The sequence below is a fragment of the Ahaetulla prasina genome, chromosome 2 (genome assembly GCF_028640845.1).
Source record: "Ahaetulla prasina isolate Xishuangbanna chromosome 2, ASM2864084v1, whole genome shotgun sequence".
NCBI classification, from domain to species: Eukaryota; Metazoa; Chordata; class Lepidosauria; order Squamata; family Colubridae; genus Ahaetulla; species Ahaetulla prasina.
The window spans coordinates 235,261,873-235,406,051 of NC_080540.1; the positions used below are offsets into that span (position 1 = coordinate 235,261,873).

The 144,179-nt window shown below is 38.8% G+C and overlaps 1 protein-coding gene and 1 long non-coding RNA gene across 8 annotated transcripts; one reads left to right on the top strand and one right to left on the bottom strand.

The window, feature by feature from the left end:
• Positions 1-31,201: 31,201 nt before the first annotated feature.
• On the bottom strand, positions 31,202-105,606 carry TLE1 (TLE family member 1, transcriptional corepressor). 7 transcript variants are annotated; one of them, XM_058166071.1, is made up of 21 exons: positions 104,367-105,606; positions 103,448-103,548; positions 101,744-101,807; positions 101,327-101,371; positions 83,532-83,594; positions 82,387-82,461; positions 72,165-72,239; positions 70,769-70,973; positions 69,978-69,994; positions 57,517-57,633; positions 55,269-55,322; positions 53,784-53,936; positions 52,045-52,189; positions 50,911-51,101; positions 50,383-50,459; positions 43,020-43,269; positions 42,219-42,466; positions 33,985-34,132; positions 33,221-33,371; positions 32,024-32,100; positions 31,202-31,755 (listed from the first exon to the last, which is right to left on the bottom strand). In XM_058166071.1, the coding sequence occupies exons 1-21, from the start codon at positions 104,403-104,405 to the stop codon at positions 31,648-31,650; spliced, it is 2,403 nt and encodes an 800-aa protein (XP_058022054.1). In that variant the 5' UTR covers positions 104,406-105,606; the 3' UTR covers positions 31,202-31,647. The 7 variants fall into 7 exon arrangements, with proteins under 7 accessions (XP_058022054.1, XP_058022052.1, XP_058022053.1 ...); XM_058166069.1 differs by having other exon boundaries at positions 82,357-82,461; XM_058166070.1 differs by having other exon boundaries at positions 82,357-82,461; positions 104,382-105,605.
• Positions 105,607-131,246: 25,640 nt separating this feature from the next.
• On the top strand, positions 131,247-140,182 carry LOC131189795 (uncharacterized). The gene is made up of 3 exons (XR_009153129.1): positions 131,247-131,280; positions 136,594-136,736; positions 139,468-140,182. It is a non-coding gene; the product is annotated as an uncharacterized LOC131189795 (long non-coding RNA).
• The last annotated feature ends 3,997 nt before the right edge of the window (positions 140,183-144,179 follow it).

A 144,179-nucleotide genomic window follows, 5' to 3' on the forward strand; every position in this document is an offset into this window, starting at 1 on the left:
ATGTCAGTTGCCCAAGCTCAAAGATGACATTATGATATCCAATTGAGTTCAGTTCTTTATTTGTTTACATTTAATAGACAGAATCTTGCCAGACTAACGCTATAACCTTCTAATCAAATAGATATACCCTGGAAAATTCTAGATTGTGGCTAGCCTGAACCTCTTTCTCCGTCATCCATTCAGCTCAGGATTGCCCACTCTCTTGGTTTGGGCCCATCTCTGAAATGTGCTGCCTCAGCTTTGCTACTGCCAACATTCCCTCCCACTCAGTTTTCAGCTTCACATTCTATTATGCCATAGTTGCAAAGAGTTAAAAGAAGAACAGCTGCCATCATTGTAAGTGATAAATATATTCATGTTGATTCTTGAAGAAAGTTCAATGACTTTGGCTTTTGAAGTGTAGCCTCATTATTAAATGGAGGGAAATTTAACTTATAATCAGGCAGGAATATGTAAATGCTTTAGCACGATCTTATTATTTCTTCGATGGTTTATAATTTTTGAATGTCCGATAGCCATAGTTTTCTGGATGCTTCAATATAACACACCAAGAAAGCAAAGCAAAGCAAAATGCAATTCAGATTAAAACATATACATTAAAATTAAATTAAATGCACAATAAACTTGGCAAAACAGGAGTAGAATAGGATTAAAATACCCTTGAAGAGCTTGGGAAACTAGAAACTAGTGCTGAAATGATGCTTATGTAGGCACCAACTGAGCTTTAGTTAGGTTAGCATTAAGGCCAGGACCAGCATTAGTGTTGTGTCTGCGCCCCCAGAGCTGGGCCCCCTGCCAGAAAGTGACTTGGAAAGTGAGGGGCAAGGGCCATCAGGACTTACCTCTGGAGCACCGGCTTTCCTGGCTCAGCTCCAGGAGCCAGAGGCAGGCCAGGTGGAGGAGATAACGAGGCTTCCATCCCCTGACTCTTTCCCCCCCAGGCCACGCCTCCAGACCCGGCTGATGGCAATCAGGCCTGGCTGGACCCTAGGTTTTGTAGGCAGGAGAGGCGGGAACAACAGAAGCAGGGGTGGGTCAGGCCTAGGAAGTGCTGAGTCATGGAGCCACACCCCGCAGGATATAAAAGCAGCAAGGGCTGCTGTACCACTTCGTGGCAAGCAAATCAACTGCTTAGAGAGAGAGAATTAGAGCTGAAGTACTGTTTGTTCCTGGTTTCCTGGTTGACTCATTGGCATCAAGAGAGATAACAGAGACACTTGGCATACGCTCGCTAGTTTGCTGCCAAAGCTGATAGTTGCCAGCTAATTAAGTCATTGCTCGTGTCTCTCGGACTGAGGAGGGGGACAGAACAGCTAGGGTTACGGATGGGGTTGGGATGGGGGTTAGGGTTGGGATTGTGTTTGGGATTGGGATTGGGATTGGGATTGGGGTTTGGGGTTAGGGTTGGAGTTGGGTTTGGATTTGGATTTGGATTTGGGGTTGGGGTTGGGTTGGGGTTGGGTTAGGGTTGGGGTTGGGGTTGGAGTTGGGGGTTGGGATTGGGTTAGAGTTAGGGTTAGGGTTAGGGTTAAGGCCAGGACCAGCATTAGGGTTAGGGTTGGGGTTGGGATTGGAGGTTGGAGTTGGGGTTGGGGTTGGGTTAGAGTTAGGGTTAGGGTTAGGGTTAGGGTTAGGGTTAGGGTTAGGGTTAGGTTAGGTTAGGGTTAGGGTTAGGGTTAGGGTTAGGGTTAGGGTTAGGGTTAGGGTTAGGGTTAGGGTTAGGGTTGGGTTGGGATTGGGATTGGGGTTGGGGTTAGGGTTGGGATTGCGGTTGGGATTGCGGTTGGGATTGCAATTAGGGTTAGGGTTAGGGTTAACATTTAGAGGAGGACATGAGGAAGATTTCATTTCAAGACATTAAAGCTAGGTATGTCCATCTGGGAGAAACTATCGCTTCATGTAATCTGGTCCTAAACCTTCAAGAGCTTCAAAGGTCAAAACCAGTACTCTGAATTAAATCTGGAAATGACGATGAAGTAGTGACATAGTATCATCTTATTAGCAGTTAAACTGCTCTGTTTTAAATTAATTGAAGTTTCCAGACTGTTTTCAAAGCCTGCCCCACATACAGCCCACACTTACAGACCACTCTAACTAATCCCCAAGTGGGCTTTTTAAAAGCCAAATATTTGTAGCTGCACACTTGTAATTCTAAAGCATAGCACGGACTGTATTGATAGTTTCATGCAGACCCTGTGAGCAAGAATCCAAAGCGCAAGAACTCTTAACTCAGGTCTAATTCATTGTCCCCCAAAGGGCAATGCAAGGATCTAAAGGCTACTAACACCTTTGTCTACAAGGCTGAGAACCATCATAAGGGTAGAATTACTACCTAGTGACTGCACACTTCAGTCGAACTTGACACCTTTAACAAAACAGAAAAGCACTTCAAGGGAACGTTCAGGGCAAGATTTTACAGACAGAACTGTCAATCATCCAGGGAGTTCTTTAAAATTTCAACATCACTTTGAGCGTGTCTGCATAGGCTCTTTGCCCAGGGCCAGAAGCAACTCTGCACTGTGTAATCTCGTCATCGGTATTTGGCTTCAGAGTTAATTTATTTCTTGCTTTGCTGCGATGTATTTAGAATGGCAGAAAAAGACTCCCCCCCCTCTTTTGACAGTCATGAAACTGCTGAGTCTGTGCAGTGGCCATTTTCTTATTTGTGGCAATTCTTTTCTGTCCCTGCCTCCTGGCCCCTGCCCAGCGACTGCCTCTGCCTCAAATATAGCAAATGTGTGCTGTCATCGCAATCATAATTTTTCTTATAACAACAGATTTTTTTAATTCACCAAATTATGCATGTCAATCTATAAAATACAAAGTGTTTTTTTTAAAAAAAATATATTATTGTTTGGGGTGGGGAGAAGGGATTTTTGCTGCTCTAATGCAGGGGTCTCCAACCTTGTCAACATTAAGACTGGTGGACTTCAACTCCCAGAATTCCTCAGCAAAGCTGGCTAAGGAATTCTGGGAGTTGAAGTCCACAAGTCTTAAAGTTGAAAAGGTTGGAGACCCCTGCTCTAATGCATATAATTGTTATGGGGACAGGACACTGATTGGATGACATCCTACCATGGGTCAGCAGAATGCGAGCACTGATTGGCTCATGGGGATCCCTGGGGATTCTCAGGGGTTTTAGGTCAGCAGAAATGCAATAATGTGGCGCCAAATTACTTTGTGAGGGATTAGGGAGCAGAAATGGAAATGTTGCGTGCTTTTTGCCTTAAATTAGGGGTGAAAAATCTTCTGCTCTACAACCCCAAAATCTCTTTTCTTGGCCTCCAAACTTCCCATTTTCCATCGCTGAAAATCTAATCTGCTATTTTTTTGCCTGCTGGGATCACAAAGTGCATGCATCTATAGTCAGGCTAAAAGAAGCTTATCGTATGCAGAAAGCAAAAATTTTTTAAAAAAATTAAAAATCCACATCCATTAAAAAGGGGGAACAATCCCAAATCCTGCCCTAACTAATATATAGCGCGTGGTACAAGCCTGACACTTAGCACTGTGTTTGCCTAAAAGTAAATATCTCTCCAGCCCCCACAAAATTAACTGTTCCTGTGTCGTGTAGAAACAAATCTAACTTGTTATGTTAAGTAGTTGCCACATAAATGTATCCTTCCAGGTTATTCTTGCAAGGCCAGTATTAAAACATACAAGCACACTTCCTTGCAGGCTTTCAATCCTGAGTTTGTGCAAGTCATACAGTTGGTAGCCAATGAAACTCATAAACATTCACAGAGTATCTCCTGATTGCACTTATATTTAGCTCTTAAGCAATATTTTATGACCCTTTTCCTTTTGGCCTCTCCCTTACTTGTATTTACTTACACATGCAATCCACTTTGCTCAACAAATGACATGAGATGCCAGTGACATTAAGTTCTTATCATATCAGCCGCTATCTTCCTTCGGTTGATATCTTCCTTGTGCAAGAGCTGTTCTATTGGGAAAAGCTTTTGACATGCTGGGTGTATAAAGCATATTTTCTAGACCAGTGGTTTCCAACCTTTTTTTTTTTGCCATGCCCACCTAAGCCTCTCTAAAATCCTAATGCCCCCCCACCTGCCCTGACATGACATATAATTCTTACTATTTAAAAAGTGAACTCCTACTCACATGGAGGAAGCCTAAAAAGGTCATTAACTTGGTTTAAACAAGGTTCCAAATTGCCCCCATTAAAAATCAAATTCCCCCCCCCGCCCCCGTGGGGCCTAGGTCCCACGTTGGGAACCACTGTTCTAGACTGTGTCACTCACATAACAAATGGAAGCCAGTATCTTTCAAACTTCCCTACTACTAAACAGTCTCTAGCAGAACAATCTTCAATTTTAATAATAGCTGGAATTTGTCAAAATCTCATTTACAAGACAACAAAGCAAAATTATTTTTGAAATGCTTCAAATTATGAAACACTCAAAAGAAACATTCACATTAATTCAGGGCACTGGGTGCAGGCTGTTGACTCAAGCTAGCAATCCAAACATATAACATATCCTGTAACCACAAATAAAATAAATGATGGCTCAGCAGAAATCAAATACAAGCAGCCACTTTCCTCCACCCATCCACCCTAGAGCTTATGGAATCTGTTTATTCATTCCACAAAATATATGTTGAAATATTGGCAGGAGTTGGCTGCCGTTCAGGAAGACAAATGTAAAGGAGACTCATTTTCTACCTCACTTAACCTTTAAGGATTGGCACCAAACATGGGCACAGCAAGTGGTGTGGGAAATTCCAGTCAATGAAATTTTTATGTGAGGTTTTTTTAATATATGTAGACATGTATTTCATACACAAATACACAAGGAATTTTCAAATGGGGGCCCTTATCTATATGTAGCTGTATGTAATATGAACTCATAGGATCCCTATGTTTACTTCATTCATTCATTCATTCATTCATTCATTCATTCATTCATTCATTCATTCATTGGAATTCTATGGCACCCATGTCACTAATACAATGACTCTGGGCAGCTTACAATATAATTAAAGTTTAAAAGTACGAAAATAATTAGAATAGAAAGTCAAAATTAAAATTAAAAACCAAGATGAAGGGCCACCTGGAGCTGAGAATTTTCTTTGTCCCATCAACCACCCCCAATGTAGTAGACCTCTATAAGGGAACGGGACAACTTGCCACAGCCAATTCACTGCGGCAAACTCATTGTGGCCAACTCACCATGGGCAACTTGGCACAGGACAACTCCCCACCGCCACTTCACTGCAAGAGAACTTTTTGTGGGAAAATTTAACAAGTCTATTTAATTATTTAAAATAAATAAACATTATTTTAATTTTTGCCATTCACACTTTATTCTGTCCCTCCTTTTACAGCCTTTCTTTAATGATTCTATTCCACCCTTTCTTTGATATTAGTGTAACTTTTGTCCTACAGTGAGTTGTCCTGTGGCAAGATGGCCATGGTGAGTTGACCTGCAGAGAGTTGGCCGTGGCAAGTTGGTCGTGGCAAGTTATAATAGACTTCTCTATAGAAGCCCCAGGCCAGGCATTAAGCTAAGTTTTTAGACTCTTCTGGAAGGCCAGGAGTGTGGGCCTGGACCTCAACTCTCATGGGAGAATATTGAGAATAAAAAATTTAGACTATGGAGTTGGGATTTCAGTATCAGAGAACAGTTCATCTGTCCTAAAGTCTCATTTTTACAAGGCTGCCTTCTCTTCCACTGCTGGCAAGAGAGTTGAATAAGAAACAAGGAAGGTCCTGAAGTAGAAAACACCAGTTGTAGTGGTCATTGCCAATCTTTTGGCAGGCAACATGCTTAACCTTTGCTCAGCTGCTGCTTGTTGACACCTTCTACCGCTCTCTACAAATCTTCTTGTCTGCTCAGGCCAGCTGAAGAATTGAACATATCATGCCTGGAAGAATTATCTGAAATAATTGGCAATATATTTTTCACTTTCTACTCGCAACGCAGATATAGTTGTTTTAACTTGGGTCTTCTGCTAAATGTTTTCATTTGGAAGAGGGGTTTGTGTGACTTCCAAACCAATCACTAGATCTCTTCTGAATTACCATATAGTTTTGTTGTTGGGAGAAAAAAAAGGAGGGGGGAAGACCCCTGAATGCTCCCTTAAATGCCTAGAGGAAAAGTAGAGTATAAATGTATTTTTAAAATGCAAAAATAAATAAATAAGGCATCCTTCTCAGGCATTTGCTGCTTTCTGGAGGTCAGCTCCTGAAATTTTGCAGCCTAGAGGACCATTGCTGAGAATATTAGGAGTTCAAGTTCACACATCTGGATTGGGAAAGGCTGAAATAAAGCATGCGATTTTGCTAAAAATAATGTTGAAAATTTATGCAACCAGCATAAGAAAGGAGTGTCTGAAATGATTTGGGTGACAAGCAGTTTATCTTAGATTTTTCTGGGTTTCTAGGTTAGAAAGAGATTCATCCTGTGGTTTGGAAATACTAGAGTACTTTCTAAATATGTGAATGTGTACAGAGCAAATACTGAATACATTTGGCCTTTCTCAACAGAGGCAGCCAATATTAAGAACTGCGAAGAAAGGAAAATAAAAAGAGTTATCTTGCTTTTGATAGGGTTGCTTTTCTACTGTTAAAAATCAACAGCCATGTGTCTTATTTATTGATCCAATCATATTTTTTGTATATTGAGTAAGCGGCAATAATTAAAAGTAAACTTTCCTACTATGTATCTATCCTTTCCTACAGAAACCATCCTGAGTTGTCTGTGACCCGTTGCTATCTGGGAGAAAGTCAGCAATGAGTTCAAATAGTTATGGAATCAGATTTAAAGCTAGAACTTTTGTGGAATCCTATCCACATCTAATTTCATTGACCCAAAATAGACCTGTGGTTTCAAAGGAAAGATGGTGTTTATCAGGTATCGATGACTGAGTTTTAAGCATCTAGGTGAGGTGGCATGTGTTGCTTTAAAGCAGAGCACATTTCCACTTGATGCTCAGTTTCAAAGGATGAGCTTGGACCAAGCTCCATCAAATCAGATGGCCCCTTTGAGACACTGCATATTCATAGACATTAATATGAATGAGGACCACTCTATGGTTTGTTGGTGTGTAGTAATCTACCATCCCAGAATTGTGTGTTCCTTGCAGCACCGTTGTCACAGTCACTGTAATAACTTGCTATCAAAAGGGAACATCCCTCTCAGTGATTTACAGTGATGCCTATAGATATCTATACCAGGTGATGTGAACAGAATTACAGAACGAGAGAGAATGACAGAGATCTCTACCCTCCATCATTCCAGTTGTCTGTGAAAGCCTGTGGTCTTGCATTAACAAACCCATCCATCTATGACTGGTTACTCTTATTTCTAAACATCACTGAACTTTGCCTCCACTCAGTGTTTCCTCTGTCATTAAGATGCTGACCATATGCCTTCCAGTGTAGGGTTCAACTTTTGTGTTTGGTTTCTGTCTGTCTGCTGTCAAAACAACACTTAAAAAGCCAAAGGCCATGACAGGCTAGATGTATTTGTTGAATTATACCATCCCAACTTAGCTTCACTTGGGTTTGTCTGCTTGCATAAGTATAGAGCAGTTCATAGACTCAGCCAAGAGGAACCTGTTTGGCCTAGCATGCCCTTGTACTACACAAAGAGTACAACCAACAACTTGCTGTCAATGAATTTTGACAGATTGTAATTCTTTTCTGATCCCTGAAAAAGTGCAATTCCTTTCAACTGTATCCAAATATGGCTAACCAGTTTACACATGTTCAAAACAGCAGCTCTCCCCTACTCATAACTTAGTTTTCTGAGTAGTGCAAATACAGTTATATTTCACTCTTAAAACATTGTGGATCAAGAAAAATAAAGTGTTGCAAGTCAATTGTCTCAAACAGGCTTTGTAAAGCAGGATGCTGTATATAAAAAAAGTGACATAGTGCCCTAACAACTAATAATCTCATTCAACAAGTCTTTGGAATTTAGGAATTTAGCATGGATTCTTCATCCAATAGTTCATTAGGAGCAACACTGTGTCACAATATAACATAATTCCAGATCACCAGATTTGGATTCAAATCTACCTTGGAAGTGACATTTGAACTTTCTCCGAAATCAATCAGTGACATCACCAACACTTTCTATCACATGACGGCTCCTTCTGTTATGATGGTATGCAAATTGAAGCTTCTTGTTGGAATAAAATCTTCTTATCATAGCAGGAAGAAGCCAGGACTTAATGGGATAGAACAGTGTTTCTCACCCTTGGCTACTTGAAGACATGTGGACTTCAACTCTTAGAATTCCCCAGCAGGAATTATTAACATCTACACACATGTCTTCAAGTGGCCAAGGTTGAGAAACACTGTGACAGAACATCTAACAATGTTACCTAATTATTTGGAGGGGCTCAATTTATTTCCTGAATAAGTCTGAAACCACTCTTGGTAATATGCTGTCTCTGAAAACTAGCATTTTCTGTGCATAAAGGGTGACCTTTATGCACAGGAAATCATAATTCTTCTTTCTTGGAGCAGACACTTGGCTATATCCCCAGAGGCCATAAAGGAATACTTCTGGTACCCAGTGAACAATATTATTCCTACCAACCTGCATAAACATTTTTAATTGTAAAGTTCACTAGAATCAACAATATTCTACTGTAGATATCGTTGTTTACAGGAATATTTTATTTGCTGCCTTTACCCATTTGCTAAATTATCTGGATGCTACAGAACGTCTTCTTTTTTTAAGATCATTCTGACAACTGCCTTATTTCTGATGAAGTAATAGACTGAGCTCCCTAAAGCATCTCATTGGCTGACCCCACGCTGAGCGGTCTGAATAGAGAGAAATCACCTTTTGTTCTGCAGCCCCTCCATCCCTGCCCAGGCCTTTCCTTTTCATATAATGGCACAGCAGGTGAAAACTAGTAAGCATCTTTACCATTCAACCATGAAGTCATTAGCAAGTTGAGCTCAGCCAATAGGTAATTTTCTGATAAATCTACGATCTGCCAAGATGGAAGAGTTTTGCTTAGTTGGGCAAAAGTAACAGAAGCTGGATTTTCAATTCCTTCCAGTTTCTCTAAAGAGAGAAAGGGAAAGAGGGACCGCTATAATGAATTCCAAACATGGGGTGAAATAAAAGAGCATATTCAAGGAGGTAAGAGCCAGTTTGGTGCAATGATTAAGACATCAAGCTAGGGAGCCGGCTTTAGGCATCAAGCCAGCTGGGTGACCTTGGGCCAGTCAATTTCTCTCAACCCTAGAAAGGAGGAAGTGACAGACCGACTCTGAAAAATCTTGCCAAAAAACCTGCAGGGACCTGTCCAATCAGTTTCCAAGAATCAGACATGATTGAGTAGAAGTGGGGGAGGGGGAATCAAGGAGGTAATAAGTAACTGGTTTAGCTAAGCTAATACTAATTTTATTTGCATTTGGCTTGACCTAACCTCTAAGCACTTTTTAAAATCTTTTTACAGTTCATCAAAACTTCCCCATCCCATTGTTTTCCTTTCCTTATCATCTGAGTTTAGAGAATAGGAGATAATGTAGCAGAAATAGTCCCAGAGCTATTAGCATTAGGAAAAGAAAAGCCAAGCTGAAAATAGCATTGTTTATGCTGGTGACATTAATGATCCTAACCAATCAGCATGTATTCACTCAATTAGGTTGCCTTCCATACAGTGTCAACTTCTTGCTGCTGACAAAGACAGCTGTGGGAATTCCTTCTCATTCTTTTGGGGAATTTGCTTATTTTATAGTAAGCCCAGATATATTCAGTGAATTAGAAAATAAGAGTACTGCAATCTTGGATCAGCCCCAAGGGATGTTTGCTACGGAGAGAGACAAACTCAACATCCAATATTATCATTTCATACTTATTACCCTCATCTGCTATAAAGTATACTTTAAATTCAATATTTCTTTTTGCGGTTAATAAATCCACATGAATCCTATTTGCTTCTATGGAAAGGTACTATTCAGAGAGAAATGACTGTATTATCCTCCTACTAGTCAAGGCTATAATTATCCCTGTCAGTAGCCATATTGCACTTATTATACACTAGTATTTTACCGTCAAATGTTGCATAAGGTTCTTCCATAGATGTCCAGATCTGGATTTAATATAGAAAAATACTTTCAATAAATAGGTGGCTTTGACCTGCCTAATCTTAAGCATCTGATATATATAAATATATATATACATACACCTGATATGTACACACACACACACACATTGTATCAGTGGGGGGAAATCCATCTAATGAATTTATTGGAAACCATTTGCATTTTGAAGTACACATAAAATGAGACCATATGTGTTAGGTTTTAACAGATTGCCAGATATTTTGCTCTTGTCCATCATTCAGAACACCCGTGCATTTAAAATGACTTTCCTCAATCTGTTCTCTATAAATGACTTAGGACTGAAATGTCTCATAGTGGTTGGGATTTATGGCAGTACCAAAAGTTTGGAAATTACCGATCCAAGTAAAAAGGTGCATTAATTCCAGCATATTTAACACAGCATTAACCTAGAATAACCTACTTAAGAATACTTGTTATGCTTCCCTCAAATAAGGTAAAGTTGATTGATTTGTGTGGTGAACATAAATAAATATTAAAATCTTTACATCAGATCAACAAAAAAGAATTTCAGCTGTTCCCTTCTTATAAAGGGTTCACTTAATTATAGCCTATTTGATACCCCTGCCTTCATGCTTTCAGTAGCGACTGTTTTTCCTACAAATAGATCTACTTTATAGAAAATTTAGGTGAACCATTTAAGGCTTGTTCCGCCATGTTATAACCTTATACCAATAAAGGCATCAGTGGGGGGGAAAATGTTCTCTAAGCAACATGTAGGCAGATTTTTCAACTTTTACAATTTCAACATAAACCATAAACTGAACCTTCAACGATCAGCAAAATGAATGCATACAGATATGACACCTTATCACAAAAATCAGATATGTAGCAATGATATGTGAGCAAAGTACAACATCATAAAGTGAGTTCATTAAGTTGTTAATATAGATTTGCAATCTATGGCACTTTCCAGTTAAGTCGTGATTATGTAGTCTGCACATGAACTATAGCCGTGGTTTTTAGATTTTAATTTCATGCTTGAAAACTAATATGATTTGAAAGTCTTCAGCTGCTCTATCTCCGTGATGGTGAATCTATGACAAGTGTGCCACAGGTGGCATGCAGAGCCCTCTCTGTGGGCACGTGAGCTGTTGCCCAGCTCAACTCCACCCTGTACTTCCCTCTGGCCAGCTGATTTTCAGGTTTCTGCTGCACATGCGCAGAGGGCAGGACTCATGCAGGAGAAGCACACGTGCATGTATGGGGTGGGGGAAGCACCAAGGCCTCCCTGCAGCCTCCTGAGACCAAAAACGGGCCACAGGGATGTGCGGCGAACCCCCCCCCCCCCGCAGCCTGTTTTTGGTCCCAGGAGGCTGCAGGGAGGCCTGCTAGGCCCAAAATATGCATGTGTGGTGGGGTGGGGGTCACACATGGGGGTCTTGCGTGTGTATGCGCAGGGGTGCAGGGGGAGTGCATGCATGCATGGGGGGGCATGAGCTGGGGCACGGGGGGTCGCACATGCATTGCATTATGGGTGCAGGCATGTGCACACTCACTTTCGGCATGCAACAACAAAAAGGTTAGCCATCACTGCTCTGTCTAAAACTTTATTCCTTCCCATTGTTTAGCACCAAAAATCAAGTGATTTAGGACAGGGGTCTCCAACCTTGGCAACTTTAAGACTTGTGGACTTCAACTCCCAGAGTTCCTCAGCCAGCTGGCTGAGGAACTCTGGGAGTTGAAGTCCACAAGTCTTAAAGTTGCCAAGGTTGGAGACCCCTGATTTAGGAGACTTACATTTCAGTTTTTAAAAAGTATAATCGCAGCCTTTTTTTTTTTTTTGTCCTTCTAAGAAGATCAAGTTTGACAATTTTCAGAATTTGGAGTTTGGGGTTTTGTTTTTTTAAGTGAGCAATTGTTATGAAAATTCCAGCCATTTTAAAAAGGACCTACAGCAGCTTTCCAAAATCCCAAATGTGTCACCACCTCTCCCAAAATGTTGGGATTCCTTATATAATGTACAATTAAGAGTTGTTGCCTTTTTTTCTTTTCTTTTCTTTCTTTCTTTCTTTCTTTCTTTCTTTCTTTCTTTTTTTTTTTGACAGCTGCAGTTGAAACATTTCAAACCCTGCTCTGGAAAATATACATACAAAACAAACAGACCCAAAAGGTGGATTTGATTGGAAAGTGTTTTCAGCACAAATCCCTTTCCTGTTTGATGGAGACCTGATTCAGCAGAAAGCAAACAACAGCAGGGGAAAAAATGTATCTATTGTATCTCAAGTGCACATGGCAGGTCATTGCTTCTTTTTGTTTATATTATAGCGGCCCTTGACACTCTTAGAGCAGTTTGTTCAGCTGTATCTACAAATAAAATGATGTGCTGTGTTCCCTCTTTGGCCATATTTTTCAACTTCCTGGGAAGAGCCATACTTTTTAGTACAGCCTTAGTCTCAAAATCTCAATCTCTCTCTCTCTCTCTCCCTCCCTTCCTCCCTCCCTCCCTCCCCCCCTCTCTCTCCTTCTCTCTCTCTCTCACACACACACTGACACAAACACACACACCTTCAGAAAAGGAGTGATAACTCCTGTGGTTTAACTGAATTAGACTACAAAAGTCAATGCTACCTCCAAGCAGACAGTCAGGAACAAATAGTCCATTCTTTGTAGATGAATGCACAACTTATGAAGTCCTCAGCAGCGTGGGTCCTAACCACTTCATTTTAATGGCCCTGCACAATCTCTGCAATCCATTATGACTGAGCATATTAATGGATCTTCTATAGAGTAGCCAAGGCACCATCAGCACAGAGGTGGGCTCTCGTCAGTTGCCCTCCTGCTTTGCCAAGCCCAGGGATTTCTTAATGGCAATTCAGACCTCGCTGTGGACTTCCATTCCATTTATATCATTATAGACTAGATGCTAAAATAAGCTTGGATGTGGGGAACCAAATCCTCGCTTAACTAGAAGCCTACTGGGTGGCCCTGGATAAATTCCTTATTGCTGCAGCTTAGCTTATATTATAGGGAGGTTATAAGGCTGAAATTCTGCTTTGAATTACATGACAGAAGACCTGAATACCAATGTGGCAAATAAAGGATAAAGGCACTTTACCTTATTGTATTAACTCTGTAATTGTTGCACTGAGTACAAGAAGAAGCAGATAAATGATGTGATTAATTTATAATATGCAAAGCAGCTTTATTTTTTAAAAAAGGTTGCCATTTGATTAAGAAAATTGTTTTTAAGTTTCACACACTGAAATGGCATCTTTTTCATATCAAGTATAAACAATTTTAATAACTTATCACCTTCTCTTTCACAAACTAGACTGAGCAAAAGATGGAATAAAAATCAATGGCGACTATTTAAATCACTTAATATTTGCAGATGATGTTGAACTTTTCTCACAAGACTCATGAGCTACAAAGACACACACAAGAGCTGCACAAAGCAGGAAAAACATTTGGGTCAAAAATAAACCTGAAAATGAGCCAAGTTATGTTTAATAAATTCACCAAAGAAAATAACATTTTTATATCTGGAGAAGAACTAGACAGACCAGTAGTAAACCACTACATATATATTGGCCAACGGAAATTCAATGAAAGGTGATGCAATAAAGGAAATTGAATGGTGTGTTAAATGTAGTTGGCAGAAATTCCAATTAAGCTAAGCATAATTTTCAAGAACAATCTTCCCCTATGCCTGAAGAGAAAAGTTTTTGATCAGTGTGTGCTACCTGCTCTGATATATACTGGTGAAACATGGTCAGTAACCTCACAATCGATACAAAAGCTAAGAATGGCACAAAGAGCCATGGAAAGATACATGCTTGGCATCACAAGACAAGATATAAAGAACTGCACATGGATTAGGGAATAAACAAAAGTATGCAATATCATCAAAAGAGTAAAAGAATTGAAATAGAAATGGGCTGGTCAAATAGCAAGAACTGATGGCAGGTGGACCAAGGCAGTCATAGAATAGATCCCATTTGATAAAAAGCATCCATGAATGAGACCTAAAACAAGATGGATCGATGACATCAGCAAGTATTGTGGGTCCAATTGGCAAAAGAAAGCTTAGGACTATATTGGTTGGAAACTTGCAGAAGAGGCCTTCATCTTACAATGGGTAGACAATGGTTAAAAATCATGATGAATGATAAAATGATCACTCTCTCTTAAAATAGAATAGAACAGAACAGAACAGAACAGAATAGAATTTTTTATTGGCCAAGTGTGATTGGACACACAGGGAATTTGTCTTGGTATATATGCTCTCAGTGTACATAAAAGAAAAGATCATCAAGAATTCTAAGGTAGAACACTTAATGATAGTATAAACAAATCCTTAAATACTTCATCATTCATTCAGCTAAGCCAAATCCATTAAGAACTACTAGGAATAATAACATATCTATTTTAACTTTGATCATATAAACCAACTTTACATTTTTTTTTCTTTTTAACAATCTTGATCTTTGGTCCCTTTAAATAATGGCTCAGAATTTGATTTTTTTTTCATTTTTTTCTTTGAACCTTCCCCCATAAGGAGAATATGTATGTATGTAAAATGACATTTCTTAAATCATTAGGAATTGAATTGATATAGAATTATTCAGAGTGGTTTGAACTGTAGACCTGTGCCTTATTCAGGCTGGGTTTCATGTGCATATATTAAGCTTAACCAAATCACTGAATGATTAAATCTGAATCCAGTAGAAAATCAAAAGAGAACAATATAAGCTTCCAGGTATCTGCCCTGCTAAATATCCTCAAACACCACTTGTGGGATTAAGGAACAAAAAGCTTATCAGCTGCTTTATTATAACAGAAATACTTGGGAAAGGATGTATCTGGAGTGGATGCCAAGTCAATAATTATTGGAAATTCCAGAACTGTCCAATCAATAAGAAGATCTGAGCAACTGAACCTGCCTGATTTTAACATTTTGGTTATGTAAGCAGTAACTATTTGGAGGATAGCATTTAAAAACCACAAACACATAGGAAATATAAAAATTAGTGATAATTTGGTCATCCCCGATGCATTTATTGGAAGAGGTCTTTTTTAAAAACACTGTGAATATTTGACTGCCTAAATGAGCATGTGATGGTCTCCTGTGACAAAGAAAATCATTTTCTGCTATTTTGTTTCTGCAACGTGCTACAGTCTGTGTTTATAACAAGTATTTCTCACTGTGCTCCTACTTTAAAATCCTGAGGTTTATCCATAGCAATTTCCCACGTTTTTCGTGCAAAGCCTCAAAAAGATGCCTCAAGCAAAACATGCAATCAAAAATAAAACATGCCAGTTATTGACTGTGTCTCCAACTCCTTAGGGGGCAGCTTCCGGCTACGCTAGTCTGAAGAAACCCGTGTTATGAAAAGCGAAATTGAAAGAAAGCAGAAATTAAAGCCAGCAGCTTTGTCTGGGCCTCCCACGGCAATATATGTTTTTTTTTTAAACAGAAAAAACTTTAAAAGTTCAAAGCCTCTCTTACTTCCCCTGACCCAATTCGGTCATTTCTTGTTTGGTCCTATATGAACTGTAAATTCTAGGCAAAAGGAAATGCTCCTGAGGTTGATTGCAGTATCCTGCAGACATGCAAAGATCTTCGAAATGTATGCTTAAATTGAATACAGGATGCAAGGTGACAAATGTGATACTTCCAGAAGCCCCTGACTTTGCTATGGTCCAGGGGTGGGTTCTACTTACCTCTACTACCGGTTCTCATTGTGCCCGCATGCTTGCACTTGCTCCGTTCACACACACACTCTTCTGCACACACGCAGAAGCTTCTGCGCATGCGCAGATCACTTTTGATGACGTTCGGGTCAGTGGGCAGAGCCTCCCACCGGTTTTACTACAGATTCTATAGAATCGGTCTGAACCGGGGGCAACTCACCACTGCTATGGTCTCTTGCTGAGTGCAGTTTCTATCCCAGAATATGCTTGTTTCCATGTACCATAAATCAAAGTTCGTAACTTGTTCTACCCTTGAGGACTGCACTTGACGTCTGGGGAAGGTACACTCCAAAAAGTTGTGAGATGAAGCAGGGCAAAAATACCAGCTTTCATTTGAACTGAAATAAGCCATGGGTTTATTTTCAGACTTCTCTCAGTTAATGGTAGACTAGAATTTCTGCACGCGGTGATTCAAGGACCAGGCCATGTTTCAAAACCTATGAAAGCTGTTACAGAACTGCGAAACTAACAGCTTTAAAATGCTTAGGGTAAAAACGAAATTCATGTTTTAGGGGTTTTCCCCTAGGCCTGTGAGGTGTAATAAATGGAAATTTTCAAACTTGGGCCAGGAGGCACGGTTGCCACGGTTGCTTGTTCTGCTAGAAGATCTAGCTCTCACATTTATGAATTTCACAATTTCCCTGGTCTAGCATATTAAAAAGTACTATTCAAGGGGCAGCAGTCTCATAGCTTTAGCCAACCTGACTTTTAATCTTCTGGTTGGCTCTTTCTGCTGTAGATGGACACCTGGGATGTTTTAAAAATCACCAGAGATGGGCAAAGTCTTTGAAACAGGCATGAGATTATTTCATAAATCCTCTGATAAATAAAAACAGAAAAGGAAAAGGATTTTTGAGTCATTGAAGCAATAGCCCCAAGGAAACCATAAGGGAGGATAGTGAGAACGCATTTTAATGTTTGATATAAGTAGGGGAGAGTAACTGGGACCTACAGGGCAGGGTGATAACGACGGATGCTGCTTGTTATAAAAATCTGAATGAAAGAAGAATGCCAGAGAGATTCAAAGGTTCACTTGTTTTAGAATGCATAGAGTTGGTTTCCGATTGTGGCTAGAGGAACTTTTGCTGGCTTTGCTCAAATCACGAAGTACATGCGTAGGGTGATCAATGGCTCCGTTGAAAAGGTAGTCCTTCCTCTGCAAAATAGTCAATTGACTGTGTTGTGGTTAGCCCGCGACAGATTTAAGTACTCTGTTCCAAACAGCCAGGAAGTGTTTTTCATAAGCAGACAGAGAAACCTACCCTGGTCACTCTGAAGGCGAGTGGGGAATTAATAAAGAACCATGTTGTTCCTTTATGCCCTCCAAAAGAGAACAGTTGCGGGCCTGTTCTGGTGATGGAGCAACGAGGTGGCTCAGATAACTCTGCCATTAAAGGTGCATTGCATTTCCATGAAAAGGGGCATTTAATTCTATACAATTTTCTATCAGTTGTAGGGAAAGAAGGCAGGAGAACCAGAAACATCTGCCTTTCTCATCTGGAAAGCTATAAAGCTATAGCAAGTATTTGAAAATATGGCATGCAGGACAGGAAAATACCCTGACCGAGAGTCGTGTAAACAGAGGAGGATCTATTGGCTGTGAATGCAAACCATACTTAGTAGTTACAGCCATTACAGCCATCTTCTGGCAATGAGTCACTTGGGGTTCAAAGAATTCTACTGGAAGGAAAGCAATGAAGCATTTGCAGTTATGTTGACACACTAACATTCTATATCATGTTTATTAAATATCGAAATCTAAAACTATTCATGTAACCCAGGGGTGAAATGCTCCCGGTTCGCACCGGCTCGCCCGATTAGGTAGCGATGGCAGCTGCTGGTTCGGAGGACCAGTAGCAAAAATCTCTGACCCCGCCCCCCCTTCCTCTGCTGAGCTGCACCATCAGCAGAGGTTTTTTTTTTACTTTTAAAAGTTTTTCTTCAGCCAAAAACATAACTTTAAAAGTAAAAAAAAAAACAACCCTCTGATGATCGCAGGGCTGAGCAGAGATCATCAGAACACTTTAAAAGTTTTTTTTTAAAAAAACCCTTTAGCCGAAGGGGGGAAAAAGGAAAGGGGGGGCTTTAAAAGGCTCCTCTGGCCATCCCAGCTGAGTTCCTCATCACCAGAACCTTAAAAAACATGTTTTCTACATGTTAAAACAATTTATTTTAAGGAGTTCTGGGCTGCTATGAGGGAACTTCAGCTGAGATCGTCAAAGGAGCTGACTTTAAAACTTTTTTTTCTCTGGTGATCCCAGAGGAGTTTCCTGATCCTAGCAGTCTTTTAAAATCACTTTTTAACAGCCCCCACTTACAAGAGCCCCCACCCATGCCCAGCCAATTCCCCCTCCTCACTTACCTATAATTACTGCTCCTTTCGGGCATGGCATGCGTTTTTGTTCATCTACTGATTACAGCTTGCTTTGACTTCCTGCTTTGCTGATGAGGAACTCTGGGATTTGAAGTCTAAAATAAAATAAAATAAAATAAAATAAAATAAAATAAAATAAAATAAAATAAAATAAAATAAAATAAAATAAAATAAAATATTTGTGCAGCTTTCTGAGATTTGGTGTGTTTCTGTAGTGTTCCACTCTAACTACACAAACACACAAAATCTCACAAAGCTGTATGTGGCATTTTGTGTGTGTGTGAGTCAGTTGTGTTGTGTTGTGTGTGTGTAAAGTGTGAAAGTGTGATGTTCCTGCTTGTTGCAGGGGCCATTTTGGGTGAAGTGTAGCTGCTTTTACATTGTATGTGAGTCAGTTGTGTTGTGCTGTATTGTGTGTGTGTGAAGTGTGAAAGTTGGTTTTTGGTACCTCTTATTGTTTTTTATACTTCGTTAATTATTTTTATTATTTATTGTTATTGGCCACGCCCACCCAGTCATCTGACCACCAAGCCATGCCCACCAATTAAGCCACGCCCACAGAAACTGTAGAGAATATTTTTAGATTTCATCCCTGATGTAACCCATTTAGAGTTCTGCAACAGAATGGTCATTGTAGAATTCTGTATAACATTTTAACATTGAGATCTTGGGATTTCAAGATTTATTGTTTATTTGTTTATGCAGTCCTCTCAAGATCTATTCCTTTTTTCAGGTATGGTCTATCTTTTCTCTAGGTTTCGTAGACATGATTGTCTCCAGCTCTGTCTTCCCAATAGCCCTATGAGCAAATCTGACTGAACTATGGGTCAAGATTGTAAGATTATAAATCAAGATGGTTTAATAAACATTGTGGCTGAATAAAAGCCTAAATTATTTCAAAGTTAATAAATTCATCTCAGTAAAATGGATCTATGAATTTAGGATCAACATATGATTTTAATCAATATATTTAATATCTATTTTCTCCATCCCAACCTGCTTATTAAAATCTGATGAGCATTGTCAAGAAAGGTTTTCCTGTGATTTTTCCCTTGAGATTTTTATGACATCACCTTTTAGCCTCCAATGCCAGATTACGACACTATTCTTCTGATGGACTCACTGTAAAATTTGGTATTTTAAACTGATTCTTCGCTATCTGTTCTTCTGTTTTTTCTTTGTCTTTACTTGTTGATTCTTTTATGGTGCTCTAAATATGTGTATCGGGACACGATGGTTCAGTGGCTAAGACACTGAGCTTGTCGATCAAAAGGTCAGCAGTTCAATGGTTTGAATCCCTAGTGCCATGTAATGGGGTGAACTCCTATTACTCGTCCCAGCTTCTGCCAACCTAGCAGTTCGAAAGCATGTAAAAAATACAAGTAGAAAAATAGGGACCACCTTTGGTGGGAATGTAACAGCGTTCCATGCTCCTTTGGCATTTAGTGATGCCGGGCACATGACCACAGAGACATCTTTGGACAGTGCTGGCTCTTTGGCTTTGAAACGGAGATGAGCACCATCTCCTAGAGTCGGGAACGACTAGCACATATGTGCGAGGGGAACCTTTACCTTTTACTAAATATGTGTAGTCCTCATGAACACCACTTTAGGAGGTGAGAAAATGAATATGTACAGTAGCAGTCAATGCATATTGAACATCAAGATACATTTCTGCAGTTATTTATTCAAAAATGTATGCTTCTGATGATAAAATTAAAACCTCATTAATACAAATCTGGTTAAGTTTTGCTGCACTGGGATACCAGAAGCATTTATTTTCCTTCTATTTAGATTGAAACCATCCTAATATAACTTGCATTAATACTTCAGGGATATTTGATCGTTCATTTTCTTGTTCAATAATTCAATAACTATTAACTAAGAGTTGTTGAATGATCCCAATGACTTCTTCCTTTAAATACCCTGGTCCTGCCAGGAAAACAATAGCAATAGCACTTAGATTATATACCACTTTACAGTGCTTTCCAGCCCTCTCTAAGTGGTTTATAGAGTCAGCCTATTGCCCCCAACAATCTGGGTTCTCATTTTACCCACCTTGGAAGGATGGAAAGTTGAGTCAACCTTGAGCCTGGTGAAATTCGAACTGCCAAAATGCAGACAGCCAGCAGTCAGCAGAAGTAGTCTGCAGTACTGCACTCTAACCACTGTGCCACGGCAGCTCAGAATCCTGATCCTTTCTCCATTTTGCTCGAGCTTTGTTGGTGTAGGAAGTCTGAGATTATATTGACATCATATTCAGCAAAGCCATTATGGATATTCACAGAAAGGAGTTATATGAGATCTCCACATGGCTAAAATTATGTTCACAGGATTACAGTAAATTAGATGGGTCCCACATATATACCCTTATAAGAGTAAACAAAGACTTTTTAAAAAATTATTTATTTTAATAATATAACTGATGCCTGGGCTTTAATATCAGACATTTCTTTCTATTCTTCATGGATTGGCATGGATTCTGGTTTATTGAGATTTGAAACAGTCTCTCTTTTTTACTAAGAATGAAAAAACAACTGCTGAGAATTGTAAGACCCAGTATTTTTCTATTTAGACTAGGAAGATTTAATTTAAGAAAAACTTAATTTTCTGAAGACATTTGCTACAGAAGAGAGCACTGCTGACATATGGATTACATATAGATACTTAGTAGGCATTCAACATATGTGACCTTTTGTTTGGTTCTCACTTTGTGTTCTGTGTAAATATAGCTATTGTGTTTCTTAAAACATGGGGTTTTTTTTGTTAGTATGATATGTGAACCTGGCAACTATGGCATATTTAACAAACCCAAGTTAATATATGTGAGATTGTGGTGTTAACCTAGCCAAAGTGATAATGTGGAAGAAACAAATCCAAGTTGACTTTTATATGTATTCTACTAGTGATCTTGAAGCAGATGTTCTTTTAGAGTAAAACATACAAAATGAATAGCTATATAGATCAAGGACCAATAGACCCATGGGATACCAAAGAGTTATGAACCCAACTTATCTCAGAAGTGTTTGAGAATAAAAATGGATAAGGCTGTACTTCTCAAACTGAGGCACTCATGTATAATTTTATACAAAGCATTTAAGCATGCCATGTTTAAGTAGCAAGAACTGTAAAACCTATAGACACTAAACAATGCCTGTGTTTTCCCAAAAATAAGACCCCGTCTTCTATTTTTTTGAACCCTGAAATAAGTGCTTGGCGTTATTGCCATGCGCTCAAAAGCCTGATTGGGTTTATTATCAGAGAATGTCTTATTTTGGGGAAAACAGGGTATTCATTTCTGCTTCAAATACATCCAAGTTTCAGAATGATCAGATTTATTACAAGTGTATATATTCAGTGCAAAAAAAATTTTTTTTATTGAAGTTTCTATCCTAATGTTGGGGCATGGGAAGGGAGGACATGGTAGATTAGAAGTGTAATCTGTCATTCAACCAAAGTATTATTTTATTTCCTATGCATTGAGTCTTTAGCTATCTAGGGAGTAATTAATATCTAAGTGAAGGAAATGAGAGGCATGCATTAGATTCTCCATTTCACTGCTCTGGACAGATATCTTTTCCTGTGTGCCAACCTAGCCTTATACAGTATATTGTCAGCCAGTTTCTTACTATAAAGAATATGAGAATGAAGAAAGTGAAGATGATTAGGGGACTGGAGCGTAAAACATATGAAGAACGGCTGCAGGAACTGGGGTATGTCTAGTTTGATGAAAAGGACTAGGGGAGACATGATAGCAGTCTTTCAATATCTCACTCTTGTGGGCTGCCACAAAGAAGAGGGAGTCAAGCTATTTTCCAAAACATCTGAGGGTAGAACAATAAGCAATGGGTGGAAACTAATCAAGGAGAGAAGCAACTTAGAACTAAGGAGAACTTTCCTGACAGTTAGAACAATTAGTCAGTGGAACAACTTGCCTGCAGAAGTTGTGAATGCTCCAACACTGGAAATTTTAAAGAAGATGTTGGATAACCATTTGTCTGAAGTGGTGTAGGGTTTCCTGCCTAAGCAGGGGGTTGGACTAGAAGACCTCCAAGGTTCCTTCCAACTCTGATGTTATGTTATGTTATGTTGTGATGTGATGTGATGTGATATATGATATATGATATTGTCTCACCAGGAAGTTAGCTGCATTTTCTATCTGCAGAGATAAGTAGATTTTTTTTAATCCCAATTTATTAAAAATTAAGTTCTGTTTAGCATACTTTGTCTTATTTTCAATTAAGTGGAGAAGGATTAAAGGCAATTATTTTCCAAAGGAAAAATATATGATATAAACTTTTTTTAAAAATCCCATAAAATCTGTCCTTAAGAATATCCTAGTTCTAGTAGTATCAATCAGCCAAGGACATCCCTGGTGATGCTGATGAGGGAGGGGAAGGGAGTTTGTTTTAGCATTCAAATCACAGGAGAAAGGAGGAAAAACAGAAAGGGGTCAGTCTTCACTCGGATGGTGCCCTGATACATACAACCTTGGATTTTTAAAAGTTTACAATAAACCCAAGAATTCTTCCAGCCTTCCTTTCAAGAGGATTTTTGTGCTGCAGGCCCTAAACAGTTCTCCTCTGCCATTTCCAAGATTCAAAGAAGGGGAACACTTAAAAAAGCTCAACAAAGCAGGACCGCTACCCATGTAGTGGGAATAATAATTTGTACCTTCCTGCAACCGCATATAATACAGCCTTTATTCAATAAATAGCAAAGCCGTTTCACACCAAGCCAAAGGTCAGCTTTTCCTGTATTAATAGCTGCTCTGGGAGGGTCACTGTTGTGCTATCCTACTTTTTTTTTTTTTCCTAGGGCCTGGAGATGCAATTTCCTACAATCTGCAGGCAATTTCCCACCAATTTTCTCGGGGAGCTAATAGGCTGTGACAGGAGATGGAGCTAGCAAGCAGCAGGCGGCTTCAGAAGAGACAAATTGCATCTCTGCCACCTAACTGGGCAATCTAGATCGACAGAGTTTATAGCTTTGTAGTGTTATTGGGCCCCATGCTAACACCAAATCACTCAAGCTGCTATCTGAATTTCATATTCTCCTTCCATCTGAATTTGCCGTCACCACATATCACCCACGGTTACAAAATAGATTGCATGCGATTAGTGGTTTAACGGCCTTTCAAATAGCTTCCTAGACATTGTTCAGATTCAAAATAGGGAAATGCAGAGTCTGGGCATTCAGATATCATAGTCAGTCATATTGTCCTATCGGTTTTCTGAAGAGGCAGCAAGTCATCCCCTGAGGGGATTTGCAACCACAGTCGAAATTAATTGTACTGTCATTTAATGGCAAAGGCTGGATTTTTAAAGACTTACGGCACAGAAAAAAAAAAAGACGGGGAAGTGTATAAAACAGAGTTGTGTAGGAACACACAAGTACAGAGTTAACTGACAGTTTCCAGGGATCCATTTTCTTCGGAATCTGGATTGTGTTAATTCCTAAATACATATAATTATCTCTGTTTTCTTGGATTACATAAAATACAGTTCGTTTAGTGACCGTTTGAAGTTATAGCGGCACTGAAAAAAGTGACTGACCATTTTTCACACTTATGACAGTTGCAGCCACCCCACAGTCACGTGACCAAAATTCAACTGCTTGGCAATTGGCTCACATTGATGACGCTTTCAATGACCCTGGGTCACGTGATCTCTTGTTGTGACCTTCTGACAAGTGAAGTCAATGGGGAAGCCAGATTCACTTAGCAACTGTATTACTAACTTAACAGCTGCAGTGATTCACTTAACAACTGCGGCAAGAAAGATTGTAAAATGGGACAAAAATTCACTTAATAAAAGTCTCATTTAGCAACAGAAGTTTTGGGCTCAATTGTGATCCTAAGTTGAGGACTACCTGTATCAAAAATTCCCAAATGTAAAAAAAAGGAAAAAAAAGAAAATTGAAGTCAGTTATGGGATTAGTACTGATGATGTTCCAGTGCAAAGGATATTGTGTGGGCTAGGAAGACCATGGTATGAAATGGCTGAAAATCAGTCTATTTTATCAGGAAACTCTTGCACAATTTCACTGAGCCTACCTGAATTCTAAGCTCCACACTGGAGACATTTCCTGGATAATGTGGAAAACGTTCCATTTTTACTGCCAGCATTATTATTTCCCCTTTCTATTTAAGTGAATACGTAACTGATAATTCAGAGAAACAGTCTATGTATCCTGCTCTATAAAAGCTTATGCCATTAGCAAGTATTAATTTTCAGCATTTATATCTTTAAATCTGTTTAGTAAATATCTGCAAAAGAAGTATTTATATTAAATGTTTATATGAATTTATGTTACAGTTCAATTCCGTGCATGGTTAAGAGGAAGGAAGCATATAGTAGAGTATACTTCTTTGGGGCAGAAAACAGTGCTTGTAAATTGAATAGAAACATGAGAATCTGCTATTCAGATCTTCAGACAAAAAAGTAAATGAGCCGAAGTAATTTTTTCCCCCACGGAATAAATATTTCCTATTGAGAGCGAAAAATATAAAATTACACCGTATTTTATCTTTAGGAGTCTAATTACTTCACCAATGAAAAAAACAAAGTTATAATGAAAACATCAAAACAGCCTTTCGTAACAATTCTTCTGTTTTAAATCATGCAGCACTTAATATCCTGTTTTGTATTTGGGTGTTGTTGTTTTTTTTAATGAAGTGCTGTTCCTTCAAAGCATGGAAAAGTTAGTGACTTGCACTCAGACACCATTAAGAGGCAGTCTATAATTACCATTCTAAATGTAATTATTAAAAAACACACAAACAGCTGCACTTGCAGAGAAGTTTATAGGAAACCTAAGTTGGAAGCTGAAATGAGATTAAATGATCACGGTTAATGGAATAAACATCTGGAGTAATTTGCATTTTGGCTCACCTGCAGCTGAAAGTCCTTCACATTAAGAAGTCTTGAAGTACCCCTATTAAACGTGACATAGAACATAGAAACATTCCTAGAATAGATCCAATATAGCTGTAACGTCCTACCGCTCAGTTCAAAATAGTGGCAGTATTAGGACAACTAATCACACCCTCACTTCAGTACACTCCAAGTAAAAAAATCTTAAGAACCAAGAGCCCTGGTGGCTCAGTGGTTAGAGTGCAATATTGCAGGCAAACTCTGCCCTCAGTCTGGAGTTCGATCCGAATGGGCTCAAAGTTGACTCAGTCTTCCATCCTTCTTGGATCAATAAAATGAGGGTCCAGATTGTTGGGGGCCATATGCTGGCTCTGTAAACCACTTAGAGAGGGTTGTAAAGCACTATGAAATGGTATATAAGTCTAAGTGTTATTGCTATTAGGGGGCACAGTGGATCAAAGAGTTAAATCTTGGTTCATGATCAAATCCACTATGTGTTGGATTTATACATTTAAAACATTTAAATAGCCATCCCAATTCTAAGCAATTGGGGGAGGGGCTTCTGATTAATTCCCAACAGTTTAACTCCCAACAGTTAAAACAACATGTAAAACCATATTAAAATTATAAAACTAAATACGTGAAAATGATAAAATTCCAAAACACTTGGCTCCAAGTCAAACTTTTAATGTTCAGTAATCCAATGATTCCAGCACTTGTGGGGGAGGGTCAGGTCTTCAAAGCTTTATAGAAGGCTAGGATCGTGGGGTCCTGCCAAGCTTCAGGGGGCAGAGTGTCCCCTAGGATAGGGGCTGCCATGGAAAAGCTATGCCTCCTAGCTCCCATTACATGACAATATTTAGGGGAAGGGACTAGGAGCATGCCTATTCTATCTGACCAGGTGGGATGGGTAGATGTCATTAGGGAAAGGTGATCCCACAGATAAACTGACCCTGTGCCATATAGGACTTGATAACCAGCATCTCAAATTGCACCCGGAAAGAAACTGGAAGCTGGTGCAGCTCGTACAACTAAGGTGTTACACAGAGAAATCTACGGGACTCCATTACTATCCATGCTGCTGCATTCTGGACCACCAGTTGATGTTTCCGAGCAGTCTTCAAGGAGAATCCCATATAGAGTGCATTGCGGTAGTAAGAGAAGGATTTTTTTTTAGCTTTCAGTAAATTTCATTTAACTAAATGAATTTCCACAGGCACAACACTGGTGAGATCTAACTTTGCAGGAAGAAGGGGCACAATAGAAGAAAGTGATGTTAAAGAGTGAGATGTATTTGAACCGGATCAGTAAAATCTTAATGTGCAATTTTCTCCAGTAATACATGAACGACATTTCCAAACACCAGTCTGACATTAAGGTTATGCTCACATTAAGAGGAAATACATGGCTGATTAATTAGGAGCAAGTAACTGAGTGACAGCGTTAATATAGCATTTATAAATATTAAAATTGGGCATTAATTTTAAACCTAGTTTTTTTCAGTGAACACTTGGCCCAGTAGATGATTTGGATAATTCTGAAGAATGAACTGAGAGCTTGGAAGTGATCCAAATATCTTGATGCAGCTAACCACAAAATAAAGAGTTATTAGCTTATCATAATTGCAGCCAATTTTAAAGTAACAGAGTACTCCACTGTGGATTGCTGCAAGGAAGTGGAACAAAGCGTGTGAAATGAACAGATGGATTTGATTTTAAACAAATTAAGCTCACTCCCTGGGATGTAACAAGTGATTTTGTAGTTTTCCATGTTATGGGTTAACTTCCCACTGTGACCTTCTCATGCTGCTTGGTAATTTTTTTTCTTCTTGTCATTAAGCACAATCATTGAAAGAAGATGAGGGCTTATTACATTCAGTTCTGAAACTCTCATCTTCAGCTTTCAGGTCTACAAGGACTACTTCATACAAGATAAACTTTACCTACAGCAAAATGAATGTGCCTGAGCTGGTTCTCATATGCTAAATTGCATAATTTCCTGCCTGGGATTTGATTTGTGAGTAGATAATCCATCTTGTGTGAACTGGCCCCTAAAGCACCCTGAAACATGAGCAGGCGGTGAATTCAGCCATTGCATTGCAGAACTGGTTTTCATCCTCATGCATTCAAGACAAAACATAGAGCTAACTATGAACACACCAGCCTCTATGCCTTAATAGGTTTATGCCTATCAAATCCTCATATCAAGTTGGATCAATACGGTATTATCTAAAAAATTAACATGTCTGGTACTCTGTGATGCTTCCTGCCAACCAGGGAATAGACCTTCCACTGGTATCTTCTAATATTTCATGATGATCATGAGTCAAAAGAATGCATGGAATACAGTTTCTTTAAGAGGTAGCAGATATCACGGAAAATGCTTTATTTAATAACTTCAGACTTTCTACTCCACTCTTCTCTTATTACTGCAAGTATTAAAAATCATTAGAAGAGTAATCAATAAATTTAAATTACAAACCACAGAGGGAGAAAGAATAGCAACTTAAATACTATGATTACAGAAAGTCTCTTCCAAACTCTAGGTATTGCTGCATTAAATGTCCTTGTGTACCAATACCTTACCATCAAGAAATCACGTGATAGTACTTAGGCAGATTGACAGAATCTCACAATTTGATTCTAAATCACTTAGAGAAGGGGTGTCCAACCCCATGCTGACTGGGGAATTTTGAGAGTTGAAGTCCACAAGTCTTAAAAAGTTGCCAAGATTGAACACCCCTGACTTAGCTTCATAGCACAACACCATGTCTGATTTAAACAGATCTCAATACAACGCAAAAGACTATATATATAGCCTTTACAGAAGAGAAAAACAGGAGAAGTTTGAAAGTTCATCCTGACAGTTAGAAAGGAAGACCTGCCTCCGTGAGTCAACTAATCTGCTTCAGGAAAGTCAGGTGGCATGTACAAAAATGCTTCTGAGAACTACAGTATATAAGTATGAAAGTTTGCACATAGGTTAAAGAGATAAAACCAAGCTACATTGAAGAACTTTCGAATCAGCCTTATTTGGTTCCAGAAATGTCAGTTGTCCCCAAATTTAAAAAAAAACAAAAAAACATTTATTAGAAGTTTGTGGGTGAGAAGACATTGGTTTACCCCTGGATACTATCTTCATAGCATCAGCAGCAGTACAGATTGGGCATCTAGAATCAACCCAGCTATGAATATGTTTTACACGAGATAAGGTCTCCTGCTGCTATGTTCTGCTACTTTCTGGTAACAGAAACTGGGAGCAGAAGAAACAATTGGGCCCTTTCTACTGCTAGTAAGTGCTTGTTGGCTGTGTGGATTTCCAAAACAAAAGCAATCCTCATGCAGCAGGAATATTTGTGACAGAACTAGATAACTACAGATAGAAAGAAGATATGAATGGGTGCACCACTAAGCTACTCTGCACAGGGACTGCCAATCAGTATTTCTTTCTACCTGATTGTTGGAGTTGTTAGGATCAGGATTAGAATTGTTTCCTGTTATTTGTTTACTTATTTTTCACTAAGCAATGTTTTTATATCCTTTTAATAAGTAAAACAATAAGTTTGTTTACTTGTTTTCATATTTATCACATTTCCACACTGCCCACTACACCTGAATGACTCCATCCTCTGCCATCCAAATTGGGCTGTATTCTGTAACATTACTTACAGAAAATAATTGGTCCCATTAAAGTTAGTTATAACCATTTTTCACACTTATGATTGTTGCAGTATCCCCATGGTCATGTGATTTACGGTCAGATGCTTGACAATTGACTCACATTTAGGTTGGTTGCAGTTTCCCAGGGTCATGTGATCTCCTTTTGTGACCTTTTGACAAGCAAAGTCAATGGGGAAACCACATTCACTTAACAACCACGTTACTAATTTAACAATGGCAGTGATTCACTTAACAAATGTGGCAAGAAAAGTCGTAAAAGGGGTCAAAACTCTTTAACAAATTTTTCACTTAACATAAATTTTGGGCTCAATTGTGGTCATAAGTTGAGAACTACCTGTATATTTAAGGGCCTCAGTCCTTTAAAGAGAAAAAAAAACACTGCAAAAACAACCAAATCTGCAACTCCATTTCTGCAACAACAACAAAAAAACAACTCCTCTGCAAGCAGAATACTTACATGCAAGCAAAACACTTATATGCTGGTTTAAGCTGCCTAAATCAGTAGACATCATCTTCATATTAGTTCATCCAAAGAACCAAGACTTCCAACATTTAAAAAACAGAAATTATAAACTCTTTTTAAGGTTGTAAGTATCCTGCTGTGTACAAACACACTGAAAAATAGAGACCATCCGTTCAGGAGCAGTAAGGATGTGCAGAGAAGGAGGGAAAAAAAAGATAGTTTGAAATATTTACCTCTTTATAGCTTGATACAGAGCAGGATTTGAAAGTGGCTGAAATGTGGGAACCTCATGCATCAAAAATGGCATATCAAATGAAAAACTTAGTCAGCCATTTTCATATAGATGCACATCTGATACGAGTCTGTTGATATGTAGACACTGCTCATTTTAAAGGCAATGCATCTAGGCCATCAAGAATACTTAATATTTTATATTCCAGATGCAAAGTTGTATATATTAGGACTATTATCATTTCATGCTGTTATAAAATGGATTCAGCAGAATGAGCACGTAAATTGGGAAAAAAAAGTAATGTCTTTTCAGGCACTGGATGCCAGAAAGAAATTTTGCTCCGAAGTGGAAAATGTTGTCCATAGTTAAGCCAACATTGCTCTGAGATCTTTCTTAAATTTGATTTGCATGTGACATTCTTTTGAATCAGTACAGAGAAGCTGGTTACTTATCACAAGTTGTGGCAGATATATTTAAGAAACAAAATTAACATAAAAACCCAAAAGTTTTCTTTTTCTTCTAATGTGATTAAATTTATCTTGTATACCAGTTGTACAAAATGCATGTTAACTTTTGAAGAGATGCATGCTGGTTTCAAAAAGGCCATTCAGAGTGGGAATAGACACATACTCCGTATCTCTCAGCACCACTTTAGAAGAGCTATATCTTTTTTTCCTGAGCTCCCCAGGTAGCCCCAGTAAATCTGCATTTGGCTCACCTTTTCAGCTTCAGATCTGAAGCACAGTGTATCTGCAGTTAATATTACAGTAGAACTTCCAATCACGACCATAATTTGTTCCATAACTCTGGTGGCAAACCGATTTGGTCATGACCCAAACATAATTTTGTAAATTTGGTACTTACAAAAAAGATGGCGTGAAAGGGGAAATTGGCTGTGGAAAAAAATGTAAATTTTTTGGTCGGAACCCAATTTGGTAATGGTCAGAAGCATTCATGAACTGAGGTTCTACTGTGTAGCCAAATTCTTCTTAAAACCTTAACTGAATTCATATCCTTTCGAAGTAGCAAAATTCATGGAAGAATGGAATAGCTCAAAAGTAGGAAGGGTCAAAAGCAGGAAGGGTCTCAACTACAGGTAAATCCTCAACTTACAACCATTCATTTAGTGACCGTTCAAAGTTACAGTGATGTGACTTATGACCATTTTTCCCACTTACCACCATTGCAGCATCCCAGTGGTCATGATCAAAATTCAGATGCTTGGCAACTGGCATGTATTCATGACAGTTGCAGTGTCCTGGGGTCGTGTGATCACCTTTTGCGACCTTCTGACAAGCAAAGTCAACGGGGAAGCCAGATTCACTTAACAACCATGTTACTAACTAAAGAACTGCAGTGATTCACGTGTGGCAAGAAAGATCATAAAATGGAGCAACATTCATTTAACAACTGTCTTGCTTCGCAAGGGAAATGTTAGGTTCAATTTTGGTTGTAAGTCAAGAACTCCCTGGGCTCATTTTCTGATGCAGTATGGGAAATAACTATTTTGTATCAGTAATAGGAGTACTACACTTTATAAACATGTACATATATTTCTGAACAGATCTCTATTACTTTTGTTTGTTGTCAACGTGAACTATGAATTCTTATGCAACATCCCTAAACAAACTTTACAGGTGCTCAAAATAGAAAACCTTAGCAAATACTTTCCAGTTTTAGCCTAGCTTATACGTTTTCAACTATATACTGCTGTTTTTCTCCTTTTAAATTATTTAAGGGGTATCGGTGGGGGAAAAGAAAGGAGACTGTTTATTGATACTAAAGCCTTTACTGTAATAAACCAAATATATTTACAATTTGTACAAATGTTTGATCTTCAACAAAACATACAAAAACCCATATCCCAAGAGGCAAAAACCAGGAAACAAGTTTATCCAAGATACCACTGTTCTACACAAGACAGAATGCAGGTGGAACCGCAAGTGCTGAAATGTCATCCCACATCGTCAAGCAATGAGCATGATTCTATGATGTCATAAAGGAGGGGCCCAAAAGGCTGCAACAGACTCTGCTGTTCAAATCCATTAAAGCTATGCTACATTAGTCCTTCTTGCTAGATGTTGAGGAGCATCATGGGAAGATGTGGGAACCAAGTTCTTCGTTTCATTATTTTAAAAAAGTAGAGTCCTTCTACACCTACAGTTTAAAATCATTTTGGCCCAGTTCAACTCTTTTAAGTTTCCAACACAATTTCTCAGTAGATAACTTCATAGACGGTAGCCTTTTTGTCTCCAGATCCAGTAACTATGTATTTATCATCAACTGAGATATCGCAGCTGAGCACAGATGATGATTCTTTGGACTAGGAGAGAAAAAAAGAGAAGTATAAGGGTCTATGTATGAACGCACACCTATGCACAAATCTTCCCTTGCTCTTACCCACAATGCATCAAGATTTAAATTCTAATCTGAGTGCAACATGTCATTTTTTAAAGGTTGAAATAAGACCAGCCCAAGCTCAGTTTCTTGAACCTCCTGGCACAGCAGAAAAGATACTGGTAGTATTAAACCCCTCCCATCTCATATAATTCCATTTTTTAACTTATTTTATATGCAACTATAGTTCTTACCTGGAATATACTGGCACCATATGGGGTCCTCCAGGCATTTAGGAGATTATCTTTCCCGGTACTTACAAACCATTTGCCTGGAAAATGATCATTAATGAGAACACTTAGACGTACAACATAGACATACACTGTATTCATAAAAGCTCTCTTCTGAATTGTTTCCAGGCTTACTTAATGCAAGAACTCTGTGACTCCAACATCACAAGGGACAGAAGGGGACAAGAGGAACAGAAAGTATGAAAAAGTGTCAAAGAACACTTCACAAAACTTAATACAACTTTTCATTTTGACAAATGCTTGCTGGCATAAGTAAGCCAGGGAGTTTCTGAAATCAATTTTTCAAGTAATCCTTATGAAGTGATTGAAATACAAGGTTTAATTAAAAGGTCATAACTAACTGGTCCAGTATCAAAACTTGGGAGCTTCAACATATTTTAGCTTTGCAAGCAAGGAAAACTCTTCATGCTACCAGCTATTTTAAGATGCTGCTTTGATTCTACTGTATATTTATCAATTTTATATCCTTCTTCAATCACAGGATTCTCAGTGGTTCATAAGGTCAGAAAAGTAAAAAAAAATGTATATAAAAAGGTAGGTATCTGACAAATAAAACGAAAGCACATCAATGCCCCCAAAGTCCTTCAGAAAAGGACAATGTTAAAGTCATACAAATCTCCACAAAAAGTCATCCCAGGTGGCTGGCCAAGTCATTAAAAAAAAAGTTGTCCTATGTTGAGTATTTGTGGCATGTAGACATGCCATCTATTCCAAGTAAGGCTGCAACTGGCATATCAGGTAGAAGCAGATGTAGGGTATTCTGCTTGGGCAGGGGGTTAGACTAGATGAAGTCCAAGGACCCTTCCAAGCCTGCTAATCTGTTTATTATTAGTTAAAATTGGCAAAAGACACCACAAACTGATCCAGCAGGAATTATAAGTCAAAGAGTACTCCAAATTTGCAAACTTCCGGCAGGTGGTTAAGAATACCGTACAGTGACTCTATCCACTATGTTATTATTTTGTAAACCGTCTCACATCCTTGCCGGGAGAACCACCAAGAAGGAGGCTACATTTATTTTCTACTTCTTAAAGCAAAGTGGAATGAAAATATTCAAGTGCCTTTGCCTTCTTTTAAGGGCAGCTGTGGCTAATTTATACAAATGTTGATGGCTGTTAAGACATTATTCCTCTAACTTACCACAGTATGCAAACTTGAGTGATAGCACACAGCTTTCATGCAGATGAAGCTGATATTTGTCTGGCTTATTTACATGCAGTACTTCCACATTACTGCTTTCCATTCCCACAGCCAGCCATTCACCAGTGGGACAATAGCCAAGGGAAAATATCTTTAAAATAAAGAGAGAGAGCTATTTACAATTCCAGCAAAAAGGGTAAACAGTGAGAGAGAGGGGGAGAAAGAGAGGGATGGGGTGGAGGGAGAGAGAAATGGAAACTGTTTTGCATAATTTCTGAAACATAGGGTGATGATTTAGAGTTGGAAATCAGGACCAATATACATTTATAATATGTATATATTAATCCCAGAATATGTGGATTAGTGCTAAACAGGCTTGTCACCTACAAAGACATTTTGCTGCATTTTTTTTCTCCTTTCACCTAAGTGAAATTGCCAAATAACAGTTTTAAAACTCACAGTTTTAAAGATTGTATAGGGAATACTTTTTTTCAAAGAAATTGTCATAAACAAATGGCATAAATTCCTAAATACATCCTTGTTAGAAGTGGTTTTTATCCTCTAATAAATGGCTCCCTTAATAGTAGCTTGAGACTATAATAACCTATATAGATAATAAGGTTAAATTCTGAACACAGTTAAGCAGTACTTCTGAGACTAATGTTTGGTCTCCTCCTAGAGTTACTAAATGTACCCAGTATATGAAGGAATTGAAATGTGTATTATTCACTGTCTTAGAAATGCTTTAAGAAAATAAAAGACACCTGGGATGTGAAGTCATGCTGCTGGAGTTGCCTTCCTTCTCTCAAGTCCCAGGATCTAACAGTGTTGTCCAGGCCTCCCGTCCAGAGCTTGGTACCATCATTAGAAATGTCAATACAGCTGGCTCCATCTGTGTGGCCCTGGAATTGCCTGATAAAACAAACCAGATTGAATAATGATTTCCTGCCAGAACTCAAGGTAAACACTGTTGTGTTGTTAGTTTTGGATTCTGCCTGAGTATCATCTTCTCTGCATTAGCTAATGTGCATGAAGCAGCAATCTTGCACCCTTCCCTACTGTGAAAAGAGCTCCCCGTATGCAAGTTTTTTTTTTTTGCAGGTGCCAAAGCACATGGAATGAACCACAAATTTGGGTAATGAGAACCAAACATATGTGTGCATTGATCTGTAAAAGGTGGAAGACTCTTTGAAAAGCTGTAATTCACTACCACAACACCTGGAAATAAAAATTGAACAGATTACCAAGCTAAACTCAATATACAAAAGGCAAATTGGCTCACAGAGAAAGCCAGTTATTTATAGGCTTTGTCGAGCTGCCGAATCAAGGACATTTTTTTAAAAAATGCTTAAAAGATTTGGCTACATAAACACAAGGAGGAAGCTATCCAGAAACACGGCCTGACTAAGCCTTGCAAAACTCTGACCTAAGTCTGTCATTATTATTCAACGTTTTACATTTTAAATGGTTATCATTTTAATATAAATTTTATAAGTGAAAGCCCTTGTTCTCAGTAATACAAATTTACTCAAGTATATATTAAACCCTAAGATTGAATGTTTAAAGGGCTTGCTTTTTTTTTTCCTTCAGCAATTAGCTTTAGTTCCATGCCATAACAGCAGTTGAAGAACTACTATCCTGGGATAAGCTGTGAATAGGCCCTAGAGCAGGGGTGTCAAACTCGTGATGACACGTTGTCATCACATGATGTGCAAGTTTTCCACCCTTTGCTAAACTGGGGTGGGCGTGGCCAGCATGTGATGCATTCAGCCCAAGGGCTGCAAGTTTGACATCCCTGCCCTAGAGGCGCTCTCCCTCCCTCCCTCTCTCTCTCTCTCTCTCTCTCTCTCTCTCTCTCTCTCTCTCTCTCTCTCTCTCTCTCTCTCTCTGAAAGTGAAAGGGGTTATCAGTCAGTATACTCCTTTCATCTTCTACAACTTGCACTGACTGCAGGTAAGGCTGAATGAATCACAAGTTCAACCAATATTTATGCTCAGAAAACCGGGCAAGAACTCAGGTGGTTCAACAATAGGGTTGAATAGCCCTTCAGAAGTAATTTGGAAAAGGTGATTCTGAAAAAGATGCAGTTGCTTTAAAAGGCTGAAAACAATGCTATGTTTGTATTTCAAAATAAATATCCAGGTTATTTCCAAAGCACAACTCAAATATGTTACATGACACTGAGCAGAGTCCTTTGCTTTCAGAAGCTCACTATGAGGATTTAAACTTTGTTTTTTCTGTCAGCCACATAAACTAAAGTAGATGTATTCCCCCCCCCCCAAAAAAAAACTTTATACATGTAGAATATGTGTCATTTAAATAGAATCTTAACCAACTATTAATTGCTTGCACTTTGGAGTCACGTTATGAGATAACTTCAAGACAAAATATTTTTTTTAGATTCATTCCCCTTGTACCCATTCACTCAATTGGCTTAGTAATATAATTAGCACCAATTGTAATGAACACTAACATGAAAAAGCTTCAGATGTTTTATGCTACTATTGTGTAATCGTTGGCTTCCCTCATCCTACACACAATGTGAGAGAGCATCTGTATTGTTTTATTAAGAGCATGGTTAAAAATGTACCCCAAAAAATAGGATTTCAAACAGAGGAAACATATAAAAATTTAATAAATAAATAAATAAATAAATAAAACCACCACTCAAGGCCATGAGTGGCCTCCATATGTTATTTTTAGTTGCGTTTTAAAAATAAAACAGTCAAATTAAGAATGTCAATGCTAAATCAGATTGTTTTTCTAAGGTAGTGAAAAAGTTCCAGGGCACTGAAGGAAAGTAACAATTATTCAAAAAAGAAAGCCATGAAAGAATTTGAAAAATGTCTTATTGCTGCTTTGTCTTTTTTCCAATATACACATCTTATATTTCAGTACCACACTCCCTTTTCAAAGGATCTGATCTACTGTGTAATTAGCACTTGCATAAGTAAAGCCCAAACCCATCTGTAATTACAGATGAAGGGAAAAAGAGATGCAGAAGATAAAGGCAGATACAAATAATAATTTCCGCTTGAAATACTGGCCAGAACTTTCCGGTATAATGCACAATGCCATGTAAATTATATTCAAAGGTGGTAACTGGACAACTATTTCAAGTTAACCTGATTTCAACAGTACTTGGGTGAGTCAAACATCTAAATGTGTTGCTCCCAAAGACAACTATTGATGCTATAGCTTATAAATAAGAAGCATACACTGTATGTGTCTGAAAATTTGGCATTGCAAAAGTGGAAATGCATAGCATCGGTTGATAGCATCAATATTATCAAATAACTTTATGAATAATGGTATCAGCCAGGAACTGGGAGGGAGGGAGGGAGGGAGGGAGGGAAGGAAGGAAGAAGAAAGAGATTGAAGTTAGGGACTGAGTTTTCAATGCCTTCAACTTTTTGCTATTCTACTCTATGGGCATAAAAAAGAATAAATTAAATACAGAGCTGTCCATTTTCTTTTAAAAACACACACAAGCTGCAGAACTTAAATTAATTTGATTTTTGGCCCATCACTATAGGGTTCACAGTCCAGCTTGTAATTAAAATGACTCATTCAGTCTGTAAGTGTCCAGAAATGCTTAAGTGGTCAAATGCCGATGCTTTAAATAGCCTCTCATTATGAAGGCAGGTGCAAATGTCAGCTGTGCTTGCTGAGATTTATTGTGCATCACTGCCAGTTTTTTGTGTGATATATGAATAGTTGGTTTTGTGGTCCACCAAACACTGTCATATTACAAAGCTATTTTGGACTGTTAAAAGTTGCTGCCTTGCCAAGCATTCCCACCAAGGTGTACCAAAACATTCTTTCTTTTAATCTTGAAGGCTTGAAAAGAAATTACTTATGTGAGCATTATGCTAATTACACACCAGCCTTGCAAGCTTGGAAATATTAGAGGTTGTCTGCAAAAAGAAGCCGCATAACCTAAAAGAGGGAGCAGGGAGAAACCCCTGACTAGAAACCAACAAAGGCACCAAGAAAAACAGATCATTATTTGAGCTAATTTTGATTTATCCTTTAGGTAAGTGAACAGTTTGAGAGCTGTTTCATTCATTTACACTAAAGTTGACAATTATTTGAGGATAGTCTTTAATTAACTTCAATTGTCTTACATTTAACATTTAACTGAAGTGTGTGTGTGTATGTGTGTGATGGAGGAGATTAGCCTATCACAATACAAAGTATTTAATGCTAGGAGACTGAAGCTTCTAGACCAGGGGTTGGCAACCCGTGGCTCCCGAGCCACAAGTGGCTCTTTGGGCCCTCTGCCATGGCTCCCTATCCCATCACTGGTTCACCCCGCCCCTCTTATTTCTTTTTTGAATTCCAGCCTGAAGTGGCAGGAAGCGAAGGCTGCGTTACATGTAAATGTGGCGTGAAGGAAGGTACAGGGCAGCTTTGCTCCTGCACTTTCCTCCCACTCTCCTCTTATAACCCTCTGGCCAGCTATGGCTGAGCTGGGAGTGTGCACATGCACGGAGAGACCCTCCATAAGCGAGCCGCTGCTTACACACTAAGGCAACAGGAAGAGAGTTCTGACAGTCTAAAGGTGTAATTTTAAATTTTCAATAAGCTTCATGAAACAGGGCAGGCAAAACAGTGAGAGTGGTGCCAGAATACAATGCAAATAAATGAAAGTTTTGTTATAGTTTTTTATTGCCTTGGGTAGAAACTGTTTTGGCTAGCAAGAAGGTTAGGGTTGAATTAGGCCTCCAGCCTAATTTTCAGTGAGAATTTGTTGGAACAGGGTTTCGGTGGGGAGAAAAGCATAGGAGAGAATGAGTAATGGGATTGTGTTGTAAGGAGAAGACTGAGAAAATGTTAAATGTTATAAGAAGCTGTTGACAGAAGGTCAGGCCAAAAGGTGAGGAATGGTGGATGTGTTATTGGAGATAGATGGACACAAAATTGAATCATGAGACTTGGGCATAAGATTTGGAGAACTGTGGTGAGGAAATTAGGGATAATTCAGGTTAGCAATTTTCTGATGGCCTCAATCACTAAGGTCATGAATGGAAAATATAGCAGCTGCCGTTATTATTTCAGCAGCCACTAAAGAGAAAAAGGAGGCCCAATCAGGGGAAAAAAATTAGACACACACACACACACACTGTTCTGGCAGAGGTCGGTAAAAGAGGCGGAGGCTATGATGAAGATTTGACAACCCGCACTGAGAGACCCAATCTGGGATAAGAGGCTAGAAAAATAATGGGAGCAGTAGAAAACCCAAGCCCAAGCTGATCTGACAGTGGCTGAAGATAGAGAATGGAAGGAACTTCAAATGGCCAGGAAGCCTGGTTGAAAGAATAGGCTAATCTGGCGGTGGACTTTGGAATTCAGCTCCCAGGTGAGAAGTAGGGAGAAATGAAGAAGACCAAACTATGGAAAGAAGGAACCAGGGAGAGTAGAAACCCTTGTTCTACTATAGTACATTGATTGCATGAGTGCCACTAGGAACTATGAGGAAGGTTTCATTGGCATTGCTGTAGATAGGTAGACAAAAATGCCTAAAATTGGTAATGTGTGGCAGAAGGCACGACTATGTGGATAAATGATAATAAACTCTTTGAATGGGGGAGGACTGAGTGGAGTTTTGTGAGGTCTGTAGAAATTCCCTGGATATGATGGCCACATGGGATATCTGGGTGGTACATGCTGATGAAAGGAGGAACAGAATTTTGCAAGAGGCTATGCATTTATTGCAACAGTGAAAATATAAATATAAATAAAAATATAAGTGTGTGTGTGTGTGTGTGTGTGTGTTTTAGGAACATAACTCCTAAATATAATCTGAACAAATTATAAAAACCAACATAATATTGATATTGAACCCTAACCCCTAACCCTAACCACTAACTCTAATCCTTCAAACTGATGGGTAGCGGCTGGGATGTCAAATATCATGTGGGAAAAGACCGACCCTTTGATATTTCACATTGGAATAAGTACAGAACAGAACTTTCATCATATGTATTAAATGGAATTATCCACTCAGGTAGAAGAGCCAGTCTAAACAATTATTTGCAGTCCTCAATCTTTGGTGGCAGCATTTTTGTTCTCTTTCTCTTTTTCTGTATTTAAAAACAAAAACATGCTAATAGTAAATTATACGAAGTTACAACCAGCTCCTATGGAAGCTTTGAATCAGTATTTGGTGGCTGTAAGAGATTGGGTACCAAGAAACTGTGTGTAACTGGGTGGAGTTGCTCTTGTTCATAACTATCTTGTCTGGCTAGAAATATCTACTTACCAAAAGTTATACTTTCCCTAGAACAGCGGTTCCCAACCTTTCTGGCTTGGAAAGAGGGGATGGTTCTATGCGAGTGGTAGATGTGTGCATACAGCTCTATTTGCTCCCCGCGCAAGGAGAGTTTCGCACGTGAGCGTAAGTGCCCATCACTCACACAAGGGGAACTGCATGTATGAGTACAAGCACCTGCCAATCACACAAACTTGCCACGGCCCGGTGATTGGGGACCCTTGTCCTAGAAGATGTAGTCTATACTTTGTTGATCCACCTAGATTCATGGTTCCTACTTGGACAGCAGGTAGAAGCTCTGTGTCCTGGACTCATTTTTAATAGAAGTGCAAGTTATAGTGCCACTTGGATCACGTTCAAGAATATGTTCATAAGAATATGTAATCAGGAATAGCATATGTCAACAAACAAAGATACGGAAGAGCCTGAAGCCAGCATCAGTAGAGTAGTAGTTCAAAATAAGCAGAAGGCCCACATGTAACTGAATTAAGAAAGATGATTGAGGAATTAAGAGGTCAGGTGGAGTAGGAACTCAAATTAAAAGAGCCCACTAGAGAATGAAAAGCTATTAAAGTATGATGGAAAAATGGATGAAGAATGTCAATAGAGGATCCACTCTTGATCAGGCACATTATAAAAGAGGTTAATTATGTAACAAGTTTGCCATCATTTCACTCTTATCTATCAGCTATCCCTGGTGGAGGCTAATTGAATGGGAAATCCTTCAGTCACTGATTATTTATACTTGCATACCAACCATGTTGGTGCGACTATTGTAACTTCAAGAATGGGTTGTCACTTTTTCCATCATAACTTTGAACTGTTGAGGATCCGTTCTTGATCCTCAACAGGGAAGGGTCGAAAAAAGTACAAGGACTACCTGTAGTTTTCCTTGATACAAGGTATGCATTGTACAACTGAAGATAACTAGATAACCTGAAAACAAGCTGTAAATATTCTTAGCACTCAGCATTTTCAAGTGTTGGCACAGCACACCTGAAGTGTTTCTGGAAGACAAGATGGCTAACAGCCAGCTTTCTTTTCTTAAGACAGGAATGTCATTTATTTACAAATGGTGACAAATAAATTCTCTAGAATAAAACTCACTCCCTGCCTTGGCCAGACAAGTTCAACAATCATCAAAAAAAATGTACCTTTGCTCAAAGTAAGTGCAGAAATTGAGAATTGGTGTTAGTTTCCATTCTAAGTTAGAAAACAAAGGCTGTAAATAAACTATATATAAGTAGCTAATGATGTACCTTCTCAAATGTTTGAACTGTTGTTTTTGAAAATGAAACAGGAAGGAGTAGGACATTAGGCTTCCAGCTTCATAGTACAATTTGAAGCCACAATAATCAGATTTGACACAAAGTTTATCTCAGTTTCAAACAAAATCCGTGCCAATTACAACTCATTTTTCTCATTTCTTATAATTATTTTGATAGCATTAGATAATGTAAACCACATTTGATTGCTGGATTTTTAAATTTTATTTTATTTAAAATAATTTTAAATTTTAAATAAATTTTTAAATAAAATTTTATTTTATTTAAAAGGGGATAGATGGGGAACTCATCAAATTTGCAGATGACACCAAGCTGGCAGGAATAGCCAACACTCCAGAAGATAGGCTCAAGATACAGAAAGATCTTGACAGACTAGAATATTGGGTGCTATCTAACAAAATGAAATTCAACAGTGAAAAAAGTAAGGTTCTACATTTAGGCCAAAAAAACAAAATGCACAGGTACCGGATATGTGGTACCTTACTCAATAGTAGTAACTGTGAGAGGGATCTTGGAGTCCTAGTGGACAACCATTTAGATATGAGCCAGCAGTGTGCAGCAGCTGCCAAAAAAGCCAACACAGTTCTGGGCTGCATAAACAGAGGGATAGAATCAAGATCACGTGAAGTGTTAATACCACTTTATAATGCCTTGGTAAGGCCACACTTGGAATACTGCATTCAGTTTTGGTCGCCACGATGTAAAAAAGATGTTGAGACTCTAGAAAGAGTGCAGAGAAGAGCAACAAAGATGATTAGGGGACTGGAGGCAAAAACATATGAAGAACGGTTGCAAGAACTCGGTATGCCTAGTTTAATAAAAAGAAGGACTAGGGGAGACATGATAGCAGTGTTCCAATATGTCAGGGGTTGCCACAGAGAAGAGGGAGTCAAACTATTCTCCAAAGCACCTGAGGGTAGAACAAGAAGCAATGGGTGGAAACTAATCAAGGAGAGATGCAACTTAGAACTAAGGAGAAATTTCCTGACAGTTAGAACAATTAATCAGTGGAACAACTTGCCTGCAGAAGTTGTAAATGCTCCAACACTGGAAATTTTTAAGAAAATGTTGGATAACCATTTGTCTGAAATGGTGTAGAGTTTCCTGCCTGGGCAGGGGGTTGGATTAGAAGACCTCCAAGGTCCCTTCCAACTCTGTTATTATTATTATTATTTTATTTTTTTATGTCATCTCACTGGTTTCTGAGATTTTAAAAGACATTATCCATAAAAATACAGCTTCCCACTCATAAGGTTTTGTTTCCCAAACAAATAAAAGCATCCAGACAGTTGAATGCCACAGATTTTCTTCTGAAACATTCCTAAAAACTTTTTATGTACTCAAACTTTTCATTCTGAAAAATCAGTGGCAGGTGGAGTACTTCTATATAAAAGTAGCTTTCATAGTAGTTTCAAATGGATAAAGTATAGCAACTAACCTGACCAGGGTCTGATTGTGTAGGTCCCATACTGCAATGTTTCCATCGCTACAGCAGGAGAAGCACACCTTGGAATCGGGACTGATTGCTAGAGCATAGCAGGCAGGAGCTGAGGATGTCAACTCTGCTTTTATACGTGGAGTGGGTGCTGCCAGGTCCCAAATGGATAACGTGCTGGCTTCCCCACCAACGATCAGGGTGCATCCATCGGGGAGTAGCTTACAAGACCGAATGTAGTTATCTCTATTCTGGAGAAAAACACATGCCCTCAAATGTATACAATGCACTAATGGGCTATGATATTTTTCTTATTTCAAACCACTTCAAGAAAGAGAATATAGGACCTCTTGTTATAGTTAAATAATCCAAAAATAAAAAAGAGACGGGAGTAAGGAGTTATTACAGATTTCAATCCATAAATTAAAAACAATTGTCAACATTTTCACTTTTAAAACACACATTAGTAAAACTTCTGTAAGCATCTAGAAAATACAGTGCTACAAATAATTCCATGTTCTTAGAAACTGCAATAAGATAGTTTTTCTCTGTGGAAGATGCACTGCATTTTAAGTTAAGCCACTAGAAGCACTACAGCTGAAAAATGTGTATTATTGGCAACATTGGTAACTTGTAATGTGGTGGAAGTAAAGATACAGTGGCACAAATTATTTATAACTTGCTTCCAAGTACATTTCATCAAAATTATTATTTTTATGGTAGAAATAGACTAAACTAAGTTTATCTGAACCCAGGTTTAACTATTGGATTTCAATGAAACCATCTTTATTCAGAATTTCTTACCAGACAATCCAGTTGAGAAACAGGACTCTTATTGCCAGGTTGGCTGATATCCCAGACTTTGACACACCCTTTTCCACCAGTATACACATGTCTTGTTGGATTGCTTATGGTAACAGCACACACCACTTCCCCATGGTTCAAGGTATTGATCTGGCGAGCATGCCGAGGTATTCCCGGTCCAATGAGAGCATCCGGAGGGAAAGGAACTGGCTGCATCTGGCCATCTGCAGTAACGTGAAACGAATATGCTCTGGGTAGGGAAGAGAAGAAAGGGGCAGACAGTAGGGGAAGAAAAACAAAGGTCAAATCATTTACACATTTCAAACTGTGAGTGTACATCTATCTGTAACATGCTATGGATTGCAGGTAACCCTCGACTTATGACCATTCATTTATCAACCATTCAAAATTATGATGGCGCTGAAAAGTGAATTACAATCAGTACTCATGCTTACGGTCACTGCAGCTTCCCTGGGATCATGTGATCAGGCCCTTGGCATTTATGATAGTTGTAACATCCTGCAAGGGGTGTGTGTGTGTCACATGACTGCCGTTTACAATCTTCCCAGGGGGCTTCTGAGACAGTCAATGATGACATTGGATTTGTTTAACAAAAGAATTCATTGGGTGTGACTTGCTGAATGACCACATCTTTTAGTGATAGAAGTTCTGGTCTCAATTCTGGTTTTAAGTTGAGGATTACCTATAACTGTTTCTATCTGAACAAAGGAAATCAGTGGCATGGAACAGATAACATAGTTTATTTTTCACAGTGACGTTAATCAGGAATACCTATCAATTCTGAGCTGATGTGCCTTTTCAGTTCAAATACTTTTCCTACCCTGTCAGCAGTTTTCTAGAGTTTCATTAACCAGTTCCTAGAGGCTAAATACATAGAATAGAATGTATTTATTGAGGGAATGACTTGTCTGAATTCTTCAATAAAGATCACTGAAATTTGATTATATCCAAATTCTATCTAATACAAGTAGTCCTCGACTTACAAAAGTTCATTTAGTGACCGTTCCAAGTTATAACAGCACTCAAAAAAGTTACTTATGACCATTTTCACACTTATGACCTTGCAGCATCCCCATGGTCATGTGATTTATATTCGGATGCTTGACAACTGACTTACATTTATGATGGCTGTAGTGTCCTGGGATCATGTGATCTCCTTTTGCAACCTTCTAAAAAGCAAAGTCAATGGGGAAACCAGATTCACTTAACAACCATGTTACTAACTTAACAACTTCAGTGATTCAGTTAACAAATGTGATAAGAAAAATTGTAAAATATGGCAAAACAAATTTCTCACTTAGCAACATAAATTTTGGGTTCAATTTGGTCATAAATTGAGGACCACCTGCTACTAAAGTAAGTTCTTAAAATATATTAAAAAATACGCCACCTAGGCCAAGCTCAAAGCTACACGTATGTATAATGAAATCAATACATTCATTCAATCAGAAGCCCTAAGCATTTCAAATATGCACCAAAGGAAAAAAATAGGAAACAAAAGCCTCTTTTCCCCTCTTCATCCATATTATATTTTCATTTACCACTAGCTTTTAGAGGTCTCTGCTGAATTTGAAAACCATAACAAACAGAACCATATAACTATCATCTTCAACATATAAATAAAAATAAATTTCCTTCCAGACATGTGTCTAAAGATTTTGCAGATTTTTAATTAGTTGATCAAGCATGAAATATTGACCTTGTTCCAATATAAGATCTGAATATCATTCATGATCTTATCACATGACTATAATACAATTTTTTAGGACTAATATAATCAAAATGTATCATTAAAGTAACTGGGAAATTGTTCTCTTTTATTTGCTTAGGAACCAGGATATGTTCCTGATTGCACATTCTAGTTTATAAACATAAATTAAGCCAACTTCTCCATGCAGATTGAAGTGTTTAATCAATAACTGAAATATCAAACTATGACACGAACAAGGAATGGACAATATGGCAAAGAGCCATTAAAGTACATTCTCAATCCAAAAACCTAAAAATATATCAAAGATATTATGTCTAATCTGAAACACTATTCTTCATCCTAAAAAGATCACCACAACTGCATGCCACTTCCTTCATCCAATAAAATGCATGCAAGAAAATTTTGAGATCACAATCTATATGGAATACAAAGCAAGTCTTGTATTAGAATAAATTAGTAGCTAAAAATTTTGTGGGGATGGAGTTTATGATATTCTCTGTTGCTGGACTCCAAATTTCCTCAGCCCCTGCCCCAGCATTGTCACTGGTCAGGAATATTTTAGTAAGCCATCCATAGTTATTTGTCAATTAGATGGTGGTATATTAATTTAATAATAACTAAAAAATAAATGATAAAAATGATAGTTGAAATTAATCAGCATTTGGAAGTCCAGATTTGAGGAGGAGTAGGAGGACAGCAACAATCATGTGTCTTAGTTTCTCTTAGAATCTTGTCAAGCTAAAAGCATTATTGTTCTCATTATTGTTATTTTGAGCAACCAGCATCTATTTCTATTGTAAATGTCATGTGTTAGTTCAGAAATCCATTTTGCTAGAAAGAAAACAATATATGTTGAACAAACACAAATTCACACCCATGCACACACACTCCACTCTATTGACTTCTTGAACTATGAATGAAAGTGGTGAAGCTCCCCAGTCAAGAAGAGACATAGCAAGGATCCTGCATTTCATTTGCCAAATAATTTCAATGTGACATCCTGATTTATGTGCCTGAAAGGAACTAGTTTTCAAACTCAAGCTGAAAACTCTCCTGCTGTCAATATAAATTTGCAATACACAGGGCATTATCTGAACTCCTACACCAGAAATTTTCAATAGACTTATCTATCACAGATAAGGCTATAACATCAGAAAGTTGCTATGGGTAACTGAAGACATCCTGCTGCCTTGGGGTGATCAGGCATAGCGTCAATCTAATTTCAAAAGCAAATAATGAAAGGAGATCAACTCAGCATCCAGGGTTTTCAAAGTTTATCATGTCTATTTATATAGTACACAAAGACTAAGAAAGAAGCAGTTTCTTTAAGGCAGAAAGAATATACAGTGGGTATATGTTGTGTAGGAGCCAAAGAGAAAGGAACCAGGTAGTATTATTATTTTTTAGTTCAATCAAAGAAACAAGATTGGGGAATAATAGCCAGGAGATCTGGAGCTTTTATGACCCTGAAGTTCTCAGATCCTGATTCATGAAGGGGTTTTACTTTTCAACTTAACTAAATGTTTTGCATCAAAAAAAAAGAAAAGAAAAGAAAAAAAGAAATCCCCCATCAGAAGGCTGAACATTAGTATTTTAAATAAAAACAAAAAAGTAAAAACTGCCATCAAAATCCAGAATATATAATTAATACATAATATACAGAAACTTGCCTGCTGAGATAGATATGCAATTGGAGAAAGAAAACAAAACAGAATTCTTTTATGATGATTTGGGTATATATGTGTATTGTAGGTAACGAAGAACTGACAGGATACATAATATTCCACATTTACAATTTAAGCCCGTATCAAATCTCAGAAAGGATCCTAGAAAACAGGACTTCAGTTCTTAGATATTTCGAGTTCTCCAGGAATGAATCAAATAACTAACAAGTTATAAATAACAGGCCTCTGCAGATCAGCTTTGGTATGATTTGGTGGTCTGAGATTCAGAGATAAAGTGATTTTGATTCTGTTAAGTTGGGCGAGTGAGGAGACAGGAGCCAGGTCTATGTGAACAACAGCTCTTTATTTCACAGTGAGAATCCAGAAAATGTACAGTAGGAAAAGCTCTCCTTATACAGGTATAATTTCTTAGCCAGGGTGCTGGCCAATAATCATCGAGCTTTTTCCCACTTAATTTTCCCTCCAAAATTAGATACATAACAGATTCAAGACACTTTGTGATTTGATTTGGGAAAGAAATCATCCATAGGCTATAAAAGAAAGGCATATAAATACCTGCAGCTGTTTGTTTGTTTTAGCAAAAAAGGGTTTTAAAAGATAAGGTTGATAAGATTCTCTAGAGCAGGGGTCTCCAACCTTGGTCCTTTTAAGACTTGTGGACTTCAACTCCCAGAGTCCTTCAGCCAGCAAAGCTGGCTGAAGAACTCTGGGAGTTGAAGTCCACAAGTCTTAAAGGGACCAAGTTTGGAGACCCCTGCTCTAGAGAACACTGATCCTGCCTAATTTCTGTTGAGCGTTTTATAAGGTTTCACAGGAAGTTTTTTTAAAAAATAATAATAATAATTCCTCTTCATTTCTTCTAAGGTCCAGATCACCAAGAAGAAGAATTTAGCGAAATAGCTTTCAAATTATACCTCAAAGTCTAGGCTACTGATCCAAGATATTGAGAAAGATTCCTGGGGGAGGGGGGAGAGGGAGAGAGACAGAGACTCAAGTGAAGAGTTCCCTAACTGTTGACTTTCAGAGGAAAGACGTGAGCTCTTCTGGGCAGGGAACAGAAGAAAAATGCTGACTGGGACAGCATAGTTTTGCTGCTTCTCAGAGTTCCTTTTTCTGTGTGTGTGGTGATATTGTCAGGGCTTCTTTTTAAACCACATCCAATCATTAGACTGACTCAGACCTAGGAGAGACACAAAAGCGCTAGTTCCCACATTAGGGGGTTTCCATTATATCTCCCTATAAGGAAGGAAGAATTTTTATTTTTATTTTGCAAGGGTGTATTACAGAAATCATGCACAAGATATATGCAAACATACACTTCCCATTACCTCCGTCCTCTATTCTATTACTATAACAACTTCTGCTTGTTTGGTCTGAACAAACTCTGTAGTCTTAACTATTATATAGCTCTTTTTTCTTATTACAAAACTAGTTGTCTTAATTGTGTTTTCTTTCTACTTTTCTTTCTTCTTTATTGTTGCTTGTAAAACTCTTGCACCTTTCCAAATTGTGCTTTCTTTTGCTGGGCCCTTTGTACTTTTTCTGAGGATCATTCACTCCCTCTGAAGGAAAAGCTCATTCTTTCATTTGGCTGTGTACTCTGTTAACGGCTGCAGAACTCCAAAACTCACAACTCCCCCATTCTCCTCCCACACCTGTGTCAAGGTTGCAGCTTCACTGGCAACGCTGCAGTGCTGCAGCTGGGGAAAAGGCTCAAATGGGAGGTGAGGAAGGCCTGCAATTTTGTCAAGGAAACTGCTCTTCCACAGATCGGAAAACGATAGAATTTTGCAAACTGGGACTCTCCTAGAAAAGACTCTTCTCTGGAGGTAGGACTCAGTTGTGTTAAGATTATACTTGCTGGTATTAAAAGTAAAGGTAAAGGTTCTCCTCACACATATGTGATACTCATTCCTGACCCTAGGGGGCGGTGCTCATCTCCGTTTCAAAGCTGAAGAGCCAGGGCTGTCCGAAGTTGTCCCCATGGTCATGTGGCCGGCATGACTAAACGCTAAAGGCACACAGAACACTGTTACCTTCCCACCAAAGGTGGTCCCTATTTTTCTACTTGAATTTTTTAGGTGCTTTCGAACTGCTAGGTTGGCAGAAGCTGAGACAAGTAATGGGAGCTCACCCTGTTACGCGGCACTAGGGATTCGAACCGCTAAACTGCTGACCTTTGTATCGACAAGCTCAACATCTTAGCCACTGTGTCATTATGTTATTGTATTATAATAATATTATAACATTATGTCATAATGTTAGGATTATGCTTGCTGGTATTACTTTATATTAATTAGAGAGGCAGCAAAACCAGGCTAGCACAATCAGTTGCAGGCAGGCAGAACATAGATAGGCTACCTAAGATGATATGGCCCTACCACAACTTATTCTTAAAAATAAATAACATTTAGGCCGAGCCTTGTGTTAGCCTAGCATTCATATATTCATTTTTGAGAGATTTAAACCATTTCAGGCAGAATTTAAAAGTAAAATCCAAATTGCTTATTGAATTGACTGGTCTTCTTTTCCGATTAACCTGAAGAAAAGAAGCTGAGTACTAAGAAAGTAAACGGCACCCAATTACTATTAACCTCACACGTTCTAAAGAGAGTGCAATAATGTGAGTGTGGGTGACAATAAAACTCAAAAGATAGCCACTCAAATCTGTCAGAGAGCTCCTCACACCCCCTCAATCCACCCAGCCTCCCTAATTCTCAAGTTGCATAAACTCTCATAACACCAGAAAAGCTATGAATTCTGAAAAACGTTGTAAAAGACTACAAAGCATTTCAAAACCAAAGATTTCAAGCAGGTACCCTCTTTGATTTGTGAATTAATGCTAGTAACGCGATTTGAACAAAATTCTTTCATGATGAAACTTTGCACAGCTCTAATATACACACTTTATTCGCAGAGAATTACTTAGGTTGAAGAACTACTTTTCAAATGTGGCATTTGAATTTTGCTGTGGAATACGAACATTAGGAATGAAATATCCAGAGCAAACATTTTGTAAAGAATTGAAATGTGACTGACAGGTTTTATTTCTGAACTCTGAAGCAGAATATTTGCCTTGCATTCCCATTCTACTATCTTGCAGCATAGGAACAAATGAGTAAATAATGTATTCAAATATTCTGAAATTGTCTGAAACTTGAAAATGAATTATCTTTTAAGTCATACTAAACTTAGAAATGGGAATCACCATTTTTAGCATGTATGTTTTTAGCTTAAATGCAAATTAAAACTATGTTTTATTTATCAGCCAATATTAAAATCCAATTTCTTTTAGCATCCTGGTAATGCAAAATTCTAAGAGACAACAAATCTTGCCAATATTTTTTTATATTTTTTATATTTTATGCCAACTTAATGGCATAAAAACAGTATAAAGTGCTCTGTTCAGGAATGGTAAATATTGTTAGACAATATAGTAAAGGTAGTCCTCAAATTATGACAATTGAGCCCCAAATTTCTGCTGCTAAGTGAGGCAATTAAGTGAATTTTTCCCCATTTTACAACCTTTGTTGCCACAATTGTTCTGTGAATCTCTGCAGTTGTTAAGTTAATAACACAGTTGTTCAAAGAATCTGGCTTCGCTACTGACTGTGCTTGTCAGAAGGTGGCAAAAGATGATCACATGACCCTGGGACACTGCACGCATCATAAACACGAGTCAGTTGCCAAGCATCTGAATTCTGATCACGTGACCATGGCGATGCTGCAATGGTTATAACTGGGAAAAAAGGTCATAAGTCACTTTTTTCAGTGATGTAAGTTTGAATGGTCACTAAATGAACTGTTGTTAAGTCAAGGACTTCCTGTAGTAGAAGATAGTAGCCTTTCATGCTTGCATCTTGGGGGGGGTGGGTGCTCATCTCTTACTATAAACATTGTGCCCTGGCTAATTTAAATTTCATTACAATTGTCAGAAATTACTCACGGTTTTCCACCAGGGATTCCAGCCAAATTGGGAGGGATTCCAGGTACTCTCATATGAGGGGGAGGATCAAACCCAACCTGATAAAATCATAGAAACAAACAGGCCGATCAGTTAGAAAAAGTACAAGACTACTGAACTTTCCCCCATAGTAGGTTTCAGAAAACACAGGTCTACCGAAATTAGATATACATGTTCTCATTTATTAACAAAGTCCACCATCATAATATATACCTCCTGACTCATCTTTAAAAGTAGGAAGAACACCTGTTCATTTTAAGAAAAAAAAATATTCAGTACAGCTGTGAGTTTTTATTTGTTAACTAATGTAACATTTTAAAAATGAAGGAACTGAGACCTTAGTATTTCCCCTTATTTGAAAAAATATTTTGTGTAGGAACATATAAACATAGTAGGGGACAAAAATCCCGTGTCTAGAACTGCAGCATGCCTAATGTTCTTTAATGTTTAAAGAAGTGTGTTAGTATTTCAGTAAATTATATCCCCCATTCAACAAGACTGCAAACCTACCATAGGGGAGCGTCCATAAGCAACTACAGCAGCTGCGGCTGCGGCAGCACTCATTTGGGGGGACATGTTGTGGAGACTAGCATAGGCAGCTCCTGGACTGGTCAGGTCTCCATTCATGCCAGCATGGGGTACCATTCCAAATGGAGCAGGGTAGGGACCTGGTACAGCCAGAGGTGTCCTCAAGCCAGCAGCTGTAGGAAAAGGAGACAGTTTCTGTATACTTGATGCAACTCATTTTTTCCCCATATTAATCTATCTGCATGGCAAACTCTGCTTACACTTTATGTGATTGCGATCCTGTGTGAAATAGAATAACTTCACAATCAAGTTTAAAGTTGAGTAACTCTGTTATTCAAAGATTAATGAGTTTTCAAAGGTAAAGGTTAAAGAAGTGTGGTGCCAACCATAAACTCAGCTAACATTTTTCACTCTAGCAACCTCTTCTTGAGAAATGCAAAAAAAAAAAAACCCTTCCAAAATGACATTGACAGGCATTTTCTAACATTTGACCTCACTACTGTTCTATTTTTTTCAATTATTCCAATCAATTACATTTACCGTTTGCTATTATACAAGCATACAAATGGCCGAAATAAACCCATTTTGCCAGTCTGGAATCTGATAATTTTTAACTTTATCATTATGACTATTATGTCAATAAACATGGTCAAAGAGCAAAAGAAAAAAAGTATTAGTCAACATGCAGAATTCTCCTTTTCTTAAAAACCTTTCCTAGACTCCCCTCTATGCAGATAATCCTCTAATTACAATAGTAACGAGGACTGGGAATTTCTGCTGCTAAGTGTGACATCACATAATTACATTGATTATTGATGGTAATCTCAGCACTCCCCATTGCCGTTGTTAACCGAATGCTATCAGCCATTTGGTGAGGACTCACTCCAAGTCAAGCCATATTTGGATTGGTCCCTCACCTTAACCTCAGTAAGGTTAAGGACTGCTGCCTATTAAGCTCTCCCCCCACCTATCTTCCCCTATCTATGCCCTTTTATGACTCCCACATCTATGGTCCCTCAGCAGTGGAGGGAAGACAATTATAATCCTCAGGTACATGATAACCACATCAAATTATATTATTTGTAATAATTTGGTGCATGACAGATTTTATTTTACCAGCTTGGTTGACCAAAGGGTCCATGGTTGGCGGTTTAGCAAGACCGGGACGAAGACCTGGTGTAGCACTAGTTCCTGGAGTTGGTACATCACTTCGTGGTGTTGGTGTGCTGGATTTAAGAACTGGTGTGCTAGCCTTTTCATGCTGTCATCATTAAACAAATCAAATAAACACTGTTATTAATCCAGGAGATTATTGAGTATTCAATTTCAACACCATGTGACACTGTGAACTTTTACAATGAACTATCCTTGGGCGATCTCCTATTTTTCAATATTAGTAGTGTCTACCTTCCTTATTTCTACTAAAAAAAAAGAGAGAGAATGATGTGCAACATTCTTTAGTTGTATAGCTCATTGGCAAGATGTTACTAGTTATTTGTAATTTTTTAAACTCTTCAACTATTTTAATTCAAATATAGGACTTTGGAGGAGGTAAATGACAGAGTAATTCAGATTACAAAGATATATTTTACAAACCAGTTGAAAAAAAGAGACAAAAGGCAAATGTTATGCGTCAACTAGAATTCAAAAGGATGGCGATTTACTACAAAAGACTTGTTCTCTCTGCCAGAAACTTCATAAGGAAGAAGGAGTAAAAAAAAATTAATTTATAAGAAAATAAATTATCTTCATGACCTCATTAAGAATAGATACAGCTTGAGCTTTTTTTCATCTTTTTTTTTAAAGATATACAACTAAAACTAGACAAATGAACAAAAGAGAAATTAAAAACAGATTTACAACCTGTGTTAAAATTGAATACTGTAAGGATGTTCAATAGAATATTAGATTAACGCTACACGTAAAATACTCTTTCATCATATTTGATTATTTTTAAAAGGAAATCAATAATAACTAATTACCAAAGGCAACCATTATAAAAATGATCAGTCAGAATAAATGATTAACAGGGTTTTCCAACTAATTTTAAACATTTTACCCTCATGAATGAAGGCAAATATCTGGGTCCCAGGATAACGATGTGAAATTGAATTTGGATTGGTCCCTGGGACCAGAGATTTGCCTTTTTGAGCGTTCAGACTCATGCTAGAGCTCATCTTCAATTTACTCTCATTATAAAAAAAATCCAGCAAAGTATAATATTTTAAAAAGAGAAATCCAATTTTGTATGTCACACAAGTCTATGGCTAGAATTATACTCCATAAATGGCTTCAACATTAAATTCATTTCTCAATCAGACTTGATTTTGAAATACAAAATGTTTATGACATTATTGCATCCTTTTATAGCCTCGTTTACCATTCTTCTAAACGAAGGAATTCCATGCAATTTCCAATAAGACACATTAAGTATCCTGACAGCTGATATAATGTATGAAGGAAATCATTTATGTAGGAATACAACACTTAGAAACATTAACAGAAAAATAGTATCCCCCGTTGGATCATTTTGTGTGGAATGTGAAAAAGCTGCAAAAACCCACAAAAGACAATCCCAAATCAAATCACAACTGAAATCCCAACATTGGTTTTGTGATCAGATTTCATGATGTGGACAGTACCAGAAAAATTGAAAAAAGAAAGGGGAACATTGCCCAATAATTAATGAGCAGGTAGGATTTTTTCCTTTTTTTCTTTTGTTAATAATGAACTGCTACTACAGTTTTGATCTGTCTCACCACAAGAACTATGGTTAAGTCATGAAGCTTGCACACAATGCAGTAATAAATAATGATTAGTTGTCAAAATATAATACAATTGAGAAGAATACTTACCAAACCTATTTCTTTGGATTTCATGGAAGCAGAACTTCCTGATGAGGCAGTAGATGCTGGGCTACTAGAGGCATCTTTCTTCAAGATACGGGTTTTGTCTATGCCGTTCTCTCGTGGGGAGTGAGCAGGACTTGCTCGGGGAGACGAAGGGTCCTTTATGGGCAAGGGTAGTAACAAAGACATACAGTTAGTGGTTGTTGATTTAAATGCAGTAAATTTGTACCCACGGTTCAAAAGCTTTGACATTTGTCATATATTATATTAAAAATATGACTCAATTATAATTTATTTTACACCAGTTACAAATATCTACTACATGGAAAAATTATCTATGCTTTAAATCAAGGGTCTCCAACCGTGGCAACTTTAAGACTTGTGGACTTCAACTCCCAGAATTTCCCAGCCAATCATTCCCCATGGTGGCTGAGGAATTCTGAGAGTTGAAGTCCACAAGTCTTAAAGTTGCCAAGGTTGGAGACCCCAGATTTAAATGACGAACAGGACTATTTCAAACCACTAAGAAAAACGTTTGGTGCATTTCAGATCAAGTTCCCAGGAACAAAAGGGAGAAGTAAGCAGGATAGATAATTTTACATAAGTTTGCGAGAGAGAAAAAAAGCAAAAGTACTGTATTAAATTTCTACTGATCATAAATGGCCAATTTAATAAGTTTTTTAATTGTATTTTAATCGTATTTATATTGTATTATTGTGTATTTTTTTACCTGGCTGTGAACCGCCCTGAGTCCTTCGGGAGAAGGGCGGTATAAAAATTTAAATAATAAATAAATAAATAAATAAATAAATAAATAAACATGATTATATGCTTTCACATCACACTAAAAAGATCAGAACTGTTCCTTAAATGGCTTTTTTTCCTTTATATTTCCTGCACACCATCCCATTCTTTTAATATATCCAGAATAAGCATTGTTCATTTATCTATGATCATATGCACAATAAGAACTTTGAATAAGCAAATTGCACCATTTGCGGAACCGCAAAAATAATGATAATTTCTATGATTTTTTTTCTTTCCCATGTGTTTAGTCTGCTCAGTTCCACTCTCAAATCAATACTGACAGAACAAACACAGAGCTCAAGGACTCTCAAGCATCCATAGGCCACGGGATAGATGCCTTGGTTTCTAGAGTCTGTAGTAAATATGAATTTAATAATAGTGTAACTTCTCCCTACTGTTTGGCTTCTGTAATGAAGATATATTACTAATAGCATGTTTATTTGTTAAATTTATATGTCACCCATCAGGTGACTCTAAGTGGCTTACAACACAATAAAAACAATACAAAACCTTAAAATACTAAAATGTTAAATATTAACATTAAAATGAACAAAGATGGCTAAGGAAGAATGTGAGATATAAAGATTCATGCAGGTTTCTAACAAGAGGTATTCACCCTATAGTCTAGAATATTTATATTCCTTTCAGCTTCAGCTACAGTAAAAAAAACACTAAGCAAGTTACCTCATTAGATACATCCACAACTAAGTTGTCATCACTTTTATCTCCATCGCTGTCCTAAATTTAAAAACAATATTTAGAATATTGGACTTTAACAGTCTACTCACTACAACCAACAACAAAACAAAAATAAAGGGCACCCACTCATAACTCCTTTAAAAAAACTGCCTTGCTAGCACAGTATATGTAAGTGGGTGCCTCAGACAGAATTTCACCAACATCTGGATTGACTGAATGATAAATTGCAGGTCAGAAGGTTCTCTGTGTCTGGGACCTGTCAGATGTTCTTTCTTTGAAACAGCATTGTCCAAAAACAACCAAGCTGATAGGCCACGGGTGCAGATCAGGGGTAGGTTCTACTTACCTTTAGTATTGGTTGGCAATGGGACCGCGTGTACGCGCTCACTTCGCTTGTGTGCATGCACCAGTGGTGGGTTTCAAAATTTTTTACTACCGGTTCTGTGGGTGTGGTTTGGTGGGTGTGGCTTGGTGGGCGTGGCAGGGGAAGGATACTGTAAAATCTCCATTCCCTCCCCACTCCAGGGGAAGGTTACTGAAAAATCCCTATTTCATCTCAATCAGCTGGGACTTGGAAGGCAGAGAATAAATTGGGGAGGGGCCAATCAGAGGTGGTATTTACTGGTTCTCCCAACTATTCAAAATTTCCGCTACCGGTTCTACAGAACTGGTCAAAACCTGCTGAAACCCACCTCTGGTGTACACACACTTCTGCGCATGCGCAGATCACCCATGATGACATCGTGGTGGGTGGGTGGAGCCTCCCGCCAGTTTTACTACTGGTTCTATAGAACCATACCGAACCGGGAGCAACCCACCACTGGTGCAGAGAAGGGATGCAATGTATAGTGAAAGAAAGCCCTCCTGGGTAATGGCCCATCTGCCCCATTCCATATTCTCACTTATTCTTACAACAGTTATTTAGTGATCATTCAAAGTTACAATGGCACTGAAAAATGTGACATATGATCATTTTTCACAGTTACAACCTTTGCAGCATCTCCATGATCATGTGATCAAAATTCAGATGCTTGGCAACTGGTTCATATAAATGACCTTTTCTGTGTCAATGGGGAAGCCAGTTTCCCTTAACAACTAGGTTACTAACTTATCAACTGCAGTGATTCACTTAACAACTGTGGCAAGAAATGTTATAAAATACGACGAAGTCCACTTAACAAATGTCTCATTTAGCAACCAAAAATTTGGGACTCAATTGTGGTCGTTAAGTCGAGGACTACTTGTTTCTTACTGTCTCACATATTCAGTCTACCAGTTTCGTGTTCACATGCCCTTTGCTGCTCTCTCTTGTACACACCATTGCTTGTTCGCTTACATATCTCAAGACAGTTCTAGCATTACTTTTTGAATATAAGTCTAGTGTGTAGTGCTAAACCTACATATACAAGGGATACATAAACATAAGTTCTAACAAGCATCTATTAGTGTATGTTAAGATGACTCTGTGAAAGAAAGTTCCAGTCTTTTCTGTAGGCCAAGCCAAAATCCAATGGAGAATAGTGCTCAGCCACCACAGAAGGGGACATGTCCACTGTGGCCTAATGTGGCCGATAGAAGCTGGGCAGAATTTAGCCTCTGACCATGTCACCAACCTATGATTAAAACATCCTAAATGGTGTCCGTAGTCAGTTGTGTTAGGAGGAAGAAAATAATGCTTCAAAAATGGAATAGCTAATGTTGACTCATGAAATAAAGGTAATGTCACGAGGACATGTGATTTAAAAATGGTTGCCAGGGAACGCTTGTGCTGTTGTTAAAGGGACATAAGGATCAATACCGTACACATTTTCCAGTGAAAATCATATTCCTTCCTTGTTCTTAGCAGGAATACCTCCCATCTGGGATATTTATATTCAAAATGAAGATTTTAAAACATAATGCCATACATGCAAATATATGTAACTCCAAATGCTAGTTTGGCAATGATGTTCCTATTAGATGATTTATAAATAACTGTTTCTATTCTGCTATCAGCAGATGGTAAATTAATTAACACATAAATACCATATCGTTCATCACCCTTTCCCCATTCCTCAGCTTCTTGTGAAAAAAAAAAAAGCTAGGAAATCAATGGCTATGTTGAATTGGTAATATGATGAATAATCTTATAAGCAAGAAGAGAAAGATTTAATATGTATTAACCCAACAGAAGTGCCGTGAAAATGGTGATGATTATTGTCAAACTGGCTACATTTTAGTTGAAGTTTCTTACATAATGGCTTGAGTCCTTATCATCCACTTTTCTTTTCTTCATGTCATTGGAATACTCCGGTCCATTCCTTCGTTTATCAGTGTTCCGCAGACTCTCTGGGACCAAGAGTGAATTACTCTGAAATTACATAAAGATCATCATCTTTACCTTTACAATCCTTTCATATGTATATTTTCAACCAGGACAATTGTTTTTTTTGTTCACAACACAAACAACAGCAACAAAAAAACAGACTGCAAGTGTTGTCTTGCAAGAAACTTATTTCAGACCTGCTGCATCTAGAATTCCATGTAAGGCAACCTACTCTATACGGTCTTCTTACTACGGCTTCTATAGGACAAACTAATGGTGGAAACAGGACGATTTGTTCATGAAAACACCAATCTCTTTCTATATGAAAATTATTGAAAATATATCATAGTTTACCCTTTATCTTCTTTTACATGATTTTTAACATGCTTTGGGTGGGTGGGTGGGTGAGTGAGTGGGTGGGTGTGTCTTTGTGCCAGTGTTGAATCCTGACAACTACTTGCATAAGTCCTTGCAATTTTTTTCTGGTAGTTTGCTTTCTAGACCTGAGGTAGAATGACTTAGGCCTAGGAAGGTCCAAGGTTACCCAGCTGGTTGTATGGCAAAAGTGGGACTAAAAATCACAGCCTCCTGGTTTCTAACCTGGCGCCTCAACCACTACACTAAACTGGCTCTCTATTAACACATTAACAATATTCATTTTAAACATAAAGTAGACGGGGAAAAGATTTTGAAGGCATTCGCTTTTAGCTACATAACATGCTGTCCTCCAGCCCATGAAATGCCCTCTCGAATACTAAAAATATATTTTTTTTAAAAATATGCTTACACAGAACCTCTTGTCAGCAGAACAGAAAACCTGTAGTGCATTCACAGGTGACACAAGACAGCTTAAACCAACTTTTTGTGTACAAGATTTTGTTCTTTCTCAAAAAAAAAAAACAGTTTTATTTTATTTTTTGAAGTGCACCTGAATCTCTTTCAAAGCAACCCACTATATGAAGAGCTTGCATAGAATCTGATATTTACTTTGAGGCATGCCATTCAGGCGTTATCTGGCAAATATTTCTGCAGAAGCCGTATGTCCAGTCTCTCCTGCAGCCTAAAGTCATATGGCCAAGAGGTTCATTGCCCAAATCCATAGGAGCCTAAAGTGCCTAAGAAAGCTAGGCAGATCCTAGTTCCTGCTCCTGTCACCATTGTCAATGATACACTCCAGATTAATTCCATGACCAAAAAAAAAATGTTGAGAAAATATTTTTTTGAAATTTAAGCAGCTCCAAATAACTTGGAAGCTATGTCCATTGTAGCTGGGGCTGAGAGATATTTATATAATTTAGATAAAAGATTAGTGGGCCACATTAGTGCAACAATGTGAGGGAAATGATTTCTGAAGTCTTGAGTTTTATATCATTGTATCTGTCTGTTTAGGAATCTGTTGAATTACTGGAGTGGTTTGGGATCAATAAAAATTTAACTTGTCTGAATCTCTTATTATTCAAGAGTGGCATTTCTTAGTGTCAGAAACTGCCTAGTATATTGGATTGTAAGAAAATAAACAAAGCGGCAGTTTGGATGTATTTAACTAGAATAAAATGAAACCTAAATAAATACAAAGCGGCCTCTATTACTTTATCTGAGGTTTGTTGGTTTCTCCTAATTTACTGCTAACCTTTCCTCCCCACCTTAAACTCCAGGATCCAACTCTTAATCTGAAAGAAAGGCCAAAAAACAAGAGCAAGGACTAATCTTGTCCACAATCTGCAGGCTACTTTCTTTAGATAATGTTAAGTACAAACTGTTGACCCAAAGGGGAAGAAAGGCATTTTAGATATTTCTGGGTCACATGATAATTTGACATGCCTCCAATTCTCATCTTCCCTCCAGCTAAAGCATTAAACATGTCACAATGGGTTCTTTTAAGTTCAGGATTAGCATATGCAAGAAGGGCAATTTGTTCAGTGGTGTGTTAATGCCATGAACAGTGCTGAATGCAGGGCTGGGGGGTAGAGTAGACAGGCTCTTTTCACAAAGGCCTGACAAACCTTTCTAAAAGTCGCTTGTATAAGAAAGCATCATGCCAACAAGCTTTCTGAAATTTACACAAAAATCTGTTACATGCCTCACCACCATACTCCAAGGAATACATTTGTATATATTCAAACACTTCAGAAGCAAAATTATAAAAAGAATTCAGCTGAAGAGCTGCCCTGCCCAGCCAAAACATGAGGGTCACTATGTTAAAGCAGTATAGACTTCTTAGCTGTACCCTATAATGAAAGGAAATCATGGATTCACACTGCCTAAAGTAATGTGAACGGTTTGTTTATAGTACCGTGTATTACATTTCGAAGGCAAACTTTTACTTCTGCTTCTTCAACCTCAGCCTATGTATAGCTTCTTCAAAGCATAAGGAAGGGCCTCATGAAAATAGCTGAAAAGCAGCACATCTCTTTACCGCAGCGTTTCTTGATTGAAAAGGTGGGCTTGCTGGGTCACTGAACTCATTAATCCGAGATATGAGTTTAGATTCCCACCCCCCTTTTAAATCTGTTGATGGGCTAAGACAAATCGAAAGCAGCAGGGGAAAATTGAGAAAAAACACCATTTCAGATTTGAAAATGGTTTTCCGTGCTAACACAAACATACAGATACTTTACAGGAAGTTAGCAGTATATGAAAAGGCGTTTGAGTGCTCATATTGCACTAATTATAAAATAGCTTGGTTGGGTTTAGCAGAATGTGCTAACTGGGTTGCTGTAGCTTATTCTACAAACCATGTTTGTTTGTTTGGTTGTTTTAAAAAAAACCTTGCTTTGCAAGTATGCGTATCCAGCCAGTATTATAATTCTGGAAGGAAGATGAAACCTAAGAACAGTTCAGATGTAAAAATTATTTTGTTGTTGTTGTAGTAGTAATCTATATCAGATGTATAAATAATTACATTAGCAACCTCAAGAGAAGGTTGAAAGTGAAATGTATGAACTGTATTTTAGAAGAGGAATGTTTTTATTAATTTTAATTGCTTTAATATTGTTGGAAGAAATATCCATCTGGGTTCATTTCCAAGTGGGGACAAAGACACTGGAAACATGGAGGCTGCTGGGAAAGATGGTTTAATGGTGGTCAGGATCACATGGCTTGAGTTCCTGAACAGAAAAGGGGTGAGATCCTGTGCACGCCCTGGCTTTATGCTTTTTCTGAGCTTTTTCTGAGCTTTGAACTGAGCACAGGAAGAGTATCCTGATTGGTTGTCAAACTCCCAGGGGGTGGGGGTCTTAGCTAGCCTTACTGACTGATGTAATCTTCCCAGGTGTCATGTGGTGAGTTTCTGTTGCTAGGTAGGTCCTATTGTGTTGCAGATGATGGTCCCATTGACAAAGGTGGGGAGAATGAGTTTCTGTCTCTGACCCATTGACAAAGGTGGGGGGAGTCAGGAAGCTGCTTTGTCTTTAAAACATGTTTTTCCATTTCTCATCCAGGGAAATATATTCTGCCTTTTAAATATTTTCTAAAATATTTCATTCTTCTGGGGGGGGTGCTAACTTCCTACAATTTATTTATTTTTATACCACCATTATTATTTTTACAAATAATTTAAGGCAGTGAACATATCCAACATGCCTTCCTCTTCCTATTTTCCCCATAACAACAACCCTATGAGGTGGGTTGCGCTGAGGGTGACTAGTGCAAAGTCACAAAGCTGCCTTTCATGGCTAAGACAGGTCTTGAACTCACAGCCTCCACAGCTTTCCAGTCTGGCGCTTTAACCACTAGACTAGAGCAAAGGTGTCAAACTCACATCGTCATGGTGATATCACGTGACGTATTGGGACTTTTTCCCCCTTCGCTAAACTGGGCATGGGTGTGGCCAGTGCATGACACATCCGGTCCCATGGGCCAGGAGTTTGACAGCCCTCCACTAGACCAATTTGACTCTATGTACAAGTAACAACATAATAAATACTTTATATTCATGATATTAGCCTTGGTATAGTTCTTTTATCAAGGTGGACAGGTTAATTTGTCAAGGCATTGTATGAATTTAGATCACCCATACACTTGGATACTGTTCATTGCCATTTTAGATTTGCCCAATGAACAACCTGGAATTAAAACAAACATCCCTCTAAGCTATAGACTTAGGTTTCTGTGACCTGCTGGGTCATGTCGAATGTTGTTGACCATAGGAACCTTACACAATGAACTAAGCTCAACATTCAGAAATGTTTTGTATTATATCCAACTAATGACATCTTGGAAAGAAATTGTGTTAAAAAATTCCTTTCTGTCTGTCTTTCACAGACTAGTTCTTCAAAAGGCAAACTGAATGGAACCAAATCTGCTGTGTGGGGAAAAGAAAGCAAAATAAAAATGATGTTCAAAAATGGATCAGATAAGGCTACAGACTGCCTCACTAAACCATAGGGAACAGGCAATTGGGCAGCTACTCAGAATGTTGTAGAGTCCTCCATTTTAAGCCTCTCTTCCTCTTCTGTTCAGTATGGACATATGCAATCTGTCCTGTAATTTTCAATGTACATGGGCACAAACATACAATACAGAAAAAGGGACAGCAGAATAATTACATAGGGATTTGTTTGCTGTTTGTTTATTTGTGTTTAAGTGCTGTCTGAATCCAAAAAAGCTCCAAGTAGCACAAAATAGAATAAGCAACAATAATACAATGCAAAGCACTAGGATTTTGGATCTGGTGGCTCTGTATAATGATAGACAAAAACCAGGGGTGAAACGCTCCCAGTTTGGACCAGATCGCACAATCCGGTAGCAATCTTGGTGGCTGGTTCGACGATCTGGTAGTGATGGCGGAGCAAAGCTCCGCCCACCCTCCCGGATGTCATTACTTCCTGGTTTTAACCTGTGTTTTTTACCTTCTGCGCATGCGCATGTGACACTCGCACGAGAGCGAAGCAAGCACGCGCATGCATGGCACATGCACTTTTGAACAGGTAAGGAAGGTAAGCAGATTTCACCCCTGACAAAAACACAATTAACAAGGAAGAACATCCAATCTGGGACAGCAGCCAGGTCTTTAAAGCCTTCCAGAATACCATCAAGATGGGAACCCTATGGATCTCTGGGGGCATCTTGATCCAGAAGGAAGGTGCAGAAACTGTCAGCCCCACCAGGTAGACTGGACCAGAAATCAATTTCATAGTGAAGTTAAAACTATTTTTATGGTGTCTGTAGTAACAGAATCTCACAAGACTGATTGTTCTGTACCTCTTCCACTACTTATAATCATATGAATTGGGAAGGTGTCTGTCTGAGCAACTTTCCTGTATTTTCTGCTTTTTGTGTTTTAATATATGTTTCTTTCCCTTGTTGCTTTGGTAATGGATCTTATCTGTGTCTGTTAAGGCCATCTTCCTTACTCTTTGCAACATATTTCCTGGGTCCTGATAGATGGCACTGTTAATTTGAAGGAGATCTGGAATGTGCCAATTCTGCCAGTACATACCATCTTGGCAGAAACCATGGAAGATATGCAGTTCCTCAAATAACCTGGTCCTATGCCATTTGGGGCTGTATAAGTGACAATCAGCACTTTGAAGCATACTGACAATCAGTACAGCTCATGAAGCAGGCGTGCCATAAGGACATAGCAAGGCATGCCTTTCACTATCTGCACTGCTGCATTCTGGATCGGTTGAAACTTCCAAGTGGTTTTCAAGAGCAGCCTAGGGTAGGGTTCAGTGCAGTAGTCAAGCTGTGAAGTCAAGCTAGGGCAGGAGTGACTGAAGGGTCTCTCAATTTAGGAAGGGTGCAACTGATACCAGCAGATGGAAGTTGGCAAAGGCCTTGTGGCCACAACTGCTTCCCTACTCTTTTGCGAACACCCTGTTCGGGTTTCTTTTTGTAAACGAGTGTATCTTAAATGGTGTAGTTTTGACAGATAAGAGCAAGTCTTTTTAACAGCTTTTAAATCCCAGGGCTTAAGCGTAAGAAATTAGGAACATAAGTTTGATCATATAGAATTACTGCAAAATGAGGAAGAATAAAATGAAAATTTATAAACTAGCAGACAAAGCTTCTCTCTCTCTCTCTCTCCCTCCCTCCCTCCCCCCCCCCCGCAAGGGGAAAAAATGAATAATGTTGCATTTCTTCACAACATCTTAGTAGGGATGTGGCTGTGTTCAGAATTAACCAAAAACCTTCAAACTGATGCTTACACCTGCCATCAAGTAAAGTGACTCTGATCAAGCCCATATAAAAGTTCAGCTGTTCTAGTAGGATTTTTCTGACATTTACTCAGTTCTCTTGAAGCAAAAACAGTGGTGGGATTCAAGTAATTTAACAACCGGTTCTCTGCCCTAATGATTTCTTCCAACAACCAGTTTGCCAAACTGTTCAGAAAGTTGACAACCGGTTCTTCCGAAGTGGTGCGAACTGGCTGAATCCCACCACTGAGCAAAAGTCATGGTGTGCAAAGAGCTTACAAAGCATTAAAGGAATTTCAGTGTCGGAAGTCAGGCAAAGGTACAAATTTTTTCCCAAGGCACTGATATACCAATGAACACAGTGAAGAGAGTCATCATCAATGAAGAAACATGGCACAACAGTGACATTACCAAAATCTGTATGTCCCACCAAAACTGATGAAAAAAACAAGATAAAAACTAGTCCGAGTCCCACAGCAACATTAAATTAGCTGCAAGAAGTTCTGGCAAGATTCTGGTTCTGTACTACATGTGACAACAATTTCTGGCATTCTTCGTTTGTGTAGGCTGTCTGCCTTGACTTCATCTATGGGACTTTTTTTTCCCTACTTCTTCATCAGAAATTGTTTTTCACGCTACAGAAATATCCACAGAAGTTGTAGACTATATTTCAATTCAATTATTATTTTTCCCCAACTGAAGAGGAAATTATGTGTCAGAACAATCTTATCATTTTTATAACAGCCACATCTACTTTCCTTAGGGTCACAGCTCTGATAAGATCTATAAACACTAGTAGATATAAATGCAGTTTTCTCAGTCAAGAAACCGTAACTGCTAATGCCTTGGCATCCTGACAGAAATGGAAAGTCCAAATATAAAGACATAATATTGATAATGTTCTCCAGTACACAATCTATTTCCTGAAGCTGATAGTTTTACATCAAGGCAAGCAAACTTTGAACCATTGATTTCATGCAGTTGCTTAAGCTTAACTGTATAAACCTTGCCTGCCTTTGTGTCCTCCAGGTATGAGGAAATTCTATAATGGAAACTGAAATCATCAAGCTGTGTGAAACTGATTCATATCAATGTGTTATGACTTCTGTGATGAAGCAATATACACTTTAAATCTAAAGGCACGTTTAAAAATGAGAAAGATTGTTCTTTAGCGGGAGGGAAATCTACTTGGAAATAAGAAATACAGGAAGCCCTCAACTTACGACCACAATTGAGTCTAAAATTTATGTTATTAAGCGAGAAACTTGTTAAGTGAGTTTTGGTCCCTCTTACGACTTTTCTTGCCACATTTGTTAAGTGAATCACTGTAGTTGTTAAATTAGTAACATGGTTGTTAAGTGAATCTGGTTTCCCATTGATTCCTTGTCAGAAGTCGCAAGAGAGGATCACATGACTCTGGGACACCGTCATAAATCCGAGTCAGTTGCCAAGCATCCAAATGTAAATCACATGACCATGGGGATGCTGCAATGGCCGTAAATGTGAAAAATGGACATGTCACTATTTTCAGTGCCGTTCTTACTTCAAACAGTCACTAAACAAATTGTTGTAAGATGAGGACTTCCTGTATTATAAAAGACACCTTGTTGAGCATCTGGCATTGGTCCGACATACGTGAGATGGTTGGCTATTTAAATTTAATAAATAAGTAAAGGTGGAATAATGGCAATTATTCCTGAAGGAAGGCATATTCCAAACCATTCATTACATGTTTTTGAATCAAGTGATATTTCAGAGAGATTCAGTATTTGGTTATGCATCGATACCACACTCTCATGATAACACATTAATGTCCTCTTTGCATATCTGATCCAATTTTCCACCATCATTGCTGCATTACAGGTCCACTTGCAAAATTACTGATGTTAATAGTCTGTACAGCTTAAGGACAGTCAGTTTTCTCATTTTGTGGAAAAAATTGTCTCGACTGATTATTCAAGGCCTGAACTCATAGTAGAAGCCTTCATAGGCCTACTACTAATAGCCAGCTTGATTTTAATTATCCTACACAGTTTTAAAATTATTGCAACATGGATGGTAGTATTAATGTTGATAGTTTATGACATATTTATCCAAAAGGAAAATGACTGGGAAGAAAAAAGATGACATGCCAAACAAGATAAAACAAAAACAATAAAATAGCTTAGTTTCTGTGCAGTACTCATCTTCTCCACTTTATTAATTTAGATTGCCATCTCCACCTAAATCCAATCCTTCCGACTCCTTCATACTTCAATGAATATATTCATGTGACCCTTCAAGGTTACATGTATTAGCCATCTTCACATATACACAATATATTCAAATATTGCTATCCTGCTTTTCAGTAAAAGAGGAGGAAAAGAGGAAGAAGAAGAGGAGTAGGCGGAAGAGGATGGGGATGAGGCAAGAGGAAGAAATAACTCAACAAAAAATCGGAGAGAAGCGCCGTGTAAGGGAAAAATTCCCTCAACTCAGGCTTCACACTGGGCAACTCCATGGATTCACCATATAATTAGATGCTATTAACAAGTTGAAATTAAATCCAGAGAAGATAGGTGTGGCCAGGCATACCTTAATAATTACATCTAGTGTTCCAGCTATTTTCCCTAACTGACCAGATTTGGTATTGATCATAACTAGATGTTGATTGACCCAGATACCTCTGTCTTGGCTGCTACAATGTACTTTTCATAGAGCTACCATTAAAAAGACTATAATAGTTGCAACTGGTGAAAATGTAATAGCTAGCCTGCTGATCTATGCAAGAAACAGGGATCATATGGTTCCTGTACTGGTTGTCAGCAGCATACTATTTATAGTGTTTAATGGTTTAAGGCCCGAGTACATAATGGACTACCTCTCTTGTTATAAATCTGTCTTGTAGATTAAATCAATGGAAGCAGCCACCAGGTGGTCCTGGTATTAAAATTTCATCTTTCTGCTCGGTTTTTCCCTGGTTATGGAATGCATTCTCTTGGAGTTATACTATCAGTGTTTAAGAAAGGACTAAAGATGCACTTCTTTCAACAAATGTGACTGACTGGTTTTAATATTTATTGTTCATTTTAATCAGTATTTTTTATATTATTTTTGTTTTAAATTTGGTTAACTAAATGTTCATCAGAAAAGAAAGGCAAAGAGACACACAAAAAGTCAGTCAGCTATACCAACTTCATCCAAGATAGTTTTTGCTTCCCAGTCTAGTCTACAATTTCTGGAGGCCTCCTACGCAAATATTAACTACATCTTACTTTAACTTCCTCAAAATCAGTCGGTCTTAGCAATGGCCCCCACTGTATATGAATGTCCCCTGGAGGCAAAGGGAGAGGATCCTGTCTCTAATGTTGATCTTTATTTTAAAAAATGCCTTTAAAAACACTTCTAACTGAAAAGGTCATATATCTTATAAATTGAAAATATTTTTCTTGTAATGTATTTAAAATCAGTGCAGTAACTTAGAATGATTTGAATAGTTAACTATTTAGTTATAAGTCATGAGCTTGAAAAACAACAAAGAATGAATGGAATATGTAAGTATGGAGAATCACTTAAGATGATTTGGTAGAGAGGGGAAACTTAGTGTGTGTGTGTGTGTGTGTGTGTGTGTGTGTGTGTGTGTGTGTGTGTTTTTAAAATTACTTCGCTTGGTTCTATTTCAGTGCCAAAAACATCTGGTCTAAGAAGAAACTACTATTCTTATGCATAGCATTAGTGTAAACAATTTTTTCATGCTTAAAGTGGTAGTTAAGGGAAAGGATTGATAGGCGGCTTTTACACAAGCTATCAAAATAACACAGACACATTAGGGAATACACAGCTCAAATCTCCCGTTGATATTCTTCACCGCATATAACGTTATCTCTTTATTACAGACCATTTAGTACATTTTCTCTGCATCAGCATTCCCCAAGCTAGTGCTTGCTAGAACGTCCAGCTAGCGTGACCAATGGGAAGTTATTGTCCAAAATCTTAGAAGAGGATCAGACAGGCTCATTTTGTCACATTTCATACTATAATACTGCCAGAGGGAGGGAATATTCCAAACAGACTTTTTTTTAATCAATTTTGCTCTCAATGTGCTTTAATATTGGTAAATACTCTAAAAACACAACCTCTCCAGTCAAAGTATATTTTCAAATGACTGTTATTTTCTTTAGTAAAAGAAAAGTTGCAGTTTTACAGTTTTATCATTTTTTTTCTTAACAAATCCACTTTTATATACAAGGAAAGTATATATGAGAATATGAAATAGGGAGTTATTCCTTAGCTGTCACCGCTAACTATTCTAACTTTATAGATATATCTATCTTCTGCTGCAATCTAGTTACAGATACAATAACTTTTTAGGGGCCTCCAAGGCAGCTTTGACTCCTGGTGGCTGCCTGGACAAATTCACAGTTTTCTTGGCAAAATTTCAGAAGTGTTTTGCCACCGCCTTTTTCTTAGGGCTGAGAGTGAGTGACTGGCCCAAGGTCACCCAGCTGGATTCATACCTAAGGTAGGACTAGATCAGGTTTCTAGCCTAGTGACTTAACCACTATACCAAATTGACTCCTACTAACACGATAGAAAACCTTAAAACAGTTAAGATTAAGATACGATGGAAGGAAACCCAAATATCCTTGACTTATGATTGGTCACTTAGCAACCATCTGAAATTACAATGGACACCCGCCTCAAAAGGGACTTGTGACCCAAAATTTGAAGTTACGATAGCCGCTTCCCCTCATGATCACATAACCACATTTTGGACACTTAGCAATTGATCACATTATGACCTGCTTAATGACCATCACAAACTATGACTGTATTTAGTGCACTGATGCTACCTAGTTTGGTAATGAAATGTCTGCATGAAAACTACTAAGCTCAGAGACCACCAAGGACCCCACAGTTCAACCCTGAGCTACAAATATTCTTTTCTAATGAATTATAATTGCAGGCTCAGTCATGGTTGTAAATTGAGGACTCCCTGTACTGGTAGTCCTCCAGTTGCAACCATTCATTCAGTGACCATTCAAACTTACAACTACACTGTAATACAAGAGGATGCAAAAGAAGATGAAATTCAGAGGAATTTACCACTTTCACTTTTCTGTCAGAAGCAAACTCAGAATCCAGACTATGATTGGACTGAGAAGCCCAGCTACCCATGCAGGACAACAAGCATAACTCTTTTTTGCCCACCTCATCTGTTATCTCTTTAGGATACATACACAATATTTACTAACATTTATAGGTATCGTATTTTTCTTCTTCTTATATCTTTTGTTTTAATTTTAATTTGTAATCTGCCCAGAGTCACCATGGAATCAGACTGGCCTTGAAGACAATGATGGAGAAAAACCTTATAGAGTAGCTTTAATAGGATGTGTACTCATAAAACCTCAATTCGCTCTTTAAAATCCCACACTTTAAATTCAGCGTTCAGGTTCTACTCTGAAAAAAGTACGTGAAGACAGAGGAGCACATTAATTTTGTCTCTCAAAAAAATCTTTCAAACCAGAATAAAAGCTCTGAGAAATCCCTTTGTACAGAGTATAAGAAAATCAAATTTCTGAAACCATATAATGTGTTACTCAATATAATAATTGCCCAGAGAATGTAACTACCACACATATGTTGTCTACGAAAGGCCAATTCTGTTTTTGTAAAAAAAAGAGGATGATTTCTTGAATAGTATTATTCTATGTTGTTAAGGAATTTTATAGGATATGTGTGATGTATATTATTGTTTTTTTAAATGTATTTTAAAACAGTAGGACTCTTCAAAAGGATGTTACAAACAATATATAACAAGACATTTATTTTTTTAATTAATGACAAATTTTGAATTAACATAGCTAGCTCTGATTAGATGTGTAATGTCTGATCACACACTTAAAGAGTCAGGTTTGTGAAGATAAAATGATCAAAATGTTCTCATTTCTGGTGACTATCATATAATAGCTGATATTGTTTTCCAAGCACATATTAGTTATGGAATTAGCAAAGCTGTGTCCTGAAACCAGATTAGTTTGCAGGGATTTTATCCCCATAGCCACAAAGGCTATTAAAAATAAATAGTATTTTTTTTAATTCTCCCAACAGAGCACTGAGGTGTCCAAATAGGAGAAACTGTGACCATTATCTAAACTAGGAGAGAGAAGCAGAAAGTAAGTCTACAGGGAAGAAAAGGTGAATATCTAGGCTATCAACTATCGCAATTATGAAAATGTTAACATTAGCAGGAATATTGGTACTTACTGTGCCTGGATCTCTGTCTGTTCCCGTAGTAACCAAGAAATGCACAGACATGCCCGTTCAGACACAGAGGCAAGAACAGAAATAAAAAGGGGGAAGAAATTAGAACACAAGCCGCAAACAGTTTTAAAATGGCTTTTATTTATATAAGTCATTGCACATTCCTAATACAGTGATTTCCTGAAAATTACATTTTGTAAACATGATTTACAGTTTAACCATACACAAGGCCTAGTTCTTTCCATGACAGAATAAATTAATTTTTATTCTTCAAAAAAATTATTCAAGTGCAATTTGCCCAATATTTAAAGGTGTCCTAAACAAAACTACAAAAAAGGAGCAATGCTTAAAACCTTTCATTTCAACTCATTCAACTCAATTTTTTTATTCTTCATTTGCCCACCCTTTCACCTCTTGCCTCCTTTCCGTTAAAGATTTCTTTTTTAATTAAAAAAAAAGAAACAAAAATATTGCCCACTTATTCTTGTATAATGATCATTCACAATATTGTGCTGGCCACTGAAGTTACAACTAAGCATCTGTAGAGATGTTAAAAGGCCCTGCATTTCATCAAAGCAGGAGAATCCTAGTGAACTCCAGGTTCAAAAACTAAGTACCTCAAGCTAAATTTTGTTTCAGTGATATAAATGCAGGACATTTAATGTTTGGCATTATAATTGTTCTTGGTTTTCATTCTAAATAGCTCTTTAGAATTCTTTAGAGATGCCCACAATTTTCAGCAACGTGCGAACACTTATTTGAAACGTCCTAATCAGGCTTCCCATGCCTCTCACCTCTGTGGTGGTCTGTATCGTGATGCTTCTTGTCATCTTTTATTGCCAAGTGAGACTGCCCACCCAGCGCGCTTGAGAGGGCAAGAAGACCAGCACTGCTTCCAAGTGGAGGGATCCCAGGGGGCTGAAGTCCTGATGGGTGTGGAGTAAGAGGCACTGGAGGTCCATGGCCATGAGAGAGATGCTGAGCCTGCAACTGCTGTTGCTGTTATTTGTTGTGGTTTTTCCAGATAGAAGCAGCAGGCAATCGGAAGGAAGGAAGGAAAGAAAAGGAGGATTGGTTAGCCAGTGAACATAACACCATTACTTGCCTCAACGTCTACCCTATTTCAGCCTGGTCTAGGTAACTACCCTATGCTAAGTTTCACAACTGCCTTGGATATTGATTCTCTTTTGCATTACAGAACTAAGCCATGCAATTTAATCTGCAGCCCAACTAACAGATTTGTGTAGTCTAGACTCTGGAAGACAGCTGGCACCTTTCAAATCCATCTCCGTATTAAAAGAATTAGTGCATACAGAGATATCATTGCTCTCACCTTCCTGTCCCCAAATGCTTGTTTTCACAACTGCTTTGAATAAAGATGAAAACCAACAACTTAAAAGGGCCCTGTCTAAAATAAGTCTCTGTTACAGCTTCTGCTAGGAACATTTCCAATACTGAATCACCAGTTGGAAAAATGACCAAACAAGTGTTCTTTTCACTTCATTCTTGTAGTCAGTGTATGCTTGACATTAAGACTGACAGAATACAAACAGTGTTGATCTGATTAGTCTTACCCTCAGGGCACTTCAATAATTTCAAATCTATGCACCTATCCCCAAATTCAGCAAAAGATCAGACTGATCTTTGCCAGATCACAATATATGCTAGCCTTTTCCAGCCTCGATGCCCTCCAGATGTGCAGATTTCATGTCTCAGAATTCCCCCATATCACAGCTGAGGATTCTGGGACTGCAGCTCGTGGTTCTGGAAGGTACCTTGTTTGGAGAAGACTAGTACATGCAGTAATACATACATAGAGAGAAAATATACGTTTTCCCCTTCCAGTCTACCCCTGGTTTGAATGTTAACACCAGGGATTATATAACCAATTTGACTGAGCTCCAAACAGAAGGCAAGAGATTGACTTAAGCTGCAAGGCTTCAAATTACTATTTATCTTCTCAGAAATAAGCCCCTCTGTGAACAATGACACATACTTCCATATAAATATTACAGCCTTCTCCAACTTAGCACTGTCTCCAGATAGACTGGGATTCTAGAATTCCCAATATGGTTAATGCCAGGTTGGAGAAGGTTAGTGCACAGAATTGCAGCCCACACCTTGTATCTTAGCAGCCAGAAGTTCTACTTAGCCCTTTCCAATTTTGAAAGAATTATTCAAAGTGCTTACATTTGTAAGCATGGGTCTCTGCATTATGACTTCAGCCAAGCTGCAACTCTCAAGAGCTGATAGCATTACCAGGTCCTGTGTTTGACACATGGTACAATCATATCAATTACATTTATCACCTCTACAGTGTAGTACTTACTGGTTTTTTTTAAAAAAAGAAAAAGATAATCATTACAACTGTGCTTATAGATAACATAACATTTAACAGAATGTTAGAGGCACTTTTGTGTGTATCTTAGATCAAGAATTTTAAGCAAAACACCTGTGTTTTTTTTTGAGTTATTAATACTGTATTCAATTAAATTTTGTGCAGTAACCAGAGAAGACACATTTAAAAATCTGTCTCACCATGTTCATTAGAAAGCGTTGCACTATTTAATCATTTTAAACAGTGCTTCCTATCACCATAAAGTGGACCCAATCCATGCAGTCATTGTGAAAACATGTATTACATAACACTTTCATATTATAAAAACTATAAAGTATATATATTTTATCAGTATTTCCACAATGTATAAATGTAGTTTATGCATTCTAGAAATCTATCTGATATATGGTTTCTTTTTCCACTTTTCATATCAGATATTGTCTTCCTACTGCTTCTCTGCTACTTTTCCTTTCTTAATGTTAACTAACAAGAAGTAGCAAGCTGTACCATGCCAAACAAAGCACAGCACAATTTATGCTCTTTTCACAACGGAACAGCATCTCTTCCAGTTTAGGTGCCATATACTTTTATAAATAAATTGGCATCTAGCAAATAAACCCAGGGATTTTATTTTCACATAATTAAACAAAGATTTTAAAATGATTACAACTGTGAGCTCTGACATGCCGCCTTGAATTCAACATCCAAAGATCGCAAACATTGTTTTATACAGTTGTTTATATTTAGGGCTTCTTCTGAGAAACATGTCCAAAAATTTGGGAGGTGTCTTTTTCTTTTTAAAGAATAATTTTATTAAAAACGAACAATTAAAAAGATAATGCAAACTAAGAAAAAAGAAGTACAGAAAATAAAAATTAGGAATTACCTTTCCGCCACATCAAAACAAGTATAAATTTAGTAACTTACCACCTTCTCTTAACAAAGGTGGGTTTTTTAAAAAAGCTTTAAAAAATCCCTTTCTCCTTATCTCTTATCAATATACAGATAGTAAAAGCCTCCCTATTATGTCCTAATCAACGAAAGTCCTTTAAAGGTTATATACGTGTATATATACCTTGATCAAATAAACCAACTTCATATCCCTTTACTTTTAACAACCCTAATCATTAAATTTCTTTCTTCTTACTGTTTCTCCCACAAGGAAAGGGTCTGTTTTTTAAATTCCTTCACATAATGCCCCAGAATTTGATTTTTTTTGGAAGATTGTTTTTTCTTTGGCTTTTCTCACAAAATTCTTCAAAGCTTTAACAAGTCTTTTTTGTAAACCCAATGTAGGAAAATTAGTGAGGTCATTCTTTTGGTTTTTATCTACACTCATTTTAATTTATTAAGACTTCATCCAGTTTCATTTGTATATCCAGCATAGAAACAGTAGGGGCACCATTCTGTAGGAGAAACGTACAAGCACAGGGACAACATAGAAATGACACACAGATTTTCTGGTAATGGAGAGAAAGAATTAAAAAGAAGCAAAGTGTCTGTGATTACCAGGAGCTGCCTTTTTTCTCTCTCTTTTATGATGCCTCAGCGTAGATTTACAGTAAATAGATACAAGTGTCTGGGCAAGAGTATATAGCATTTAAGGTGACCCATTTTGTAATAGATCTCTTTCCCATAGATACTACTTATTTGAAATGTTCTGCATGGAAATCAGATATTTCCATTATGATTACTTCCATGTCACTTCAATTATTTCACCACTGATAGCTTCAAAAATACATATGTTGAAAACGTGTATGAAAGGATTTCCCACAGAATGCCCAAATTCCACTTCCTAGCTGTCATCCGCAAGACATGTGAACGATATGTGAGGGGGTTCTATGCACATATAATGTGCGAAGGAACTTTCTGCTGATCAGGATGCCTATAGTAACTCCCCCTAAGTATCAAGTGTGGAAAATGGAACACAATGGCCGCTGTATATATCCTTGTCATTCATTGGTGAGCAAGGCTGAAAACACTCTCTCATTTTCTACTTTTTTTAAAAGGAATTTCCAGTTGAAGCTTTTTTGTGGATTCAAACAGACAAGATAATATGGCTGAAGGATGAATGAATGCTGAGAATCCAATTCAGTGTAGCACAAAAGGCTGCACATTTCATCAGGTGGTTGTCAGTTAGCCATAATTCTGCCCTTTTTAAAAAATTGAAAAACTATTAAGTACCAGTTTCAGAGCAAGCCAAAACCCAATTATCAAACATCTGTGGTTTGGAAAAAGTATAAACATTTGGAAGCAGTCTGACTTACTGGAGGAATAATGCACAGGTAAAAGACTCATTTTGTCTTTCTTTAGTGATATTGTGCAAACTGAACCAGATTCATGCAGATTGTGCATGGATTATCAAGCCAGCTGATAATAATTGGTAGATTCATTTGCTTTTCTTTTTATATCACTCATAATTTTTAGATTACAAACTTGGAGTTAGATGCTTTAAACACTGCACAAAACTGTGTGGAAAGTGTAATGTGATTTTTAGGTATTTATTAATGCTTACAATGTTATTTTTACATAGCATCCAACTTTTAATTCATAGAAATGCTAAAATTAAATCCTCAAATGCTAAAATTAAAATTGTGTTTATCAAATAAACAACATTTTGCCAACAGAACAGTCCAGCTTGGTTCTTAAATTGTATTATAAAAATAAGGAATAGGAGCCTGCATTTAAACAACAATTCAACATTACAACATGGTAGTAAAACATTATTGTATATTGTATTTTGGAGAAGACTTTTTTTAAAAAGTGTTGCTTTTTCTTTCTGCTTGCTATGAAGTGCAGAGTCAACAGAACTGGCATTCTGATGCTTGGACATCTATGCATATATAGAATAAAACAATATTTCAGTAAATAAGTTTTATTTGATACAGAAGCTGAATTTAGATAATCAGCTGGAAAGATTATGTTTAGATTATCAGACTGAATGTATATATTTATTCATTTTTAGCCTACATACGAAGTCACTTTGAATACTGCAAGTGACAAACCAAAAATCTTCCATTCAACTAGAATTGCAATCTCATATGAACCAGGAAACTATGTTTAGCACAGCTTCTTTACTTTAATCTTTTAATCATGTGAAACAAACCACTATATCTACAATAACTAAATGTTATTTTAAGCCACTTTTATTCTCAGTTCCAACGACAGTTTCAAATATTTAAATAGTGCAATGAATGTCAGTGACATTCCTAAGCCAAGATTCAGTACAGAAATTTCTATTTGTATGATTTTTTTTCTGTGTTTTTTTTAAAAAACTCTCTTCATGAAGATAGTGTAGCAACATGGGATATGTATAAGCTGTTTTATACTAGTTCAGTATTACTAGTATTTAAATAAATACTAGTATTTATTTTTTCTCACTTATTACACTACTGTTCACTCCAGCTTCACGCCAGTTCCTATCCAGGCTGTTAAGTGGAAGAGTATTTTCCCCCATCACCTAATCAATCTTTTTTTTAACTGAAATCACTTAAGTGTTAAGCTATAGTAAAGTGCTTGTATAGTTTTTCTCCTTAAGCAAGGTATTAGTAGGCGATGGACTTCTCCAATCTTGAATTCAAAATTAACTCTGTACATCTGACAATATGCTGGATTTTCAGTTAGGATGCCAATAAAAAGGGGTTGATTGATGCTTACAACAAAGACTTTTTGTGTGTATGAAAACCAGGAAATTGGGTGCACCTGGGAAAGCTCTTAGTTGCTTCCTTAAGTAACTTTTTAACTAGTTTAAATATATCATGACACTAGTATCCTAAAACTTCATTGTAACTAATTTAATTAATGAATTTAAAACCATGTTTTACATCAAGAAAGTAGCATATTTACTGCAAAAGGAGAAAAATAATATTCAAATTAAATTATACAATTTAATAAGATATTCTTTTATTAAACTTGCAACTTTAATTCAGCTAAGTAACCTTTAAATCCCACTTCAGAGTAGCATCACTATTAACCAAATATTTTTTTAGCCAGGATGACTAGTGAAATCCAGCAACGGGGGTCAAAGCCTGATATAATAAAGGAAAAAAGTAGCTGTCTAAAGAGGCTTGGTTCTTTCAACAGGAATTTAGAAGTTGTAGCACAGTTGTATAATTATAATTGAATTTCATGTTTGATTTTTTGCTTTGGAATATTTTCTAGTTTGAATCAAATCCTAATCTTCTAGAAAGATATTTTTATGCAATGGGAAAGAGAAAGAAAAATAAATAAATAAATAAACCCAAAATGGCAATCTGCCTCTCACTTATACAATGAAGTATTTCTAGAAAACTTAGAGCAATAGCACTTAGCCTTATATATCGCTCCATTGTGCTTTAAAACACTCTCTAAGTCACAGGTATCAAACTTGCGGGGTCACGTTGCTGTCATGTGATGTATCGAGACGTTTTCCTCCTTTGTAGAGCTGGGATGGGCGTGGCCTACGTGTGACCCATCCGGCCTGTGGGCTGCCAGTTTGACACCCCTGGTCTAAATGATTTACAAATGTCAGCCTATTGCCCCGAACAATCTGGGTCCTCATTTTACCAAACTCGGAAGGATGGAAGACTGAGTCAACCTTGAGACCTGTCAGGATCAAACAGTAGCAGCCGGCAGTTCACCTGCAATATTGCATTCTAACCAATGCACCACCAAAGCTTCTCAAAATTATGTTCAAAATATGATCACAATTAATCATATACAATACTTGCATTTCCGAAATAATATTTAGCACAGGGAATAAAACAACAATAGCATGGGTTTAAACAAGAACAGAAAAGCTTCAAATTAAAAACTGGAAATAATGGAATAGATGGATAACAGATTTTATAGCTGTCTGTATAAATTTATTTTATGTCACTGTACGCTCCTCTATCTGACCTTTATGGCTCTTTAGCACTTGTTTCTAATCATAAATTCATACCACCCATCATCAAGCAGCAAACATATGTCTTATTTCAAAAGCATAGGTTGATATTTCAATTGCAATCTGCAAGGTATATGGGGAGAAACCAGAGTTTTAAGAAATACATGCCAGACGCTGGTTTTTAGCATACTTTGTAATTTAGATCCCCCTAAGTAGATAAAGAGATTCTTCTATTTGTTCAGCATCTTGTTTTTGAGTTTAAATCTGCAGTATATTCCTCAGACAAAAAAGACAATTCTTGTAATCTTCAATCAGTATTAACCAGCAGTGTGTGTGTGTGTGGGGGGGGGAACAAATAGCAGCTGGAATGTGTGACACATGTGCAAAAGAAATGAGTTATGTATCCCAGTGCTCCATCCATCATCTTGCTGATTTTTCCCACTACTTCACCCCCAAATAACTCTAATTTTAACAGGTAGAGGTTTGGTGGGTTGTGGATTAGGTAGTTGCAGCCTAAAACATTTGGACATCAGGCTGGAGAAAATACTATTAAACCTTTTTTCTCCAACCTTCTTTAAAAGTCTTTCGACATTTTATCTCTGCAGTGGGCCTTTCTTCCCATCCACCCCAAAAGTAAAGTCAGAATTGCAGACAATGATTCCAAAACTTCTGCAATAAGAAGCTGCAGCAGCAAAAATTTGCCTCCATATTTCTATTTTACAGGAAAAGATATATTCTAGTAATTTATAGGGGCTCTGAAGATTAACTACAGGCTCATAATAAACCCTCAAGAGGTTAACCTCATCCTCTTAAGCTTCACACACTACCGTCTCAGAGATACCACAGCCAAGGAAAGGAAAAATAATCCAGTGGTTTGCTAATCCTTTAGTCAATCACCTCATGCAATGGCACAAAGCCCTTTAGATGCCAACAACTCAATCTGTCTCACCAATACCATCAATCCAACTGATACATTTCACAGTGGCACGAACAGCACACCTCGAAAGGGTAAGAGGAAACTCTTCAATCGTTAAAGTATTAAATTCTTTTTCACCTCAACTAAAATTTCTAGTGTCTTGTGGACCCAAAAGACATTCTTTAAGATGTAATTGCAAAAATACACTTCCATTTTTTAAAACTCTGCAAATCTGTATCAATCTCTTAAAGTGATCTAATTATCAGTGTGGCCTAATTATGATTCTAATACAAACTTCCTTTGATTTTCCTAACCACTGACTGTTTTCCTCTTACTCTAATCTCTTAAAACTTTACTAAGAAATCTTTTTAAATGTCTACTCCACAAGAAAATATTTATCACCGCACTTGGAACATTAAAATAGGAAGAGAATGATTGCTTCACTTGCCATTTTGCTAGTTCACTTTGTAACATTTAACATTAGACTTTTCAATCTCATTATCCTTCAAAGCAAATGTGTGTGATGTATGTGAAGGTATTCTGCCTATGAGTCTTTTGCCCTATCTTCAAATAAACACTATACAATCTCAACTACTTAACTGCATAAACTTGCAGATAGGCATCCACACTGGATCAGACTCCTGGAAAAGGAACCTGGACACTTTTCAAGAGTGTTACATTTGGGAGGAGGGGGTGTGTTTGTGGGGTTGTTAGAATTTGTTCTAAGACAATTAAAACAGCTCCAGATTTTATAACAGCAAACTCCTCCAGCCCCCCCAATTTTCCTAACTGAATGTTTCCCAACACACCTTCCTGTGCCTTAATTCTTGTGCCAAATGGAATACAGGTCTTGAGGTAGAAGAGCATTCCCAACAAAGGGCACCATTTAGAAGCAATTATTTTCCATGTCAAGCATCAAAGCTCTTTGTTAAAAAACAACCCAAAAACTAAATCTCAGTAAGCATCACTAAAAACACAGATCTTAACTATTTCCACACATTTATTAGGAATATACTCAACTTTTCCCTCAATTAGTTGCTGCTCTACTGCTTCTACTTTCATGCAACTCAAATTTCTTGGGCCTCGCTTAGCCACTGGCTACTTGATTTGTGCTTCTAATGTTGGAGAATTCAGCAGCTGATTTGCATTTTGAAAAGACTCATGATGTTTCAGGCTTACAATAGATGTCTAAACCGTTAAATTACTATTTCTTTTATTAGCCTGAAAGACACTGCAGTTTAAGAGCATGGCCTCCACTATTGTTCTTTATACTAAGTTGGGTCTCTGAACAATACTGACAGCTGCTATTAAACTGAGCTAGCGTTTACTTTAGTGCAGCTGCTGCTTGTAAGAACAGACCGACTCCTGATGCTTCCTCCCCTCTAGGGACATAGGCTGACACAGTGAATGTTCAATGAAGAGGAGCAAAGGGCCAGTGAATTGTCAGCCCAATTTTATGCTACTCCAATTTTCCAGAGTGCACCCAACCCCTTTCAAACAAATCAAGCATATGTCAGAGCATGAAACTTATTGTGCAGCACAGGATAATTATTTGTGTATACAAATGTGCAGCGGAAGAGATGATATCTTACTGGACCAATATCTATGTGTAAAGTGAGACTGCAGTTGCACAACACTTTTTGGATTATAACACAATCTAACAAGATTGTGCAAGTGCAAGGCACTTGGATTGAGTGAAAAGGCTGGGGAAAAAACATGATGCTTTGAAATAGTGAAAAATAAGATATATTAATAGTTGATGATGACATATTAATGCCTCAGTTTGTTACAGGGCTGATATCCTACGCATATGTGCCACTGAGAGAGACAGCTCAAATGCATAAAGTCACAAATAGCTTGCAGAAAGTGGACAGGAAAAAGGTTTATTTCCTGCTCACAAATTACCAGGAATTATCCAATGGAAAGGGATTTAGAACAAATGAAAGAAAAGTCCATCTTGGACAGCTCATAACTAACCCATAGAATTCATTCCACAAGATGTGATGCGGGTGGGTTTAGATACATCCACAGGAGTGATTTACCAAAAACTATTAAGAGTTGAAGATGGAATGTTACTTTAGGATTTAAGGCAGCATCCCCCCAAATAACATTTGCAGGGGAGCACTGCAAGAAAGAGGCAAACTTCAGTCTCCTGTCTGTGACCACCCTACTTTGATTTAGTCCAGCATTTTATCACGTTGAAAAAAATGCTGGAGTAAATTGGTCCAATTTTTCTTATTTTCTTGCTAAAGAGTATGCAATTATTTTTCAGGAGGAGTTCACTGCATATGATGCGAACCTCAATTTGCAGTCTTTTTTTAAAAAATGCTGTTGTTTCACTTAAAATGAAATCAGTGTATTCATTGAATGGATGGTAGTCTTGTTCCTTTAAAAATGCACAAGTTTGTGCTGAAGGCATTGAACTGGAGGTTGTCTTTAAATGATTGCAGTATTGTTCTCTTGGCTGCTGGGCGCTCTTAAGAAAAAGGTAGCAGCGTACAAAAATATAAGCCAGATGCTCCACAAAATATTCATTGTCCAGTGTAAGCATTTCCAATTTATTTTAAAAGCTATTTTGAGCTGTGTCAGCTAAACACACTTGCACACATAGAAAAATACCCAGTTGAACTTCTGAACTAAATTCCAAGTAAAGACATTATAGGGACAAGTCATGGGTCATGAAGACAAATAAAGACTTTGAAAAAAAGGTATTTGACTGGATGGGGCAAGCAAGAGGAACAAGGACCTAGTTTAAAGGGGAGGTGTGTTTATGCAAAACTAATCTGTGGCATGTAATAAGGCTGCCTGAATAAAATTTAAGTTGAAAATCTACTGACACTTGCAGGGAGGAATGGCTATTAAAAGGAAATGAAGGTCATTCTCTCAGTTTATTTCACCTAATTGACTGCCAATAGTTTACCACAGATCTACAATTCAGAAATTGATTAAAGCAGAGTTTTCAAGCGGAGGATCATCTTTTAATCCTCCTTAGGTCTTGTGGGGATGGGGGGAGTTCCCCCATCTCCAGTTGGGATGTAATTTTAAGCACAGATGGATTAACCGGTGCTATTGTTTGAACACGTCACTGGACTATTGCACTGTTAATCCATACAGCAGCATGTCTAATTATCATTACAAAGTGTCTGAGGGAACTATAAAGACCAGCAGGGCATCTTCTCACAAGCAATTAACATAAACTAGTAAATGAATAATTTGAATCTCTCATAGTACTCGCACATGAATAAAAATCAGAAGGAGGAGGACTTGTTCCAAGTTCTTTTGCCTACTACAGAAGCAATAGGATGGAAATACAAGTGATATGTCTTCAGCATTATAAAATTAATGTATATGACAAGCAAAATGTCTGGTGCACGATGCCCATAAATATAAAACGAGTTATCTACTTGTTTTCCTATATTAGCAGATGATTTTCCCATGAGGTTAAGCTTTCTATGAACATGACAGGTATACAAATTCTGGCAAACCTAAAGATTGCCTGCTATCCTTTCTCATTTTTTTGTATAATGTCAGGAGGAAGAGTTTAGAGAACTATTTTTATTTTTATTTATAAGAACTTGTCATGTAACTATGACATTAGTATTACTATAGTATATTAATTGAGATGATACAGTACACCATAGTTAAGCAAAAGCAGAAATAGACATTTCTTAATCTTTTCACCCAATCATTTTTTCCACTTATGTGAACAAAATAATTTTACTTTTATAACATGCTACGGTTATTTTTTTTAAATATTTTTTTGGTGAATGTAGATGTTCAGATTATCCAATTACTCAGATACCAAGAAAGTCTGTTAATCCCTACAAAATGTATCAATCCTAATCAGTTTGGTTTCTTTTTTCTAACCTGTGACATACCCACTCCAAACATTAATTTACAATTCAGAAACATTCCACATATAAAATAGGTCTACGATATATAACAGGGATGTCCAACAATGGCAACTTAAAAGACTTGTGGAGTTCAGTTCCCAGAATTCCCCATGGCTGGCTGGGCAATTCTGGAAACTGAAGTCCACAAGTCTTTAAATCGCCAAGGGTGGACATCCCTGATACAAAGGATAAAGCAATATTATTTGATAAATTAAGCTTTTAACCATGCTACCAGTTTAAAAATGCATAGGTGCCAAGAAAATAAATACTTAAAATGTAGCCATCAATTATCAAAGATATTATTACAAATTAAAAATTAAAACATCAAAACTGCCAAAAGCGATAAAAAAAGGAAAGCTGGTTATACACACTGTAGGAGGTAGACCTGGAAGGCCACGTACCCCGATGATGGCATTCAGCTCAGCCATGGTCACTTGTTTGGCACGTTCCACTGCTTGAGCCACTTGTTGTTGATGCTGGAAGGACAAATAAATGTCTATTATCAGAACAACCACTTCAGATTTAAGCAGGAGAAAGGGCTTTTTTTTTTTAATCGAGTAGTAGGTGTATTTCAAAAAGAGCAAACCAACTTCCTTTCACCATGCATAAATACATAGCTTTTACTGTAGTTTATTCGCAACTTAACCTTCTTCCAAAGCTGATAAGTAACACTTCCGTTGAGCATACTGTGCTAAACCATACTATTGGCTGATGTTGGTCACAACCTCAGCCATTGCCTTAACACTATCTCATTGGGGAATCATCATTCAAGGCACCCCTGGGTGCCAATTGTGAGCTAGGAAAGTGTGTGTGACAAAGCATTAGGGCAGTATATCTGGCCTATTCGTGTTGTGTTAATAAGCATTCTGCCAATGTCCTGGTATCAATTTAGTCACCAGGTTCTCCCATACATAATACAATTTACATCCGTGCCAGTAACCAGGTTTTCTTACTCCCCAAAATTCACTTCTATGTTTTACAGTGTTTCATGGCACAATCCTACAGAAGTTGCTACATAAATGCTAATAAATGTTTGTCAAGAAATTTAACACAGATTACAACTCAGGCCTTTTTCTTAGACTTTTGTTACAACTTCTGCTTTCTTAGACTTTAATGTTTCAAATGAAATGTAACAGGGCTTTCAGAATTTCAACCAATTCTTAGATGTTTTTTGATTTTGCAAATGCCACTCAAAAAGTTTAGTGTGCTATTAAACACTATCATTTTTATTTACAGAGGATTTAACACATGGCTAGACTAGCAGCTGCTAAGCTAATGCTAGCATTAAAAAAATCTTGATAATCTTTTTAGACTGCCTCCTCCTGTGTTGGAAAGAATAATTTTGTGGTTGAGCTATTTCACCAGTTATACAGTTGGTGTATCTCATCTCATCTGCTAGACCAAATTAACAGGGGGCCTGCATACTTCAGCTATAACAGATGTTCCTCGTTCTTCTGAATTTTGATAAAATTAACATTTTAAAAACTAATTTACAAACAAAGATGCAACATAATTTCACTTTAAACAGCTGAACATTTGTACTTACTTCTTGAGACAAAAATGGAATGACTTGTGCACAGATTGTATTCAATCTCTTGGCAATTTCAGTCTATAGAGAAAAGTAAATATTTGGATTAAAACGCACACATTATATTTTAGTTTACAAATTCATGAGAAAGACAAATGTTATAAAAATGTGAAGTACCCCAATATTACATCAAATATCTAGAATATGTAGTTAAATGGAAACAAGAACATCTGTACAGCTCCACATATATTTAAACAAATATATTCTTGCTACATAGGTCATTAACAAATAATCAATTTAAGCCTAGCATGAGATTGGTAAATCTATTGTTCCTTCTCCTTTTTTTATTATTTGAAGTCTTCTGAATGCTGAAAAAGGAGAAATAAGTCACAAGTAGATATTCTCACAAACTGATATCCAAGTAGGTACTTTATAACAAACGATCTATGCTTAGTATCTTGTGATATTTATGGCAGAGATGCAGGATACCTGATAAGGGCATCCTGCATCATTTCCATAAATGAAACATCTGTGAATTTTACCCTATTTACGATCTTCTTGCCAGAGTTGTTAAGTGAATCAGTGCAGTTGTTAAATTAGTAACATGGTTGTTAAGTAAATCTGGTTTCCCCAGTGACTTTGCTTGTCAGAAGATTGCAAAAGGTGTTCACATGGCCCTTGGACGTTGCAACCATCATAAATATGAAACAGTTGCCAAGTATCCAAATTTTGATTGTGTAACCATGGGGGTGTGGCAACAGTTGTTCTAAGTGCAAGAAACAGTCATAAGCCACTTTTTCTAGTGCTTTTGTAACTTTGAATGGTCACTAAACACACTGGTGTAAACTGGAGACTACCTGTATTTGTCAATACTGCACTACATGATTGTAAGGCACTGACGCAGAGTCTTTCATTCAAACCATCTGTGAGCCACAAAAATCAACACTCAACTTTAATTTATGCTATCCTTTCAGATTTTTGACTAAGAACTCAATCTACTTTGAAATGTTCCACAATTAGTAATGAGAGCTTCAGATATTAAATGAAGGTAAGCTTGCAGCATTAAAAAAAAAAGGCCTAAGAAATACTCATGAGGCTAGAATCCAACCTTTAAAAAGAGGGGTGGGGGATGAATAACCCCAAACCAGTCAATCAATCAAAAAATATAAGCTATAAGCTATGCTTTAGGAATATGCAATATAGATGGCATTAAATCTCTGAAATGCCTGACACAGCCCCTCAGGTTCATGTAATATTCATGAATTCTGAGCTGTCCTAGCTAGCTTGACACAGCTTATCTTTAGATTTCTGATCTGCAAATACAGAGGACAGTTAAAACAATATGGGATGAAAGAAACCATCCCTTGCAGACAGCAGATACATCAACACTAATTGCCCGTATTCTCTTTGCTCACCACCAAAGCAGATCTGCAGGGCTGGTGCCTGGCGTGAAAGCCCCTCAAGTACCCTTAATTGTTTATGTTCTTAATGTAAGGCCTCTTGAATGCATTCATTTTTAATAGCAGGCTTGAGTGTGGGGCCTATCAAAAAGCACAACAGCAACCCCAGTCATTAGTCCTTTGCTATGGCAGTGATGACCTTTTGATTTATTTGTAAATGACAAGCTTGCTGGGGCTCCAGACTCGATCAGTGCCCTCCTTTCTAAAACATCATAAACATGATGGGGAAATTCAAGATAAAGTTGAGACTAAAATTGTTTGCATTCTGTGGGAGGTATGTGTATTTTTTTTTTTACTAACTTAAAAGTGTTTTGATCTGAAGCACAGTCAGCTTCAAGTGTTGTTATTTGTCATTTTGTCAACATTTCATATTGAACTGAGTGATTAAGGTGGGAAAAGGCAGGTGCTTGAACAGTTTCAAAAATGCCTGCTTCAAATTCTGTAAATGTTTGATCAGAGATTTTCTTTTCTTTCTCTGCTTTCCACAGAAGGAAGCAACACATATTTAACAGATTAAAATGTATGATACTCGCGCTTCCCCACCCCCCACCCTGAAGAATTTAATACATTGTTTCTTAATACAGAAGTTTCCATGGGTCATTTTTTTCTCATTAAAAGTGAATTCTCGTTCAAAATTTAAAAGCAACAATATAGTTAAGGTATTTCCTTGTACAAACTGGAAGCTTAGATAAATAATCACACTATTGAGAGCCTGTGTACCAAAAATCATAAGGCACTATGACCTAGAGCAGGAAATGTTTGCTCAGTTTTTTAGCACAGAAAAAGTTAACAAGTTTCCAAACTTATCCTTGAGTGATGCCTTTGTTAGAATGACCAAAAAAAGGCGTGAATGCTTCTGAGCATTAGCAAAAATGTTATAAAATACCGTATATACTCGAATATAAGCCGATCCGAGTATAAGCCGAGGTCCCCAATTTTACCCCAAAAACTGGGGTAAACTGGGGACTCGAGTATAAGCCGAGGGTGGGAAATGAGGCACCTACCAGTTGGGGAAAGCCTCCCTCCCTCAGCTGAGAAGGCTGGCGGCTCCCCCGCCCCGCCCTCTCACTGCACCGGCAGGGCTTCCGTCCGGTAAAATGTGAAAAAAAGAAAGAAAAAAAACTCGAGTATAAGCCGTATATACTCGAGTATAAGCCGAGGGGCTTAAAAAAAAAAAAAACTCGAGTATAAGCCGTATAGACCCGAGTATAAGCCGAGGGGACGTTTTTCAGCACAAAAAACGTGCTGAAAAACTCGGCTTATACTCGAGTATATACGGTAGATGGAACTGGGAAACAGGGAAAAAAATAGCAAATTAGGCCAAATTTTTCCAAGCATAAGGACTGTAATGTTAAGAATGAATTATTTTACACCTTTTTTAAAAAAATCCGTGTATCATCTAGTTCCTGCCCTAACAAGTGGCAGTTGATAAAGAAATCAGCAAAAAGGAAGAATAAGCTTGTCCTTTTGTTTAGGCTCCTTTATTGAGGAATGCATATAGCAATAACATGTAGACTTATACCCTGCTTCACAGTGCTTTACAACCCATTCTAAGCTATTTACAGAGTCAGTATATTGCCCCCAACAATCTGGTTCCTCATTTTACCAACCTTGGAAGGATATCTTTTATGTACACTGAGAACATATGCACCAAGACAAATTCCCTGTGTGTCCAATCACGCTTGGCCAATAAAATTCTATTCTATTCTATTCTATTCTATTCTATTCTATTCTATTCTATTCTATTCTATATGTACTTATCCACCCCACCTGGCTTAACAACGGTAACAACAACAACTTGAGACAAAATCAGGAAGATAAAGAAATACTATTTTCAAACATTTTTTAACTACTTGGAAATAAAATTAGACCAACATTCTCCCAGATTACTACACAGGAATATTGAAAATTTCATTCTATGTTAAAAGAGTTGGATTTAGTCTATTTAGAACTGGAAAGTTGCAAGGACTTCAATTGTCTTAAGTAATTACTGAAACTGGGATTACAGCTCTAGTATTCACTCCAAATCTCTTTACTGTGTCATATTAATAAAAACAATAAATCCCGGATGAAATATATGAACCAATATTTTCCCATTTGCTTGTAACCTCCTTATCTGAATTATCGTTTCTTGTCAGTCACAAAACTGTCCTTGTAATTTTAACAAGTATAGATTCTATTTGATAAAAATTGTGTTGCTATGTTTCAGCCCAGAAGAATGCCAGACCTTTTCAGAGGTTATCCATGATGTGATTAAAATAATATTTTGGGGCAGGAGAAAAGGAGTAAGTGCTTCCCACAATTCAAATACAAATTAGAGATGTATAAAAAGCTAGAAGTCTTAGAAAATGCAATTTCATCATGTTAATTAAACAGGATATCACTGAAAGCTTTTACTTTCAGCTACTTTTTTGTGAGAAGCAATGCTTTGTTATCTGAAAGGCAATCCAGTTTCCTGACTTCAAAAGGCGCCATCCGCATTGTTCTTTGTTAGATGGGGAAAAATTAAACTAAATATTCTATTCAAATCCTCAAAAATTCATCTCACCAATTAGTTCTTATAGAAGAAATCCTTATGTGGAAGTAATCTGTAATATTAATTTTAATGCATCTCAGAATAAATTAAAAATCTTTCTTCATTGCATAATTACAAATGACATCTGCAATTTCATTAAACTAAAGATGTATAGAGTTCCTGGGAGTTAGGTGACAAATACATTTAAAAGAAATTATTTTTATTATGATGTATAACATCTATCATCCCCTTCTCTTACTGCCTACTAAACAATAAACCAAATATTCCATGCTTTTGTTTCTCCATATTCTGAAAAAATATATTTGGCTATTTGGTGCACAAATAATTAACAAATGCATACACTACTGTTAAATTGGGTTCTGTTATATACAGAAGAGTTATCTGTAAATATTGGATAGTTTTCAGCACCTTTGGCAAAAGCTGCTTATAGAACAACAGCTATCAAGGAGGTGGGACTATACCCTCACTGTTAAGACAAAACAAGACAGATGTTCCCACGTGCCTCCTACTGACAATGATGCTGTTCAAAGAATCCACATGAAGTTAGTCAGCCAGAAATGTCATTCCAAAACATTATCTCACTCTGTGCATAGAGGGCAGCTCCCACAGGAAAGGAATATATATCTCCCGCTGTCAAGAACTATCTTCCACCATCTCCAAGTGACAGCAAATTGAGGAAACAAGAACACCCACACACATACTCGTACATAAATAGGGGACAGGGTGGAAGGAAAGACATGTAAACTTTGTTACACCTACCGAAATGACAACTTTCGCAGAAAAATAATGAATCTCATGAAAATTCAATGCAGCTCTAATATGTCCATTGTTAGAACATGTACTTGGTTCAATCTGACAGCATCCTTTATATGATTAATGTAACTCTTAAGGTCCTCTTAAGATGAAGTGGTTCCTGTAGCTATTTGGATTATAGAGCCCTGAAAAATCCTGACAGCCTTATGACATGCTTGTCATTATCATGCCATTTCCAGAAAAGCCAATCTAGAAGTGGCATGAACTGTGTATCCTAGACATGAAACCCCAGTGGAAAACTCAGTCTGCCTTGGATTAAAATCAACAACAGCACTCCCACATTTTCTAATTGTTTGCCACTTTGGGTATCGTATGGGTAGGAAAGCAGGCTCTAATCATGAAACAAAAGATGCATTTTCCATCCCCCCCCCAATATTTTTATGCAAATAGCAGAATTTGCATAATAATAAGCTTGGCTGTTTTGAGATGCATAGTTTTGAATGTTCCAGTTGCTCATAGCACCGTAATTGGACTGTTGTTTTGTGACTGCTTTTTTTTCATAGCATAGCCAATACCACAGCAGGGACCAGTTGTATCTTTGCTGCTATTGCTTTAGATTGAATAAGGTGATGTGGGAGTGGAGTGTTGAGTGGAGAAAAGCAATTAAACACATGGTCAGACAGGAGAAAACTGCTTGTAGCTGCTTGACTGCCTAGTAAATTATTGCTTTTTTTTTCTCATGCTAGGGAGAAGTTAAAAATTCAAGTGGGTGGTTGTATGAGTTCTCCAAGTATTGTGCTTGTTCTGCTTCTGTTTTTTTTAAACAAGCAAGTAATGTAAAACATCACACACATTTTGTGCACTCACTACTACTTTGCATCACATAAAAGTATTGCTTATGATGTTGAGGTTGTATAAATCTAGATTACTAGTGCAAGGTGGGTTTGGTTAGTTCGTTGGTTGAATTTTGGTATAGATGTATATAGTGTATATCACATCTTACAATAATGTTCTTACATTTTCATTTTTTAACCCTTTATTATTTTTATAGCTCAAGAGGCCACACATACCAACCCTGTGAGTTGGGTTGGGCTGAGAGACTATGATTAGCCCAAAGTCACCTTGCTTTCATGCTGAAAGCAAGACTAGAACTCAGTCGCCTGGTTTCTAGCCTGATGCCTTAACCGCTAGACAAAACTGGCTAATAATATTCACACAATTAATCAATATCAGCAGGCCTTTTTTCTGCAGCTTCTACCCCTCTGTGCAGGAAAAATTTGTGGAAGGAATAATGAAGTTGATTTTCATTGTTCTTTGGCAGACAACTAGCAGGTAGACTGTATAAAAATAAGTAACAAGTACCTAAAGAAAAATTGAGATAATTTAAGGCACATCAGAATTATTATTTTTTTCTTCCCTTCAATCATGTCCAATTCTTGAAGAATGCCTGGAGAAGTCCCTGAAATTTTTTGGCAAGGTTTTTCTGAAGTAGTTTGCCATTGCCTTCTTCCTAAGGCTGAGAGAGAATGACAAGCCAAGGTCATCCAGCTGCATTTTGCCTAAGGTGGGACTAGAACTCAGCCTCCCCCGTTTCCAACAATAACAAGCACCATGTACCTCATGCAGCTGGAGTAAAAGAGCAAGGCAGCAATAGTTGGCCTCAAGTAGTAATCGTTTCCTTTGGTGGAATATTCAACACACTGAATAACTTTGTTCCAATGGAAGAACAGACAACTTGTAATATTTCAACAGAACATTACAATGGACATTCTAGAAACAAAATACATTTTGTACCGAGCAACCCTAGGCGGAATACATTCCTATACAATATGCTGCACTGTTTGAGTGAATTTTTGCATGGTATGGGAACTGTGAAAAAGCAACCACAAAGAGGAAAACACAAATCTTATCTACATTACTTCTATTTCCTGTATCGTTCAAATTCAAAGCAAACCTAGACTATTTTACAGTCTTTTTTCTGACTATCAGAGCAATAGAATTTTAACCAGACACACAATTGTAATCTACTCTGGCCTTATTATTGTTCTTATATTATTTATGATGAGCAACTATTTTGTTGTTGTTGTTAGTTGAGAAGTCGTGTCCGACCCATCGCGACCCCATGGACAACATTCCTCCAGGCCTTCCTGTCCTCTACCATCCTCAGGAGTCCATTTAAACTCATGCCTACTGCTTCAGTGACTCCATCGAGCCACCTCGTTCTCTGTCGTCCCCTTCTTCTTTTGCCCTCAATCTTTCCCAGCATTAGGCTCTTCTCCAGTGAGTCCTTCTATACATTGGCCAAAACAATCTATGGAACTTAGCTTACTTATCCAGCTATTACTCACTGTGGACATTAAGACATTCTTATTTAAAAATCACCCTACAACCTAGACAACCAAATAAATAATCTTTATTCTATAGAAATCTATGCATTATAATTTTGAAATATATGTCATGTCATAAAGGGTATGATTTTTTAAAGAATCCATAGAAAACCATTTGCCAAAATAAGGGAAGAAAAAGTATTATGGAAAAATTAAATGTTGCAAACATGAGAAAGGAAATATATAAGCATTAGTAGTAAGAATTAAAATACAAACTTCTGCCAAATTCATTTACTATCAGTATTTTTTTTTTAAAAAAGGGCGTGTTTTTTTTTTTTACAAAAAAGCATGACCTCAAGGTTCTGGGACGGGGGGAAAAAAACTTTTCAAAAGGACATTATGATCACCTAACTGAAACTATATATTTAGCTTTTCCACAAAACAAGCAACCAACTGTGTTCAAATCCCTGCATTGGTGCTATAGAGATTTCAACAAAATAGAGCTAAAAACTCCATCTGAATGAGCAAAATGTTCTTGCCATTTATATACAGTGTAACAGTAACCCACCAGGGAATAAAGGTCAAGGCTGCCCTTTTGGTCATTACCGAATCATTTGAGCTGATCTGTGGTAAGGAAAATCGAAGGCTGTGAGTATGCTGCAAATGGCTTGACCTCAGTCCAATTTTTGTCTCCATCTGTCTAACCGATATAAGGATGAAAGCTTTTTACAGGGGTCTTTTTAAATCCATGTTGTAAGGCACGAATTGGTTTGATATTGCGTTAATAAGGGGGAAAAGTAGGCTTCTCTGACTCAGAAACACATTTAGATTGTTATTCTTTATCACTTGAAGTATGTCCTTCTCTCAGAAGTTACTTTCCTTACATCTGTAAATTGTTAACAAAATGGCTTAGAGATACCTTCACTTTGCCAGGGAGGGCAGAAAGCATCCAATTTGCAGCCTTCCACAAGAGTGACTTGCAGGACAAAAGAGTCTTCCACAAAGACAGTAAGTGAAACTGACAGTGGAAGTTATTTTGTGCAGCATACCTTCTTTTTTAAAAGGTTTCATTTGCTCAGGGGGAAAAATAAACGGTCTTCAAGACAACCTGAAAGAGCCAACATAACAAACAGTCCAAAGGATATAATCAAGGTTATAATGGCCATCATAACTTGCTTGCCTTTAAAGAGCTGTAAGAAAAGTTGTCACACATTTAATATCAAAATGTTAAATAGTCAGACCTATGAAGTCACTACAATTATTCAATTATTTAAGTCCTCGACTTACAACCATTCATTAGTGACCATTCAAAATTAGAACGGCACTGGAAAAGGTGACTTATGATCATTTTTCACGTTTATGACCATTGCAATATCCGCCTAGTCATACGATCAAAATTTGGACGTTTGGCAAGTGGCTCATATTTATGATGGTTGCAGTGTCCCACGGTCATGTGATCACGTTTTGTGACTTTCTGACAAGCAAAGTCAATGGGGAAGCACAATTTACTTAACAATCACAACTGCAGCAACCATGTTTACTAACTTCATAACTGTGGCAAGAAAGGTCACAAAATAGGGCAAAACACACACTTAACAACTGTCTTTCTTAGCATCAGAAATTTTGGGCTCATTTGTGGCCATAAATCAAGGACTACCTGTACAAGTATTGCTGTATTCACCCATCTCACAATAGCGTGCAATATTAACCACCATATTTTTAAAGCTAATGTGCTGGCTAGGATGATGGGAACTGAAATCCTTCAGCTCTGGAAGGTGCCAATTGGAAAAAGGCAGTGCCGTTTTCTTATTTTGGCCATGACAGCAACATATTAAGAGGCTCTGTGCCATATCTGGAGGATTAAGCCCCCACAGTATATCAATGTCAAGCAACAGCATGTCAAACTAAGATTCAATTCAGGTAAGTGCCATTGCCAAATGTTCTTGTTCCCAGACGTGCTTTAAGATTATTTTTATTGCTTAAAATTTAATTTGTTCCAACTCACATCTCCATGACAACACCGGCTAGCCCTGCAAATCATTTGGGTAATTGGATACCTTATCTCTCTATTGCTCTCAAATCGAATGATCCTGCTAGAATTGTAACAGCCAATCATGTTTACAGGCCTCCTGAGTAATAGACTTAGAAAAGTAGCCACATTCATCTCCTATTTACAGCCATATTAACCATTACACAAAGAAGTCGTGAAGGTGGCCTCCCAGTATATTTCAAGTTATCAGTGTTGTCACCATTAATATTGCAATCAACAGAAAGAATTGTGAAGCCATAATCAAACAGATTAAATTCAGATTGATGAAGAGGTACCTGCGTGCATACACATAAACTAGATGAGCTTTGATCAATGATTGTCTACAAATATTAGTAAAACAGTGCATCACTTTAGTTCTAGCAACCTTATATCTGATAGAACCGTGCATGCACTTTAAAAATGGTTGCTACGTTATAATTATATATCATGACTCCATGTTAAAAAAAATCAAATATGCATACAATACAGATCTTGATATATCACAAACAAAACCTACATGTTTTGGGCAGCAACAATGCAAGTGGGTTCAAAATTCAAAAGGCCATCCACGTCTTTCTGAGTAATTCATTCGTATTTTTTATTCACAAGAAGCTGACATGCAATTTGACTGAAGCAGATTTCATTCTCTTAACTTGTTAGTGGATACAACTGTTAATTGATACATTTTTACTTCATATCATAGTTCTGCACATTCTGTTATCAGAACAGCTTCAGTGATTCAGTGAATCAAGTCAAGTCACATATAAATATATGCCAATGCCTTCCAAATCCTTAAAGTAAGAGCAACATGGGATTTTGTTTTTGTTTTGATCATATACATTTATTTATTATAAATAACTGCATATATGCTGGCTCGTCTTTTCTTGAAAAAAGCATAGGAAATAATTAAGAGAACAATTTTCTCTGTTCTTAGCACATGGTACATAGTATCTTTTCCAATCTTTTACTAAGCAACTTTAACATTCATTTTATGAGAGATAATTGCTACTGATGTTAAAGACAACTACAATGGTTTTCTATCTAGATCCATTCTACGAGTTCATCTATTTCAAAGTGTTATGCATATAATTAGAAGTACTAAAAGGTACCTTTCAGTTGAGCTCAACTGCAGATGACTATATGGGCAAATATATGGAAGTATATTGAAATGGATTGCTACTGCTATCTTCTGGAGTCTGTGTATATATATCTGTGTCTATGTATGTTTGTGTGTATATATAAGGTAAACATAAAGGTTCCACTCGCACATATGTGCTAGTCGTTCCCAACTCTAGGGGGAGGTGCTTATCTCTGTTCAAAGCCGAAGAGCCAGCCCTGTCCGAAGATGTCTCCATGGTCATGTGGCCGGCATGACTAAATGCCAAAGGTGCATGGAACGCTGTTACCTTCCCATGAAAGGTGGTACTTATTTTTCTACTTGCATTTTTACATGCTTTCGCACTGCTAGGTTGGCAGAAGCTGGGACAAGTAATGGGAGCTCACCCCGTTACACAGCACTAGGAATTCGAACCACTGAAATGCGAACCTTTTGATCGACAAGCTCAGCGTCTTAGCCACTGAGTCACCACATCCCCGTGTGTGTGTGTGTATGTATACACATATGCAGCCTTACAAGAATTTTTAATGGAAAAAAAACCTAAATTCCTAAGTATTTTACTCTACTGATATCATTCTTGAAAGTAGGTCAATACATAAACTTTTGCATAAACAAATATCCACTATTGTTTCATGCAAAGTCTGATCACATATTTAAATATAAAATATTTTATTGCCCATTTTTAGAGCAGAATGTGTGAACTGCATACACACACTCCAATGTAAAGCTGCAGCACTTGAGATTAATAAAAGCAGCATCTTTGACTTTGATTGCTCATCTACTTAAGAAGGAAATGGTTAAATGGTAAACTCACCCCACAGAGTACCACACACAACTTCAGACTCTTGCCATTAACAGCAAGGGCAGAGTTGCTTGCAAGTTATCACTGTGGTTTGAAAACCAGTTAAGTGGGGAATCCAAATTTAGAATGATACTATACTATAGTTTAAACCTGAACTGATGGGCCACAACCATGGGTACTTGCTGTGGTTTTCAATTAAGTCAATTGTAATATTAGTTACATATTATATAGAATATCAAAATGGGATAAATCATCACCTTGTTATGGACATTCATTTCCTACATATGTAAACAAGTTTGAAAACTACAAAGGTGATTTGCAGATCATGTTACTTTGGCTATACAAATGGGATAGTGATCGCTCTATACTGAATTTTAATAAAGCACATTTACTGCCTTGTTTTATGGCTATACGTGAACCATACCTTTTATGCTGTAAAAGGTCATATTAAATATAGATCCGTGAAAGTATCTTAAGTATCTTTATCAAGTGTTAAATAGGAACTCGATTAATTTAGTTTTGAGTAAATACACACAGGACCAAGTTGCAAGGGAGGGAGGGAGCAGTATCATGTGCACTTTTGGTTTCTTTGTGTGGGTTTTCGTGGCAAAGTGAAAATGAATTTGTTAATTTAGGCTACCTCTATTTAATCTAAGCAGAATAATCCGAATAATTCCTTATAGTAGATTGGGGTTGGACTTCATATCTGTTTAGGCTTAGCATCCTAGCCAGACAGCAAACAAAACCCTTTTTGCTCTGTTCCTCCACAAAATGGAAAACTACCCTTTTGTTTTCATTCAGTAATCCACAAAAGCTTTTCAAATGGCTCAAAACAGAAGTTGCAGCAGTTTGTTCTTTAAATCAATTCTCTTCTTAACCATCCACTAGATGTTCCAGCACAGAGAAAGAACAGTCCTTCTCCCTTCTAATTCAAAAATCCATACTGCCATTGCCCTTGCAAACTGCTAAACAAGCAGTATTGGCAATTCACTTGTGTTCAGTAATATATTTACTGCAAATCCCAATGGCTTGTCTCTTAATGCAGTTTTTTTCCTATTGTGTATGTTCTTGTCAATACACTGACTGGTCACCTTATTCCATAAGCTACTTTGACCACTTGTTTACACAAGATATCAAAAGACCGAAAACAAGGCAGGGGACTTTCCTTGATTTTCTGTCCAACAATTTCTGTCACCAGTCCAAAAGCAGCATGCTACACAAGAGATCAGGCTTCTCCTAACCGGAATCATTTTTAATCGATTTAATTTGGGAGCTATTCTGATTAACCAGGATAAAACTAAGATAACTATGCTATAGCCATGCTGACTAACATATAATAACTATGTTCCAAACTGTGGTTTCAAGAAGCATATCCAACTACAATTTCCTCTTTTCAAACAAAGATATGTTTCATTTCATTTAGTTTATTTGAACTTCTATAAGGGGTACTGATAAAAATCTCTGCTATGAATATAAAAAAGCTTCAAATGCGGGTGACGAATTAATAGTGCAAAGGATTGTCTTATTGTGGTCTTATAGGCTAAAATTTTTACAAAATACCATGAAGAATTAAATATCTAAAAGGCAGGTGTTTAAGATCAAAATGTGAAGAAAAATTAGAACTGAAGTAGGAAGATTGTATCTGTTGCAACCTGTTTTCCAATACTAGGCTTCTCTGACCTTTGGGGTGTGGGACAATGACAAAATTCATTAGTGTTCAAATATGTTCACCTAATATCTTGATGACAGAAAATCAAGATACTAAGAAACGCAGAAAGCAATAAGTGAAATAAAAGCAGCCAAGCAAAAGGAAATCTATTTTTAAAAAGCCAATCTTTTGCTGAGATGATAATTCTGGGTTTGAGAATATATTGCATCACAAGTGAGAAAGATACCTTGATTTATGCTACTCCATACAAAACCATTTCCATGCATTAAAAAGGTAAATATTTAAAATTCTATGTGCCTGACATTAACTTGCTATAAAGAAATTATTTGTTTCACAAATTCATTTGAGTTCCCGTTTGCAATCTAAATTAATGAAGCCACATTAAAAAGTACATGGAGGAAGACTAGTCCAGTATCATGATCATTTCTATTCAAAGAGCTGTGCGAAATCAAGAAAATCTCTGAATTGTCTGAGGTCATCTACTACCTATGATGTCACGAGAAACTATCAGGAGATACGGCTGTTGAACACAGACAGCTTTGTGAGTGGCTCCTTCAAAGAAAAGACTGGCACTGTTAGCACTATGCTCCATTTTTGAAGTTGTAATTATTTGGAAGCGAGAAGGCAGCAAGCCAAACAGAAAACCTCAGCAGGGCAAAGTAACAAGCTTGCCTGAAGGCAGGTCAGAGAGATCATAGCTGTCCCCTCAGAGGAGACAAAGGCCCACCTGTCACTTTTAGAATGGCAGGAACTCAAACACTGTAGTAGTTTATATAGTCTGTCTGTGGGCTCAGCAGTGATCAATCTTTATTTGGCTGACTGCCACTGAACTAAGGCTAACCTTACCCCTAAACAATTGGGGTTTTAACACACAAGAAGGTTTACTTTCTGGTTTACTCTGAAGGCCATCAGACAGGAATGATGAGAATGACACAGAGAAAACATTTCCCATGCAGCTACTAATATCCAAGAAACCCTGTATCTTGGCAGCAAATTTACCACAGTAATCATTGCTAACCCTAACTGCCATAATGAGTAAGTATTTTTAAAAATGAAACTCATAACCTTTAAGCAATTCCCTAGAAAGATCTGTATCAGCCCTAGACTGACTACCAGCATAGTTTTAAAATGCTATTAGAGAAACAAAAGAAAGGAAGAAAGTACTACTATGATAAGCTACCAAAAGGCTTACAATCATATATTGTGTGTGTGTGTGTGTGTGTGTGTGTGTGTGTATGTATGTATGTATGTATGTATGTATGTATGTATGTATGTATGTATATATATATATATATATATATATATATATATATATATATATATATATATATATATATATATATATATATATATATAGGTCTTTGGTTGTTCGGGTTTTCTCCCGTGCAAAATTGGAAGTGTCTTGGCGACGTTTCGACGAAGTCTCATTCGTCATCTTCAGGCTTCAGCTTCGTGCTTCTGGGAGCAAAACCCGAACAACCAAAGACCTATATACAAACACCCGTGAAAACCTCAGAAAACAAATATATATATATATACACACACACACACACACACACACACACACACACAAACACACACATAAGCAAAATATGCAATCTAAAGGGGAAAAAACACTTGCTACAATTGTTTGTCAGATCAAGGATTAAGCTTACTATTGGTTAAATTAAAGCAATGCTTCATTTCTTGAACTACCCCCAGTTTCTCTATTTTTGGCCTTAAAAAAATAAAAGATGAATCCAGGGATCCCACAAGTAGTAAAGAATTCCTAGGAGAAACCCATTGATGAGGAAGGGAGAGGATTTTTTCCTACCCCCTTAGTCTTACCAAAGCAAAGATACTCTTGCAAGGCACTCAACTCTTGATGGCTAAATTCACACAGTACTTTTGGAAAATAACAGAAGTGGTTTGCAAGTGGATTGCATTTTTAAAAACTGAGTGCTTTCAGAACTTAGTTGTTTGCTTGCAGATGGTTTGTTGCCCAAGTAGTTAGTATTTTCAAGTGTTAGAAGGAAGTGGGGAAAAACCACTGTCTCTTCTAGCACTAAATATGTTACCTAGTCATCCACAAGCAAATAACCAATGATACAACCATCAATAACATGATGCTCTATTCAAAAATATTTGGAATTACAGCATTCTCTCATCCAACTAACTAGGGCTGACCCCTTTTAGGCTGAGATCAGATAAGTTACATGTTGACACCTGTTCCAGCACATTTGTTTCATGCCCTAAATAATCCATTCCAAAAGATTAGAGAGGAACTTTCCACACATAAGAGTAACTACAAGGGAAGATCATTTGCTCTTCTCCTTGATGGATTCTGCAAACAGAATTTTTACTGTATCAAAGGCCAAAGAAAATTGTACATTAGTCAACAATAAATAATTGTGATAAGTAGAAAGTACCGATTTACAAGTAGCAGCTTTTTGTCTGAGATGTTATGTTGGCCCTTATAGCTCATTGCTCTCATAACAGTCTGAATGCAATTTTTTTTTAAAAAAATCACAATGTTTCTGGAAATCCTGCTAACATGGATATATAGCTCATTTTATTTCCCCAACAATCCTTTGACGGAGGTGACATGACAGGCAATGATTGATCCAAAGCTATCCAGTAACTCTGAGGGAGGTTGAATAGAGTTTGCCCCGTCTGTTACATTATATAAATACAAATAACTAATGGCATATTAAATAAAGAATAAAATAAAGTATGAGTAGAGAATTATCATAATTTTACAAAAGATGGCCAGAATCCGAAACATAATTTCCTGGATGCCATCCACTTTGCTTAAAGGCAAAAGACATGCAAAGAGGGAATAGAAAGAGTTTGCCTACATCAAATTATGTTCCTACCAAGCAGGTAAAAGCCTGTTCAACCAATGTTGATTTTCACTTTTGGAAAATACTGCCAACATGAAATAACAGCCATGGAAATAAGGACAAAATAATCCCACAGATTAACATGACTTTTTTTCTTCTTGTTATTTTGCCATGCTACTGCAATTTCCTTTGCTAAAGTTTGGAGTGAAGGGGTCATAGATCTCTGAAAGCATCTATTCACATTTATAACATTAGATGCATGCATCTGTGACATTACAATTGATGAAAAAAATTCCCATCACTACATTTTGTACATTAAAAAAGTCAGTTATGACGACTTTTATGTCTCCTGATGGTGCCTTGCTAAGCATTTGGTTATAAGCCATAAAACAGGAATAATTTCAGCCTGTCAGGAGTCTAGCTAATGCCCAGTTTCCCCCTAGAGAGAATTCCTGTCAAATGTAATGAGAGCTCTGAAGACCCTCTCTACAACATAATGAGCACTTAGGCCAGGCTGGTGATCAGCCAGCAAAAAGCATCAATTGGAGCCTAGCTACTCCCTGGGGGATACACATCAACAGTTTTAATAAGAATTATGATTACTCTCCAGCAAATGCCTAAGAACATACTGTTCATGTTTAAATCATGAAATTCTCACATACACACATCCTTTTTTCCAAGATGAATTCATTTTCTTTTTTCAACAACATTGTTAAGATAGAGAAATAGTGTGTCATACATGAAAAGTATATGGTAAAATCATTGCTACTTCTGTTGTATACTATATAAAAAATAGCAAATTTCTACCAAATATAAATATTATTTTGGCAATTTTCTTTTACAGAAATAATATAGACAATGCTTATTGTATCTAAAAACGTTATTTATAAATTCCATATTCAGACTAAATAAAATTTGGTACACGAATGCACAGACTAAAATAACACTCTCAGTTCCAATGCTCTTTCAGTTTTGTTTGTTTAATCTTTAAATAAATCCAGTTCTCAACTCCAGTTTCCAATTTACACATTTGGTTTGCTGTTAAAGAAGAAATTTTTAAAGCAAGTCACAATGTTGGACAAAAGTATGACCAATTAAGCTCATAAAAACTTGTGATCTGGAACAGGCTATTAGTAAGTTTTAAGCAAATGGCAGCCTACACATTTTCAGGGGGAGGGGGGTTGGAAAAAACCTTAGTATTTAGTGCAATGTAATAGTACTATTTTCACAGCAAACAGAGAAAATTATGAAAGGAAAAATGATAATTCTTAATACCTAAATTTCAACAATTTAATTAAGGCTTGAAAGTGGCCATTAATTTATGTGACCAAACGTTTAATATGTAAATGTCAAATGTACTACCTATACATCTAAAAAGTGTCTACTTTTGAGAGAATCTGTAATTCTGGATTACCAAAGGTTCTTGCATCTGATGGATTTTACACATACTCCCCCCAAATCAAAGAGCTCAAAATTACAAAGGCAGAATTCAGCATTCAAGCACACTTGCTTAATGGGAGCCTTTGAATACACTGAAGATGTGAAACCTGAACGAATCAATTTCTTCACTTTGCCTTAGCTGGTCAGCCATGCTCCTTAATTTAATGAAACAAGAGTTTCAGATGAAATAGCACATATACATCAAGAAAGAATTGTATTGTTGCACTTTGAAATGTATCCAACTGTGCAACTTCATCTAATGATAATTTTTTTTAAGAGGCCATCGATTTCTGAAAGACTTATTGTACCAGCATCTTGATGAAAAAATGGATGTCAGCATATCTACAGAATATTTACACCCTGCCATTAATGCTTTCTTTGGCAGACAATAACTACTCAATTGAAGGTCCTTTGGGCTGAGCAATCATTTAGCTTTCTTTCTCTTATGAGGTCCTTAGTGCCTTGTTCCAGTTCAATACTCTTTTTATTCACCATTATAGTAGCCATAAGTGTGAATTTTATGGGAACTTGCAAACTCAGTCATAAGGAATGCTTTCCAAGTCACTAATCTGTTCATGCTTTTTAAATGGCTTGGATTTGCACAACCATCAACATATGCTGCCTAGACATAAAATGCTGGTTAGGCAAATTCAAGGAGGTGCCGACCCCAAATTTCCTTCTAGAAAACTATTTCCTTGAAAATATTTAATTTTAAGCATCTCTCATATATAATGGAACAGGCCAAGATAGTACTTATAAAACTAAATGGAAATTTATAGGGAAATTTCCCCTATAATTCTCCAACCTTTTTAATGTAATTTTGTATTAACACAGAATTCAATAACAATAATTTCTTACCTGTTTGTGCATTTCAATATTTAATCCATATGACATTTCATAATACTGTGAACAAAGCAGAGAAAAGTTTATTTTAAACAGAGGTAACACACAAACAGCGTTTCTATCATGTCCAGAATTTTCATTTTCTCTTGTTCCAAACAAGCAGAAGTAAACCAATATATTACAACTGTGGTAAAGCTGATTTTAATGAACAACATTAAATGTCTTAAAATATATTCAGCAATGGAGCAAGCTGCTAAGGGAGATCCTGAGTCTTTTACTGGAGGAAGTTAAACAGAAGCTGGACTACCAGCTATCAGGGATATCTATGGTAGGTCCTACACTTACCAGGGGTCTAGGTTAGACTATTATCTATGTTTTCTTCCAACCCTGATTTTACATTTTAATAAAGCACATAAACAAGATTGTACTTACCATAACATAGTGCCTTTGCATTTCTGTCTTTTCACTTGCAAGCTTCTCACATTCCAACTTAAGGCTACAAAGATAAAGGTGTTTATTTGTTTTAAATATATGAATTTAAGATATGATTTTTATTTACATTCTGAAAGATACTTGTTCTGGGATCTCAAACTAGAAATACAGAGATGTTTAGCAACCCACTTTAACAAATGACAACATTTTGAACATGCGGAGAAGATAAAAGTGTTCCTACAAAATATAGAAATAATTTAATATAGTGGGAAATTTTTTTAATGAGGTACTAACAGGATTCCAGCATTCCTATGAAAGATTCAGAAAATACATTTTTATAGAAATCCATGTGAATTATTAGCAAATACTTCAGTTTGCATTTTCCCAAAATCGATTTTGCAAATATAACCAAACTAACTAGCTTTTGCCCATCATGTAAACTACTTGATGATAATGCAGCATTGTAATTTATGGTAGTATACATAAACTTTTAATTAGACCCAAACATAATTTATAGCCTTCAATTGAAGTAAAATAACTTAAATCAAGCTGCCAAGCTTCAAATTCATTTACAAATTATTTCCAATGGAAATTTACTTCTAGGATTGGGATTGTAATTCTATTAACTAAAAATAAAAGCCTGAAGGTCATCAAGCCAAATCCTTTAGATAATTAAAGCCTTTCAGTTTTACTGCTATGATTAAAGGGTGTTTGTAGGTGTGTACCATAATTCCTGCGACTCTCACACTATTGTAAAAACTTTACTGTTTGAATACTACTTATTTGAACAGGCTTGATCTTTGCAGTTAAGACTGTGTACACAGTGTGCTTGAGCTATATAACAGCTGAGCTCAGTTTTATATATGTATGTTTGTTTGTTCAAACCAAACCAAGATAATATACTAACCGTCTGGCCCTGGAACATGTTTACTTTAAAGATGTGTTCCTCAGATTTTTATTAGACATGTATTTTACTTACATGTACGTACAAGTTAATGTTTCAGTAAATAACCCTAACTTTATTTCTCTGTTTGCAAACTGTGCTTTTGAAAACTTTGCTGAACTTTTATGCGTGGTATCATGGGAATATTTTTCACTGAACTAAATAAAACATAATTCTAAGTAGACCACACACACAGGATCAAACAATGACCAAAATAAGCATGCAAACACTTTATGTTGTAAAAATGTTTTTAGAAATCCTTTTAACTTAGCATGCTCTATTCTCTCAGGAGCTGTGGTGACACAGTTAAATAGGGTTTTTTTTATTATTATTTTCATTTAACGATGGCAGGAACCCTGGTTGACCAAATGTCAACTCAGTCTCTTAAAACTTTCCAGAGCAAATATTGACAGTTCCTGTAAAGCTCTGAAAGCACATAGAAAGATGGAGGTAGCAAGAGAGCAGCTCATACACCTAAACTGTATTAACCTAACACAAACAAAAACAATAGCCGGATCCACCAGCCTGCTTGCACACTCACCTTCAGTGAGTGAGTGACAGACTTTTCACTGCCTCCTCACGCCACCACCTGGGCATAACTACTAAGTACATTTGGAAGAAGCAAAACACACCCAATATATACGAAGGAGCACATTATGGAACCTTGAAAATCTCAGCCCAGAAGAAACCTTCCTTCTTTCCCCAAACGCAAAAGGGGGGGGGGAGCAATGCCTTTCTAAGCTGACCAGAGCCATTCTCACCTGTGATACTGAGCTTGGAGAAACTGGAATTCCTCTTTGATTCGGTCTAGAGACTCCGGGATTGTGAACTTGAAGGGCTGTCCTGCAGCTTGGTGTGGCGTCTGAAGAGGAAGGAAGGAAAGAAAGAAAGAAAGAAAGGAGGAAGGGGGCACAGGAAGAAAAAAAAAGGAAGGGGGAGTTGTGAGGAAACTGTTGAGGCGGCAGGCAAAGTTGCAGCCACCGCTTACCGAGGAAACAATGCCACCTGGCCCAGGAAGAGCACGTGGCGAGGGCACAGGCAGCGTTCCCCCACCAAACCGCCTTTGTAGGGATGCCCCATCCAGAACTCGCTGCCCTCCTTCGTTTAAAAAGCACCGCCACGCCACTGGCGGCCAAGGCAGCGCTCCCTCCAACGTCCTCTTCCTTTCCAGGAAATGGCAGCAGCGGTGTCTCGCATTCGGGCTTTGAGGGGGAAAGTACCCGCCGCTCTTCCACTTTACAGGCTGGGTCCTGAACCGGGGGGGAAACGGGAACCGAAGCGCGCCTCCCTCCCTCCCCCACCCCCGCGCAGGGCTATGAGTAAACAAAAGAGGAAGCCGCACGCGCCGCTCCCCCCACCACTCCCCGCCCGCAGGTCGCCCCCCCCCCTCAAAAGCCAAGCGAGGCTTTTCAAACCAACCCCGGCCAGGCCAGCTGACGAGGCAGAAGTTTCCCAGGCCTTTCCTCGCCCGCCCACACACAGACACACCGCTTCTCCCCCCCAAAAAAGCTGTTTTCGGCCCTACAAGAGTGCGCAGAGGGCCAACCGCAGCAGCCGGTTATACTTTCGGACTTCCTGCGTTTAGCCAAAAACCCCGCGCGTTACTTTTGGGGGGGGGGTCCGGGGGGGGTTGACGGGAGTGGGGGAGAGAGTGCGTGTGGATGAGGTGAGGACGCTTACGGGAAGGCCACTTACGGGATGCCGGCTCTGAGGAAACATGGCTCTGGCCGCCGCTTTCCTCCTTCGCAGGTCTCGCCTCGCCTCGACCCCCTGAACTTTAGATTCCGCGGAAGCTCCAGAGCAAACGCCAGGTGGGAGGAAAGCGGGGAAGGGCGCTTACTCCGCTTCTTGGCTCAGCTGCAGGCTCATCCTCCCCCCACCCCCACCCCCACGCGGCTTCCCTCCAGCCCCAGCCCAGCCGCTTCCTTTGTTGTTAGCTCGAGAGAGCGAGGAAAGAAAAAGTCACCGGGGATCTGCCCGAGCAAGCGCAAGAGATGGCCAGTCCGGGATGGGTCTTTCCTCGCTGCGCCGTTGTTGTTGTTGTTGCCGCTCCTTGGGCTTCCTGGGGGGGGGGGGTTCTTTTCTTTTTTTTTCTTTCCTTCCAGGAAATAACAACCTTCCTTTCGTCGGCCGCCAAACGCTCTTAGAGAAGACCCAACCAACAAAACAACCAACCACCCGAAAGATCGGTGGCTTTGGAGTCGATCGGAGGAGAAAATCCAAACAAGTCAAGGAGCTCTTTTCCGACGATCGGGGTGTGGGGCTAAAGCCGAGTAGCGCCCCTACGAAAGGCCTCGGAAGAACGATTCAGGCCAGATCGGGCGCGGGACTCGAGGAAGGAAATCGAGGGAGGGTTACGAGACAGGAGCCTGACTGAAGAAGAGAGAGTCCTGAGAGTTACACGGAAAAACCACCCCACCCCACCCCCACTTCAGCCGCTCTTCTCCCTCCTGGTACCCACACTTCCCACCGCAGTCGATCTCCAAATCAAGAGCCGCTTCTCCCTCGGAGTCGTGCCGAGGCTGTCTTCCTAGGCCGGGCAGCGCCTCGACTAGGATCCCCCTCGTTAGAATCCCGAAACGAAACCCCCCATTTGGGGCAGAAGCATCCAGGGCAGACTTCTCGCGGCGGCCTCTGGTTTTCCTTTTCTTTCTCCCTCTTGCTCAACCCCGGGCCAAAGTTCTTTGCAAGATCCCTCGAGGAACCATCCAGGCGGGGGTGGGGAGAAGGCGAGACCTTCTCCTCCCCCTCCCCAAAATTATCGCAAGGATTTTTCTTCCATGGAGACAAAACCGGCACGTAATAAGAAAACTCCGCAGGACACACAGCCCAGTTCGGCGGCGGCGGCGGCGGCAGGATCTCAATAAACGGGACACAATGTATCCGCCCGCGCTGGTTACATTAACACGCGGTTTCACACTCCTCGAGCTAACCAGCCTCTTGGCTCCGCCCCGAGCGAGAGGGAGGAGGGCGTAGGGCCAATCGTCTGCTTAGGAACCAACGTGGGGCAATGACATCAGACCAATGGCAGGTGACTCTAGTAAGCGTCACCTCCCCTTCTGCCTCCCTCCCCCTTTCCTAGGAAGCCTTTCTAGTTGAGCTGCAGGACCCCTCTGAGCGAGCCAATGGGAGGCAGCGGAACGTTCAGGCAGGCAGGGAGAATAGGAAGGTCGGGGAGAAGGAGAGTGGAGAGGCTGGGCTGTCAATCAAAGTAACGTGGGGTAGAATATGCGAGAGAGAGAGAGAGAGAAATAACTGCTAGGCGCTCTCTCTCTTTCTCTCGCTCTCTCTTTCTCTCTCGCTCGCTCGCTCTCTTCCTTTACGTTGCCCCACTCTCTCCAGAAATCTGTGAAAATAACGCGGAGAGATAAATAATGCATCCCCCATTCAGGATAAGCAGTACCTAGAGTTAGATGGATGCTTCCCTGTTTAAGCTAATGGAGGGATCGAGGGGCATTGGTGTCGCCTTGGAGGATGAAGTGTTCACAGCGATCTGTATCAAAAGTTTCCTCGGAACAAGCCTTCTTGTAGTGCTTCCGGAAATGTAGCCTCTTGTCACAACACTTTTTCTCTTTAATTTTGTCAGATCGGGGAGAGTGTAAGCTGAAGAGCCCCAGGTAGCCACAAAGACTTAAGAAGCACGTAGATTTAAATATATTCAGCAAATATCACAGATGTGAAGTGGCCGCCTTGTTTCTTAGGGCCTTGTTGGAGGTGGTCTTATCAGGTGATTTTAAACTGCTATTTCAGCTCAGGCTGATGTCAAGTTCTTTGAAAGTTTCCAAGTGACAGCTATTGTGATAACTCCTCTTAGGAAACTCTAGCGTATTTTGTTAAAGATAGCCTGTAACAAGAGGCTGAGGCTCCATTCCAGTTTGGCAAAGAAATCCCTCCATTATTGAAACTTTGGCAAGACAGGTCCCCAGCAAAGTACTTGAGCTTTTGCAAACATCTTTGGTGGGCTCTATTGTCTTCTTTTAGAGTTTCACCCCATGATTATTATGCTAAGGAATTTCCTTATTCATTCCTGTCCCTTCAGTTGAGGAAGGAGAAAGAAGCAGCATCATAATACTTTTTTTCTGATACCTTATTGATGGTTCCTCAAGTGAACTTGGGACATCCTGAAGTGAGGATTTTGTTTTCTTTTTATTTTACTAAATTTCCTGGTAAAAGGGTTTAAAAGGCCCTCATTGGTTCAAGTTTGGGAGCAGAACAAGGATTCTTACCGTTTCTTCAGAAGAAGTTCAGCCAAGCCAATCCTCCAGTTACGGGGGTCTCCAACCTTGGCAACTTTAAGCCTGGTGGACTTCAACTCCCAGAATTCCCCAGCTAGCAAAACAAAGCTGGCTGGGGAATTCTGGGAATTGAAGTCCACCAGGCTTAAAGTTGCCAAGATTGGAAACCCCTGCTCCAGTGCACCCAAGCCAACAGACAAGGACAAGTTTACTTTCGTACATTTTTCATTTTGTTCCCTGAACCATCCAACCTGTAATTGCTTTCACTTTTTTCTTAAATTTTCACTATGAAACGAACGTCTGCATACTTTCTTTAAAGTCTGCGGCTGACAGGTCCTGAACTCCTTCTTGTATGAGTTGTTTCCATTTCTGGGATTAGATCAATGCTAGGCTTCCTTTTCCCCATATTTCTCAATCAAACTTACAAATCCTGTTCTTTATACTTATTGTATGATTCTAAATCCCCTGATTTAGAAACATTCTCAGTTTATGTTGAGTTCTAATCCTTGTGAATTTATTTTACTTTTTCTGAACAGGTTTTTTTTTCTTCTGTTTTTGGCTTTAAGCTTTTACCAGGGTTCACCAAGTCACAAGATACTTTATATGTGGGCTCAGTATACATATACTACCATAGTGAGCATCCAGGCAGGTAAATGAAAGCATTTACAGACTGATGGAGAACGTCAGGCAGACATAACTCAAAAATCAAGGTAAACCTGAATCATTAAATCTGAGTAGCTCTGGAAAATCAATATCTTGCATTTCCTTTTGTTCTCTGCAAGCTTGCCTTGTATGTTCTGTGATACTCTTGTCTCGTTGTTTGTGCTCTTGGTGGGGAGAGGTTGAAGTGTTGATTATTGAAAATATCCCTGAATGTGATTTTCCTACTTGAGGCTGACAGGGTGGTTGGGAAATAGTTTGTTTGGACAAAGAATGCTCCATGGTTTGCTACTCGCTTGACGGAAATACGTGCAGCCTTCCCTGAACACGATGCCCGCTTTTATCTCACCTCTGACTTTCCTGAGATTCACTTAAACTGCACTAGACAAACTTACCTTAGTTGTGTCGGATTAACAGCTGGACAAAGTATCCCTTGGTCTCACCTTAGTAAGACAGGAAGAGGGAAAGATCTTTTATCCGAGTCCTTTGTCAATTTTGAAATTGGAGCTTAAGTGGCCCTATATTACCAGACACTCCAAAAGTGGGTTAAATTATGTGGGGGACAAAGATTGAAGAGACACAAAAGGGTTTATCTGGAAACAGGGCAGGCCGCCTTAAACAACACACCTTCCCCTTCCTCATTGTTGTGGACTTTGGGAAATTTTGTAAGCTATTCCCTTCTGAGAGCATTGCTCACTTCCTCCCTTTCTGTTATTCTGAAGTTAATTGAACTGCACTGGGTAGCATTAAAAGGTTATTCTGGGGCAGGAATCTGGATCTACGGTTGGTTTAGTATCCCTGGATTTGAGTTGGAGAGTTGTAGTGTGAAATCTCCTCTTTGTCCCGTTCCCATCCACCCCCACCCCCACCTCCCCACACAGATGGCTTCCAAAGTTCTGGCTTCGCTGCTAAACCATATTGGGCAGCTCCGAGCATAAAGAATCTGGAACATTGTGGCCGCATAGAAGCTGTGGTGCCCTCAGTTTGGCAGTAGGCCTTCCGAGCAGCGCTCTTCCCCCTTCCCTGTTTGGAGAGGAATTTATGCTTAGTGTGTTTTTGGAAGAGGCAAACTGAGAAAGCATCTTTAGGGTTTTTTTTTTTCTGCTTTGCTGCTCAGTTTTGCTTGCTTTAAAGCAGACCAGCAGGACATCTTTTGGATTAAGTAGCATTCGGGTGTTGCACAGGAAAAAACAGTACTAATATATTGAAGTTATCTCATTCTTCACAGTGTACTTTCAGCTGTTGATATTGTTCCTTTGTTGGTGTCCTTTGGGGATTCAGTGTTTGTTTGGTCTGTGCATGTGCATTTCATGTGAATATATACTTCATTTATCAAGTAGAGATAACTTTTGTTATTACTTTCATTGTCTCTCTCTCTCTCTCTCTCCCCCGCTTTCCAAATAAATCTGGCAACAGGCAAAAGACTTCTTGCATCATCCCTCATATATTTGTTTTGAATTAAATCTAGCATTTCTACTGGTGATAAGATAGTAAGATAAGCTACTTTGAAACCAATTTTTAACAGGCTAATTGAGGGTGGAGGTGTCTGTTATTGACAACAATTCATTGAACCAGAGAATAGGGCATTGGAGGGATTTGCATAATGTGATCACTACAAATAAAAACTTGAAGTAAATTGCATTTTCATGACGATATTTCTAAAATGATGCAAATTGCAATGGAAATCGGGTCCACTATAGACAAAGTCTGTTGCATCAAGATCCACTAAAACAAAGCATCACTTTGAACTGAAAGTTATAACTTTAACTTTCTTATTTCAAAAGGATGGAAACATTTTTCCAAAATTGTTTAAACTGAATCTGCTTCAAAACCAAAGGATAAACTTCCCAAACTTGAAAAGTTTGTAATAAAACAAGGAAACTGTCCCTAGGATTGCTCCAATGTTATAACCACTGCAAAAGAACACTATGTCCAAACCTCTGAAGAATTTAAGCTTGGTAAGAATAAAAACAAATAAATTGTGTCTCATGGATACTTCCAAGTAGACTCTAGAGATTTATTACATATCAAGGACAAGGAACTGAGAGGTAAGAAGAAATAGTAGGGGTGGAGAAATTAAAGAAAATGACAGAAATATTTAAAAAATAATTTCTGGAATAGTGAAAATCTACTGTTTGTTTGCATATTAGAGGCATGGAAGAAGCAACAGAGTAATGATCTTATTTCAGAAAAGCACAGGTGGGCAGCTTTGTTAAAAGAAATCTAAATAGCCAAATATCAATCTAGGCAAACAGCCGAATTTGCAAAAAAATGAGCTGCTACTCCAAGAATGCTGTTAAGATGACTCAAATGGCAGCTATATTTTTGGCAAGTCAGCATAAATCTATCAAGTTATCAGGAAGCCACCTGCATTCAGGAGTTAAAGAACCAAGTTGGTATCTCTGAGAAATACTAACAATAGGCATAGAAAATGTAATTTATTTATTTATTTATTTATTCATTCATTTATTTATTTATTTAGATTTTTATACCGCCCTTTTCCCGAAGGACTCAGGGCGGTTCACAGCCAAACTAAAACAATAGATAATATACATAATAAAAACAATTATTAAAAATCTTATTAAATATCAGGCCAAATTAAAACTATTTAAAACCATAAAAACCCCAAATAATTTATATCAGAATATTAAAACTGCTAAAAATTTCTATGGCAGTTCTGCGCGAATGAATAAATAGGTCTTCAACTCGCGGCGAAAGGTCCGAAGATCAGGTAGTTGACGGAGTCCTGGGGGAAGTTCATTCCAGAGGGTGGGAGCCCCCACAAAGAAGGCCCTTCCCCTGGGGGCCGCCAGCCGACATTGCTTGGTGGACGGCACCCTGAGGAGTCCCTCTCTGTGAGAGCGCACGGGTCGGTGGGAGGCAATCGGTAACAGTAGGCAGTCCCGTAAGTAACCCGGTCCTAAACTATGGAGCGCTTTGAAGGTAGTAACCAAAACCTTGAAGTGCACCCGAAAGACCACAGATAGCCAGTGCAGACTGCACAGGAGTGATGTTACATGGGAGCCACGACCGGCTTCCTCTATCACCCGTGCAGCTGCATTCTGAACTAACTGGAGCCTCCGGGTGCTCTTCAAGTGGAGCCCCATGTAGAGAGCATTGCAGTAATCCAAGCAAGAGGTAACAAGAGCATGAGTGACCGTGCATAGGGCATCCCGGTCAAGGAAGGGGCGCAACTGGCGAATCAGGCGGACCTGATAAAAAATTGGATCTCTGGCCGGCACTTGTCCACATAGAACCTATAGAGGCCACCCCATTGATTTCCTTTAACTCAGAATGGCAGGAACTCAAGGCCCAGAAGCTCATCCTCATCCTCTGACAATAGTCAATGTTGTAAGAAGAAGACAGTAAGACAGAGCCCTTTTCAATAAAATTCATTGCACCCCTAATAGGTCTGCTGAGTAAGGCCAGAGTCCACCTTCATCCTTCAATGATGGCAGCGATTTATCGCCATTAGCCACTTCTGACTCTGCCCCATTTAGAGTCAGGAATTATCATAATGAACTTATGGACTCTTCCTTCAAAAGAATAGGTGAGAACTGAACCTTATTTAATATGAGGGAGGGGGACTTTCCATAGTGACAGTTTATGGCAATGAGATGTTGGCAATCCTTAACCCTTTTTTGATGGCACTCTGAATGATAAATCTGTGGAACCCAAAGCTTCTTTGCTTTGACATATAATGAGCTTACTTTAAATGAGGCTGAGATTATAAACAATGTAGGCAAGCTAGAGATTCTGAATAGTGACTAGAGCAGGGGTGACAAACTTGATTTCACTGACAGCCACATCAGGGTTGTGTTTGGCCTCAGGGGACTGGGGTGGTCGTGGCCAGGGTGGGCATGGCCAGCTTGATATCACTTGTGTTGGGGGAACCTGTGGTGGGCCAAGGGCTTTGCCAGTGAAAATGGGCTCCCAAGCTCCGTTTTCAGCTGGGATGGCCTCCTGCAAACTTCTGCCAGCAAAAACAGAGCATGCGGCCCTCCCAAGCTCCATTTTTGCTGACAGACGTACTGTGAACCGGTCCTTTGCTGTTTCCAGGGCGATCCCGCAGGCCAGATCTAAGCACCCTGTGGGCCGGATCTAGCCCCCGGGCCTTGAGTTTGACTCCCCTGGACTAGAAACTAGAGAAATAGTTCAGGCAAAGATCTTTCTTGAATTAAATCTTTTCATACATTTTTGCTTAGATGGTGACTGCCAGTTGCAATTTGGGAGAAGCAGGGATGGGAATGGCAACAAGTTTCCTAAAGCGCCGGAAAGAAGATTATATAGATTAGAGTTAGCTGTTAAAAAAAGAATAATAGCCAAATTATACTGGTACTAACCAGGTTTGTTTGGAACTTGTTCTCTTCAGATTGGCCTTAAGGATCCAATGGTTATGCTGTACTGTACCTTGTTAAAACACACAAGAAGCGCAGTATTGATATCAATTCCATGAATCTCAGCAGGCAATTGTCCTTTGGAACATTTGGCAAAATCAGACTATTGTGTTGGAATTCAGTTTCAGCTGTTCCAACCTGCATCTAATTGTTATTTTAAAAAAATCCAAAGCCAAACTAATGAACTACTATACTAAGTGTATATGTGTCCGTGTGTGCGCGATCTTCTCTTTATTTTTTTTATAATAAGAGTTTGCCGTAAGATGTAATTGTTTTATAAATGCCAATTTTACACAACAAAACATGCCTTTCCCTTTCTTTTAAATATCTTTTATCCAGTGTCCATTGGATTTGATCTCTTTCCCCTTAAACAAGGGGTGGGGAATGGCTCTTTTATGACCTGTGGACCTCAATTCCAAGAATCCTGGGAGTTGAAGTCCACAAGTCATAAAGGGACCATCATTTCCCACCTCTGTCTTAACTAAATCATTCTCATCCTTGCTTACACTAAAAGCTATGAAGAATGAAAGAATTAGAAACTGTTATGGTCTCAGAAGATGATGATGCTAATTAATGTATCAATCATATTCTAGCCAAAGTAGAAGTAGCTGATGGGCTTTCTTGGTGGAAGATACCCCTTGGCTGGAGCTCTATCACATATAGATTTTTTTCTCTATTGCACTTCAATCCACAGCTTTGAGCAGCAGTGCTATTTCTAATCTGCTTGCGGATTATAAGAGGTGCAGTCCAAATACACCAACATGACAATAGATTAGAGAAGGTTTCCCTAGGGCTACCTGAGATCATAGATGTCAATGGGACTTACTTCTAAGAGGACATAAATATAAATATGTATACGTGATACTAGAACCACTGGAATTATGAAACTTTTATGATTAACACACTGATAGAAACTGGTAATATAGCTCAATTTAACTGAAACCATGTATTCTGTAAAATGAGCAACAGCTTTGTTACCTTCCTGCTATAGACACCTACTCATGCTCAGAACATTGATCAAACTTAATTTTTGGAAGGCATGTTTTGACATATTCTGAAGGTACACTCTGTTATTTATGTTTTGCTGAACAAGTAATTATCATTAAGCCAGCTGAGTTTTTACTTTTGATACTAGGAAACATTTCCCTCCTAATCTCTGCTGTTGAAATGATGCTGGTAAATACTATTTAAGACAATAAATGCTGGCTTGTTTCCTTATTTAACAATTATTTTGTTCATTTGATGGTTGGTTGATAAAATCTATTCTTTGGTATGCTGATTTACAAATTAAATTGAAGAGATCGTCTTTGTAATTGCTTAAATACATGTACTGGAGACCTTTTAAAAAGTATTCCTTCTGAGAAGATTTGAATAATGTTCTGTGTGGCTTGCAATTTTCCTACACACAAATGTGGAACAGCTTGTTCATATTATTCCACATACATCTGACCATGGTGTCTATTTCAAACTAAGCCCATTCACATGCTACTTCTAGAAGAATTCTATTGCTTTCCAACTGGGGTGGGGAAGGGATAGGAGAACAACTGAAATATTTTCAACAGTTTAGGAGCTACATATAAATTTGCAGGTTCTAAGATGTCCATAGTATGTCACATCTTCCAGCTGGAGGAACAGTCATAAACGGAGCCCCACATCTTTTTATGCATGTAAAAAAGGAGTGAGGTTTTCATGATAAAGCTGTGCCTGCCATCTTACCAATTTATATTCCCATCCCCCAACAAACATTACCATGTAGGTTTTTGACAGCAACTAATATTAAAGCTTAAATTAATATTGTCTTTAATATTATGGAAATAAGGCTATGACACTGAAGATGAGTTTTTCATTAGCAAATAAATGATTAGCATCAAATTAGCTTCATTAAGATCTTGAAGTATGTATGACCAGAAATTGCCATCATTATAACAATATATTCATTACATAATCTATTTATATTACAATATTAATAATGAAAAGTGGGCCCAATAAGAAGTGGATTTCATTAAGCTAGAGAAAAAATATTCATAGGTACATCTTCAAAGGACAGCAATATATATTAACAATATTGAATACTATATGATGTTTATATGTTTTTCAGATGCTGAAATTTATAGCTACATTTCTATAGGCAGCAGCCCATTTATAATTTATTTTAATTAATTAACATATTTTTATCACTTAAAATGCGTGAAGTACCTCATTGTTATTAAACTTTCTTACTAATTAAAAGGACCATGAAAAGTTCATATTCAAATAATGTGGTTTAGATTTTAAAGTATATAAAGTATTTGACCAACAGCAAAACATGTTGCATTGACATACAGACAAAAAAGTTATGCAGTCTCTGGAAATACTTCAGAAAAAATGCTTGAAACCTTGTGAGTGTGAATATACTACCAACTTTTTAAAGCAATCATGCACTTCATATAATTATATTCTTATTGTAGTAAGATGTAATTTTTGATCCTGGTTCTAAAGTTTCTCCAAGAATCTTTAGTCTATTATTTGTTTCCAGAAATAAAAAAATATGCATCCATTAATTCATTATGAATAAAGTCACATTTCTAGGGTCTCACGTGCAATTTCCTTTATTGAAAAAGCACTGTATTCATAAATAATTTTTAAAAACCCTTTATGTAGATTCTTTTATGGTTACATAAAACTGCTTGCATTTTGATGTTGGTCAATTATTTCCAACTTTGGTAACTAAGACCTGTGGACTTCAACTCACAGAATTCCTCAACCAGCCATATTGGATGAAAAATTCTGGGAATTGAAGTCCAGAAGTCTTAAAAGTTGCTAAGGTTGGACATCCCTGATCGAGAGTGACCTTTTAACATAAATTAAAAGTTGCTAGTACTAGTACTATACAAAGTTTACCATCACAAAGCTTGAAATCTCGCCCTTGATGGTTTTGTGGTGCTTGGATGTAATCTAATAACGAACGTAATGTGAGTTTCAAGCTACCGGGTTTAATATTCACAACATCATCATACCTGCAGGCCCAGTGGTACTTTTGATGGTTTTCTTCAGGCCCTTACCTAAAGTCTCTTGTTCATCCATATTATTTATTTCCCTTCCATTTTATCCTTACACTAATCTGTAAAGTAGATTAGACTGGCCAGCATTATCCAACAAGTGATCAGCTCTGTACATCCACATTCAGCAAGTCCCTATGCAAAATATCGACATCATTCTAGGTGTCTGGGTCTCACATCACTTTATGATGTGAGACCCAGAGACTAGAGAACATTTCTAGAGTTTCCAAGTATGCTATAATGTACAGGTATGTCTTGATTTAACAACAGTTATTGGAGAACCAACTGCCACTTTGGTGGTTTAGCAATTGTTCGGTGTTCAGATGGCATTGAAAAATGAAACAATTGGCCCTCCTGTAACTGTTGCAGCATCCCCATGGACCCATGATTAAACTTCGGGTGTTAGGCATATATTTATGACAGTTTTAGCATCCTGGGGTATATTATTGCCATTTGCAGTCTTCCCAACTGGCTCTGCCCCATGCTTAGTGACCCTGTGATTCGCTTAACCATCATGGCAAAAAGGTCTTAAAATTGGACACAATTCACTTAACTGCCTCGTTTAGCAATGAAAGTTCTGGTTTCAATTGTGACCATAAGCCAAAAACTACTGATAGTTCAAAAATTGGAGTTCTAGGAATAATTTAAAAAAACCCTCTCAACTCTGAGGTTCCCACCCACTAATATCTAGTACTAAGGTTGAATGGATAGATAAATCAATTACTAAACCAAACAGCTTCATAAAAGCTGCCCTTGTTCATAGGAATGTGTGACTAACTCTAGGATATTTGTTTAGGCTTTGTTTGTGATATTGGTAGTGGTCGGTGGTGTGCTGCTAAATGTTTAAGAACCGGCTCTGCTAGCTCTGTTGCTACAGCTTGCAAATTTCTAGAAAATTTAACAATCTACACTGGCAAGTCGGTACAAGCCAGTTCTAGCACACCAGAGGTGGTGGTAGTGAGTATTACTTGTTTAACTGCTTGACTTTTTGTTTAAACCATATATAATAGTTCTAGATTCTTTTATGCTCTTGGCTATTCTGAAGAGCAGACCGAGATGAAGGAGGAATAAATAAGGCAACACAGTCCCTAGAAATAACTGTTTTAGAAAGCCAAATGGTAGCATTCCTTAAGAATTTTTCTCCATTCCTATTATGAAGTACTCTGTTAGGTCATCCATTGGGGGAAATGCTTTCTAAATATAGCCCAATGTTTTAAACTGAAAAGAACACACCAAAATCAGTAGCAGAGTTGGTGAGTATTTAAAACATAAATCCAAAGAACGTCTTCTGGTTTCACACAATAGAGTTAAATTAAAGATTTCAGGAAACCAACTGAATTAAACTGGGAACAAAACTGGAATTAAACTGAAGAAAAATGACCAGGTTTTAAGAAGATGACACATTCACTGGCCAGTGTGCTATTTTATATATTTATATATATATATAAAAGACCAATAATTTCTTTGTTGAGGCACAGATCAAAAGAACCTGCATATGTTTTCATTTTGTTCTAAGCCAAACTGGAAAATTGCATCCAGATGTTTAATAGGCATTCCGCTGGGGGTTTCTTTCTTCCTCTCTAACTCCATCCCTTTCTCCTTTTCTGTTTGCATTGATTAGGTATGTTGCTGTTGTTTACTTAAAAGTGTATGTGGATTGTTAGCTAATGCAAAAAATATTTGTGAGGAGTTGCTAATTAGGCATGCGAAAGCCCTCCATGCTTGTGAGCAATTTATACCTTGGACTAAAAGGAGAAGTTGTAACGCCTGAGAAGTTGCTTTCCTTTCTGTTACTGGGGAAATGTTTTCCAGTCTTCCTTTGCCTACAGGGATTAATACTTGATCCTAATAGGTTGAAGTGAAAATAAATTAGACCACACATACCGAGAGAGAGAAAAAAGCCCTTTTAGCAATAATATAAAAAAAGATAACATGCTCCTTGCATGGCAAAGAAAATGTGGCAAATATGGTAAACTTTGAACCATAATATTATCACACTCTCCTAATTTCTGGAGCATACTTCAGAGACAGATGGAGAAGTCATTTAAGATAAATTAGTGCACTTGAATTCGTTACAGCAGTGCTTATAATTAAACCAGCTCTTTTAAAACTTCAGTACCTTTGCAGGGTACTTAAAAGACCGAAAAGCATTTATTATTGGAAGTGATTTTACAGATCGAAGGAAAGGAGGACTGCGATTTACAGAGAATCTGGAAATGAAGTTGGTGTTAACTATTTTCAGAGTGCCTTATACCACACAAATATTTGCTGTAATAAGGCAAGTTTTAATGCCGGAAAATAAAAATAACAGGAGAAAGTTGACAGACATAATAATTTTGTAAAAGAGATTATTTTATAACCTGTGGCACTAAACTGATAATCTTTTATTGTGTCGTGTCTAGGCTTCTTGACATCACTTAAATATAAATATAAATCACTTGTAATAATAAAGGGCACCTGTCAATAGAGGTTTCTTTTTTCTCTCTCCAGTGGCTTCCTATTCATGTCAAACATGCAACATTTACTTTCCTATGGCACCGGCTTTTGTCCTATTTCTTCCCCTTTTTAATTCTGATTTTATGCCTAATATCCAGCCTGGATAAACATCTGCACAATTGGAAAGTATGCATATTATTATGCAATATTTTTAACATTGTTTACTATTATTTAAAGGTAAACAAAAAATGAATGGGATAGTAATATCCTGAGAGACAGACATAAAATTAAGAACAGTCTTGATAGATTAGAAAAAATAACAAAAATGAAAATAAAAACAGTTGCTTTGGATAATTAGATGGATGGCATATAAATTTAATAAATAAATAAAATTGATCTAACAATATCAGATTGAAGAGCATGAAGAATACTTTAGTAAGGCAGCCTATAGTAATAGTAGTAATTGATTTAAGATTGGAGAGAAACTTGGCTTCTGGTGAGGATCGTGGCAAATTAAATGGAAGAGTGGAGATGGCATTCATATGGCAGTGGAGGTTAGCAACCAGACAGTGAAATCTGGCCCATGCAATCTTTCTGGGAGAAGGAGAGATTGTGAGATTCCCCACTTTACTCCACATAGCTATTCCTCATGAATAGATTGCAGGAACTGAGGTTTTTGCAGTAAGTTCATAAGTTGAATGTCTGGAAGCTGAGGGATTTCAATCAAGCTCACAGCCATAATGCAGCTTATAGAGACATAAGGTTCACATGAGTCTCATTTCTTAAGCACATTGAAATGTAACTAATGTACAGCTAAAGAGATTTTTTGAGCAGCAGCATAAGAATATTCCACTTGGAGAGTTAACGTTCTTTTTTGGATTACAAAGGAAAGAAAATGTTTTAAAGATTTTAAAAACTTTTGGCAACTGCTTAACATGGAGCTAATGCAAGAAATTTTAAAGATAAAGGGATAGTTATTTTGCAAAATTATTTTCGGTGAAAAGACTTTTGAACAAATTGGAATTAAAATATATAAATGAAACCAGGATTTCATGGAAATGGTTTACATTAAAGAGTGCAGATATTTGATAAGATTTTACAAAACAAAAGCTAAAGGTAATTTGAGCCAGAATGATACTGACTGTAACCATGGAGATGCTGACTATGGAGTGCTATTTGAGAGAAAAGTATTAAGGGCACAGGAAAATGAAATTGAAAAGGCAGGAAGTTTGCCTTTTCACTTTGTCTTGTTTATTTATTTATTTTTCAAATTTTTATACCGCCCTTCTCCACCCTTCTCCGAGGACTCAGTACAACAAATAAAACACCAATAATCCAAAAAAATTTAAAATACCATATCCAGTTTAAAAATCTAATTCGATCACTGTATGTTAAAAATATTAAGTAAGAAAATTACAAAATAGAATAAAACCCCTGTTAAAAGCCCACTAAAAACCCACAGTATTAAAATCAGGCCAGCCCCGCTTGGTGAAAAAAGAAGGTCTTGAGCTCGCGCTTAAAGGTCCGAAGATCAGGGAGAAGACGGGGTCCCACCGGCAGATCATTCCACAAGGCCGGAGCCCCCACAGAGAACGCTCTTCCCCCGGGGGCCGCCAGCCGACATTGGTTGGCCGACGGCACCCTAAGGAGACCCTCCCTGTAAGAGCGGACTGGATGCACCGGACGATGGGAGGTAACTGGCGGCAGCAGGTGGTCCTGTAAGTATCCCGGTCCCATGCCATGGAGCGCTTTAAAGGTGATAACCAGCACCTTGAAGCACACCCGGAAGACCACCGGCAACCTGCGCAGGAGAGGTGTTACATGGGAGCTACGAGGTGCTCCCTCAATCCCCCGCGCAGCCGCATTCTGTACCAGTTGGAGCCTCCAGGTGCTCTTCAAGGGGAGCCCCATGTAGAGAGCATTGCAGTAATCCAGCTGGGAGGTAACGAGGGCGTGAGTGACTGTGCATAACGAGTCCCGATCCAGGAAAGGGCGCAACTGGCGAATCAGGCGAACCTGATGAAAAGCTCCCCTGGCGACGGCCGTCAGATGGTCTTCTAAAGACAGCCGTGCGTCCAGGAGAACGCCTAAATTGCGCACCAATTCCCTGGGGGCTAATGATTCAACCCCCACAGTCAGCAACGGGATTAGCTGACTGTGCCGGGACACTGGTATCCACAGCCACTCCGTCTTGGATAGGTTGAGTCAGAGTCTGTTCGTCCCCCTGCAGACCTGAACGGCCTCAAGACACCGAGCCATCACATTGACGGCTTCGTTGGGGTGGTTCGGGGTGGAAATGTACAGCTTAGTATCGTCAGCGTACACCTGACAACTCACCCCAAAACCACGAATGATCTCCCCCAGCGGCTTCATATAGATGTTGAACAGGAGAGGCGAGAGAATCGGCCCCTGCGGCACCCCACAAGTGAGTTGCCTAGCGGTCGATCTCTGCCCCCCTGTCAACACCGTCTGCGAATGGTCGGAGAGGTAGGAGGAGAACCACCACAAAACGGTGCCTCCTACCCCCAAACCCCCCAACCGTCGCAGCAAGATACCATGGTCGATGTTATCAAACGCCGCTGACAAATCCAATAGGACAAGAACAGAGGAACAGCCTCTGTCCCGTGCCCTCCAGAGATCATCAACCAACGCGACCAAAGCCGTCTCTGTGCTGTACCCAGGCCTGAAGCCAAACTGGCACAGGTCTAGATAAACAGTTTCATCCAGGTACCGGGGAAGCTGCCATGCCACCACACTCTCAACAACCTTTGCTAAAAAGCGGAGGTTGGAGACGGGACGATAATTAGCCAAAATAGCCGGGTCCAGGGAAGGCTTCTTAAGGAGGGGCCTCACCACTGCCTCTTTCAAGGCGGCTGGGAAAACTCCCTCCATCAAAGAAGCACTGGTAATTCCCTGGAGCCAGCCTCGTGTAACCTCCTGAGTGGCCAGTACCAGCCAGGAGGTACACGGGTCCAATAAACATGTGGTGACATTCAACCTCCCCAGTTCAGACTTTTCCATTTTTGGAGTATAATATTGTAATGACAACAACCAGAAAAACAAAAGGAGAAAAATAATAAAGGTGAGGATCACTAGAACACCATGCAAAGAGAGGAAATCTTTGATTTGCTTCAGAAAAAAATTGAGCAGCAGGCAAGTAATTTAGTTGAATCACTTAATACTAAATTGACTAAATCATCTGATACTAAGTTGCCAGCTTTTAAAAAAATAATCACTGAAAAACCTGTAAAGGTGAAAGAGAAGGTGAAAGAAAAAGTTAAGAACATGGAAATCTGTGTAAAATAAGTGTCTGGAAAAGTAGAACAAATTACTGTATTTTTCAGACTATAAGACACTCTGAAGTATAAGATGCATCTAGCTTTTGTGGAGGAAAATAAGGATAAAAATTTGTGTCTGCCTCCCAGCAATTTACCTCCTTGCAGCAAACAGCCTGGTCAGCTTCAGCACAACTTGATTTAGCACAAGCAGCTGATTGGTGGTTGGATTGGCCTCCCGGAATACCACCTATCAGCCGTTCCAGACTGCAGGAATCACCACTGCCCATTGCCCCCATCGCCGCCCATCGCTGCTTCTACCTATCACCGCCTCGCCATTTTCAGTCTCCACGTGCCCTGCTTTCGGCCTCCGTGTACCCTGCTTTCAGCCTCTGGGCGTCCCATTTTTAGCCTGTTCCAGGTAGCAGGGATCAGTGTTGCCACCACCTATCCCTGCCACCTGGAACGGGCCAAAAATGGGGTGCATGGGTGGGCAGGGATTCGGCAACATGCGCTGTATAAGACACACAGACATTTCCACCCACTTTTTTGGCGGGGAAAGTGCATCTTATACACTGAAAAATATGGTAATGACAAAGTGAAAGACAGAGTTAGAGAACTAAATAATCTATTAAAATTGAGAAAGAATGAGTTCATCATTTAGAGGATTTAGAGGTTTCTGGTGAAGATATTAAAGAAAAAAAATATTAAAACTTTGGCATTGTAAAAATTGGAATGAGGACACAGAGACAGATGTTGATAAAGTATTTAGAATAAATACAGGATTTGCAAGAATAAGGAATGCTACAATCAATGTTTTAATATATTTTATTGGGAACAAAACAAGGGTTACAGTTGCAGAAACATTTTAATTCAAGACTGAAGATTGATAGTATAGATGTAATTGTTCTTAAATAAATTTAAGAATCTTGTCAATGATTAGAATCTTCTGAAAGAGAAAAGAGATTTTAACTGAGAATTTAAAGCAGAGAAAGTTTCCATTTTGGTGGTACAAATTGGAACCCATGATTTATAGTTTTAAACAGCAGATGTTTTGATTACATTCTGTTCAGAAAGTGAGAATTTTCTAGAAACATAAAGAGGAATTTGAAAAGATTCAAATGCAGGTATTGGATTACATAAAACCTTCAATAGGTTCACTAGGAAACTGAAATAAATGATAGTGTATTAAGTTCTAGAGCCATGATGGTGAACCTATGGCACGCGTGCCACAGGTGGCACATATAGCCATATCAGTGGGCATGCCAGCTCAGCTCCAGTGCACACGCCAGCCAGCTGATTTTCAGGCCTTCTGGGCCCACCAGAAATAGGGAAACAGGCTGTTTCCTGCCTCCGGAGGGCCTGCAGGGTGTGGGAAAGGCCCATTTTTCTTTTTCACCTGGCTCCAGATCCTCTCTCTGCATCTAGGGAGGACAAAAATAGCCTTCCCCAGGCCCTCTGGAGGCCCAAAATGGTTTTTTCCCAACTTCCGGTTGGACAGGCAGTGACTTTTTTGCTGTCCCCAGCCTCCAGAGCCTCTCTCTAGACTCCTAGAGAGGCTCTGGAGGCTGGGGACAGCAAAAATTTGCGGGCTGTTTCGGACCTACTGAGGGCCTCTGAGGGGGTGGGGAAGGCTGTTTTTGCCCTCCCCAGATGCATAGAGAGGACCTGGAGCCAGGTGAGAAAGAAAAATGGGCCTACCGGGCCATCACGTACTAGGAGCAGGAGGAGGGGGGGATTGCATGCGCAGGGCGGGGCGCATAGAATTATGGGTGTGGGCACATGCGTGTGCGAACCTTTCCCCCCCCCATCCTGGCATGCAATATTTATTTATTTATTTATTTATTTATTTATTTATCACATTTGTATACCGCCCTGTCTCCCTAGGGACTCAGGGCGGTTCACAGGCACGTAAAAAGTACATATAAATACAGAATAAAATAACAGTTAAAAAACTTATTCTACATGGCCGAATTTTTAAAAGAACAATATAAATAATAAAACCCATTAAAACCAATATAAATTTAAAATCTAATCCAGTCCTGCGCAGATGAATAGATGTGTTTTAAGCTCGCGACGGAAGGTTCGGAGGTCCGGAAGTTGACGAAGTCCTGGGGGGAGTTCGTTCCAGAGGGTGGGAGCCCCCACAGAGAAGGCCCTTCCCCTGGTGTTGCCAGACGGCACTGCCTAGCTGACGGCACCCTGAGAAGTCCCTCTCTGTGAGAGCGCACGGGTCGGTGAGAGGTATTCGGTAGCAGCAGGCGGTCCTGTAAATAGCCCGGCCCTATGCCATGGAGCGCTTTAAAGATCGTCACCAAGACCTTGAAGCGCACCCGGAAGGCCACAGGTAGCCAGTGCAGTCTGCGCAGGAGAGGTGTCACATGGGAGCTACGAGGGGCTCCCTCTATCACCCGCACAGCCGCATTCTGAACTAACTGAAGCCTCCGGATGCCCCTCAAGGGGAGCCCCATGTAAAGAGCATTGCAGTAATCCAGACGAGACGTGACGAGGGCGTGAGTGACCGTGCATAGGGCATCCCGGTCTAGAAAGGGGCGCAACTGGTGAACCAGGTGAACCTGGTAAAAAGCTCTCCTGGAGACGGCCGTCAAATGATCTTCAAAAGACAGCCGTTCATTCAGGAGGACGCCCAAGTTGCGCACCCTCTCCATCGGGGCCAATGACTCGCCCCCAGCAGTCAGCCGTGGACTCAGCTGACTGTACCGGGATGCCGGCATCCACAGCCACTTTGTCTTGGAGGGATTGAGCTTGAGCCTGTTTCTCCCCATCCAGACCCGTACGGCTTCCAAACACCAGGACAGCACTTCGATAGCTTCGTTGGGGTGGCCCGGTGTGGAAAAGTACAGCTGGGTGTCATCAGTGTACAGCTGGTACCTCACACCGAAACCACTGATGATCTCACCCAGCGGCTTCATATAGATGTTGAACAGAAGGGGCGAGAGAATCGACCCCTGCGGCACCCCACAAGTGAGGCACCTCGGGGCCGACCTCTGCCCCCCCGTCAACACTGTCTGCGACCGATCGGAGAGATAGGAGGAGAACCACCGATAAACGGTGCCTCCCACTCCCAATCTCTCCAACCGGCACAGCAGGATACCATGGTCGATGGTATCAAAAGCCGCTGAGAGGTCTAATAGGACCAGGGCAGAGGAACAACCCCTATCCCTGGCCCTCCAGAGATCATCCACCAACGCGACCAAAGCCGTCTCGTTGCTGTAGCCGGGCCGGAAACCGGACTGGAACGGGTCTAGATAGACAATAGCAAAAAGATTTGCCATAACTGTTCTAGAGGCATCATTTTTTAAAAAATGTTTGGCTTGTTTGTGGATTACAAATTCTTAATGCAGAATGTAAGTAGAACATGAGTTTCTCAAAAGAGAAAAAATATTTTTTCTGAAAAAGATTAAAACAAGATATAATTTGCCTACAAGAGACATATTAGCATTGAGTAGAAAAAACTGAAAAGCATATAAATAACATGTTTCAAATTTTTAATTTTTTTAATTTTAAGAGACTGGATAGCCACTTATCTGAAATAGTATAGGTTCTTCTGCTTGAGCAAGGGCCTGGACTAGAAGATCTCCAAGGTCCTTTCCAACTCAACTCTACTCTAAATACATAAAAAACCTCAAATAGAAGAAGATTAACACCTGTTGTTTAACTCACTGGAGTGTAGAACACAAAATAATGCATAAATGTGATAATAATCCTCCTAACAGTAAGAGTGGTTGGCCAATGAAACCAGTTACCCTGAATGTGTAGGCTGGCAACCAGCTAGGGGTGGTTTAATTTGGCTTACCACACAAGGAAATTGGACTTGATAATCTAAATTGTCTTTTTCAACTCTAGGATTTTATGATTCATTTAGTCTAGTCAACAGAGGGCTCATGAAGAACAGTCGGTGACCATAAACTTGGTATCATGGTGGACCTGCATGAGCATTTGCCAGATCTCATGAGCTAATGCTCTCCTGCTGATATCAGTTCTTTCTTCTTTCTTTGTTTGCCTCTTCTTTTTAAAATATATACCGATACTTGAGAGGCCAATCTCCTTATATTCTTTTGAATAATATGTCATCGGCCCCTGCTAAAAAGTGGGCAGGACTAGATCAAACATCTGATTTGAGTAAATTTGAATTGAATCGGATTACTTTCTAAGTAATTATGCCCTTCCCCAGTCTCTCTTACACACACACCCATTGGGTGGTCTACTTAGACAAGCTCTTGGGTCTGTACTCTAGACATCCAAGCCTGAGATTAGCATTGGTCCTGAACCATGCATTCACTTGCCACCTAAATATATAAGTTCAAATGAAACTTTTTTTTTTAAATGAGAGGATATGAAACATGTACTGCTTAACATTTTGCCCACAAATTTTCTTGAGAAAAAAAATCCAGCTTCTCCAGTGCTACAATCATGCTTCAATTTAAATTTAACCAGTTTCATTTAATCCAGGCGAACAGGGGTCCCCAATCCCTGGGCCATGGCCCACTACCAGGCCATGGCCTATTTGTAACTGGGCTGTTTGAGCAGTGGGCGGCACGTGTGCTCACACATGTGCAGCACAACTTGAGATGTATGTGCATGTGTGTGTTCACTGGTCCACTGCTCACGCAAGTTGAGCTACACGCGTGTCTGCCAGCCTGCCACTCACATGGCCTGGTTCCCCTCTCCCTCCTTGCTAGGCCACCAAACTGCAAAGGTTAGTGACTGCTACACTAGAATAAAACATCTTGTATGATCCAGGGTAGAACTGAGTGTCATCAGTATACTGGTATCAGACCCAAAATTAACAGACAACCTACCACAATGGTTTCATCAAAAAGTTTAACACCGGGGAGAGAATCAAGTGCTGATTCTGACAGGACTGACCTGTCTTTTTATTATTATTATTATTATTATTTAATCATATTTGTATACCGCCCTATCTCCCGAGGGACTCAGGGCGGTTAACAGGCACTTAAAAACACATAAATACAGCATAAAAAACAATTAAAAAACTTATTCTAAAAGCCCAATAACTAAAAAAATATAAAAATAAAACCCAATTTAAAACCCGTAAATTTAAAATCTAACTCAGTCCTGCGCAGATAAATAAGTATGTTTTAAGCTCGCGGCGGAAGGTCCGAAGGTCCGGAAGCTGACGAAGTCCTGGGGGTAGTTCGTTCCAGAGGGTGGGAGCCCCCACAGAGAAGGCCCTTCCCCTGGGTGTCGCCAGATGACATTGCCTCGCTGACGGCACCCTGAGGAGTCCCTCTCTATGAGAGCGCACGGGTCGGTGAGAGGTATTCGGTAGCAGTAGGCGGTCCCATAAGTAACCCGGCCCTATGCCATGGTGCGCTTTGAAGATGGTCACCAAAACCTTGAAGCGCACCCGGAAGGCCACAGGTAGCCAGTGCAGTCTGCGCAGGATAGGTGTCATGCGGGAGCCACGAGGGGCTCCCTCTATCACCCGCGCAGCCGCATTCTGGACTAACTGCAGCCTCCGGATGCCCTTCAAGGGGAGCCCCATGTAGAGAGCATTGCAGTAATCCAGGCGAGACGTCACAAGTGCGTGAGTGACCGTGCATAGGGCATCCCGGTCCAGAAAGGGGCGCAACTGGCGCACCAGGCGAACCTGGTAGAACGCTCTCCTGGAGACGGCCGTCAAATGATCTTCTAAAGACAGCCGTTCATCCAGGAGGACGCCTAAGTTGCGCACCCTCTCCATCGGGGCCAATGACTCGCCACCGACGGTCAGCCGCGGATTTAGCTGACTGTACCGGGATGCCGGCATCCACAGCCACTCTGTCTTGGAGGGATTGAGCTTGAGCCTGTTTCTCCCCATCCAGACCCGTACGGCCTCCAGACACCGGGACAGCACTTCGATAGCTTCGTTGGGGTGGTCCGGTGTGGAAAAGTACAGCTGGGTGTCATCCGCGTACAGCTGGTACCTCACACCGAAACCACTGATGATCTCACCCAGCGGCTTCATGTAGATGTTGAACAGAAGGGGCGAGAGGATCGACCCCTGCGGCACTCCACAAGTGAGGCGCCTCGGGGCCGACCTCTGCCCTCCCGTCAACACCGTCTGCGACCGGTCGGAGAGATAGGAGGAGAACCACCGATAAACGGTGCCTCCCACTCCCAATCCCTCTAACCGGCGCAGCAGGATACCATGGTCGATGGTATCGAAAGCCGCTGAGAGGTCTAATAGGACCAGGGCAGAGGAACAACCCCTATCCCTGGCCCTCCAGAGATCATCCACCAACGCGACCAAAGCCGTCTCCGTGCTGTAGCCGGGCCAGAAACCGGACTGGAACGGGTCTAGATAGACAGTTTCATCCAGGTGTAAGGGAAACTGATATGCCACCATACTCTCTACAACCTTCGCCGCAAAGCGAAGGTTGGAGACCGGACGATAATTACCTAAAACAGCCGGGTCCAGGGAAGGCTTCTTGAGGAGGGGCCTCACCACCGCCTCTTTCAAGGCGGCCGGAAAGACACCCTCCACCAAAGAAGCAGTCGTAATCGCCTGGAGCCAGCCTCGTGTCACCTCCTGAGTGGCCAGCACCAGCCAGGAGGGGCACGGGTCCAGTAAACACGTGGTGGCATTCAACCTACCCAACAACCTGTCCATGTCCTCGGGAGCCACAGGGTCAAACTCATCCCAAACAACGTCACCAAGACCACCCTCGGACGTCTCACCTGAGTCACCGCAATTTTGGTCCAACCCGTCCCAAAGTGGAACGATTTTATCGTATAGATAACCGTTAAACTCCTCAGCACGTCCCTTCAGCGGGTCAACCCGCTCCCCCTGGTGAAGGAGGGAACGAGTCACCCGAAACAGGGCGGCTGGGCGGTTATCTGCCGACGCAATGAGGGAGGAGGCTTCCCTCAATGCCACTAGGTAAGTCCTAGTATAGGACTTCACTAGTGTCCGATCAGCCTCTGAACGGCTAGACCTCCAGGAGCTCTCTAGGCGTCTTCTCCGCGTTTCATCCCCCTCAGCTCCTCGGAGAACCAGGGAGCCGGTTGGGACCTGCGCCGGGTCAGAGGCCGCAGAGGCACGACACGATCTAAGGCCCCGCCGCGCCCGCTCCCAGGCCGCAACAAGTTCCTTAGCCGTGCCGTGAGCCAGACCCTCAGGAAGTGGCCCAAGCTCCGTCCGGAACCTCTCCGGGTCCATCAGGCGCCTGGGACGGAACCAACGCATCGGCTCCGTCTCCCTGCGGTGTTGGATGGCGGTCAGAAAGTCCAGGCGAAGGAGAGAGTGATCTGACCATGACAAAGGTTCAATGACTATTTCCTTTAAGTCCAGATCCCTCAACCACTGACCAGAGACAAAAATCAGATCCAGTGTACCACCCCCAGTGTGAGTAGGGCCATCAACTACTTGAGTCAGGTCCAAGGCCGTCATGGAAGCCGTGAACTCCCGAGCTGCTGTCGATGACGAGCCGGAAGATGGCAAGTTAAAATCCCCCATGACTAAAAGTCTGGGGGTCTCAACTGCCACCCCAGCAAGCACCTCCAGGAGCTCGGGCAGGGCAGCTGTCACGCAGCAAGGAGCCAGGTACGCGACCAGCAAGCCCATCTGACATCTATGGCCCCACTTCACAAAGAGGGATTCACACCCGGCAATCTGAGGCACAGTGGTCTCCCTCGGCTCCAGACTCTCTCTAATCACAACCGCCACCCTCCCACCCCTACCCTGGGCTCTCGGCTGATGGAATGCATGGAAACCTGGCGGGCACATCTGTACCAGGGGCACGCCCCCTTCTGCGCCCAACCAGGTCTCCGTAATGCCTATGAAGTCCGCGGCACCCCCCTGAATAAGATCATAAATTAGGGGGGCCTTATTGGCCACGGACCGTGCATTACACAACATCAGCCGAAGGCCCGGGCTCTGAGGGTCTTGACCATCCGGGGAACGGGAAAAGTCTGAGGGCTCGGGGCGCGCGATCGCCTGCAAGCATCGAGCGCGCACCCCCTTAACACGATCCGAGCCCCCACTTCCGCCAAATCTGCCCCTCCCCCATACCGTGCAAATAGCACCACCCTCCACCAGTGGAACACGAACTCCCCCCGTAACCCTCGGACCTATTAACTCACCGCCACGAGCATGCGCAGGAACTGATACCCCACCCGGCGGGTTTCCCCCAACACCCGCCCTACCCCTCCCACCCCTTAAAAATGCCCTATCTAAAAACCCCCAAAGGCTCTTCCTCTTCGCATGCCACCTCTGTGGATCCCAAGACCCGTCATTGAGGCCGGCCCTTGGTAATAAAACGGGCCATTCCTGCGAGGCGGGGGCACCTCGCAGGCGCAAGAGTTCCTGTACCGAATAGCGTAAACGAATCGTAAAAATAACACTTCGCTAGGGGATAGCAGTCGACGGGAGATGATAATTGTCCAGGATGGCAGGATATTAGTCAATAGTTCTTCACATGGATACCCATCGTCCGATGGTGGCTGACACATGGTGACGGATAGGCTAAAGATGGAAAGGTGGAAAAAATAGCCCAGTCCTAAAATCCATGGGGAAACGAGGTGGGTGGGTCTTCTACCACCCTCAGCAATGTCTACAGTCTTCCCCTACAACCATGAAAACAATTACAAAACCATCACAGAAACAGTTATTCCAGTCTTCAACTCTCATAGGTGGTCCAAAAGGATACCATGGTCAGATGTATCAAAGCCTCCTGAGAGATATAAAAGGACCAGGAGGGATGCAGTATCTCCATCTAGTTCACAACAAGGGACCTAAAACATGCCGGCTTTTTCTGATCTTATGGGAAGCCTCTGTTTATTGGTGATAACCTGCATCTTTAACCAGGAAGTTCATGGATAACCAGTGCAATTTGGGTAGCAGAGGTTCTGAGCTCAGCCCAAAGCTGCTGCAGCTTCCAAATATCCTTAGGGACAATTCCATTGCAATAGTTCATGTATAAGGTGACCATGAAAAAGACTTGATCTTCCCCAAGAAAGGGATCATTTCACTCACCAGATGAATCTGAGTAAAGACCATCCTGGCCCAGCTGCCACCTCCTTTCTAACAGGAGCTTTGAGCCCAGTACTACCCCTAAACTGTTCACCAGTTCTGCCTAGGAAAGTGCCACCTCATCTAGAATCTATCATGGAAAATCACCAAGACCAAAAAAAGCATGAACCAAGGGTCACTTAGTCTTGTCAGGGTTAAATTTGTTCCTTCCCATCCAGATCTGAACAGCCTCCAGGCAATGGAATGCACCTCAACGTTATTACTTGTCAACTAGGGATCCAGAAATACAGCTGAGTGTCATTATTATATCTGACCCAATGTCAAAGAATGACCTCATCCAGTAGTTTCAGTAGATTTTAAACAGGAGAAGCAAGCCCATCAAGTTTTGTGGCATCCTGCAAACCAGGAGCTTTGGCTTCAACTCCTTGTCACCTGTCAACATTGATTGAAACAGGCTATGGAGAAAGGAGATAAACCATGCTTCCCACGGTCCAGAAAAATACCATGATCAATTATATCACATCTGCTGAGATCAAAAAGAACTAGGGATAGCCACACCATACCCTTCTGACTCTACCAGAGTCATCAACAAATATAATCAATCCTGTCTCCATACTGTGTCTCAGCCTGAAACCTGACTGAAGTGGGTCAATCCATTTTCTCCAGGTCTTTCTAGACAACCTTCTTTACAAGCTTACCCAAAAAGAGAAGGTGAAATATTGGATATGTCCATAATCATTACATTTAGTGATGCCTTCTTGAACAGGTAGAATTACCCCCTCTCCATGGATGAATTCACGATCATGTTCGTCCAACCACATGTCAATTTTCAGGTGGCTCTAACCGACCAGAAGGAATTTCAGTCTAATAAACAGGTGGCTGGACTAATGGAAAAGAGAATTCTGGCCAGTTCCTCAGGAATTACAGGATCGTGGTGCGTGAGGAAATCCTTTGCCACTCATTACCCTAAATTGATACATCCTGTTCATCATGTTTGAAAGTTAAATGTGGCAAAAGATTCCCTCCCTCATCCCTAACCTTCTCTTTTTAGTCCATCAGCCAAATAAGGCCATCTCTGTGCACAGTTGTCCAAGTCTGAACAGAACTTAATTTCTTCTCACATTCTCTTCTCACATTCCTGAGTCTTTTTTCATGGTGTAGAACCTTAAGATATTACAGCCCAGGGTTATTGCTTCTGCTTTTAATAATGAAGAAGGCAATTACCATCTGCATTTCACATATCTTGATGTCTACCCTGGGTAGATTAATGTAATCCTTTTATATACAAACAAAATTTACAATAATGCTTTCAACTATCTACATGCACGTTTACTTTATGGAGAAGAAGTTGTCACACTTTAATATGCTGCTGATGAGCACTCAACATATAATTACCATGGGTGTGGCCCAAGAATCCGAATAATACAGATCAAAAGAAGATTGAAATTTTCATTTACTGCCTCTCATTGCAGATGTCAGCACACATCTTTTATGAAGCAAATTTAGAAAATGAATCACGAACATGTTTCAGATGAACCAATTCAGCCACCACCAGGTAGGTCTAGAGATCAAAGGGCTTAAGGTTATGGGAATGATCATTAAAAAAACATTATTTATGTATTTAAAAAACCACCATAATCTTAGAACATAGAAACTGTCTTCCCAGTGAAAGGCATCCATCTGACCTGGTATAGCCTGTTGACTTACACTGGCAGTACTTCCTAGATTGCCATTGTTCACCTGGATGGAAATGTCATAGAGCCATGATGGTGAACCTATGGCATGTGTGCTACAGGTGGCACGTGGGCATGTGAGTGTTGCCCTTATTCAGCTCCAGCACACATGCGTGTGCTGGTCAGCTGATTTTTGGGCCTTTTGGGCCCACTGTAAGTCAGGAAACAGGCCGTTTCTGGCCTCTGGGGGCGGAAGGCCATTTTTTCCCTCCCCAGGCTCCAAGAAAGCCTCTGGGACCTGGGGCCTGAGGGCAAAAAATAGGCCTACCAGGCACACCCGTAACCTTTTTGCTGTCGCATGCCAAAAGAGGAGGGAGTGCAAAGGGGTCGCACATGTATGCACAGGGGGGGCATTTAATTATGGTGTGGTCATGCTCACGTGCAACCCCCCCCGTGCTCCTCCCACTTTTGGCACACGACGGCAAAAAGATTAGCCATCACTGTCATAGAGCATAGAAAAAGTATATGTTGTATTATTACACTCTTTAGATGCTCACCTTCTATGTCTAGTTTACATTTTAAGCTGCATGGGAACAATATGAAATATAAGTATGAGAAGTTCTGATATTGGTTTTATTGATAAATCCCAAAACCAAAGATCAAAAGCTAATGGAAAGGTGGTGTTGTTTTTTTTTTTTTACTAGCAATCTTACATGTTCTTTTTGATCAAAAGACCACTTCTGAAAATTAGGCTCAGGCTGTAATTCAAAGTATACTCAGAAGGGTGTAAGATCTGTTAGGCCAGTAGAATCTATTTTTGTGTAGGACTTTACTAAGGGTCTCCACAAAGCAGGAAACTTTAAAAAGAAAAAAAAACAACAGCCAGCTTCCGATAAGCAATTTCAATGGGAGAAGCCAAATTTGCTTAGTAACCAAACGGTTCACTTAAGAACTGCAATAATTCACTTATGAATCAAGGTAAAAAGCTTGTAAAATTGATTATGACTCACTTAACAACCACCTTACGGAAATTCTGGAGTATTCTGAATTCAGAATTTAGTATTCTGAAATGATACATTCTTGGTAAAGGAAAGGAAATCCCAATTGTGGTCATAAGTTGAGACCTACCTGTATTCAGTGGTGGGTTACCCCCAGCTTGGACCGGTTCTATAGAACCGGTAGTAAAACCGGAAGGAGGCTCCACCCACGGACCTGAATGTCATCAAAAGTGATCGGCGCATGTGCAGAAAAGCGCACGTGTGCACGAGCGGAGCCAGCGCACATGCACGGGCACAATGCAAACCGGTAGTAAAGATAAGTAGAACCCACCCCTGCCTGTATTCATATTTTAGATCATCAGCCTTCTGTGGTGGTGCAGTGGGGAGCCATGGATATAATGCAGTATTGCATGACTAACTCTGTCCTCGGCCAGCAGTTCGATTCTCACCAGCTCAAGGTTGACTCAGCCTTCCATCTCTCCGAGGTCAATAAAATGAATGCCCAGATTGTTGGGGGCAATATGCTAACATTTGTAAACCAGTCAAGAGAGTGCTGTAAACCACTATGGAGCAGTATATAAGTCTAAGTGCTATTGCTATTAGAACTGTCATAATAGGGTGTTCCACAGACATACAGTAAATACACATAAATGACAAAATATTCAGGCTATCTGCGGGATTCCTGCATATATCTATTCATGTGCTCCTATTTCATGAAATAATGTTTGGCTAGAAATAACATTTTGGAGCCAGGGTCAGTATGAAGATTTTAAGCTAGGCTATATCCAGAACGAGTCAATTGAATTTAAAATGTGCTGGTAAATGACACAATTGTAGTAATAATACTGTACTGCATGAGATAGGCCAACAGCCCTGGCCTGCCAAGTAATTTTGCTAACTGAAACTGAGTTAAAATATTACTCCATCAGATTTGGCTCAACTAATCTGCCCTATTCAAGCATTAATTCTGCCTTCATCTGTCCCCTCTAATCAGGCTGCTGTCTAAAACAAGCTAATCTGCACAAGCATTTTATCCCATAATTATGATTTCTGACATACTCAGAAACTATATATGGCATATATTGCATTTTCTTTCAATAGTTTGTATTTCCCAGACTCCTTTTTTTATGGCTCTGGTGAACCACCACTGGTCTTCTGCATTACTAATTCAAATGTAGCATTATAGCTGTTACTTATTCGAATGGCTTTAAAGACCACCTGTCAGGATGGGTGGTAAAATGCAGATTACCTGAAAGTGAATTGACAATTGCTAGAACATCTTTGGAAAGCCACAGAAATTGTGATCTGATGAAAGAGAAACTAAGCAGCAAAAAAGAAACAAAGGAAAATATGTTACCTAGCAGAACTAGGGGCAAACATGGGTTGATTTCCAAAAATAAGATTGGCATTCTACTGCAGGCATGGGGTTAATGGATGAATTTCTGGCAGAAAACTAATGATTTATTCTTAAAAAATTGTTCACTGTGCCTATATAGAAAAGCCCTAAACATTAAGAGACAGCTTAATGTTTAAATAAACCAAATATGGCAGCAATTGGGATCTACAAATGCATTATTTTTTAGATAATCCCCTTTCAGTGACTAAAATTATGACCATCAACTCAGTTGTTAAGTCATTAAGTGAAACCCTGGTTATGCTCATGATCTTACTTCAGCTTTCCTTTGCTTTATAAACCTGCAAAGATAAATGCGAAGATTGGTCACAAAGGTATTTTTTCATCACCATTGTAACTGTAAATGGACAGTAAATGAGGCAGACACTAAATGAAGACTACCAATATAGGTATGCAATATTTAAGAAAAGTCACGTGACTTTCCTTAGATGCTACATTTCCTCCATTTACAGTGATAGTTACTGGAGTGTGCACTCAGATCCTTCATGAAGTGTTGCATTTATTATACTTAGTTGGATTTAAAAGATATACTGACTGCACAGTACTTTTAATTTTAAAATGTTACAGGTAGTTTCTGAATAGGCTAGGAATACAAGCGCTATATAAGTGTATTTGTGCAATCTTATATCTATCTATTCTTAGAGAAGTCACATTGAATTCAGTGAAGTTCACTTCTAGGTCAGGTTTTCAGAATTAATTATCACCGAAGTAGCTTCTCTATTTTAAAAATAAAACTATAAAGACACATTTTTTTGTTTGTGCTTCGAAAAATAAATACAAGCTCGTTTTTATTTGCATTTTAAACAGTCTATGAATTTAGGCAGTGGCCTACTTTGAAAAAAATGAGTGGGTTAGAATTCATACCTGAAAAACATAATGAGAAAGCTAAGCAGTTCTTTTCTTGTAATTGGCCCCTGTTAATTAGGAAATGATTTTTTTTTCTAATGAAGGAAAAGGAAGAAATTGAAGCAAGCATTCTTTTTCAGCTGAAGTACCTTTATTTCAGTCCAACAGAATAAAGTATACAAAAAAATGAGAACCTATTTTGTGTCGAGCTTAATCTGGAACACTCCAGTATAGTAGAATAAAACCATTTCAACCATAGGAAACAATTGGATTTTATTATGAAGTACCTACTGCCATATTTTGTACCTTAGGTTCATTAAATTAGCAGGGAGGGGGCAGTTCATACTGGCTGTTATTTATGTTGTCAGATGGAAAAGGAAACTTTAAAGAAAACTTTGATAGAAGCAATGGAAGCAATTTTTGGCTTAAGCAGGATTTAAGCTGGATATACTAATTGTAGAAGAACCTGAGAAGATTACTATGTGCACTCATCGATTAACACCAGCCATATCTCAGCAGGAAAAAATAAATAGGTCTACACAGCAAAGCAGGAGAGAGGAAGACATCTCTTTGGCTTCTTCACAACGTAATTTTCCTTCCACCTCTCAACTGCTTTTCAAGCTGTCCATGGATCTAGTGCTGTTTTATCTTGGTTACAATTTTTTTTTGAGATATAAAATGCAAAGAAAAATAATGGGAAAACAGGGGACAAAAAAAGGAAGAAGAAAAAGTGTAGGGTAATAGAAGGAAAGAAAAGCATTTGACTGCCAGCTCTTTTTAGAACAGTAGAATAAAGTAATAACACAACCATAAGTTTTTACTTTTACATAGTAATATATGCTAACCATTTCTTTAACCACAAACATACATAATCTGCAAAACGCAAAATCAAAGTTTCATTTTTTCCCACCCCAGGCACAAAGTCCAGAAGGGGTTTCCAGATCTAGTGCTCTTTTAGAATAACATTAAAACAAATGTTGCAAAGCAGCTGAATTATCAGCTGACAATCAGTCTCCCTTTCACTGCAGCTATGCACCATACCTATGTCAAACCAAAGGAAGTTTTGTCAAATAGCTAAATCTGCTGATCTAGCTATCTGCCAGAACTAATCTTTTACCTCAGTCTCAATGCCAGCTGATCTTATAGAGAGGATTATTGGCTGATATTTGGAAGTGGAGAAGGGAGGGAGGAAATAATGCTTGGAGAATCCACCAGCCTGTAATTTATGCAAAGGTGATGTGATGACTTTCCCTTTTACCTACAAGGATCCAGCTGAAGTAGAATAGTTGAAATTTCTACAATCCAGCATGACTCCCTCTCGGTGGCTAACCTTTTGCTAGAGATCTGAAGGAGAAAGCTGGCTGAAATACTGGCTAAAACAAATATTTGAAGGCAAGTTCCTAGCTCAGTTCACCCTGAATGGAAAAAAAAACACCCAAAGAATATTGTAGACTCTCAATCCATGACTTATGCTGGGTTTAGTAAATCTGCAGATAAAATAAGCAATTAGTTGATTGTTTTACAATGTTAGGACTGAAATGAAACCATCATTTCATCATTATCACGTCCTTATCAGTGCTCCTTCCTTATTACCAAATATGCTTACAATAGTTTGTCAGATACACACCAAAGGATATTTACTTAGTTGTGATTTGATGGCCTATTCCTGAAGATCATGGAAAAGAGAGTTTACAGCATTCATTATCAAGAACACTTCTGCCTGTGTTTAGACAGAGAGGTTGAGTCATTCACAAATGTTCTTTTGAGGTGTTCCTGGATCATACCTCATGTCTTGTGTCAATCTTCCCATTTATGAGAAGATGGTCAGACTAGTGTCAGTCAGAAATTGTGCTTCTAAGCAAACAGTCTAGAGACAATTTTATGAAATTTACAAAATGGTATGCCTCAGCAATCATTTGTTCTGTCTGACTTGACAGGTCCATAATCATCATCATCATCATCATCTCCTCCTCCTCCTTTTCCCGTCATTTTTTCATCATACATTGTCACAATGTTGATATCAAAAGCTGTAACTTCAATGGATTTGATCTTTTGTTATGCAGTTGTAATCGGCACCAAGGTATTTTTAGAATCCATCTATAAAATTATTGTTATTGTTATTGTTATTATTACTATTATTATTATTATTATTACAGTATACACAGCAAACAAGATAACTATGCTGGATTTCGTATCACAGATCACTAGTCAAACACTTCCCAAGCGTTTAGGACTGCGTGATATATCGGCGAATTATGCGAGCAGATCCCAGTAAGGTGGCCTTCTGCAGCTGACCAATGGTGATCTTGTTAGCGCCAATTGTTTTTAAGTGCTTGCCACAACTTCCCCAGATTTCATTCCTTCAGGTCATGGGTCCCAGATTTGAAATGCATTCTGCAAGCCCATTTGAGATACACTGGTTCAAAATTTTGAGGTACACTGGTTCAAAATTTTGAGGTACACTGGTTCAAAAATACACTGGCTGGGGGATTCTGGGACTTAAAGTTGCCAAGGTTGGAGACCCCTGCTCTATGATACACTGTTTCATCATTAAGAGCCATGACAAGTAGAGTTTTAGAAGTGTATATGTTCATACTTCACTTTTAGATGGAAAAAAACAATACAAAATTTTTCTTTTATTGTGTATGCGATAAAAGAACAAATCTCTCTTTTTCTGAACAAATGCTGTATAATCTCCATCTTGCCAAAGTTTTAATTTACCTAAGTATGCCTGGGATTTTGCCATTCTAAAAATCCACTAGATATTGAAATTAGCATTTTAATTAATTAACAATGAGAAAAATCCTGAAGAAAGTAGGGAAGACGCTTTCTGCCAGTCAACAAGAAATAATGATGTCTCATAATGAAGGCCAACAGGTGCCAATATTTTATGTTGTCACGAACAACTGAAAACATAAAACTGTGGCACTCTTCTATCTTGCTACAATATCAGCTTCCATTACCTGGATCTGGCAGTAAATCCTAGTCTTCTCATCTCATGCAACTTAAACTTGGCTGCTAGGCTTAGACTCACTTGAATTCTCTCTAATACATGGCATAATATGGTTTAATTAGAATGAAACTAGACCAAGCAGTTAATTGCCTTCTGTTAGCCTGAGGTGGGGAGTTCTCCACTTATATCCATACAAGTTCTAACCCTTGCTGCTGCTTCTCCATTTTTCTATGTTTTAATGGATTCTTGAGTGCCTTCATGGTCTTTGAAGCTGAGCTGTTGGTGGTTGACTTAGTTGACAACTGGGATCCAAATTTTGGTCACCATGATATAAAAAAGAAGTTGAGGCTCTAGAAAGAGTGCAGAGAAAAGCAACAAAGATGGGTTGCAGGAATTGGGTATGTCTAGTTTAATGAAAAGAAGGACTAGACATAATGTGATAGCAGTGTTATCACCTGTGATAGCAGCAAGTTGAAGATGCTCCAAAACTGGAGGTTTTTAAGAAGAAATTGGACGACCATTTGTCTGAAATAGTATAGGGTTTCCTGCTTGAGCATGGTGTTGGTCTAGAATGGGGGTGTCAAACTCAAGGCCTGAGATTCGGCCCGTGGGGTGCTTAGATCTGGTCTGAGGGGGCACCCTGGAAACAGCAAAGGACTGGCCCATGGTGCCTCTGCCAGCGAAAACAAAGGTTGTGAGGATTGCAGGCGGCTCTCCCAAGCTCTGTTTTCGCTGGCAGAGGCAGGAGGCTGTCGCAGGTGAAAATAGAGCTTGGGAGCCCACTTTTGTTGGCAGAGAGCTTGGGCCTCCACAGGCGTCCCTGACACGAGTGATGTTGAGTTGGCCATGCCCACCCTGGCCACGCCCATCCCGGCCCTCTGAGGTCAAATACAACTCTGATGCAGCTCTCAATGAAACTGAGTTTGACACCTCTGGTCCAGAAGACCTCGAAGGTTGCTTCCAGCTCTGTTATTCTGTTATCCACCTTCTTTCACTCTCCCACCCAGAGCATTGTTCAGACACCCGATATCACTGTCCCAACTTAAAAGTGATCAGACATTCCCAGTTAACCCAGAGCTGATCATCATTAATAATACTTATTTTGAAATACAAATACCTGTTCAAAGCTTATTATAAATATTGTTATTCACTGTTATTAATTAGAACTAAGATAAATATTTTTTTTTAATTTCACAGTGTATATTTTCTATTACTTATTTGGTGTGCTACACTGCATCAGTAAGCATGTATAATGATAGAGAATCTGATCATTCATTCATTCATTCACTCATTATCAGCCCAAATAGTTCCCAAACAGCATCTTTGAAATGTATGGCCTTCTACTTCTAGAATTCTGAGCAATGATCACTCTGGCTGGGAAATTCTTAAAACCCACAAATTGCTGAGGTTTGGGAAACATTAGACTAAATCAATCCATTGCAAGCTTCTTCAGCTGCTTCCAACTGCTTTGATATTTTTTGTGTGTGTTTAACATCCAAGTTTTCCAATCTTATGTCACCACAGATAGTATACTTATTGAACTATTTCCTATATAAATAACCCTCTTTTTGGCACAGAAATCAGCTAGACAACTTGGGCCAGTCAATCAGATTCTCAGTCCCGGACAGGGAAGTTGAAAAACAACTATTTAACAATCCTCACTGGATCAATGTGGTAGATTACCCCAACCTTAATGAAGGGGCTTTTATCCTGCAGTAATTCATTCAAGTTGATTTTATATAAATAGACATAGATATTGGATATAGATAAACTCTCCAATCTAGATACTCTTCTTTTTGGGAAAGTTCAAATAATAATCCTATGTTAATAATGTCAATATCTCCCTTTCTCTTACTAGTAAATCAGTGTCAAGGATGTACAGTATAGTGTTCCTGACATTGGAAAACCTTCATAGTGCTGATTCAGAGATGAAGAAGATTTTGCAAGGTGTTAACCTGTTAACTTTCTTCCACTGGCCTCTTGCATAGCATGAGGCCATGTATGGACCTCAAATCTGCTGCAACAGCATCTAATTCCACTCTTAATTTTAAACCTAATCATGCATTCATCTTAGGTGATGGAATAGGGAAGCAAGTGTACTAAGTCCCTACGTCCATCACTGCCATACAAATTGAAGGTGACTTTTGGTCATAGAAATATTTATATATTAATTGTACTATTCTAAACCATGCTGACCACCTTATGAGAAGGAAGGACTCACTGGGGAAGAGCCTAACGTTGGGAACAATTGAAGGCAAAAGAAGAATGGGATGACAGAGAATGAGGTGGCTGGATGGAGTCACTGAAGCAGTCGGTGTGAGCTTAAATGGACTCCAGAGGATGGTAGAGGACAGAAAGGCCTGGAGGAACGTTGTCCATGGGGTAGCGATGGGTCGGACATGACTTCGTGGCTAACAACAACAAAACCATGCTGAGAGCTTTTTCAAGGAGCCCAGACTTCTTCCCAGCAAATAACCCCCCCTCCCTATTCTAAGAAAGATATGAATAGTAATGGTGAAAATAGAACTCTTCTGGAATTTGCCCTATTTCTGGTTTTAATCGTAATAAGCACATCTGGCATAAAAAGAAACTTTTCAGATGAAGATGTCATTAAATAAAAAAAATAAATCTGTTTTAAGTTTTTATTTTTTAATAAAAGTATTTGATATTTTTAAAAATCTCTCTTACAATTGCTTGACTCTGTCTTGACATTTTGACCTTTCAAAATTATGCATTAATGTGGGGATAATTAGAATGATTCATACTGTTCACAGATGCCATAGCCTTTGTGACTGTCCAAATTAGTTTCTCTCTCTCTCTCTTTCTCTCTCTCTCTCTCTCTCTCTCCCCTGTGTGCCTGTCTTCCTTTCTTCCTTCCTCCTTCTTCCTTCCTACCTTTCTATTTTCCTTCCCTTTTTTCTTGATAGTCATTTGAGTGAGGTATTGACAGGTGTGCTGTAATGCTTTTAAATTCTCATATTTTCTCTTTATACTTTATGAACATTGTTTCATAGATCTTACACTAATCACTTGGTTCTATTTTTCACATGCTTTCATAAATTAGCTGTAAAACCAACACTATAATGTTTTTATCATTCCAATTTTGGACCTCACCCAAATATTATTCTGTTTTTACAAAGTGTATGAAATACATGCTCATTTGGCAACAAGATTGCCAAAAGATTTATCCTGTGCCTTATGAACAAGAGCTCATCCATTAACTTTCAGCAACTCCTTTAAGGAGCACATTTGTTGTACAAAATATGCTTGATACAAGAAAACACCTGAAGTCAGGGAACTTATGAACAGTGCTCCTTTTGACAAACTGTACTTTCAAAATAGAGTATTTGACCTCTGTGGGATTATCTTCATAGCTGGAAATAGCTTTCTTGAAAAACCTTCATAGCTTTCTTGAAGTCTGGTAGACTATAAACCACTGTTGACCAAACAAAATCATGTTGGATCAACAAGGGTACACCCAATAAGATTACAGTAAATCCTCCATGGAAATCCCAAAGTTCAAAATACCAAGAATTATATTATGTTGAATTTTAAGTGAATCCAAAACATATTGTTACATGAAGAATAAAAAAAGCCCTTAGGAATTTCTTTCCAGGAGTTGGAACCTGATGGGCTCAAGGTTGACTCAGCCTTCCATCCTTTCGAGGTCGGTAAAATGAGGACTCAGATTGTTGGGGGCAATATGCTGACTTTGTAAAACACTTAGAAAGTGCTTTAAAGCACTATGAAGTGGCATATAAGTCTAAGTGCTATTGCTATTAATCATTCAATCATCTAAAATGGCTCAAGTATTCTTTCATAGCCTAAATCTGTGACACCTAAATCTGTACTTGATGTTTGAAAACATGAAACTCTACTAAACTGTTGCTGTGGTTGGCAAATCACAAGTTTCAATTTCTATTCCAGTGGGTAGTTTCTAAAGTTAAAGCAACATTTATGATATTAGGAAGACATTAGGAAGAAACATTTTATGTTATTTGAGAGTGGACTCCAACATATGGAAAGACTACTGAAGCAGCTTGTATAACTCAGTAGAAGAAGATTTATTGGATAAAATAGAATATTTCTAGCTCAGGGTTGAACTGTGGGGTCTTTGGTGCTCTCTGAGCTTGGTGGGGTTTTTGCAGCCATTTCATTATGAAACTACATAACAGCAGCAATGATGATGTTACCTAGTTTGGTAATGAAATGTCTGCAAGAAAAACACCAAGCTCAGAGAGCATCAAGGACCCCACAGAAGATTTATTGATGGGAAATACATATGTAGCTCCTATGTCCTACCACGCCTCCATTACATTTCTGCCTGTCTAGAGAACAGAGATGGGAAGGAAGATTGTGTATATTAGTAATCACATAAACAAAGAGTAAGTAGACTGAGAGATAAAGAGAAATACTGGGGAATTTGTAACCATGTATACCTCATTGGACCTTGTCAGTAAGATTATGTGATTCTGAGAAACAGTACGACTGAAGTACATTTTCAACAGAAACCAAATTCCTCTGCTTCTGAACCAATGTTTAAGATATGAAACACATATAAAGGCAAGTTTATGATATGACATCACACATTTCTGCCAGTAAATCTATTTTAGCTATATGAAGTCAAAAGTCTCTGGAAACTAAACCAACATTTATGATATGAAATTAGAATGCTACCACTAAACCAGTGTCACCCCTGTGAGCTAACATTGTGTTTGCAGTTTGAAATCATAAGTCCCAGAGAGCTAAACAAACTAGTGCCTTGAAATCACAAGTCTATGCTACCAAGTCAGTATTTTAAAAACTCTACACCTTTGAAATGCCCACTCAAATGTCAAATCATGGCTTCTTGTGGACAGCAGCATCTTAGATACTTGCTGGGCCCACCTCTCCAACATGCTATGGCAATTTCAGTCTGACCTAAGCATAGTACATAAAATTATCTATCACAATGTCCTACCTGTCAATGACTACTTCAGCTTCAATCACAACAATACACAAGCAAATAATAGATACAAACTCAAGGTAAACCGCTCCAAACCCGATTGCAGAAAATATGATTTCAGTAACAGAGTGGTCAATGCACTACCTGACTCTGTAGTTTCTTCCCCAAACCCCCAAAACTTTAAGCTTAAGCTGTCTACTGTTGACCTCACCCCATTCCTAAGAGGTCTGTAAGGGGCATGCATAAGAGCACCTGCATGCCTACTGTCCCTGTCCTAATATTCCTTTTTTACCTACTCTTTTCATGTATCCAAATTATGTTTATACTTTTACCTGTTATCTTATATATGATTGACAAAATAAATAAAATAAAAAATAAAAAAATAAATAAAATGTGACACTATTCTTGAGATTACTGTGAGAAACTCTGACCTTCTGGCTACTTGGTATCATTTGCCCTGCTGTCATTGGCCTCTGGCACTCCAGTCCAAATGTTTGGGGTATTTCTTCCTTCCCCTTTCACTTTACAAGGTGTAATATAACAAAATGAATGGCAATCCAAATATGCAATTACCCCATGCCTCCTACTGTTTCAACTAGATTTGTCTTTTTCTTTACTTCTACCAGTTGAAAAGCAATTTAAAATTGGAGGCAAATGAGCAGAAGGAAAGGAGATCTAGATGTGTGCCTCCAAACTTTTCTTTACAGTTGTGTAGACTGGCAATGTTACTCTTCCAGAAATAAGTGAAATGCTAACATCAGCATTGAATTGCTCCTGGTAGCAGTTTCTTATGGGCTGATGGGTTTTGAATGGGTTGATGGATGGTTCTTTCAACTTAAAAGAGCATCTTAAAAATGTTCATTGTTTATTCATGGCTTCCTGTCCTTTACAGTCTCTACTGTGAAACATTTATCAATAGGTTCCTGAAAATGGAAAAAAATAAGGCTGGTTTTTACATATTACAATTAGCAAGCAAGAGGCTTTTCTAAAAAAAAGATTACAGTTATGCAGCATCAAGGTTGACAGATGCAGCTTTTTTTTGTACTGATTTACAGTATTGTATTTTAATCTTTTGGTGATAGCTTGTAATGTTTCCAAAAATAAGTAAGAGGAAGGAAACAATGGTGTAGATAAAGGGAGAAAAGTCAGAATGACTGTAAAAAATCTGTGTTGATATGTTTTTGGAAGTAACATGCTTATTATGCTTATTAAAAAAAACCACATACAGAATAGAATAGAATAGAATAGAATAGAATAGAATAGAATAGAATAGAATAGAATTCTTTATTGGCCAAGTGTGATTGGACACACAAGGAATTTGTCTTTGGTGCATATGCTCTCAGTGTACATAAAAAGAAAAAAATATATGTTCATCAAGAATCATAAGATACAACACTTAGTAATAGCCATAGGTTATTAAATAAGCAATCAAATCACACTAGGAAACAAATCAACAGTATCAATTGTAGAGATACAAGCAACAAGTCATAAGTGGGAGGAGATAGGTAATAGGAAGGATAAGAAGAAGAAGAAGAATACAATCTTAGTAAATAGTTTGACAGTGTTGTGGGAATTAGTTGCTTAGCAGAGTGATGGCATTCAGGGGGAAAAATACACATAGAGAT

Coding starts and splice junctions, on each gene's coding strand:
- TLE1 (XM_058166069.1), bottom strand. CDS start 104,405: ATGTTTCCTCAGAGCCGGCATCCCGTAAGTGGCCTTCCC. Junction 52,190..53,783: donor AATCCAAAGAAATAGGTTTG/GTAAGTATTCTT, acceptor TAATGATGACAG/CATGAAAAGGCTAGCACACC. Junction 43,270..50,382: donor GGAATCCCTGGTGGAAAACC/GTGAGTAATTTC, acceptor TTCCCTACCCAG/AGCATATTCGTTTCACGTTA.